A 144,179-nucleotide genomic window follows, 5' to 3' on the forward strand; every position below is an offset into this window, starting at 1 on the left:
GAGTTGCTTCATGTTGAAGAAGGAAACAGTTAAATCCTTTAAAAACATTCTAGGTTGAAATTTCGTAGATAATCTGAGAGAAAGAGTCCTTTTCAACAAAACTTGAGGAATTCCTCTTGGGGCCTTTATACACCCAAAGCAAAATTATTTTTCTCATTTGAATTTTTTTCTAATCTTTTTTTAACTCTTGAAAAACTTATCTAATGACTTTAATTTAAAAATGGTGACTTCCTATTGGGTTTTAATGACAATGTCAGTTTTAGAACAGATCCTGGTTTCTTAAAAGAAGACAAAGGTTAATGAATCCTGTAAGAGCCTAGTAAATGAGTTTTTCTAATTTTTTTTTTAACATGCAGAGAGTTTCTGAATTGTAGATTTTTTGTCTGGAGAGTGTCTATGTATATCCTTGAAAGACCATGTACATGTGGAGCTACTCCATAGAATGAAGCAGGGAAAGCTGTGTGGAATATGTATATAAACTAACTTTATGTTTATGTGACTCAGGCATGCATACATTTATTTCAGTGTGTGATTATTTGATAATTTCAATTCACACATTAAAGTTTTTCCTTTAAAAATATGTAATGAAATCCATTTCCAAGAAAAATCCACCATCCTAAGGTTTGCAATATTGAATACCCTCCAAACTGTCAGAATCAGATATTAAATACTCTAAGTATATTTTGTTCTTGACTTGGATTGTTATCAACTTATATTAAAACTATTACAGCTCCATAATATAAAATGTGCTGTTAGTGAAGAACTGTAATCAGGTTCTGATTTTCTCTCTTGGTTTAACTCTGAGTTTCTCTGATTAGATTATGGGCATAAATTAGCCTCTGTTATTACTTCCGTTTCCACTAAGCAAGTTGGCAAGGCAGAATCAGAAGTGCCCTGGCCCTGGACATAGATAGGAATGCAACGGAGGAGCAGTAGAACAGAAGAGGCAGATGGTTTTTTTTTTTCTTTTTTTTCTAATGGCAACGCACTCCAGTACTCTTGGCTGAAAAATCCCATGGACAGAGGAGCCTCGTAGGCTACAGTCCATGGGGTCACAAAGAGTCGGACATGGCTGCGAGACTTCACTTCACTTCAGCACAGATTCTAAGTAGATTGTGAGGGCTATTGTGAGGGTTTGGTGAGGGAGCTTCTTGGACAGTACCAGGGGTTGAGGGGCTGGCAGTTACAGGACTTCTTATAAAACATTATCCTCACACATACTTTTTTATGGGTAATTGTGAGTTCCTACAATGTGCCCAAATTTGTTCTACGTGTTTGGTAAACCTTGGTGAACAAAACTGAAGAAGGAGGGCTTAAACCTCATTGCAGGGTCAGATGTTAACAGGTGTTTTACATCTAACAGGGACAGGACAAGTCATGTTTATTACTCACATCCTAGAATGTGACCATTTTTTACTTCTTCTAACAAGTACATGAAGCAGATATACTGACCCAGATTTATAGATGAGAGAAGAGCCCATAACATTTAAGTAAATTACCCAAAGTCATATAATCAGTAAGTGATAGACTGTGATTTAAGCATGTCATTCAGATTGAAAATGCTGATCTTTTTTTACCACAGCACACATGCCTTAAGAAGTTTGTGGAATATTATAAACTTTATGTAGTTCAGCAAAATCACTGGGAATGTGGGCTTTGGAGAGGCAATCTTTTTGTGACATTCAGCTTTGCCTGTTAGATCTGTGACCTTAGGCTGGTTACTTAAAATTGTTAGCCTCAGTGGAGTAATCATATGTCTGTCTCATCGGATTATTGTGAGGATAAAGACAATAAATATAAAACATCTAGCAAAGTTACTGGGACAGAGTAAGTAAGTGTTAAAATATGCTGTCTCTTCTTATCATGATCATCATTATTTACAATATTTTATTATTCTTTCCTGGTGAGAAAAGCTGTTTACTCATTTAAAATTTGTAACTAGGATTAAGAATCCTGGCTCATGGGGCAAGAAAGAATCTAAGCGTAGATTTGAAGATACAAAATGAGAAATACCAGGTATGTAAAAAAGTGTGCTATTGATTTCAACATTTAAACAATTTTAGCTGACCTGTCACCAAATCCTTGGGTCCTTATGGTGTTTTCCAACATTAAATACTTAAATTAGATACATATCTTCCATTATTAAATTATTTTCATTTGAGAACAAATGAGTACATTTAATGAAGGCATTGTTTAAAAAAGCACAGCATATTTAACTGAAAACATAAATGAGTGAGTTATAATATTTACATAATACATTTGTGCCATATACATCCCTCTTTTCTAAATTTAATGTAATGTTGCACTGCAGTTGCCCATTAACCTTACAATTAGACACAAGCTATGCAATTAAATGCTCACTTAAAATTAGCAATTATAAATGTCCTTGCATATATAGTAGCTCCTAAAGAATGCAATGCACTTGCAGTAATATCTACTATTGTGTGTTGCTTTTCTGCTGTTCAGCAGAGGAATTGAATGGGGAAATAATTTCACACTGCATATAATGCATCTGATATGAAGGAAACTTGAAAATTATTTAGTTACAGATTTCTCTGACCAGGCTTGCAAAGTGGCATATATTATGTTAATGGGCAAGCATTTGAAAATGAATTTGAATATTAAATGCACTAAATTTGGGTTCTGACATGAAGGCAGGCAGAGTTTGATATACAATTTACAAACAGGTTCTCTTTTAACTCTTTCATTGCTATGGCTCACCGGCATGCTTTGTGCTTAACATTTTTAGCCTCACAATTTTTTCATCACTGAAAATTCCATAATATTGGAATCTAATGATTAGCCTGTACAAATGAAGTTCCACTATAGTATTAGATTTTTATATTCTATGTTTAGTTGTACTCCATGTTGTTCAGTGAAAAATAGTTGCTTATTCATGAAAGTTATAAGTAGGAAAGAAATGAGCCACATCAATCACTTTATTAATGGCATACTATATTTTTTTGCTTTCGTTTGTAAAGTAAGACATTTGGGTTGACGTCCATTGGAATGTATGCTACCAAGCCACTGTTATATACTCAACCGAAATATCTTGGTTTCAAGTGGAAGCAGAGATCACCAATTTACTACTAGTGGAATCATCATGTTTAAATTTATAGGAAATGAATAGTTGATAGTAAACCTACCCACCAAAGCATATTTTTATTGAAAGAGCAAAGTATTACAGTACACCGGATGTTTCAGGTCATTTATTTTGTTTTTGCTCTGGGTCATTTTACAAAAGCACTTCTGCTCTCTAGCGTTAAAATGAGAGCCACTCTACTCCCCAGATATTACCCAGCAGCACTCGGGGGCTCTTAATGATTAATACCATCACCGTCCAGCCACAAACCTTTCTGCTGCAGATAATGCCAGGCAGCAAGCGCGCTTGACACTTTTAATGTATAATTAAGTAGGAAAAGTCAGCACTCAGTATGCAAATTTTTCAAAATGATAAATGATGCCATACAGCAGTAGGGATTGATTTGGTGTAAATGAAACTAATTAAGGAAATGTCAAACATAATTAATAAAACAGGTTTAAGCTGCAAAACATTGTCAATTGAATGAATGAGGAGGCATTGGCTCCCATTGTTTCTGCTTTATTTAGGGCTTGTGTTTAGCTTGTACTCTTCCTAAATGCACTTTCGCTACCTCACACCCTCCACTACCAATTCCCAGAGAGGGGGAAAATAAATTTGCTTGTCTCTCCACTGACTGCCGAAATTAATTGCAGAAATCTTGTCCCATCCAAGTGTTACATTCACTCACAGGACATTAACATAACTAATTTGAAAGAGCCCAAATGACTGCATAATAGAACACTGTCAGTATGCCTGACAGTCTTTGGTCATACCAAATTAGCTTGGTTTTCTAATTGAAATTTTTTTCCTTGGACTCTTTTTATAATTTTTTCCTCAGCTATTCATTTTTGATAAGAACAAAGGTTTTATAATTTACAAAAGAGTGCTTGACCTATAATTACTAGGAGGAAATTAGGGGAGGTAGAAAAGTCAGATTTAGTCCTGGTAATGATGCTAGAGACCTTGCTCCCTCTAGGGAGCCTGAAGAATAATGGAATCTTCTATTTTTACGGGCGACCTGTGCACTGGTGCTGACTCTAACTGTGAATCCACTTTACTTTGCAGATCACTTGCTTAACACTAAAAGTGCCAGCCGAATGGCAGGCCATTACTCCAAATGTCATTCAAACCAATGCCATTTCCACACGCCCTTCCCATTCAAAGAGTGAATTGAAGAACATCTGCCAGTCCTCACGTCTCACTTGTAAATCTTCCATGTAGAATCTCATGCAACTTAGTTTGTGAACCATTTAGGTAGGTAAGGGTGAAAGGGGTAAGGGGCTTGTTGAGAGTAGGAAATTTAAAGAGTGCTGAAACGGGGAAATATTATTACTTGCATGCTATGGATGATGCAATCTTATCATACATGACAGTTTTACAAAAGAAAGATTCTGCTACCACTCAATCTTCAGTTTAGAGAGCTTTTCCTCAAAGGATAGTTTTCCTTTTGTGTATGTCATAAAATGATTCAATATATAAGAATGGAATCAGTTCACTTTTTTATACTTTAATTATGAATTATACACTCACATGTTATTTTAGATTAATTGAGGAAATTGTATGGAACTGCAGATATGGAGTGCATAAGAACACAGATGGCATATAAACTCTCTTAGTCCATGAAGTTTCTGCTGAATAGATGGGTAGAGGTACAAGTGCTGTGGCATGGTTTTATTTGTTTAAAGTCTTGCTTCTATTAAACACTCGACTTCTATGTCTTCTTTCATTTGGATACAAGGAAGTAAGTAATGTTTACATGTAGTAGTATATAAGATTATAAAGACTCCTGACTTTGAACTGTCCAGATCTTTTGGGACTCATTCCTAAATGCTCTCCACTATATTCTTTCTAGTTTTAAAATAATACCTGCTTGCATGTGCCAGTTGCTCTGTCGTGTCTAACTCTTTATGACCCCACAGACCGTGGCATGCCAGGCTCCTTTGTTCATGTGATTTTTCAGGCAAGAATATGCAGCGGGTTTGCCATTTTTCTCCTTCAGGGGATCTCCTGACCCAGGGATCAAACCTGTGTCTCCTTTGTCTCCTGCATTGCAGTGGATTCTTTACCTGCTGAGCCATCAAGGAACCCCACATGTAATTATCTATTAATTTTATAAGATTGATTCATTTCATATTTTAAATCAGCATAATATTTTATATGTTGTATAGAACTGAAAGGAAAGATGGATGGTTGTTTTATACAATTTTAGATGGAATAGATATGGAATAAATCAGTAAGATTCAAAATAAATCAATTATTACTTCTTTTCTCTTTGTCTAAATAGGACACAAAGAAGTACCTTGGGTTTATTTTATCCAACGTTTATGTTGGTAACTTTGAAAATGTTTTCCTGAGGCACATTTCATATGATCTAATTCTAATTCCACTCCCCCATGCTGTTATAAAATAGGAGTTAAGGAATTTATTGACCAGGAAATATCTGAGGTCAGTTTTCCAGGACAGTCTTTAGCCATAGCTAAGCAAAGTAGATTAAACAATGTCATCAAGACCAGAGAGTTCTCTTTCTCATCCCTTGGCTCTGCTTTCCATTGGGTTGGTTGCATCTTCAGACTCCACTCTTGGGTCCCAATAGCTTCACGATTAAGAGTGTAGCAGTCCAACAGTTCATTGCAATGAGAGAGTTGTTTTCCAGGCGATTAAAGAATTGTTCCAGGATTATCCTTGAATGAACCATCAAGGAAGAGGTAGTCATCCTAAAATCCATTACTAGTACAGGCATCTGGAACCAGTTTAAAGACCAAGTCTTGGACTTTATGCCTCCCCTAAAACAGACCCATCCAAAACCAACTGAACTGTGGGTGGGGAAGAGGGATTCCCCAGGGAAAATTGTGCTGTTTTTATCAAATGAAAGAAAAAATGAGAAAATACTGGTAAAAGCGATAGATATACACTCCATAAGTATATAATATAGTTTCTCTAAGCTGAATATATATTGTGTGGTATTCTTATTCACTGCTGGATGTTACTGAATACTTAATTAAAATGGGAAATTTTAAGACTTCTGTGAGTGAAAGGATTGTTTTATTCTTATAGTGAATTCACTTAAAGGAGGAGATAAAGAGAATATTGACTTTTTGATGGTTAATGCTTGGGTATTTATAACTGAACAAAGGGAAATATGTTTTTTAGACTTTCTGTTTAAACTTACACAAGAGTCACAAAGATAGTATGGGGAATTCACTATCTGCTTCACAAATCTTCCCCAAATGTTAGCTTACATACTTCTGGTGTGCTTGTCAAAACTTAGAAACTGACATGGTACATGGGTATTAACTATAGACTGTATCAGATTTTTACCAGTTTTTCACTGTTTTTTTTTTTTTTTCTTTTAACTCCCCATTTTTAATGCAGGATACCCTGTGTATTGGGCTTCCCTGGTGACTCAGTGGTAAAGAATTCATCTCCCAGTGCAGGAGACATGGGTTCAATCCTTGGCAGCACACTCCAGTATACATGCCTGGAAAAATCCCATAGACAGAGGAACCTGGTTGGCTGCAATACACAGTGTTGCAAAAGAGTCAAACACAACTTAGTGACTAAACAGCAACAACCCTGTGTATTCGGTCATTGTGTCTCTATAATTCTGTCTAAGTTGTGATAGTCTCTCAGTTTTTCTCACCTTCCATGACCTTGACAGTTTTAAGGAGGACTGGGCAGTGTTTGGAGAAGGCAATGGCACCCCACTCCAGTACTCTTGCCTGGAAAATCCCATGGACGGAGGAGCCTGGTAGGCTGCAGTCCATGAAGTCGCGAAGAGTCGGACACGACTGAGTGACTTCACTTTCACTTTTCACTTTCATGCATTGGAGAAGGAAATGGCAACCCACTCCAGTGTTCTTGCCTGGAGAATCCCAGGGACGGGGGAGCCTGGTGGGCTGCCGTCTGTGGGGTCGCACAGAGTCGGACACGACTAAAGCGACTTAGCAGCAGCAGCATCAGGGCAGTGTTTTATAGCCATTTGGGTTTGTCTGATGTTTTTTCATGATCAGTTTGAGGTTATGCACCACTGGAGAGGATACCACAGAAGCAATGTACTCTTTTCACTGTATCATATCAAAGAAACTAGTATCAACATGATTTATTACTGGTGATCCTAACCATAGTTACTTGGTTACAGTGCTCTCTGCCTGGATCCTCCACTGTAAAATTATGATTTTTCCCTTTCCATAGTCTATTTGTTAGAGGTGAATCATTAGATCCAGTTCACATTTAAGGGGAGAAGAATTAAACTCCATCCCTTCAGGGAGGAGTATCAGATAATTTGAAAATATATGTTCAAACCACTATGTACATGCTCAGTTGCTTAACCGTGTCTGACTCTTTGTGATCCCACAGACTGTAAGCCTCCATGTTTCTCTGTCCATGGATTTCCCAGACAAGAACACTGAAGTGGGTTGCCATTTCCTTCTCCAGGGTATCTTCCCAACCCAGGTATTGAACCTACGTTTCTGGCATTGCAGGCAAATTCTTTACTGCTGAGCCACTGGGGAAATGCCTAAAACCACCATAGTAACATGAATATGGATCTGTGGCTCCTCTCCCTTTTCTAAATCCAACTTGAACTTCTGGAAGTTCCCGGTTCATGTACTACTGAAGCCTAGCTTGAAGGACTTTGAGCATAAGCTTGCTGGCATGTGAAATGAGTGCAATTGTACACTAATTTGAACATTCTTTGGCATTGTCTTTCTTTGATATCGGAAATAAAATGGATCTTTTCCAGTCCTGTGGCCACTGCTGAGTTTTCCAAATTTCCTGGCATAATGAGTACAGCACTGTAACGGCATTATGTTTTAAGATTTGAAATAGCAAAGCTGAAATTCCTCCACTAGCTTTGTTCATAGTAATGCTTCCTAAGTCCCACTTGACTTCACTCTCGAGGATGTCTGGCTCTAGGTGAGTGACCACACCATCGTGGTTATCTGGGTCATTGAGAGCTTTTTTTGTACAGTTCTTCTGTGTGTTCTTGGCATTTTTTCTTAATCTCTTCTGGTTCTGTTTTTTGTCCTTTATTGTGTCTATCTTTGTATGAAATGTTCCCTTAGTATCTCCAGTTTTCTTAAAGAGACCTCTGGTCTTTCCCTTTCTATTGTTTTCCTCTATCTCTTCACATTGGTCACTTAAGAAGCCTTTCTTATCTCTCCTTGCTGTTTTCCGAATCTCGCATTCAGTTGGATATCTCTTTCCCTTTCTCCTTTGCCCTTAACTTCTCTTCTTTTCTCAGCTATTTGTAAGGCCTCCTCACACAATCACTTTGCCTTCTTGTATTCCTTTTTCTTGGAGATGTTTTGGGTCATCACCTCCTGTACAATGTTATGAATCTCTGTCCATAGTTCTTCAGGCATTCTACCAGTTCTAGTCCCTTGAATCTATTCATCACCTCCACTGTAAAATCAAAAGGGATTTGATTTAGGTCATACCTGAATAGCCTAGTGGTTTTCCTTACTTTCTTCAATTTTAATCTGAATTTTGCAATATGGAGCTGATGATCTGAGTCACAGTCAGCTCCCAGTCGTGTTTTTGCTGACTGTATAGAGCTTTTTCATCTTTGACTGCAAAGAATATAATCAACCTGATTTTGGTACTGACCATCTTGTGATGTCTGTGTGTACAATCATCTCTTGTGTTGTTGGAAGGGGGTGTTGTGGAAGGGGGGAGAATGACCAGTGCATTCTCTTGACAAAACTTTCTTAGCCTATGCCCTGCTTCATTTTGTTCTCCAAGGCCAAACTTACCTGTTACTCCAGGTGTTTATTGACTTCTTGCTTTTGCATTCTAGCCCCCTGTCATGAAAAGGACATCTATTTTTGGTGTTAATTCTAGGAGATCTTGTTGGTCTTCATAGAAACGTTCAACTTCAGCTTCTTGAGCATTACTGGTCAGGGCATAGACTTGGATTACTGTGATATTGAATGGTTGGCCTTGGCAATGAACCAAGATCATTCTGTCATTTTTGAGACTGCAGCCAAGTACTGCATGTTGGATTCTTTTGTTGACTATGAGGGATATGCCATTCCTTTTAAGGGATTCTTGTCCATAGTAGTAGATACGATGGTCATCTGAATTAAATTCTCCCAATATAGTCCATTTTAATTCACTGATTCCTAAAATATTGATGTTTACTTGTGCCATTTCCTGTTTCACCACATCCAATTGAACTTAATTCATGGACCTAACATTCCACGTTCCTGTGTGTTATTGTTCTTTAGGGCATCAGACTTTACTTTCACCACCAGATACATCCACAATCGGGCATTGTTTCTGCTTGGGCTCAGCCTCTTCTTTCTTTCTGCAGTTATTTCTCTGCTCTACCTCAGTAGAATATTGGGCACCTAAAAGAGATGGGAATACCAGACCACCTGACCTGCCTCTTGAGAAACCTATATGCAGGTCAGGAAGCAGCAGTTAGAATGGGACGTGGAACAACAGACTGGTTCCAAATAGGAAAAGGAGTATGTCAAGGCTGTATGTTGTCACCCTACTTATTTAACTTATATGCAGAGTACACATGAGAAACGCTGGACTGGAAGAAACACAAGCTGGAATCAAGATTGCTGGGAGAAATATCAATAACCTCAGATATGCAGATGACACCACCCTTATGGCAGAAAGTGAACAACTAAAAAGCCTCTTGATGAAAGTGAAAGAGGAGAGTGAAAAAGTTGGCTTAAAGCTCAACATTCAGAAAATTATGATCATGGCATCTGGTCCCATCACGTCATGGGAAATAGATGGGGAAACAGTGGAAACAGTGTCAGACTTTATTTTTCTGGGCTCCAAAATCACTGCAGATGGTGATTGAAGCCATGAAATTAAAAGACACTTACCCCTTGGAAGAAAAGTTATGACCAACCTAGAGAGCATATTGAAAAGCAGAGACATTACTTTGCCAACAAAGGTCCATCTAGTCAAGGCTTTGGTTTTTCCAGTGGTCATGTATGGATATGAGAGTTGGACTGTGAAGAAAGCTGAGTGCTGAAGAATTGATGCTTTTGAACTGTGGTGTTGGAGAAGACTCTTGAGAGTCTCTTGGACTGCAAGGAGATCCAACCAGTCCATTCTGAAGGAGATCAGTCCTGGGAGTTCTTTGGAAGGAATGATGCTAAAGCTGAAACTCCAGTACTTTGGCCACCTCATGCGAAGAGTTGACTCATTGGAAAAGACTCTGATGCTGGGAGGGATTGAGGGCAGGAGGAGAAGGGGACAACAGAGGATGAGATGGCTGGATGGCATCACCGACTCAATGGACATGAGTTTGAGTGAACTCCGGGAGTTGGTGAGGGACAGGGAGGCTTGGCGTGCTGCGATTCATGGGGTCGCAGAGAATCAAACATGACTGAGCGACTGAGCTGAACTGAACTGAATGACCTGGGGGGTTCATCTTTTAGTTTCCTACCTTTTTGCCTTTTCAGCCTGTTTATGGGGTTCTCAAGGCAAGAATATCGAAGTGATTTGCCATTCCCTTCTCTAGTGGAAGGAATGATAATTCCCTTCACATTTTGTCAGGTACTAGCTAGCTAGCAGGTATCAGAGAAGGCGATGGCACCCCACTCCAGTACTCTTGCCTGGAAAATCCCATGGATGGAGGAGCCTGGTGGGCTGCAGTCCATGTGGTCGCGAAGAGTCGGACACAACTGAGTGACTTCCCTTTCACTTTTCACTTTCATGCATTGGAGAAGGAAATGGCAACCCACTCCACTGTTCTTGCCTGGAGAATCCCAGGGGGGAGCCTGGTAGGTTGCCGTCTATGGGATCACACAGAGTTGGAATGACTGAAGCGACTTAGCAGCAGCAGGAGCAGCTAGCAGGGATTGGTCTTCAGGCACTCAGTGTAGCTGGAGAACATGCCTGGTGCCCTGGCTGTCCTGGTGCTGGTCCTTGTTGAGTGTTTAAACCTTCACTGGCCATCAGGTGTCGGTCAATATGCAGCCAGAGGTTGAGGCAAAGGCCCTGCTGGAGTGACTGGAAAGGAAGTCTGGGTAAGGTTGGAGCTGATGTTGGATGATGCCCAAAGATCAAATTGCCAACATATGGTCATCATACAAAAGCAATGGAAGCAGGGCATTCAAAAAAAAAAAAAATCTACTTCTCCTTCATTGACCATGCTAAAGCCTTTGACGTGTGCATCAAAACAAACTGTGGAAAGTTCTTAAAGAGATGGGAATACCAGACCAGCTGACCTGCCTCCTGAGAAACCTGAATGCAGAGCAAGAAGCAACAGTTAAAACTGGACATGGAACAGTGAAAGTAAAGCAAAAGTCACTCAGTCATGTCAGAAAGTGAAGAGGAACTAAAGAGCCTCTTGATGAAGGTGAAAGAGGAGAGTGAAAAACTGACTTAAACTCACCATCATTCAAAAAACTAAGATCGTGGCATCTGATCCTAGCACTTCCCGGCACACAGATGGGGGAGATGTGGAAACAGTGTCAGATTTCATTTGCCAGACTGAAGCTGAAGCCGAAGCTCCAATACTTTGGCTACCTGATGAGAAGAGCTGACTCACTGGAAAAGACCCTGATACTGGGAAAAACTAAGGGCAAGAGGTGAAGAGAGTGACAGAGGGTGAAATGGTTGGATGGAATCACCAACTCAATGGACATGAGTTTGAGCAAACTTAATGAGACAGTGATGGACAGAGAAGCCTGGTGTGCTGCAGTCCATGGTCACAAAGAGTCTGACACAAGTGAGTGAGTGAACAGCAACAACATGAATATTTGGGGAAGACACCCAGAGGCCCTACAACTATCCTGTTCCTCTTTCATGTTTTGCCCAATAACATGTTTTAGCATTCATTAGTGGATATTGCCTGGAACAATTATTAATGTAAAGTCATAATGGTGATTTTATATTTTCCTTTCCCTTCAAATTATTTTCAACTCTTCATTAAGTAGGTTCTGCTTCTTTCTTTCTTCTTTTTGCTCTCTCATTCTTTCTTTTTCATTCCTTCCCTTTCCTCCCTGCCTGTCTGTCTTCCTTTCTTTCTCTCTCTCTCTTTTCCTTCCCCCCTCTATTCCTTCCTTCCTTTTAACATGTTTATATGATAATGAAAACTATTTGATAAATAAATAGATTTGGAGAAATCACATTACTTGATTTTAAGACTTACTGTGTGTGCTCAGTTGTTCAATCTCGTCTGACTCTTTGCAACCCCATGGACTGTAGCCCTCCAGGCTCCTCTGTCCATAGGGTTATCCTGGCAAGAATACTGGAGTGACTTGTCATTTCCCCTCCAGGGGATCTTCCTGACCCAGGGATTGAACCCATATCTCCTGCCCCTCTAGCATTGGCAGATAGATTTTTACCACTGAGTCACCTGAGAAGCCCCGATACTTACTATATACAACTACCATTATCAAGGTATTGTGACATTGGTATAGAGAGACGTGGATGAAAGAAACAAAAAGAAAAAGTGAAACTTGGCCTAAACCTCTACCCTTATACAAAAAAATTCACTCAGAAAGGGATCATAGATCTAAGTGTAAAACATAAAACTGTAAAACTTTTATAAGAAAATAGAATATCTATGTGGCCTGTGGTAGATGAAGGAGTCTTAAGTGTGACACTAAACATGTAGCTCATAAAAGAAAGAGAAACGATAAATTAGGCTTTATCAAAATAAAAAAAAACTTTCTTTCTTTGTAACAGACAATTTAAGAAAATGAAGACAGACTATAGACTAAGTAAAAATATTTGTAAATTACATATCCAGCAAATAAAATGTATTTTTAATGTATGAACTCTCAAGACTGTATAGTCATAAAACAATACATTTAAAAATAGGTCAGAGGATTCGAATAAACACATGCAAAAGGAGATTCGATGATGGCAAAAAAAAGGGCCCATGAAGATGCATTCACCTCATTCCTTTAGTGAAGTCGCTCAGTCGTGTCTGACTCTTTGTGACCCCATGTACTGTAGCCTACCAGGCTCCTCCATCCACGGGATTTTCCAGCAAGAATACTGGAGTGGGTTGCCATTTCCTTTTCCAGGGGATCTTCCTGACCCAGGGACCAAACCCAGGTCTCCCGCATTGTAGGCAGATGCTTTACCATCTGAGCCACCAGGGAAGTCTCACTCCTTTACTGAAATGCAAATTAAGGTCCTGGTAAGATACCACTGTGCTTCCCAGGGGGCGCTAGTGGTAAAGAACCCGGTTGCCAATGCAGGTAGACATAAGAGACACAGGTTCAATTCCTGGGTCAGGAAAATCTGCAAAGGAAATGGCAGCCCACTCCAATATTCTTGCCTGGAGAATCCCATGGACAGAGAAGCCTGGCAGGCTGCAGTCCACAGGGTCACACAGAGTCTGACATGACTGAAGCGACTTAGTATACACCCTTGCATACAAAATACCACTACATATCTGTTATCATGGCTAAGGAAAAAAATATTGGCAGTCATGAAAAGTGAAGATCATAACATTTGCTGGTGGCAAAATAGTATAGTTACTCTGAAAGCATTTTGGAAGTTTCTTATAAGAGTTAAACATACACTTATCATTGGACCCAGCTATCCTGCTCCTGGGTTTTTAACCTAGAGAATTGAAAACCAATGTTTACACAAATATCTGTATAAATATATTTATGACACCTCTATTCATAGTTGCCAGAACCAAACCAAAACAAACATTAATGGGAAGAACTCAAACGTCCTTCAGTGGGTGAATGGATAGACAAAATATTCTCATCCATTCAATGGGATATTACTCAGCAACAAAAAAGACAAACTGCTGATATATCCAACAACTTGGGTGAATTTCAGCGGTAGTAAGCTGAGTTCTTATTAGGCTATTTGTTTCAATTTGTATGACAATTTCAGAAAGAAAACAAAAAAACCCTATACTTTTTGAGAACAGATCAGTGGTTACCAGATGTAAGGTTACGGGAGGAAGTAACTACATGAGGATTGCAAAAGTGAGTTCTGTATAGTGAAGAAACTATTCTGTTTCTTGACTGTGGTGGTGGTTACACAAATCCAATATATATTAGAATTTATTGAACTGAATTTTGAAAGAAAAAAGTCAATCAGTTCAGTACAGTTGCTCAGTCCTGCCTGACTCTTTTCAACCCCATGGACTGTAACCTGTTAGGCTCCTCTGTCCATGGACTTCTCCAGGCAAGAATGCTGGAGTGGTTTTGCCATTTCCTCCTCCAGGGGATCTTCTCAAGCCAGGGTTTGAACTCCAGTCTCTTACGTCTCCTGCGTTGTCACTAGTGCCACCTGGTGAAACCCATCGATACATAAAACACTGCATAATCTGTTCAACACTTTGAACATTGAATGATGTAAGTTAAAGTTTTGAAATATCAAGAATTATATATCAACTCATATGATAGCATATACTATTTAAGTTAAACAGAATTAAAACAGTATTATTACAACTTTAAAGAAAAAGCTATCTGCATGGAAGTCATGATGACATCCAATAAGAAGGTGAACAGTTCTACGGCTTTTGATTGCTACAGTGTACTAGATGCTAGAAAGCCACACTTATATTCAATTTTCGTATGGCTATTATCATTCCCCAACCACATTATTATATACCTGAAAAAGATAAGCAGTAATAAAAGTCAACCAATCCTATATTTCAGTGTTTATAAGACAACAAAGTAAATTTAGCAAGCATATCCAGCATGTTTATATTTGAAAAAACTCTATTTTAGGGTGTACAGTAGTATTTATCTATTAAAAAGCATATTTGTTTTAAAATTCTCTATGTCCATAAAGACAGAAAAATCAAACAACTTGCTAAGGATATCACAGGAACACTATGGCCACTGTGGCAATCATATGTTTATTTAGGTTCTCTTCCTCGATGGCTCAGCAGTAAAGAGTCCTCCTGTGATGCAGAAGACACAGGAGACACAGGTTTGATCCCTGTGTGGGGAGGATACCCTGGAGGAGGGCATGGCAACCCACTTCAGTATTCTTGCCTGAAGAATCCCATGGACAGAGAAGCCTGCCGGGTTGCAGCCCACAGGGTTGCAAAGAGTGGGACATGACTGAGCACAAAGCACATTCAGGCATTAAATCTAGGAAAATAAATTAAACATCCAAATATGATACTTGTCAAGTCCCTTGGGAAAAGTTATGTTTTTAATATAAATAGTTTTGTCAGGATGTTTATATCATCAGTATCTTTGGATGATCTTCATTTTAGACTTCTGGATTTTGTAATTACAATCATGGCATCAGATCCCATCACTTCATGGGAAATAGATGGGTAAATAGTGGAAACAGTGTCAGACTTTATTTTTTTGGGCTCCAAAATCACTGCAGATGGTGATTGCAGCCATGAAATTAAAAGATGCTTACTCCTTGGAAGGAAAGTTATGACCAACCTAGATAGCATGTTGAAAAGCAGAGACATTTCTTTGCCAACAAAGGTCCATCTAGTCAAGGCTGTGGTTTTTCCAGTGATCATGTATGAATGTGAGAGCTGGACTGTGAAGAAAGCTGAACGCTGAAGAATTGATGCTTCTGAACTGTGGTGTTGGAGAAGACTCTTGAGAGTCTCTTGGACTGCAAGGAGATCCAATCAGTCCTTTCTAAAGGAGATCAGTCCTGGGTGTTCTTTGGAAGGAATGATGCTAAAGCTGAAACTCCAGTACTTTGGCCACCTCATGCAAAGAGTTGACTCATTGGAAAAGACTCTGATGCTGGAAGGGATTGGGGGCCAGAGGAGAAGGGGATGACCGAGGATGAGATGGCTGGATGGCATCACCGACTTGATGGACATGAGTTTGGGTGAACTCCAGGAGTTGGTGATGGACAGGGAGGCCTGGCGTGCTGCAGTTCATGGGGCCGCAAAGAGTTGGACACAGCTGAGCGACTGAACTGAACTGACCTGAAAAGAAAACATTCTATTATGGGGCAGAATTGGAAAAATTATTTACAAACATTGACATTTTCTTTTGGACTTAACAGTAGATAGAGTTTATATTATTGTTATTAAAAGCATTTCAAAAGTCATAATAAAAAGCATTTTCCAAGCATTTACACAGAAAATAGAAAAGGAAACACTTCTCCTGTTATGGATTTGTCAGTATTTTGTAGTCATTCATTTTTTTCTTTCGTATTTTGAAGCTATGTTTTAGATGCACACCAATTTGGAATATTGTATCTTGGTGAATTAAACATATTATCCATATATGTAGTTTCTCTTTAGCTCTACTAATTGTTTCCCCTAAAATTTATGTTATCTGTAAAATTAAATGGCCGTATTGGTTTTCTGTGGTTACTATGGTTATGTTTTGGTGTAAAATATTTCCCCTATAATTTTATCTTCTGTCTTTCAATACTGTGGTTACTAGTGTTTATTATAGATAGCATATAGTTGGATTTTGCAGGTATGCAGTGTAGCTCTTAAAATGAGAGTTCAAAGTGCTTTAACTGCAAACATTCTTCCTCTCATTACATGGTATTATTGCCAGGATTTTAAAATACTTTTTAACCTCCTAAACTAGACAGTTATACTATTTACTCTATCCATATTATTTTAGATTTATCCATATGCTCATCATTTTTTCTAGGTTGATTTTCTCTCATCTTAAAGTCCATCTTTATTATTTCCTTTAGTGAAGGTCTTATTCTAGCAAAGTGTCTTGATTTTTATTTGCTTAAAATTATTCTTTTCTGCTTATTATTGAAGGATAATTTCTCAGGATATATAGATCTATTCTACTTTATATTATTATTTAAATATAATATTCCAGTGACTTGTGGTTTTCATTGTTACTGTTAGATTTTAATTTGTGTTCAAAATTATGAGTGCATTTTTGGATGGCTTTTAAAATACTATCTTTTTCTTTAGCATTATACATTTAATTGACATGAGTCTAGGTTTTTGCTTATTTTGAGATAATGATAATCTCAGTGGAGAAGGGACACCTTATTGGGGGCAAGAACTCACTAAGTTTCAAATGTGTGGGAACTGTTTTACTTTAAGCTGGGTGATGAGTTTTTTGTATCATATTTGGAAATATTAAACACATATGAAAATTTAAATTTAAGAGTGTTTCATTCTCTAACCAGTCATGCTATAAAATTAGGTACATTATTATTTGTAACAATATTATACACTTATATTTTAACATAATATTCAGTAATTTTATCATGCCCCATTTCCTCAACTGGAGTGTGAGCCTGGTTTATTCTACATTGCCTTGTTAATTTTTTAGACTCTTGGGCATGGAGTTCTTCAATGAATAAGCTTCAGTTGATTTACTCATTAGAAAGTGATATGAAATAATGTTAAGAATACAGTTTTCTCAGCTAAATCTCTACAGTATTTAATCTAGTTTCATATTCTGAAATTTTTGAGTTGTTAATTGACTATGCTTAGCATTCATTTTGCATATTACTCACTTGTCTTTTGCCTAGATTCTGACTTAATATACCTTTTCATATAAGCAACTCCCATCTTCAGAATGAATATGTCCTGCATAAAACCACAGAAGACCTAAGTAAATAACATACTGTGGGGGCTAAGTACAGTATCAGGTTAGTCTGTTTCCTTCAGAGAGCCCTGGACCCAAGAGCCCTTCAGTTTTACAATTTGTTGAGGTGCAAGACAGTTCTTGGCTGAGCTGACTCTTTTTTAAAAAAGAAAGGAAAAAGAAACTTTATTAAAACAAGTGCACACTTAACCCCCACCGCAGTTTCATTTGCAGTGGTGTTTACAATGGCATTTAGTGCAAATTTTCTATTTTCTCTTGTAAATGTTTGGAAAATGCTTTCCATTGCAACTTTTGAAATACTTTTAATAACAATAATACAAATTTTATCTACTATTCAGTCCAAAAGAAAATGGCAATGTTTATAAATAGTTTTAATTTTTCCTTCTTGACAGTTATTGTCCTTCATGTATCTTGAATTTATGACTTTCTGGAAAACCCTCTATTACCGTTCCACCATTCTGCATATACTCTCTCTAGTCTTCCTCTCTTCCTATAATTTTCTGATGAGTTTTGAACCTTTCTTTTCCTCCATGTCTCACAACCTCTCTCTCAACTAAAGTTTCTCCATGTTTTTTTTTTTTTTTTTTAAATTTCTTCAGATCTATCTTCTTCAACTTCTCAACTTCACATGTGGTAAGTGAACCTAAAGTTGTAATCCTAAGGTGATGTAGTAATGTATTGGGTTGGCCAAACTATTCTGTAACATCTTACAGAAAACCCAAACAAACGTTTTGGTCAGCCTAATGTCTGCCTATCGGCTGAGGAGTCCCTTTCTGAGCTGTTTTCTGCTAAAGCATGAGGTTTTAAATGTTTTTGTTTAAATATTATATTCCCATTCTGAATGTTATTTTTTTCCGTTTTACAGTTTTACTGAAAATAAAGCTTATGTTCCCAATAAGCTTCATATAAACAAGAGAAGATTCATTATTCAAACCACATATAATTTAACTAAGAACAATATACAGACTGGCCAAAGGTGATGTTTCATCTGTGTTCTTTAAAAAACAAAAAATTCCCTGGTATGGCCATCTTCAGACAGGATTTTAAATTTGGGAGAACGATAAAGGAAGGTATTTGGATTCTAACCTCTGCTACAGTCTGGCCATGGGAACATTACAAATATATTTTGGGGTCCTTCAAAATCATTTCACCAGGACTGAAATGCTTTCACTGAAGATGGCCTTTGCATAATAGTTTATTATTCAATCTAAGAGGTGATTTAGTTATTCTAATTATTAGTAATTTTTTGTAAACTGGGAGTAAGTGATGGAATTCAAGCAATAGGGTATATCTAAAGTTGACTGCTATCATTGTTGCAAAGTTGCCGGTCTGTCCATTAGAGATTAGGGAAATATTCAGGAAATAAGATTGTTGATTCTTCTAAGTACATGGAGGATTTATAATAACGATGCGTTCTAATTCTTTATCTTCATCTGTAACATATTGCTAATATTTCTGTTTGAAGTGATAAACAGAGCAGTCTTCTTGCTTTTATAAAGGCTCACTCTTTTCAAGGCTGTGCCAGTTGTGCTAGTCAAAATGACAGATGCCGTATATTACTTTTCCTTTAACTCTCCCCCCATAAGCAATTCTGAGAAGAGACAAAGTTCTTCTGTGTCTCTGAGACTGCACAAGGTCCTCACTGTGGGAAAGGTTCCTCTTTTCGTCACCATTCCTCAGCTTTACTCCTATAGCACCCCCAGATTTTTACTCTATCTTTGTAACTTGTGATTATCCCATGGGATATAGTCTGTATATATTCAGTCTGAGATAGACAGATATTCTCTGAATTCTCTTAACACAGTATGCAGGGTACTGTATTATAATTATCTATTTATTTGAATGATTCTTTACTATTCTCTGATTATTAGATTAGGAGCTCATTGAAAGCAGAGATTTACATCATCTCAGTTTCTCCGGTGCCCAGCATACTACAAATAAAGTAAACAAAGAAAAAAATACAATCTGGTTTAATTACTAGGCTTTAAATAAAGGGTTTATTAAATTATAAAAATGATCTTTGAATACAGCTGCTATAGAGTTTCTACTATTTTCCTAAGAAGGACAGCATTTCATGACAGCTATGTTTAGCTAAGCAAAATCATTAGTCAATCTGAGTGTGAACACAGGAACAATTTTGTTAATTTCCTTTTTCAATTTACCTTCAGTTGTTTGTGTTATCCTTCAGTTGCTAAGTCATATCCGACTCTGTGATCCCATGGACTTCAGCATATCAGGCACCCCCCATCCGTGTTTACTATCTCCCAGAGTTCGCTCAGATCTTCAGTTACTGAAGATAACACAAAATTTACTTGCTGACTTATATCAAAACCTTTTCATGGTAACAATGGTGGAATTAGAAATACTTTATTCTTACTATGTATAAAATTTGGGGACTGAAGACTGATTCAGATTGCAGAATGCAGAAGTTTACTTTTGTTCTGACTCCTCTCTCAGTTATGAAAATCTTCATCCTACTACCTTTTGGTCTAGAAAAACTGATATAAAAAACAAAAACTCAAGCCTTTGTTAACGAATTTATGGACATATTTGTATAATTTACATAAGTATATGTTTATTATCTGTCTTACAGAAATTCAGTTATGTCCTAACTGGAAATTTATGGAGGATAATACTCATAAATTCAGTTTACACATTGTCTGGTCCAGCACAATAACAAATGTGTAATGCATGTTTTTTTATAATGATGTAAAAATGTTCAGTTGCAAAGGTGGGCTGTGGTCACATAATATTCCTGTTCCCTACTCAATGAATAATTCAAGCAGTAGCCTTCACACTCCCCATAAGATTGAGAAGATATACCTATTCCCAAGTCTTGTTTTCTATTATTGAGACGTAAGAAGCTACTGCAAATGCAGAGTCTCTGGGGCCTTGTTACAGGGGCCAGCTTCAAGTTTCTATTGTGAACTCAAAAGGATATGTCAGGAGAAACTTTAGAAGCACTAGTGAAAGAGCAGGCATAGTTTCAGGGGCAGTGTCTGTATTACATGGACAGTGTGTGTGTATTTGGCAAAATAGTGTATGTGTTGAGGGGTGTTCCTTCACTTGTTTTGTGTTTTATGAACATAGTCAGATATTGAAATCTCTCTAAGGATGTTATTTGAAAATATATAATCTTACATGGAGAAATATAGATAACATATTTTGAAATTATGTATCTTATATGTGGTAACTACACATTAATTAGTTATAATTGACATATATGAGAATCTTAAATAGTTGTATGTTTATGTGAAAGGAGAAAATAAAAAAATAAAATGTAAACATAAATGCAAACCTATATGTGATGTGGCTATCTGAGTGATTTTGTAACAATTATCCACTGGACAACAGCAAATGAGTCCATTCATTAGGTTCTTGGAACCTGGGGAGAAGCTATTTCACTCCAAATATGTAAAAATAATTATAACAAAATAAATTTTCTGTGTTTATAAAAGATATTAAATATTTCATGAGGGAAAATAGTGCTAAACTTTAGTAACAGATTTCCCATAATCAAGGAAAACAACTTACTGTGTTTTTTTTCCCCTGAACAAGGTTCTGATTGAATGAACCAACCACTTTCTACACTGCTAAGTTTCCTTTCACAAGCGTTGCCTGGAAAGAAAGTCCTAGGTGAGTAGTCTCAAAAATATTGCTTCATTTACAATTTTAAATGATATTTTCATAAGAGGTCTGTTGACAAAGACAGCCCAAACAGGAAAACAATAGAAAACTTTATGATGTATAAAATGAATTCTTCAAAAGAATTTTGTTTCAAAATGCCAAGGGTTATAAGTTGAATGTATGCAGCACATATTACTATTTATTACCTTGCATTGGCTGAAATTCATCTCTTCTGACAACCCTGGGTAAATCATGTTACATATTTCATAAAATATGAGTGCTGGTCCTTTTCTGAAGATGCCACTTAGTGTGTGAACTCACTGCCATTGGCTGCCTCCCAGTTGCTGTAAGCTCCCTTAAGACCACTACTTCTGCAGAGTCCTATGGCAGCTGAATCAGAGAAGAAAAGGTATTTATAGAAAACATATGCAAAAGGTTGATAGCTCGTCCAGTTTTTAGTGCACAGACTGACAGCTAAATACAAATTGAGAAATGTAAGTTTCACTTCAAGCAAATTTACTGGGTGAAAACCTCATTTTTTCATTTCATTTGAATACATTCACTGGCTTCTCAGAATATGCAACTTTATAGTGAGCATATTTTTTATTCTTGAAGGCTCATTATTTTACAGTGAGGTTACTGAACCTAGACCACGTAGAGCAGATTACCCAGCATAATATTAATCAAAATATACATGGCAAATGGGATTCCATACAGTGCCATACAGGCATCTGTTTTTAACACAGAATAAAAAAGTGTGTTTAGCTCCTTTATTAAAAGGTATTATGGACAATTTATTTTTAAGCCATCTCTCTAAGACTGTTAACTGGCATGTAATTTAATGTACTCTCAAGGAACTTGACTTTTACTGTTTCCTTCAAAACAATGATATATAAAAGAACCTTGATATAAAGATGCCTTTGACCCTGAGAAAAGACTTAAATAGATAAGAATAAATTAAATGATATTTTAGATGCATGTAACAGTTACTCTGGATCTTGTAAAATAATGTATTTTCTGTTGCCATGTATGCCTTGATGGAAAAATGAGGCCAGTTCTGTTTCTAAAGGCACAACTTTTGTTCTCTGAATAAACTATATCAGTTTTGTAAGTTTTGCTTAAATCTCACAGAGTTGCTAAATGCCTAAATATTTCTAAACCAACAAATGAAAGGAGATCCTGTGAATTTTTATAAGAGAGAAAGAAATTCTATTATGTCTGTTTAGGAAATTTGGGACAGTTTAGAGGGTACTAGATTTTATACTATTTGTATAGTATTTTCTTAATAGAGAAAAGGAAGCCAGTTCACTTCCATTGAAATATAGCCAGATAATTTAACACTAAATAGGCAATAGGGATAATGATAGAAGAAAACTAGGCTAAGAAATATAAAAGAAAACTAAACATTGTGACCTTTTTAATTGAGTAAATTGTTTGAGCGCTAAGCGGCAAATAGAATATAAATCATAAAGGTAATGCAAGAATGCATGCTCTTTTCAAAGAAGTGAAAATATTTGAGAATAATACTAGTAAGTGAAAAACAACAACAAAAGCAGCAATAAAACCTTGAAATCACCCCCTATTCCTCCTGCAATAAGATTTCATGTCTTGCTCTAGGTACCTAATATAAATGATTTGGAAGGCATCCTAAAAACCTTTATATATATTTACATAGTTATATATATTATTGTTTATATCTATATGTTGAATGTATATACATGCATGTTTACATAAAGGTATTATACACTACATATGTTTGTACATATGTATGGGAATCCCGTGGACAGAGGAGCCTGGCGGGCTACGGTCCATAGAATTGTGAAGAGTCAGACGTGACTGAAGTGATGGCACAGCACATGTGTGTGTGTGTGTGTGTATATCTATATATATATGTATGCACATATAGTCCACATATAATTTAAAAAAATTTTCACTTGAAGTAAAATGAATCAATATTTTGGTATTGTGTCATTTGTCTGGCTTTTTCATACTGTTTTTAAGTGTGGCTAGTACATGGAGAAGGCAAAGGCACCCCACTCCAGTACTCTTGCCTGGAAAATCCCATGGACGGAGGAGCCTGGCAGGCTGCAGTCCATGGGGTCTTGGAGAGTTGGATGCAACTTCACTTTCACTTTTCACTTTCATGCATTGGAGAAGGGAATGGCAACCCACTCCAGTTTTCTTGCCTGGAGAATCCCCGGGATGGAGGAGCCTGGTGGGCTGCCGTCTATGGGATCACACAGAGTCGGACATGACTGAAGCGACTTAGCAGTACTAAGTATCTTAACAATTTCCCTACTGATAGACATTGGACTAATTTATATTTTTGTTTACAAATGTAAAGAAATATTTAGGTCTATGAGGTAGATTTCTAAGTGATTAATTGATTTTCCTGGATATTCTAAAATTTTATCTAAGAAGATTATGCTTGTTTGTATCTCTTCCCCCAATGGTAAGAGAACTCCTCTCACATCCTCATCAACACTTTATATTATCAGCCTTTATGGATAATCTACTGGTAAAGTTTTTCATTAATTTAACATGCATTTCCATTACTACCAGTGAAACTGAGTATTTGTACCTCTTTGTTGCTTACACACAGACATACACAGACGCACAATCTTACATGGATTATAATCTTCAGTTCAGTTAGTTCAGTTCAGTTGCGCAGTCGTGTCCGACTCTTTACGACCCCATGAATCACAGCACACCAGGCCTCCTGTCCATCACCAACTCCCGGAGTTCACTCAGACTTGCGTCCATCGAGTCAGTAATGCCATCCAGTCATCTCATCCTCTGTCGTCCCCTTCTTCTCCTGCCCCCAATCCCTCCCAGCATCAAAGTCTTTTCCAATGAGTCAACGCTTCACATGAGGTGGCCAAAGTATTGGAGTTTCAGCTTTAGCATCAGTCCTTCCAAAGAAATCCCAGGGCTGATCTCCTTCAGAATGGACTGGTTGGATCTCCTTGCAGTCCAAGGGACTCTCAAGAGTCTTCTCCAACACCACAGTTCAAAAGCACCAATTCTTTGGCACTCAGCTTTCTTCACAGTCCAACTCTCACATCCATACATGACCACTGGAAAACCATAGCCTTGACTAGACGGACCTTTGTTGGCAAAGTAATGTCTCTGCTTTTGAATATGCTATCTAGGTTGGTCATAACTTTTCTTCCAAGGAGTAAGTGTCTTTTAATTTCATGGCTGCAGTCACTATCTGCGGTGATTTTGGAGCCCCAGAAAATAAAGTCTGACACTGTTTCCACTGTTTCCCCATCTATTTCCCATGGAGTGATGGGACCGGATGCCATGATCTTCATTTTCTGAATGTTGAGCTTTAAGCCAACTTTTTCACTCTCCTCTTTTACTTTCATCAAGAGGCTTTTTAGTTTTTCTTCACTTTCTGCCATAAGGGTGGTGTCATCTGCATATCTGAGATTATTGATATTCCTCCCGGCAATCTTGATTCCAACTTGTGTTTCTTCCAGCCCAGCGTTTCTCATGATGTACTCTGCATAGAAGTTAAATAAGCAGGGTGACAATATACAGCCATGACGTACTCCTTTTTGTATTTGAAACCAGTCTGTTGTTCCAGGTCCAGTTCTAACTGTTGCTTTCTGACCTGCATACAGATTTCTCAAGAGGCAGGTCAGGTGGTCTGGTATTTCCATCTCTTTCAGAATTTTCCACAGTTTATTGTGATCCACACAGTCAAAGGCTTTGGCATAGTCGATAAAGCAAAAATAGATGTTTTTCTGGAACTCTCTTGCTTTTTCCATGATCCAGTGGATGTTGGCAATTTGATCTCTGGTTCCTCTGCCTTTTCTACAACAAGCTTGAACATCAGGAAGTTCACAGTTCACGTATTGCTGAAGCCTGGCTTGGAGAATTTTGAGCATGACTTTACTAGCGTGTGAGATGAGTGCAGTTGTGCGGTAGTTTGAGCATTCTTTGGCATTGCCTTTCTTTGGGATTAGAATGAAAACTGACCTTTTCCAGTCCTGTGGCCACTGCTGAGTTTTCCAAATTTGCTGGCATATTGAGTGCAGCACTTTCACAGCATCATCTTTCAGGATTTGAAATAACTCAACTGGAATTCCATCACCTCCACTAGCTTTGTTTGTAGTGATGCTTTCTAAGGCCCACTTGAGTTCACATTCCAGGATGTCTGGTTCTAGATGAGTGATCACACCATCATGATTATCTGGGCCGTGAAGATCTTTTTTGTACAGTTCTTCAGTGTGTTCTTGGCATCTCTTCTTAATATCTTCTGCTTCTGTTAGGTCCATACCATTTCTGTCCTTTATTGAGCCCATCTTTACATGAAATGTTCCCTTGGTATCTCTAATTTTCCTGAAGAGATCTCTAGTCTTTCCCATTCTGTTCTTCTCCTCTATTTCTTTGCATTGATTGGTGAAGAAGGCTTTCTTATGTCTTCTTGCTATTCTTTGGAACTCTGCATTCAGATGCTTATATCTTTCCTTTTCTCCTTGGCTTTTCACTTCTCTTCTTTTCACAGCTATTTGTAAGGCTTCCCCAGACAGCCATTTTGCTTTTTTGCATTTCTTTTCCATGGGGATGGTCTTGATCCCTGTCTCCTGTACAATGTCACGAACCTCATTCCATAGTTCATCAGGCACTCTATCTAGCAGATCTAGGCCCTTAAATTTATTTCTCACTTCCACTGTATAATCATAAGGGATTTGATTTAGGTCATACCTGAATGGTCTAGCGGTTTTCCCTACTTTCTTCAATTTCAGTCTGGATTTGGTAATAAGGAGTTCATGATCTGAGCCACAGTCAGCTCCTGGTCTTGTTTTTGCTGACTGTATAGAGCTTCTCCATCTTTGGGTGCAAAGAATATAATCAATCTGATTTCGGTGTTGACCATCTGGTGATGTCCATGTGTAGAGTCTTCTCTTGTGTTGTTGGAAGAGGGTGTTTGCTATGACCAGTGCATTTTCTTGGCAAAACTCTATTAGTCTTTGTCCTGCTTCATTTGTATTCCAAGGCCAAATTTTCCTGTTACTCCAGGTGTTTCTTGGCTCCCTACTTTTGCATTCCAGTCCCCTATAATGAAAGCGACATCTTGTTTGGGTGTTAGTTCTAAAAGGTCTTGTAGGTCTTCATAGAACCGTTCAACTTCATCTTCTTCAGCGTTACTGGTTGGGGCATAGACTTGGGTTACTGGGATGCTGCTGCCGCCGCCTGTGTCTAGTGCTCTGGGCGCAGCTGCCTCCACCTGTGCTTATCTCTGATTGTAATCTTAATCCCCCTAAAACAACTCATCCTGGTAGATTTTATTTTGTTTATTTTATGGAAAAGAAAACAGGGTGCAGAACCATTATGTGACTTGCCTCAGGAGTTCTGGTATGGTTTTGCTGGAGGGCTCCACCTCAGGGTCTTTTATAAACCTGCTATTAGTGTGTCAGCTGGAGCTGCAGTCGTCTCCAGGCTAGACTGGGGTAGACCGCTTTAAGGTTGGTGTCAGGATTCAGTTCTTCAGGGCCTGTCAGGTTTCTGCTGCATGGGTTTCACTACAAGTCAGCAACATGGCCTCCAACTTCCTTCAGAACCAGACAGAAAGAGTGATAGAGGCTGAGCAACAGAAACTAGAGTCTTTTTGTAACTGATCTCAGAAGTGCTAGATCTCAGAAGCCCATTACTTTTGCCATATTCCATTCAACAGAAGTGAATGATTATGTCCAGTTCACAAAGTTAGAGCATTGTACAGGGGCATATACACCGGAAGGTAAGCATCCTCAGGGTGCTAGAGGCTACCTCCCACAAATACGTAGGATGATGGAGGCCTGCTTTACAATATTGAATTCTTCCCATAGAAGAATATGGTAGGCAGATTCTTTACCGTCTGAGTGAATGGGATTTTACAAATTCCTACTTGGAGGTGGCATTGCTGTTAAACAAAAGTTTCTCTCTCTGTGTATGAAATGTTTATATATTTTATTTTTATGTTACTTTTTGAATTCAGTTAACATTTTGATTGGCAAATAATAATGATTTAAATTGATTTATTTTAATGAAGTATAGTTGATTTACAATTTCTTATTAGTTTCAGGTATTCTGCAAAGTGGCTGAACATGTTTGCTGATTATACTCCACTTAAAATCATCACAAAATAATAGCTATATTTCCCTGTTCTGTACAGTACATCCCTGTAGCCTATCCATTTTGCATATGGTAGTTTGTACCTCTCAGTCACCTATCCCCATCCTGCATCTCTTCCATTCCCTCTGGTAAATATCCATCTGTTCTCCATACTTGTGAGTCTCTTTCTGTTTTACTATATTTATTTGTTTCTTTTTTTTTACATTTCACATTAGTGAAGTGTGATATTCTCCAGGTTCATCCATACTGCTCCAAATCTCAGCCACTAATTTTACAGCTAAGAAATATTTCATTGTGTATATATTAATTTTCTTTACTCATGTATCCATTGATGGAATAGTTTGCTTCTGATCTTTAGTACTACAAATAATGCTGCTATGAATATTGGGGTGCATGTATCTTTTCGAGTTAGTGTTTTCATTCTGTTAGACATATATACCTAGGAGTGGAATTGCTGGGTTATATGGAAGTTCTATTTTTACTTTTATGAGGAATCACCATACGTTTTTCCACAATGGCTTAATTTAGATCCCCACCAACAGTGTGCCAGGGTTCCCTTTTCTCCACATCTTCACCAACATTTGTTATTTGTGCTCTTTTTGATGATAACCATTCTGACAGGTGTGAAATGACACCTCATTGTGGCTTTAATTAGCATTTTCTAATAATTAGTGATGTTGAGCACATTTTTACATGCCTGTTCGCCATCTGTGTCTTCCATGGGAAAATGTCTGTTCAGATCTTCTGCCCATTTTTAAATTGGTTGCCATTGTTGTTATTGAGTTGCCTAAGTTGTTTATGTTGTTTGAATGTTAACTCTTTGTTGGTTACATCTTTCGCTAATATTTTCTCCTATCCTGTAGGTTGTCTTTTTGTTTTGTTGATGGATTCCTTTATGTAAAAAGCTTTTAAGTTTGATTTGGTACCATTTATTTATTTTTGCTTTCATTTATTTTACCTTAGGATACAGATTCAAAAAATATTGCCATGATCTATGTCAAAGAGTACTGGTCCTATATTTTCTTCCAGGAGTTTTATGGTTTCAGATTTTGCACTTAGATCTCTAATACATTTGCATTTATTTTTGTATATGGTGTGAGGAAATATTCTAATTTCATTGTTCTATGTGTAGCTTTCTAGATTTCCCAGCACCACTTATTGAAGAGACTATATTTTCTCCATTATCTATTTCTGCTTCTTTTTTTGGAGGTTATTCAACCATAAGTTTATGGGTTTATTTCTGGGCTCTTTATTCTATTTCATTGAGATACGTGTCTGTTTTTGTGCCAATACCATACTTTGTTGATTACTGTGACTTCGTTCTTTTTTTCTCAGTATTGCTTTAGCAATTCAGAAACTTTTTGTAGTACCATGCAAATTTTAGAATTATTTGTTCTAGTTTTGTAAAAAATATCCTTGGTATTTAATAGAAAGTGAAAGTGTTAGTCGCTTAGTCACATCCAACTTTTGTGACCCCATGGACGTAGCCCTCCAGGCTCCTCTGTCCAAGGGATTCTCCAGGTAAGAATACTGGAGCAGATTGCCATTTTCTCCTCCAGGCGATCGTCACAACCCAGGGAGTGAACCCAGGTCTCCTGCCTTGCAGGCAGACTGTTTACTGGCTGAGCCACAAGCTAGGAATTTAGTAGGAATTGCATTAAATCTGTAGATTGCTTTCGTTAATATTTTAACAATATTTATTCCTCCAGTACAAGAGCTCAGGATATCTTTCTATTTCTTTGTATCATTTTTAATTTCCTCTATCAAGGCTTTGTAGTTTTCAGAAACTAGTTTTTTGCCCTCCTTAAACTTATTTCTAGGTGTTTAATTCCTTTTGATGCAATTTTAAAGAGGATTTTTTTCCTACTTTCTCTTTCTCAGAGCTCATTATTAGTGTATAGAAAAGCAACAGATTTCTGTATATTAAGCTTATATCCTTCAACTTTACTGAATTCATTTATTCCAATAGCCTTTGAGGGGGGCTTTAGTGGTCTCTGTATATAGTATTGTGTCATCTACATATAATGATAGTTTACTACTTCCCTTTCAATTTGGATGCTTTTATATCTTGTATGATTGCTATGGCTAGGACTTTCAACTATGTTAAATATCACTTCCAGTGTATGTTAAATAGGCTGTGAGTTTGTCATAAATTATCTTTATTATGATGAGATATGTTCCTTCTGTATCAACTTTGATGAGAGTTTTTTTTTTTTTCATGACTGAATGTTAAATTTTGTCAAGTGCTCTTGCTGTGTCTACTGAGACGTTCGTGTGTTTTATTCTTTCTTTGTTAGTATGATGTATCACATTGATTGGCTGATGTGAAATCATTCTTGCATCCCTAGGATAAATCTTACTTGATCATGGTGTGTGAACCTTTTATGTATTGTTGAATTTGGTTTGCTAGTATTTTGTTGAGAATTTTCTCCCTTTTTAAAACAATTTATTTTTTAATTGGAGGATAATTGCTTTACAATGTTGTATTGGTTTCTGCCATACAAGAACACAAATCAGCTATAATTATACACATATGACTTCCCTCTTGAACCTCCCTCCCCTGTCCCCCTCCCACCCCTCTAGGTCATCACAGAGCAGAACTTCCCCGTGTTATATAGCAGTTTCCCACCAGCTCTCTGTTTTACCCATGCTGCTGCTGCTAAGTCGCTTCAGTCGTGTCCAACTCTGTGCAACCCCATAATAGTGTATATATGTCAAGGCTACTTTCTTCATTGTCCCACTCTTTCCTTATCCCACTGTATCCACAAGTCTGTCTCTGCATCTGTGTCTTCATTCCTTCCCTGCAAATAGGTTTATTAATACCATTTTTTGGATTCCATATATGTGCATTAATATACATTTTTTTTCTCTTTCTGAATTACTTTACTCTGTATAACAGGTTCTAGGTACATCCATCTCACTCACCTACACAAAGTCACTCATTTTATGGTTGAACAATATTCCACTGTGTGTATGTACCACATCGTCTTTAACCGTTCATCTGTCAGTGGACATCTAGGTCGCTTCCATGTCCTAGCTATTGTAAATGGTGCTGCTATGAACATTGGGGTACATGTGTCTTTTAGAATTGCGGTTTCCTCAGGGTATACACCCAGTAGTGGAATTATTGGATCATATGCTTTGTTGACTATGCCAAAGCCTTTGACTGTGTGGATCACAATAAACTGTGGAAAATTCTGAAAGAGATGGGAATACCAGACCACCTGACCTGCCTCTTGAGAAATCTGTATGTAGGTCAGGAAGCAACAGTTAGAACTGGACATGGAACAACATACTGGTTCCAAATAGGAAAAGGAGTACATCAAGGCTGTATATTGTCACCCTGCTTATTTAACTTCTACGCAGAGTACATCATGAGAAACGCTGGGCTGGAAGAAACACAAGCTGGAATCAAGATTGCCGGGAGAAATATCAATAACCTCAGATATGCAGATGACACCACCCTTATGGCAGAAAGTGAAGAGGAACTAAAAAGCCTCTTGATGAAAATGAAAGAGGAGAGTGAAAAAGTTGGCTTAAAGCTCAACATTCAGAAAATGAAGATCATGGCATTCGGTCCCATCACTTCATGGGAAATAGATGGGGAAACAGTGGAAACAGTGTCAGGCTATTTTTTTGGGCTCCAAAATCACCGTAGATGGTGACTGCAGCCATGAAATTAAAAGACGCTTACTCCTTGGAAGAAAAGTTATGACCAACATAGATAGTATATTCAAAAGCAGAGACATTACTTTGCTGACTAAGGTCCATCTAGTCAAGGCTATGGTTTTTCCTGTGGTCATGTATGGATGTGAGAGTTGGACTGTGAAGAAGGCTGAGCGCTGAAGAATTGATGCTTTTGAACTGTGGTGTTGAAGAAGACTCTTGAGAGTCTCTTGGACTGCAAGGAGATCCAACCAGTCCATTCTGAAGGAGATGGGTCCTGGGATTTCTTTGGAAGGACTGATGCTAAAGCTGAAACTCCAATACTTTGGCCACCTCATGTGAAGCGTTGACTCATTGGAAAAGACTCTGATGCTGGGAGGGATTGGGGGCGGGAGGAGAAGGGGACGACAGAGGATGAGATGGCTGGATGGCATCACTGACTCGATGGACGTGAGTCTGAGTGAACTCCGGGAGTTGGTGATGGACAGGGAGGCCTGGCGTGCTGCGATTCATGGGGTCGCAAAGAGTCAGACACGACTGAACGACTGAACTGAACTGAACTGATGGTAGTTCTCTTCCTAGTTTTTAAAGGATTCTCCATACTGTTCTCATAATGGCTGTATCAATTTATATTCCCACCAACAGTTCAAGAGAGTTCCCTTTTCTCCACATCTTCTCCAGCATTTATTGTTTGTAGATTTTTTGATGATGGCCATTCTAACAGGTGTGAAGGGATACCTTAGTGTAGTTTTGTTTTGTATTTCTCTAATATTTAGTGACGTTGATCATCTTTTTTGTGTGTTTATTGGCTATCTGTATATCTCCTTGGAGAAGTATCTGTTTAGGTCTTCTGCCCGTTTTTGATTGGGCTTTTGTTTTCTGATATTGAACTCTATGAACTGCTTATATATTCTGGAGATTAATCCTTTGTCAGTTGTTTCAATCCTTTGTCAGTTATTTTAGCCCATTTATTGAGAATTTTTGCATCTATATTCATCAGAGCTATTGACCTGTACTTTTCATTTGTTGTAGTTTCTTTGTCTGAATTTAGTATCACAGTAATGGTGACTTCATAGAATGAATTTGAGTTTCATCCTCTTCAATTTTTTAGAATAGTTTGAGAAGGAGAAATATCAATAAACTCAGATATGTAGATGACACCTCCCTTATGGCAGAAAGTGAAGAGGAACTTAAGAGCCTCTTGATGAAGGTGAAAGAGGAGAGTGAAAAACTGGCTTAAACTCATAATTCCAAAACTGAAGATCATGGCATCCAGTCCCATCACTTCATGGTAAGTAGATGGGAAGCAATGGAAACAGTGACAGACTTTATTTTCTTGGGCTCCAAAATAATTGCAGATGGTGACTATAGCCATGAAATTAAAAGGTGCTTGCTTCTTAGAAGAAAAGCTGTGACTAACCTAGACAGCGTATTAAAAAGCAGAGATGTTGCTTTGCTGACAAAGGTCCGTCTAGTCAAAGCTATGGTTTTTCCAGTAGTCATGTATGGGTGTGAGAGTTGGAACATAAAGAAGGGTGAGCACAGAAGAATTGATGATTTTGAACTGTGGTGCTGGGGAAGACTCTTGAGAGTCCCTTGGACAGCAAGGAGGTCAAACCAGTCAATCCTGAAGGAAATCAACCCTGACTGTTCATTGGAAGGACTGATGCTGAAATTGAAGTTCCAACACTTTGGCCACTGGATGCAAAAAGCCTACTAATTGGAAAAGACCCTGATGCTGGGAGAGACTGAGGGCAGAGAAGGGGACAACAGAAGATGAGATGATTGGGTAGCATCACTGACTCAATGGACATGAGTGAGCAAACTCTGGGAGATAGTGAAGGACAGGGAAGCCTAGCTCACTGCAGTCCTTGGGGGTCACAAAGAGTCAGACATAACTTAGTGACTGAGCAACCACAAAATATAAATATAAAGAGTATAATAACATAAATATATAGTGAATATATAAATAATATACAGTAAAATAATAGAAATAATATAAACATTATATTATTTGAATGTCTAGTTTCAACACTAATGTACCAGATTTGCAAAGAAGCAGACAAGTATGGCCCATGGACAGGAAAAAATTTAATCAATAGAACATGTTCTTGAGTAAGCCAGAATACGGTAGTTAAGAAACACCTAAAATCACCTATTATAAATATGTGAAAAGAACTAAAAGAAACAGTGCCTAAAAATTAAAAGAAAGTAAGGTCTTCCCAGGTGGCAATAGTAGTAAAGAATCCACCTGCCAATGCAGGAGACACTAGAGATGCGGGTTTGATCCCTGGCTTGAGAAGATCTTCTGAAGTAGGAAATGGCAACCTACTCCAGTGTTCTTGTCTGGAAAATTCCATGGACAAAGGAGTCTGGCAGGCTACAGTCTATGGGGTCCACAAAACATCAAATACAACTAGCAACTGAGCCCTTATGAGAATTGTGTACCAGTATATAGACAATGTCTGTAAGGAGGTAAAATTTGTTTTAAAAAGGACCAAATAAGCCTGTATGTGAGAGAGCAAAAGAGACACAGATGTATAGAACAGTCTTTGGGACTCTGTGGGAGAGGGAGAGGGTGGGATGATTTGGGAAAATGGGATTGAAACATGTATAATATCATATATGAAATGAATCGCCAGTCCAGGTTTGATGCAGGATACAGGATGCTTGGGGCTGGTGCACTGGGATGACCCAGAGAGATGGTACAGGGAGGGAGGTGGGAGGGGGGTTCAGGATGGGGAACACATGTACACCTGTGGCGGATTCATGTTGATGTATGGCAAAACCAGTACAATATTGTAAAGTAATTAGCCTCCAATTAAAATACATAAATTTAAAACAAGGACCAAATACATAGTCAGAAACTGAAAGTACAATACCTAAAGTGAGAGATACAAATTAAAGACTGAAGAGTAGGTTTGTATTGGCAGAAGGAAAAAAAATCAGTAAACCTGAAAGCATCTTAACTGACATTATATAATCTGAAATAGAAAAAAAAGCAATGAAGAAAAATAACTAGAAAATTAGAGATATATAAGACACCATCAATAATAAAAATATATATGTAATGAGGCTTGCATAAGCCAAGGAGAGAGGTAAAGGATCAGAAATAATATTTAGAGATTAGAGTCAATAGTTTTCCAGATTTGATTAGAAGCTTGGGCTTCCCTTGTGGCTCAGCTGGTAAAGAATCCACCTGCAGTGCGGGAGACCTGGGTTTGACCCCTGAGTTGGAAAGATCCCTTGGTTAAGGGAAAGGCTACCCACTCCAATATTCTGGCCTAGAGAATTCCATGGACTATGTAGTCCATGGAGGTGCAAAGAGTCGGACATAACTGAGCAACTTTCACTTCACTTCACTTTAATCAATATATCTAAGAACTTCCAAGAGCTCCAAGTAGGATAGAGTCGTAGGTTCACATCTAAGCACACCATAATCAAACCACTGAAACTAAAGGCAAAGAGAGGAATGTTGAATGCAGCAAGGGAAAAATGATTTATCACTTGAAATTATCCTCAATAAGATTAACATTAGGTTTCCCATCAAAAACCACTGTTGGCTAGAAAGCAGTGTGTCCATTTGTTCTCTGTAGTGTCCAACATTGAAGTAACCTAGTTCAGTGTTGAAAGAAAAAGACTGTTAACCAAGAATTCTGTATCCAACAAAATAGTCAGAAAACTAAGGAAAAATTAAAACATTCCCAGATAAACAAAAACTAAGATTATTTGCCATTAGAAGACTTGCTGTACAAGAAATACTAAAGGAGTTCTTTAAGAAGAAATGAAAAAAATCTCAGGCACGTACTTGAATGAATATTAAAAAAAAAACAAAAACGATCACAAAGAGGAAATGCAAATGGCCAACAGGCACATGCTTAGCATCACTGTTTATCAGGGAAATGCAAATCAAAACTACCATGAGATAGCACCTCACACCTGTCAGAATGGTATCGTACAAAAGAAGATAAATAACAATCACTGATGGAGATGAGGAGTAAAGGGAACTCTCCTACAGTGCTAGTGGGAATGTAAATTGATGCAGCCATTGTGGAAAACAATATGCAGAATTGTCACAAACCTAAAAATCGACTGTCGTAAAACACAATAATTCCACTCCAGGGTATGTATCTGAAAAAAAACAAAAGTCTAATTCAAAATGAAAAATGTACCCCAATGTTCATGGGAGCATTATTTATAACTGTCATGATATGGAAGCAACCTAAGTGTCTATCAAAGAAGATGTGGTGTGATTTTATATATATCTATGATGAAATACTACTCAGCCATGGAAAAGAATGAAATTTTGCCATTGACAGCAACATGGATGGATTTGGTAGGCATTATGCTAAGTGAAATAAGTCAGATAAAAGACATATACAGTATGATATGTGAAATCTAAAAAAAAATATGCATCCAACTAGAGAATAAAACAAAAAAGAAGCAGCCTCACAGATATAGAGAACAAGCCAGTGGTTGCCAGTGGGGAGAGGGAAGGAAGGAGGGGCAGTATAAAGGTAGCAGGTTAAAGAAAGAATTATTATGGATTATGTGAAATCATGAATGTCAAACTTTTGAAATCTGTGAAGCACTATAAAATTTAAAGAATCTTCCATTTAACTAGGAAAAAAGTTAGCAAAAAAAAGCACCAGGAATGCGACTAGATAGATAAACCTAAATGTTGGTAATCCTTTTCTTATTCTATTAATAATTGACATAAAAGACATCTTCACAAAGCATAATTTTAAAACTGTATTGATTATTCTGGACAGTCTGAGTTTCTGTCATTTCCATATGAATTTTAGTATTAGTTTGTCAGTTCTGCAGAAAAGCTAGCTGGAATTTTAATATGGATTACTTTAAGTCTGTAGATCAATTTGGAAAGTATTCCCATTTTAACAATATTAAGTTTTTGGAATATGAGATGTCTTTCCATTTATTTAGGTTCTCTTTAATTTTTCTCAACAGTATTTTATAGTTTTTAGAGTACAAATTTTCTACTTTCATTATATTTACTTCTAAGCATTTTATTATGTTTATGCTATTATAAATGACTTGTGCTCTTAATTTTCTGTTGTATTGCTCATTCCTGCAACTGATTTTAAAATTGCTTTATAATAATATATTTATTTACTGCTAGGTATCTTGGATATTAAATTTGACTTTATTAATGGAAAAAATAGGTTGATTCAAGATTCTTATGTATATCTTGAATGATGATCCTATAATTTAGAAGTATTTCGGTCATGTCACCATTTTGAAAGAGGTGCTATGAGATAGATAACTATGCCAGTGTTTCAGTGCTAAAATACATTTTTATGAGCGTTGATACAGACTTTACCAGATGACCTCTTGGGTTAGAGGGCAAAGATATTGATAGAAATTCAACCCATATTCTTATAAATTCAGCTACTCATTTATGCCATTCTGTAATTCTATAAAGATGTTGTAAAGTGAACCACGAGAACTTTGGTATCATTTTCTAAAGTATATTTGTGTGAGTTTTTATTTTAAAGCCTTGCTACCATAAAAATACAAAATACGAAATCATTTAATATCTAAATAAATTGAATGTACCATACATGTTTTTAGTTTCTCAAGCTAAACAATGGCAGCTGTCTGTTGAAATTAACTTTTATGCAGAAATAAAATTTATATTTGATTTTATTTGTGTAATTTGCTAAAATTATTTTTCAGGAAGTGTTATTTTGCATGAAAAATTATAATGAGAAAGCTGTAATTTTGTCAACAGTGTTTTTATGACTTATGTGGATAAAATAAAATTTCCAAGCATAAAAATTAAATGTATGCACATTTTATGTGCGTGTGTTCATATGTCTGTCATCAGCTTCTGGAGAGATCTCAAATATCTACTAAGTTAGAAACAACTGATGTATCCAGTAGGCTCAATTAACTCAATATAGGCTCCATGGATTAGTACATTCATTTTTGAATTACTGATTTGTATTCTTTCTTTTCTATTTTATATCCGGCTACTTTCCCAAAGTATACTTTCAAATATTTAAAATAATTTCCAAATTAACAATGCCAATATTGAACTCCTGAATTATTCCCTTAAGAGTGTTTGCCCTGGTTTTCTCATTGCTCAGGAAAAAAAGCCTTAAGAGTCATCCTGGATTCCTCTTTCTCTCATATCTTACATCCAATTTACCAGATAATTATTAGTTGTTGTACATTTATTGTCTAATTTAATGCTAATATGAAGTAGGTATTATTATCCTATTTTCAGATAAATAGAAGATATTAATAATTATCCTGGCAAACACACAGTTCTTACTACACTAGGCACCGTTTAACACTTTGAACTATTTTACTTATTGTAACCCTAATAATACTCCTAATAACCCTGTGTGGTAGGTTCAATTACTATATCCATTTTATGTGTGGGAAAATGAGGCACAAATTAAGTATAAAAATTTATTGCCTGAATTCTTATAAATAATGTGTGTAGAAGCCAAATTTGTAACCTAAAAATGGCACCCAAATGCAGTAAGCTCCTTCCAGCTGAAAGGAAGGTTTTAGGGAAACTTAAATGAAGTACTACACAATGAATAGACACTAAATGTATACAATTTTAGTTTTCCTCCCTTACCAGTATCCGACAGGCATTTACCTGGTGCCCAACACGTGCCAGGCATTAGTGCACAAAGAGGGGCACAGTGTGCTTCTTGCACACAGGAAGGTTATGATCTTGTCTGAGAGATCAATGAAACATAAATAACTGAATATATTGTCATCACTAAATATATGAAACATGTGGAGATGAGAGAGAGAGAGAAGCTGCAATAAATACTTGTGATAGACAAATCACTATTTGTAAAATAGTAGTCAGGGTATTCATATATACATATAAGAAAGAATGTATTCTATTCTTACTCTCTGTTTCCAATGATCCAGTGGATGTTGGCATTTGATCTCTGGTTTCTCTGCCTTTAAAACCAGCTTAAACATCTGGAAGTTCATGGTTTACATATTGCTAAAGCCTGGCTTGAATCAGTGCAATTGTGCAGTAGTTTGAGCATTCTTTGGCATTGCCTTTCTTTGGGATTGGAATGAAAACTGACTTTTTCCAGTCCTGTGGCCACTGCTGAGTTTTCCAAATTTGCTGGCATATTGAGTGCAGCACTTTCACAGCATCATTTTTCAGGATTTGAAGTAGCTCAACTGGAATTCTATCACCTCCACTAGCTTTGTTTGTAGTGATGCTTCCTAAGGTCCACTTGACTTCACATTAAAGGATGTCTGGCTCTAGGTGAGTGATCACACCATCATGATTATCTGGGTTATGAAGATCTTTTTTGTATAGTTTTTCTGTGTATTCTTGCCACCTTTTCTTAATATCTTCTGCTTCTGTTAGATCCCTACCATTTCTATCCTTTCTTGAGCCCATCTTTGCATGAAATGTTCTCTTGGTATCTCTAATTTTCTTGAAGAGATCTCTAGTCTTTCTCATTCTGTTGTTTCCCTCTATTTCTTTGCATTGATCACTGTGGAAGGCTTTCTTATCCTGCTTGCTATTCTTTGGAACTCTGCATTCAGATGCTTATATCTTTCCTTTTCTCCTTTGCTTTTCTCTTCCCTTCTTTTCACAGCTATTTGTAAGGCCTCCTCAGACAGCCATTTTGCTTTTTTGCATTTCTTTTCCATGGGGATGGTCTCAATGCCTGTCTCCTATACAATGTCATGAACCTCCCTCCATAGTTCATCAGGTACTCTGTCTGTCAGATCTAGTCTCTAAAATCTATTTCTCACTTCCACTGTATAGTCATAAGGGATTTGATTTAGGTCATACCTGAATGGTCTAGTGGTTTTCTCCACTTTCTTCAATTTCAGTGTGAATTTGGCAATGAGTTCATGATCTGAGTCACAGCCAGCTCCCGGTCTTGTTTTTGCTGACTGTACAGAACTTCTCCATCTTTGGCTGCAAAGAATATAGTCAATCTGATTTCACTGTCGACCATCTGGTGATGTCCATGCATAGAGTCTTCTCTTGTGTTGTTGGCAGAGGGTGTTTGCTATGACCAGTGGATTCTCTTGGCAGAACTCTATTAGCCTTTGCCCTGCTTCATTCTGTACTCCAAGGCCAAATTTGCCTGTTACTCCAGGTGTTTCTTGACTTCCTACTTTTGCATTACAGTTCCCTATAATGAAAAGGACATCTTTTTGGGGTGTTAGTTCTAGAAGGTCTTATAGGTCTTCATAGAACTGTTCAACTTCAGCTTCTTCAGCATTACTGGTTGAGGCATAGACTTGGATTACTGTGATATTGAATGGTTTACCTTGGAAATGAACACAGATCATTCTGTTATTTTTGAGAAAGGACAGAAAAACATCTCTTTCTGCTTTATTGACTATGCCAAAAGCTTTGACTATGTGGATCACAATAAACTGTGAAAAATTCTAAAAGAGATGGGAATACCAGACCACCTGACTCTTGAGAAACCTGCATGCAGGTCAGGAAGCAACAGTTAGAACTGGACATGGATCAACAGACTGGTTCCAAATAGGAAAAGGAGTACATCAAGGCTGTATATTGTCACCCTGCTTATTTAACTTATATGCAGAGTACATCATGAGAAACCCTGGGCTGGAGGAAGCAAAAGCTGGAATCAAGATTGCCAGGAGAAATATCAATAACCTCAGATATGCAGATAACACCACCCTTATGGCAGAAAGTGAAGAAGAACTAAAGAACCTCTTGATGAAAGTGAAAGAGGAGAGTAAAAAAGTTGGCTTAAAGCTCAACATTCAGAAAATGAAGATCATGGCATCTGGTCCCATCACTTCATGGGAAATAGATTGGGAAATAGTAGAAACAGTGTCAGACTATATTTTTGGGCTTCAAAGTCAGTGCAGATGGTGACTGCAGCCATGAAATTAAAAGACACTTACTCCTTGGAAGCAAAGTTATGACCGACCTAGACAGCATATTCAAAAGCAGAGACAGTACTTTGCCAACAAATGTCCATCTAGTCAAGGCTATGGTTTTTCCAGTGATCACGTATGGATGTGAGAGTTGGACTAGAAAGAAAGCTGAGCACCGAAGAAATTATGCTTTTGAACTGCGGTGTTGGAGAAGACTCTTGAGAGTCCCTTGGACTGCAAGGAGATACAGCCAGTCCATTCTAAAGGAGATCAGTCCTGGGTGTTCATTGGAAGGACTGGTTGGGCATTGGATGCTGAATCTGAAACTCCAATACTTTGGCCACCTCATGAGAAGAGCTGACTAATTGGAAAAGACCCTGATATTGGGAAAAATTGATGGAGGAGGAGTAGAGGACGACAGAGGATAAGATGGTTGGATGGCATCACCAACTCAATGGACATGGGTCTGAGTGAGGTCTGGGAGTTTGTGATGGACAGGGAGGCCTGGCATGCCACGGTTCCTGGGGTCACAAAGAGTCTGATATGACTGAGCAACTGAACTGAACTGACTCTCTGTTTACACGCCTCCCTGAGATACTTCTAAGTTCAAGAAAAATAAAGACTCTTCATGGTCTCAAAGTGCTCAGCCTTTAGGACCATTTTGATTCTCTTTTCTACTAAGAAATAGAAAAATCCCATCGACAAGGTATGATAGGTAATAAAATGAAAGTTCTGAAAGATGAGTTTAGAACTAAACAAAATATAACCTTAGATTTATTTATTTTTGTATGTGAATACATTGCATTTTTCTTATGTAAGCATTTGTCAGATAAAATCTAGGCTGTAAATTGTATAATTGGGACAGTATTACATGAGATGTTAAATATATTAGATGCAGTATTTAACCAAGGTCCTTCCTCTTTTTTTACTTCAAGAATTCTTATGTAGATAAAAGTTAACAATTGATAAACAGATTCTGGAAACAAGGGTCTTAAATATTTATAGACCCTAAAAAACCAGTGTTTTCCCTTTTCAGCTATATCATATTTATGGCTTCTCAGATTATTTAACTTTTTGCTTTCTGCCTCTCTTTGTTTCTCTAGCTACCAAATATACAGTAGAGAAAATGAGAGAAATTGGTCAAAATCTGTGGAAGCATGTTAATTTTAGCAGTAAGTAAATCTTGCTGCTTGAATACCTTTTTTTTTTAAGGGGCAAGGTTCTTGTAAAGATGTAAGGCAACAGTCTAGTAGAATAAAGTACATGTGCTTTCTATGTAAATTGCTGAGATGGAAAACATTTTATTTCATGGCATTAATGTCACAGGTCAGTCAAGAGTTTATTGCCAATCCAGAGGAAATTCTCTTTTCAATGACATATGTCATGACCTTCAACTTCTAGTAGTTGTAGAATGCTTAAGGTCAACTATTCTTACATTCAGAAAATCCAAATGATGTACATGACAAATGGTAGAGTATATTGTAAATGATTTCTTGGGCAAACACAGTAAAATATTGCACTGTGGGCTGAAAGGTTACTGACCCTGTGATATTATGTCTGACACTAATCATTATTTCCCAATTGAGCTATTTGAAAGGATAGTCAATATTTTGTTTGTTAGACTTCTCCTTTTAGTTTATATGAATTGAAAAGATGCTGCCCCTCCCTGTACCTCACCAAATGGAATATAGCTACTGAAATTTTATCAACTAAAGACAAATTGTAATGAAGAGCAGGATTTCTTTCTTTCTGTACACTTTTTCTTTCTTTTTGCTCTGATTTTAATTAGTTTTTTTCATTTTACTCAATGGAAAAAAAATAGAAGCTTCATGTGAAATTAAAATTTCAGTGTTAATAGTTTACTATCTAGAAAGAAAAATAAATATTGAGCATCCATCCTTTATATGCTATACACTGTACTGATTTTTTTTTTTTTTGCTGTTTTCCTTAAATAACAGCCTTAACGGACAATGTTTTAGAAATGATTTATCTGCCTTGTCTCTAAAATGTGCGTTTCTGAGTTCTCAAAAGCAACAATGGATTTTTTTTCCTTCTCCAAAGTTGACACGTCTCACCTCTTGTCCCTTTCTACAGCTATCCTCCAGCAGTCCACTGCTCCCCAGAGATTTTTCTCATAACATACTGGATGAAGGGTGCTGTCCTGTTTCACTATATGACCCATTCATTATAGCACTTGTCTACTCTGTGTTTTGAGAGATTAACGCATCTAAGTACCAGATATGCATTCATTTGCTGCTCTTTTTGTATAAACCATGGTCTAATCTTCTCTACACTAGAAATGCCTTAGAAATCACTGTTTACTTTTATTTTAGACTGTCAAAGAGATTAAGAGAAAAAAGTACTACATGAATTAATGTATTTTATTTCTAAATCCTCTGATTGGTAGGGATTATGAAAGAGAACTTCCAGAACCTGTATCACTGCTTTACATAGCTTCTCATTTCAACCCATCCATGACTCTCATAGTTTATGGCACATAACCTAAAACAGTAAATTTGAGCCACTTAGAGAACTTCTGTAACTCTGAGACTAGTACATCTGGGACCACACACAGAAAGTATCTTAGGAGCAAAAACAAACAAAAACCCTAGGAGCAAACACAAACAAAACCCCCTCAAAACCAAAAACCTGCTATATTTTTTATTATGCAATATTTATGTTTAGCCGTTTTCACTGTTATTACATCTCATTATTACATCTTTTCCCATGTTTATTACTACTACTCTGCGTATCACAGTTACTGTCTATCAAATTCTTTTATTGTCCTAGAATTAACTTTATTTTGCCCCTATCTTTGAAGCAACAGAGGAAAGATTTTTCTATTTAAAAACTAGTGCTGAGATGACTCTAAAATAGAGTGTAAAGAATTCGGAATGTGGGAGCAAGTATCATAAGAAGCTTTCCAGCCAACTTTGGCCTAAGAGCTACAAGAGATGTATATTATCACTGTTCAGATAGAGTGAAGTGAAGCATGTTCATGAGACTCTAACGTAAGCCAAGTTAAATTAAAGGCATTCTTTCCTAGATAGGTGCCCAAGAAAGGAACTCAAAATGTCTTGGTACTTTCTTAAGTAGAGTGATCCAAGAATAGAAATGGCACAGATAAAAGGCAACAACCTATCCTCATTACTGTTAAAGACACATCCTAGTACCTCCCTCCACTAAAGCGTCATTCACCCTTGTAGGATGGTTTGAGAAGTAGTGCTGTTATTATTGTTGTTTAGTTGCTAAGTTGTGTCCACCTCTTTTACAACCCCATGAACCGTGACCTGCCAGGCTACTCTGTTCATGGGATTTCCCGGGTAAGAATACTGGAGTGGGTTGCCATTTTCTTCTCCAGGAGATCTTCCTGACCCCAGGGATCAAACTCATGTCTCCTGCTTGGCAGGCGGATTCTTTACCACTGAGTCATCTGAGGCGTATTGCTTCCCTCAAAATCCTTTATTTTAATTGATTAATTAATCCATTAGAATTGTTTTGAGTGATAAATGGAGACACTGATGATAATTGAGCAAATTGATGTGTAGTCAGCCATGATTGAGTTGTCATTATTTGGGGAAAACAAGAATGATTATCTTCTCAAGACTAGAGAGGATTTACTGAGTAAAGAAGAATTAAAAAGTAACTAGCATGAAAGAAGTATGTTCCTCAAAATTTGGCCTATGACTAGACTTATCCATTCCTTCATCATTCAGTCAAAGAGAAAAGATATCCTCTCTCCCCATATATAAACAGAATAGGAAGAGCACAGTTTAAGCATTACTAATGAACAAAGGTAGTGGAGGTGATAGAATTCCAGCTGAGCTATTTCAAATCCTAAAAGTTGATCCTGTTAATGTGCTACACCCAATATGTCAGCAAATTTGGAAAACTTAGCAGTGGCCACAGGACTGGAAATGGTCAGTTTTCATTCTAATCCCAAAGAAGAGCAATTCCAAAGAATGTTTAAACTAGTGTACAATGGTACTCATTTCACATGCTAGCAAGGTAGTGCTCAAAATCCTTCAAGCTAAGCTTCAACAGTACATGAACTGAGAACTTCCATAATTACAAGCTGGGTTTAGAAAAGGCAGAGGAACCAGAGATCAAATTGTCAACATTCGTTGGATCTGAGAGAAAGCAAGGGAATTCAGAAAAACATCTGCTTCATTGACTACGCAAAAGCTACTGACTGTGTCAGTCACAACAAACTGTGAAAAGTTCTTAAAGAGATGAGAATACCAGACCACCTCATCTGTTTCCTGAGAAACCTGTATGCATATCAAGAAGCAACAGTTAGAACCAGACATGGAACAATGGACTGAATGGACTGGTTCAAAATTGGAAAAGCAGTACCTCAAGTCTATATATTGTCACCCTGCTTATTTAACCTATTTGCAAAGTACATCATTCAAAATGCCAGGCTGGATGAATCACAAGCTGGAATCAAGATTGCCAGTAGAAATATCAACAACTTCAGATATGCAGATAATACCACTCTAGTGGCAGTAAATGAAGAGAAGCAAAAGAGTCTCTTGATGAAGGTGAAAGAGGAGTGTGAAAAATATGGTTTAAAAGTCAGTATTCAAAAAACTAAGATCATGGCATCTGGTCCTATGACTTCATGGCAAATAGAAGGGGAAAAAGTGGAAACAGTGACAGATTTTAATTTCTTGGGCTCCAAAATCACTGTGGATGTTTTTGGAGCCATGAAACTAGAAGATCCTTGCTCTTTGGAAGAAAAGCTATTACAAACCTAGACAGTGTATTGAAAAACAGAGACGTCAGTTTGCCAACAAAGGTCCATCTAGTCAAAGCTATGATTTTTCCAGTAGTCATGTGCGGATGTGAGAGTTGGACCATAAAGAAGAATGAAAGTGAAGAATTGATGCTTTCAAAATGTGATATTTGAGAAAATTCTTCAAAGTCCATTGAACAGCAGAGAAGTCAAACCAGTCAGTCTTAGAGAAAATCAACCCAAAATATTCATTGGAAGGACTAATGTTGAAGCTCTAATACTTTGGCCACCTGATGCAAAGAGCCAACTCCCTGGAAGAGACCCTGATGCTGGGAAAGACTGAGAGCAGGAGAAGGGGGTGACAAAGGATGAGATATTGGATGCATCACTGACTCAATGGACATGAGTTTGAGCAAAACCCAGGAGATGGTGAAGGACAGGGAACCCTGGCATGCTGCAGTCCATGGGTTCACAAAGAGTCAGATCAGACACAACTTAGTGACTGAACAACAAAAACCATTTTTATTTTGCATATTTCTGCATCCATCTTTTTACTTCTCAAGGTAGCTGAGTTTCAGTGGGTGCCTCAACACAAGGAAACCCTCAGATGCCCTCATCTATGTGAAATGATTTGTATTTTGTGAATGCCATGAAAATAATAGTTCTTCCCATTTCTTTTGGAACCAGGTATCTATGTGATAGATAGGTTGTTCTGAATTCCACATATTCTTGACCAATTCTTGTGTGAGAGAGCTTGACTGGAGAGTCTGCTAGTGACTATAGTACTTTTAAAGCCAGGAGACATTTTAAATTGCAGATAAGCAACACATTGTTCTTAATAGCCCAGTCATGTCCAACTTTTTGCGACCCTGTGGACTGTAGCTGGCCAGGCTCCTCTGTCTGTGGAATTCTCCAGGCAAGAATACTGGAATGGGTAGCTATTCCCTTCTCCATGGGATCTTCCTGACCAAGGGACCAAACCTGTTTCTCCTGCATTGCAGGCGGATTCTTTACCATCTGAGCCACCAGAGAAATCCCACAGATAAGCAAACAAGACCCGAGATTTTTAAGCTATTGCTGTCATGTCATAAAGCAATCATTTGATAAAGCTAGCAATATGGAGAAGGCAATGGCACCCCACTCCAGTACTCTTGCCTGGAAAATCCCATGGACGGAGGAGCCTGGTGGGCTGCAGTCCATGGGGTCACTAAGAGTCGGACATGACTGAGTGACTTCACTTTCACTTTTCACTTTCATGCATTGGAGAAGGAAATGGCAACCCACTCCAGTGTTCTTGCCTGGAGAATCCCAGGGACGGGGGAGCCTGGTAGGCTGCCATCTATGTGGTCGCACAGAGTCGGACACGACTGAAGCGACTTAGCAGCAGCAACTTAGCAGCAGCAGCAGCAACACCTGAAATACTTGGTTCTTTACCTTCAGTATATATATTCACTGCTTCTTCAACCTCAGTTGACCAAACATTCTCTTATTTAATTAAACTCTGTTACAAATATCTGTTTTTTATATACTAAAATGAAATAAGTCTTGAGATTTGTTTTTACAACTGTAAGAAATACTGTAATTATTTTTGTCTCTATTTCAAAGAAAGATCATCTGAGTCTTAAGGGAATTTTTCAGGCCACATCATACATCAAACTGTAAACAGTGAATTTCATAGAGAACTATAGATGTCTTAATTTGCATTATCATAGTATGAGTAATGAAACTGGTCAGAGAAGGAAATAATTTATGTACGTTAATAAGAAAGGGTAATATCAGGTTCTGAGTGGACCCCATGGTTCCGAATGCCAATTTCATAGGCTCTATACTCCTGATTTGATCTAATCCAAGGAAAGTGCAGAGTCTTGATCAAGTTCAGTTCATTTGAGTTTTACCCACACAGCAGTTAGAAAGAAGTAGAATCCAAGGATGCTGCAATATAGTACCTTTCCACTTGAATTAATCATTTTCAGAAAAAAGACTAAAAGTACAGTTAAGAAGCAACAAGGGCAAAAGGGAGATTTACTGCTGATTGAAATGGACTAGTAATTCTTTGTTCATCCTCATAAAAATCATGCAGTGCAGCAGGAGAAAGAAATTAAAGGAGCATTTGGAAGGCCAGTGGCAATGGTGTATCATTGTGAAAAAGGAAAGAAGGAGAGTATATTAGGTGAACCGTAGCACCAAGGAAAGAGAAGCAGGTGTCTGCTGTCCTCCTCTGATCTTGCATTATTCATTACAGAGAACTTGTCCTCATAACAGAGAAAGTTTCTACTTGTAGGGAAGAAAAATATTTTGTAAAAGACACATGAAAACTTTTTTGTGTGCAATTCTTTATGTATATGGAAATATGTTTCTGCTGCCAGAATCAGAACTATATTTGTGGCATTTGCTTAAATGTTTATATTTTTATTGACAGCAGAGTTGACAACAGATATAACTGATGTAGGTGAAAAAGACTACTTTTGTCATGACTTGAAAAATAAATCTTTCTATAGATATTTTAACTTTCCCAAGTGTGTTCATGTCTTTTATGTCCTTCGTCTATCTGTTTACAGGTATTTATTAAGGGTCTGCATCCATGCTAGGCTCTGTTCTATATACTGATGATGCATTGGTTAGTAAGACATCCTTAGAGAGTAGTATTATGGTGGAAAGATAAGCAGTGAACAACTAAATGAATAAAATTTTTTGGTGAGTGATACAGAAGCTAAAATCAGGTTGATAAATTTAAGCACAGTGTATTAGTAGCATGCCACTGCTGCCAAGTCGCTTCAGTCGTGTCCAACTCTGTGTGACACCATAGACAGCAGCCCACCAGGCTCCTCTGTCCCTGGGATTCTCCAGGCAAGAACAGTGAAGTGGGTTGCCATTTCTATTAGTATAGCCAGAACTAAACCCAGACCTCCTCATTCTCAGGCCAATACCATTTCTGTTATACAAGCAATAAAGGACAAAATAAAGTTTATAATATGTGGTAAAACAGATGCAAAACAAAGGTGGTCACTATTCTGCAGTGATGTGTGTTTTCCTCATTATTATTGGATTTGTTTTTTGTCCTTTGTTTTAGTTAAGCTTGTACTGCTTGTTGGAGAAGGAAATGGCAACCCACTCCAGTATTCTTGCCTGGGAAATCCCATGGACAGAAGAGCCTGGTAGGCTACAGTCCATGGGGTCGCAAAGAGTCACACGTGGCTGGGGGCTTAACACAAACACATACCTGCTTGTACATTAGAAACCACTGCTTTACAATATTGGGCTTTCCAAGTGGTGCAGTGGTAAAGAATCTGTCGGCAATGCAGGCAAACCCTGGAAGATCCTTGGGAGAAATACTGGAGAAATACCCCAGTATTCTTGTCTGAGAAAATCCCCTGGACAGAGTAGCCTAGCAGGCATGCTACAGTCCACGGGGTTACAAAGAGTTGGACAGGACTAAGTGACTGAGCACAGACTCTTTAGAATATTCATTTTTAGATGAAAACAAAAAACCCCAAAGACTGCTGCTGCTGCTGCTGCTAAGCCGCTTCAGTTGTGTCCGACTCTGTGGGACCCCGTAGATGGCAGCCCACCAGGCTCGCCCGTCCCTGGGATTCTCCAGGCAAGAACACTGGAGTGGGTTGCTATTTCCTTCTCCAATGCATGAAAGTGAAAAGTCAGTGCATTAAAGTGAAAAGTGAAAGTGAAGTTGCTCAGTCGTGTCTGACTCTTAGCGATCCCATGGACTGCAGCCCACCAGGCTCCTCCATCCATGGGATTTTCCAGGCAAGAGGACTAGAGTGGGGTGCCGTTGCCTTCTCCCAAAAGACTGCTGCTGCTGCTGCTGCTGCTGCTGTCGCTTCAGTCGTGTCCAACTCTGTGCGACCCCACAGACGGCAGCCTACTAGGCTCCCCCATCCCTGGGATTCTCCAGGCAAGAACACTGGAGTGGGTTGCCATTTCCTTCTCCAATGCATGAAAGTGAAAAGCGAAAGTGAAGTCGCTCAGTCGTGCCTGACTCTTAGCCACCGCATGGACTGCAGCCTACCAGGCTCCTCCACCCATGGGATTTTCCAGGCAAGAGAACTGGAGTGGGGTGCCATTGCCTTCTCCCCAAAGACTGCTAGTAAACTTAAAAATCTTGTATATTTATTTAATAGTCCATATTTTACCAATAAAGAGAAAGATTTCAAAGTAACTATACTGACAGGGACTCAGAGTCAAATATGTATTTTTTTTTGTCTGAAGTGTGCCCACTAAACTTAATTTTGGAAAACCCCCGCTGAAGGTGAAACTGACAGACACTAAGTTTCCCAGCACTTCTGCTTGTCTGAGCCGACTAGAGCCATCACCCAGCTTCTGACTCAGGAACTAGTAAACCACAGAGGAAGGATAGGATGCATCTCCATGTCAGATGGAAGAGGGCCGACACTTCATGTTCCAGGTGGAGCAAAAGGACTGGGCTACATTCGTGCCGACTGCCTGGAGGCGGTTACAGTGGAGCCCAGAGGGGCAGCTTCTGGAAATCAGTGCCTAGCAGTGTTCTCTTGGGTTGGGATTTGGGGTGTGATTTTGATTACCGCTCTGGCTCTTGCCTGGCTTTTTTGGTTTGCTCAGTTCTAAATCTGCTAGTCAGACTGTCCAGCAATTCTTTGAGTGACTCAATATATTATCAATAAATGCATTCTCTGGTTAAATAGTTTAGAGGTGATTTCTGCTGCTTGCAATGTGAAAATCACTATAATTTTCTAAAGAAAAATCATATATGTATATATTTTTTACAGGTCTTAGTTCTATTAGAAACAGATATCAGGTTTTGGATAGGCAGAAGGAGACAGATATATGAATATAAAAAAAAAAATCTCTCCAGGTATTTCTAGCAAATTCTACTACTCCTGTTGAGAATCTCTGGATTAAGACACCTTTCCATTGTTTTAACTGTCACAAAGTAATTATTAATTCATTGAGTCCTGAGCAGAAACCTGGAGGGGGAAAAAATCAAGGGACCATTTGGTAGAATCTTGGCTTTTGTGGGCACAGGAGCCTGGACGTTATGAAAATGCGTTTTGAAAACACATTTGAGGGAGCTGGAGACTGGTGGGAGATTTAATCTATGTGAACAAAACCAGTCTCAGTTACAACTTCATGTTAAATACACATAAAAATATAAGTATAGAGTATTTTTTAAAGTTCAGAAACATGTTTATAGCATATATTTTGTGAAAATATATCGAATGTAATGAGAGATAATTTCTTTATCAATTTTGTCTAAATGAAAGCATCAGTTTTCCTATTGGTATGAATCTGTAATTAAGAATCTCATGTTTAGGGGCAATGATCAAGCCTTTCAATAAACAAAAGTAACAAAAGCAAAAATTAATGAAAGTAAACAAACAAAAAAACAAATAACCAGATCTCCCCTCAGAAAGGGAGGGAAAAAATCTATTTTCCATATTCTAAATAGTGAAAACCATAAACTTCCAAACTTGTAATATAATATAGATTTACTTATTATCTCAGATTTAATTGTTCCAGAGCCTGCAAGGAATTGAATTCAATGAAACAGAGTAACCAGCAGTATTAAAAACTTTTAACTTTGGCTTTAAAAAGAACTTTAATAAAGTGAAGTGAAGTCACTCAGTCGTGTCTGACTCTTTGAGACCCGTGGACTGTAGCCCACCAAGCTCCTCCATCCATGGGATTCTCCTGGCAAGAATACTGGAGTGGGTTGCCATTTCCTTCTCCAAAAAAGAACTTTAAAGTAGACCCAATTCTGACTGGCTAGGTTTCTATGTGCATGCGTGCTAAGTTGCTTGTCATGTCCGTCTCTGTGTGACCCTATGGATTGCAGCCTGCCAGGTTCCTCTGTCTGTGTGATTCTCCAGGCAAGAATACTGGCGTGGGTTGCTGTGGCCTTCTCTAAGGGATCTTCCTGACCCAGGGATCTAACTTGCATCTCTTAGGTCTAACCTCTATTGGCAGGTGGGGCCATGAACGCTAGTGCCACTGTTTCCAAGTCCCGCTCAAATCATCTCTAAATCCAGACTTAGAAGACTCTTTTCTTCCCTCTCCAGTCTTGTCCTTTTTTCCTCTCTCCTGCTTTGGTTCCATCACCTTCACCTGAGAATAGACTTCATCTCCCTTCTTCTGGAAGCTTCTGTGTTTCATTTAATTTTTCCCTGGTCTCTGTTTCAACATTTAAAACTTCAGGAGCTCATTTGATTGAGGCAGTCCCTCTTCAGAAGGTGGAGAGAGATGAGGGAAGCTTGACTGAATAGACAAAGACCGCTATGGGACTGGGAAGAGGAGGCTGAGGTCAGTTAAGGGTAAAGATAATGATTTTTATACAATTGTCCCCAAAATGCATGTAATGATGTTGTGCAAGGTGAAAATATATTAATTTTCTTTGATTTCTTAAATATCTTACATTTACTATTTTGGAGGCAATATTGCTATTTTGTTTTCTCTTTTTGTAAATCCCAAATTTCATTTTATTTTCTTTTCCACAAAAAAATACTCCCCAAAATCTGAACAATAAAATGAAGATAGGGGAAAACCAATTTTCTATTGGGTTTTTATAATCCTAAATTTTGTGTCATTTAAGAAATGGCATAACTTGTGCAACTTAGATAATTGTACATTACGTTCCTGCCCTCAGAAATCCAGACCCTGGAGTGCTACTTTCTCTGTTTAAATACCTAAGTTTTGTATTACTAATACTGTTCAAGGTTATAGAAGTATCCTGATAAAATCTAAGTAATATCTACATCATTTAAATTCCCTCTCCGTGAACATCTTACCTGCTCAGCTACTTAGTCATGTTTGACTCTTTGTGACCCATGGACTTTAGCACCCCATGCTCCGCTGTCCATGGAATTTGCCAGGCAAGAATGCTGGAGTGGGCTGCCGTTTCTTACTCCAGAGCACCCTATAGACTTTTCTAAAATACTAATATCTATCTCTCCATCCATCCATCTATCTACATACCAATATGAAATGTCTATCTGTATCTGTTGCGATATACAGATATATTGCTTTTTATGCACCCTGAGAGTCTCAGTTTTCAGAGTTTGAGAACTTTTATCTTCAGATCTATGTTTGAGATTGAACTGGTGCTGGGGACAGTTCATGTTAAAGAGTTGGTTGTGTTATTCAGTTGGGTGTATGCCCCTTACACCCAGGGGATGATGTTTGATTGTTACTATTAGATGAATGTTACTGTCATCTGATTTTGGTGTTGACCGTCTGGTGATGTCCATGTGTAGAGTCATCTCTTGGATTGTTGGAAAAGGGTGTTTGCTATCACCAGCATGGTGGCTCAGAGGTTAAAGCGTCTGCCTGCAATGCGGGAGACCTGGATTCGATCCCTGGGTCGGGAAGATCCCCTGGAGAAGGAAATGGCAACCCACTCCAGTATTCTTGCCTGGAGAATCCCGTGGATGGAGGAGCCTGGTGTCCATGGGGTCGCAAAGAGTTGGACACGACTGAACGACTTAACTAACTTTCTCTTGAGAAAACTGTTAGCTTTTACCCTGCTTAATTTTGTATCCAAGGCCAAACTTGCCTGTTATTATAGATGTCTCTTGGCTTCCTACTTTTACATTCCAGTCCCGTATAATGAAAAGATTTTTTTTTTTTGGTTTAGTTCTGCAAGGTCTTGTAGGTCTTGTAGGTCTCAGAGAACAATTCAACTTCAGCTACTTCAGCATCAGTAGCTGGGGCATAGGCTTGGATTACTGTGATATTGAATGGTTTGCTCTGGAAATGAACTGAGATCATTCTGTCATTTTTGAGGTTGCACCCAAGTACTGCATTTCAGACTCTTTTGTTGACTGAGAGTTACTCCAATTCTTCTAAGGGATTCTTGCCCACAGTTGTACATATAATGGTCATCTGAGATAAATTTGCCCATTCCATCCATTTTAGTTCACTGATCCCTAAGTTGTCGATGTTCACTCTTGCCGTCTTCTGCTTGACCATATCCAATTTTCCTTGATTCATGGACCTAACATTCCAGAGGTTCCTGTGTAATATTGTTCTTTACAGCATTGGGCTTTACTCTTTCCACCAAACACATCCACAACTGAGCACCATTTTCCCTTTGGCCCAGCTGCTTCTTTCTTTCTTGTAGCTATTAGCCATTGCCCTCAGCACTTCCTCAGTAGCATATTGGACACCTTCAGATATGGGGGGCTCATCTTCTGGTGTCATATCTTTTTGCCTTTCCATACTTTTCATGGGGTTCTCCTGGCAAGAATACTGGAATGGATTGCCATTTCCTCCACCAGTAGACCCTGTTTTGTCAGAATTCTTTACTATGACCCATCCATCTTGGCTGGCCCGGCATGGCATGGCTCATAACTTCATTGAGTTACGCAAGCTTCTATGCCATGCCATGACAAGATTGTTATCTGTGAAGGTTCACTGGTCATGGCAAAAGCCCTGTTCCAACAACCCAAGAGACTACCCTATACATGGACATCACCAGATAGTCAATACCAAAGTCAGACTGATTATGTTTTTTATTTTTATTTTTTGCAGCCAGGGATGGAAAAACTCTACACAGTCAACAATAATAAAACTTGGAAGTGACTGTGGCTCAGATCATGAGCTCCTTATTGCAAAATTCAGACTAAAATTGAAGAAAGTAGGGGCACCCCTAAATAATTCAGGTATGACCTAAATCAAATCCCTTATGATTATACAGTGGAGGTGGCAAATAGATTCAAGGGATTAAACCTGGCAGACAGACTGCCTGAAGAACTATGGACTGAGGTTTATAACCTTGTACGGGCGGTGGTGACCAAAACCATCCTGAAGAAAATGAAATGCAAGAAGGAAAAGTGGTTGTCTGAGGGAGCTTTACAGTAGCTGAGAAAAGAGAAGTGAAAGGCAAGGGAAAAGGGGAAAATATACTCAACTGAATGCAGAGTTCTAGAGAATAGAAAGGAGAGATAAGATCTGCTTAAATTAACAATGCAAAGAAATAGAGGAAAACAGTAGAATGAGAAAGACGTGATCCGGATAACCATGATGGTGTGCTCACTCACCTAGACCCAGACCTCTTGGAGTGTGAAGTCAAATGGGCCTTAGGAAGTATTACTATGAACAAAGCTAGTGGAGGTAATGTAATTCCAACAGAGCTATTTTAAATCCTAAATGACAATGCTGCTAAAGTGCTGCATGCAGTATGTTAGCAAATTTGGAAAACTCAGCAGGGACCACAGGACAGGAAAAGTCAAAAGAAGGGTGATGCCAAAGAATGATCAAACTACTGGAAAGTGCACTCATTGCAAATACTAGTAAGATTATGCACAAAATCCTTCCAGCTAGGCTTCAGCAGTTCTGTGAATCAAAATCTTCCAGATGTACAAGCTAGATTTAGAAAAGGCAGAGGAACCAGAGGAACCAAATTGTCAATGTTCATTGTATCATAGAGAAAGAAAGGAGTTCCAGAAACAGATCTACTTCTGCTTTATTGACTAGGTTAAAGCCGTTGACTGTGTGGATCATAACAAACTGTGGAAAATTCTTAAAGAAGAGAGAATACCAGTCCACCTTATGTGTTTTCTGAGAACCTATAATATACAGATCAAGAAGCAGCAGTGAGAAATGGACATGGAACAATCAGTTGGTTCAAAATTCATAAAGGAGCACAACAAGGCTCTATATTGTCACCCTGCTTATTTATTTTCTATGCAGAGTAGAAAATAATGGCATTTCTTATGCCATGTGAAATGCCCGGCTGGATGAAGCACAAGCTGGAATCAAGTCTGCTGAGTGGAATATCATCAACTTCAGATATGAAGATACCACTCTAATGGCAGAAAGTGAAGAGGAACTAAAGAAACTCTTGATGAGAGTGAAAAAGCTGGCTTAAAACTCAACATTCAATCACTTCATGGCAAATAGAAAGGGAAAAATTGGAAACAGTGACAGATTTTATTTTCTTGGGCTCCAAAATCACTGCAGATGGTAACTGCAGCCATGAAATTAAAAGACGCTTGCTCCTTGGAAGGAAAACTATGATAAACGTAGACAGCTATTAAAAAGCAGAGACATCACTTTGCCAACTAAAGTTCATGTAATGAAAGCTATGGTTTTTCCGGTAGTCATATATGGATGTGAGAGTTGGACCCTAAAGAAGACTGAGTGCTGAAGAATTTATGCTTTCAAATTGTGGTTCTAAAGAAGACTCTTGAGAGTCCGTTGAGCTGCAAGGAGATCAAACCAATTAATCCTAAAGGCAATCAACCCTGAATATTCATTGGAAAGACTGATGCTGAAGCTGAAGCTCTAATACTTTGGCCACAAGAGCTGATTCATTGGAAAGACCCTGAGCTGATTCATTGGAAAAGACCCTGATGCATTGGAAAAGATCTTAAAAAAGATTTAAGGCAATAAGAGAAGGGAATGTTAGAGGATGAAATGGTTAGTTAGCATCACCAACTTAATAAACATAAATTTGAGCAAACTCTCGGAGATAGTGGAGAACAGAGGAGACTAGTATGCTGCAGTACATGGGGTGGTAAAGAATCGAACATGACTCAGTGACTGAATAAGTGTCAACTAGTGGGTGAAGTCCAGGAATACTACTAAATACACTACAATGCACAGGACAGCCCCTACAACAATCACCCAGTCCAAAGTGTTGATAGTGCCAAGGTTGCAGAACCCTAGATCAAAGATTTGTGAGGTGGTTTCACCACTTCTTTTTCTCTATGCCTTTTACAGCAGCCAATATATGAAATTTCAAGCTTTTACTGCTCCACCTCTCCTGTGGAATATTTTCCTCAAATATAGTTTTAGAAAATATAACTTTTAGGCATTACATCATAATGTAATCTAAGATAGATTTCAAGTGAGTGAATTCGCTCAGTCGTGTCCGACTCTTTGTGACTCTGTGGACTGTAGCCCACGAGGCTCTTCCATCCACGGAATTTTCTAGGCAAGAACACTGGAGTCAGCTGCCATTTCCTTCTCCAGGGGATCTTCCCAACCCAGGGGTCGAACCTGGGTCTCCTGCATTGTGGGCAGACGCTTTACTGTCTGAGCCACCAGGGAATCCCAAGATAGGTTAGGTTATCAATATTTTAATTAACTTATCATTAAGAAATAAAATGCAATATTTATAAATGGATAAAAATATTTCTCATGTGAATATTATTTTATATTTCTCCACCTTAGAAGATTACATATTATTAAATATATCCCAGTGATGAGAAAATAGTCTTAGTTTCAGATGGTTTCTGAACATACATATGTTGACAAAAGATTCTAAAGTAATTATTTAAATTAATGATTAATTTATAAACTAGATTTTTACTTTTTACATTTATTTAAGTAAAGGTATGAGATCCTAGATGGTTAACTTTTATGTAATTTTTTACAATTTTTAATCACTTTTCCAAGAAAAAGAATTTTGAATTTTTTTCCAGTATTTCATTTGAATCAAAATACTGATAATGTACTACCTCCACAAAAAGCTTGTTTTTATATATTTCATATATATGGGTAATAACCTTGCTGAAAAAGTTGACTTAAAGCTCAATATTCAAGAAACTAAGATTCCAGCATCCAGTCCCATCACTTCATGGCAAACAGATGGGGGAAAAAAATGGAAACAATCGCAGATTTTATTTTCTTGGGCTCCAAAAGCACTGTGGACGGTAACTGCAGCCATGAAATTAAAAGACGCTTGTTCCTTGGAAGAAAAGCCATGACAAACCTAGAGAGTGTATTAAAAAGCAGAGACATCACTTTCTAACAAAGGTCCATCTTGTCAAGCCTATGGTTTTTCCAGTAGTCATGTGTGTATGAGAGAGTTGGACCATAAGAGAAGGCTGAGGGCTGAAGAATTGATGCTTTTGAATTGTGGTTCTAAAGAAGACTCTTAAGAGTCCCTTGGACACCAAGGAGATAAATCCTGAAGGAAATCAATCCTGAATACACATTGGAAGGACTGATGCTGAAGCTAAAGCTCCAATACTTGGCCACCTTATGTGAAGAGCCAACTCACTGGAAAAGACTCTGATGCTGGGAAAGACTGAAAGCAGGAGAAGGGGGAGACAGAGGATGAGATGGCTGGATGGGATCATGGACGCAATGGACATGAGTTTGAGCAAACTTGGGGGGAAAATGAAAGGCAGAGAGCTTCCCTCCACCATCCTTACCTCATCCTATCCCTCTAGGTCTTCAGAGAGCCCTGAGTTGAGTTCCCTGTGCTGTTTAGAAAGAGATATAGAAGTATACTTTCTTCTAAAATGACATTAGGAAAGGAAAAACACTGAAGGACAGTCTTCTATGTGCCATTTCATTTGCACCTGTATTTTATCAGAAAATAAAATATCTACTTAATGCTAGGAAAATATATTTATATGGGCTATCTTGTTAAACAGCATTGTTTTAATATTTTGATATTTTAATATAAAGCTTAATGGGCTGGCTGTAAAGGAAAATTTTTTTAAAAATATTTCTTCTTTTAAATTTTTTGCAGTGTTGTGTTGGTTTCTGCCATACAGCAACACGAGTCAGCCATACTTATACATATTCACCCTCCTTTGTGAGCCTCCTCTCCCCTGATTCTACCCCTCTTGGTCACCACAGAGTGCCAGACTAGGCTCCCTGTGTTATACAGCAACTTCTGGCCAGCTATTGGAGAGTCTGCTAGATTACTGGGCACGTTGCTTTAAATGCCATTCCTTTATTTCCAAGGAAGCAGGCTCCAGACTGGAAATATTATTTCAGATTAACAAGAGGTCAATCAGCCAGGCAAATCTTTCCCATCCACCATATCATTAAGCTCATTTCATGTGAAGAGGGTAACCAAAGAACTAGAGGAATTTGACTATTTATACTTAGTTGCTTGGAAGACCTTGGAAAAATTTTTTTTTTCCTTAGACTGTTGGATCTCATCATGAACTAGGTCATGAGCAAAAGATATGTGTTAAGTCAGGCAGATTTAGTTTTCACATATTTGCTGAGAGGTCTATGCCAAATACAAGGTACATGCAGTACATGGATAATTTGTTCAGTTTCTTTTCTGTAATTTAGTACTAAGGAAAGGTGTGGCAAGCTGCCATCATTTAAATGATAACCAGCAGATTTCATAACCTCTCATAGTCTTAACTAACCAAAATCTTTGGTAAATAAATCCAAAATTATCATACATACTAGAAGGTATAATTGTTGATAGAAACAAGAAATCATGTTTAGTAGAACAAGGTTGGGGCAAGACACACTGTTAACTGCCTACAAAATACCCATTGAATATTTCTCCTTTGCCTAGAGTTCCTGTTCCCAACCTTAGGAAAGTACACTTCATTGTTTTAAGTCAGTCATAATAGTTTAGACTTGTGATACCCAAAACAGTAACCACCAGTCATATGCAGCTTTTGAGAACTTGATATGTGATGAGGCCAAATTAAGATATGCTATAATTATAAAATAGTTATATCAAATATTGAAGATTTAAGATTTTATAAAAATATAAAATATTTTGTTAATCTTTCCAATGGTAATCTATTAAAATTATATTTTGGTTATATTGGGCTAAAATATATTATTAAAATTACTGTTATTTCTTTCTTTTTATATTTTTAGTACAGGTATTACAAAATTAAGGATTATGCATGTGCCTTGCATTATATTTTTATTGGCTAACAACATGTAATAATGAATTTTTAGAGTTTGCATTTACCTTAAATATTCTCATTTTGACTTCAGTTTTGAATGAAGAAATGTAAAAAAAACATGCCCATCTGGAGGAAAGAAAATGATGCCAAATGGAACTCTGAATCTATACAAAGTAGAAGAGTTTTAGGAAAAGTCACTATATAGGTAAATATAAACTAAATGATTTCTTATTTTTTTCTCTTTTAAATTGAGATATAGTTGCTTTACAATATTGTGTTAGTTTCCTGGGTACAGCATGGTGATTCAGTATTTTTGCCAATATATTTTGCCATTCCATTATAGATTTTTACAAGGTAATGAGTATAGTTCCCTAAAACTTTCTTATCAATTTTATATATAGCAGCTTATATCTGTTAATCCTGTACCCATAATTTGTCCCTCTGCACTTCCCTCTCCCCTTTGGTAATGAGAAATTTTCTTTCAATACCTATGAGTCTGTTTCTATTTTGCATATGCATTCATTTATATTATATTCCAGATTCCATATATATGTGATATCATATATATAATATCTATAATATTTGTTTTTCTCTGACCAGTTTCACTAAGCATAGTGTTCTTTAGGTCCATCCACATTGCTGCAAATGGCAGGATTTCATTCTTTTTCATGGCTGAGTAATATGCCATTATGTAGATATATAGATAGATACGCACATTGCACACACACACACAGACACCACCTCTTCTTTAGCCATTCATCTGTGGATGGATTTTTGGGTTGCTTGGCTATTGTAAGTAGTGCTGGTATGAACACTGGGATACATGTATCATTTCAAATTAGTGATTTTGTTTTTTCTAAGTATATGTCCAGGAGTGGAATTATGATCCCTGGATCAGGAAGATCCCCTGGAGAAGTGAATGATTACCCATTACAGTATTCTTGCCTGGAGAATTCCATGGATACAGGAGCCTGAAGGGCTACAGTCCATGGGGTGTCAAAGAGTTGGACATGACTTAGTGACTCAACAACAACAGCAAGCATCTCAATGTCACTTTCACACTTTTTTTTCCCTGTGGCTTAGTTCTATTTATTATTTTTTATGAAACAACCATACTGTTTTGCATAGTGGCTGCACCAATTCACATTTCCATCAACTGTGTACAAGAGTTTCCTTTTCTCCATATACTCTTCAACGTTTGTTATTTGTAGACATTTTCATGATGGCCATTCTGACTGGTATGAGGTAATATGTCATGGTAGTTTTGTTTTTCATTTCTCTAATAGTTAGAGACATTGAACATCCTTTTGTGTGCTTATTGGCCATCTGTATGTCTTCACTGAAAAATGTCTATTTAAGTCTTCTGCGCATTTTTTTGGACGGTATTGCTTGTTTTTCTTTTAATATTCAAGTTGAATGAGTATGTATGTATGTATATATGCTCAGAAATGTCCAACTCCTTGTGACCCCTTGTAGTGCAATTCACCAGGTTCCTCTGTCCATGGAATTTTCCAGGCGAGAATATTGGAGTGAGTTGCCATTTCCTTCTCCAGGGGGTCTTCCTGACCAGGGATTGAACCTGTGTTTCTTGTATCTCCTACATTGACAGGCATATTCTTTACCCCTAGCATCACCGGAGAATATTAGCCCTTTATCAGTTGTATCATTTGCAAATATTTTCTTCCATTTAGTAGGTTCTCTTTTCATTTTGGTTGTGGTTTCCTTTGATTAGATTAGTTTGATTAGATCTCATTTATTGATTTTTCCTTTTTTTTTCAAAAGAAGTAAGTACCTTGGGGAACTGACCCAAGAAAATATCATTACAATTTATGTAAAAGAATGTTCTGCTTATGTTGTCTTATAGCTGGTTTAAGCTTTCAAGTATTATACTTAGGCCTCTAAACCATTTGGAGTTTATTTTTGTATGCAATGTGAGGGAATGTTCTAATTTCATTGTTTTACATGTGGTTGACCACATTTCCCAGCATCACTTGTTGAAGGCACTGTCTTTTCTCCATTGTATATTCTTGACTCCTTTGTCATAGATTGACCATAGGTACATGGATTTATTTCTGTGTTCTCTCATCTGTTCCATTGATCTGTGTGTCTGTTTTTGTGCCAATGTCACACTGTTTTGATTACTGTAGCTTTTTAGTATGGTCTCATGTCAGGGAGAGTTATAATTTCAGCTTTGTTCTTTTTTCTCAGAATTTCTTTTACATTCCAGGTTCTTTTGTGGTTCCATGTAAATTCTAGGATTATTCTAATTCTGTGAATAAGTATTTTGATAGGAATTTGCATTAAATCTGTAGACTGATCTGAGTATATGGATATTTTAATTATACTAATTCTTCAAATTAAAGAGGATAGAATATCTTTCTATTTATTTGAATCATCTTTAATTTTCTTTATTTTATTTTGAAGTTTTTAGAATATCTTTCACCTTGGTTAAATTCATATCTAGGCATTTTTATTCTTTTTGATGTGATTTTAAATAGGATTTTTTCCTACTTCCCTTTCTGATTGTTCATTAGTATATAAAAATGCTACAGATTTCTGTATATTAATCTTGTATCTTGGAATCTTGCTGAGTTCATTTATTATTTCTAATAGTTTTTGGACAGAGACTTTAGTGTTCTCTATATAGAGTATATTATGTCATATGTAAATAGTAGTGGTTTTACCTCTTGGTTTCCTATTCAGATGTATTTTACTTCTTTTACTTGTATGACTGCTGAGACTATGCCTTCTAAAACTATGTTAACTAGAAGCTGTGAGAATGGGCCTCCTTTCCTTGTTCCTGAATTTAGCAGAAAGGATTATAGGTATTCACCATAGAATATCATGTTGACTGTGGATTTGTAGTAAATGGCCTTTATTATGTTGAAAGATGTTTCTCTAAAGTATGCCTCAATCATCACTTCCTTAGACTTTGCGTTATTGTCATTTATTTGTTTCTGTCTAGCAATACATTCAGAGAAGGCAATGGTACCCCACTCCAGTACTCTTTCCTGGAAAATCCCATGGACAGTGGAGCCTGGTGGGCTGCAGTCCACGGGGTTGCTAAGAGTCGGACAGGACTGAGTGACTTTATTTTCACTTTTCACTTTCATGCATTGGAGAAGGAAATGGCAACCCACTCCAGTGTTCTTGCCTGGAGAATCCCAGGGACGGCAGAGCCTGGTGGGCTGCCATCTATGGGGTCGCACAGAGCCGGACACACCTGAAGCCAGTGTGTCCGCTTAGCAGCGGCAGCAGCAGCAGCAGTGATACATTATAAATCAGATAATCCATTGTTATTGTTTTTGTTTTAAGCTGTTAATTGTCTTCTAAAGTGATTTTTCAGAATAAGAAATCACTCTTTAAGCCTGCAAGGAATATTTTCCAGGATAGACCACATACTAGGTCACGAAACAAGTCACAACAAGTTTAGGAAGTTAGAAACAATATCAGGCGTCCCTGGTGGCTCAGCTGGTAAAGAATCTGCATGCCATGCAGGAGATCGGGGTTTGATCCCTGGGTTGGGAAGATCCCCTGGAGAAGGGGACGGCTACCCCCTCCAGTGTTCTGGCCTGGAGAATCCCATGAACTGTATGTAGTCCATGGAGTCACAAAGAGTCAGATAATTGAGCGACTTTCACTTTCCTGTTTCTCTATGTCCACTTTGATGATAGCTTTTTTTTTTTTTTAATCATAAATGGATGTTGAATTTTGTCAAATTTGTTTCCTGTTTCTGTCAAGATCATCATGTTATTTTTGTCTTTCTTTTTATTGTTATGGTATAGCACATTGATTGAGTTGAGTGTGTTAAGCTATCCTTGTGACTGTAGAATAAATCCAATTTCATCATGGTGTATGATCATTTTTATGTATAGTTGGATTGGTTTGCTAATATTTTGTTGAGGCTTTTTGCATCTATATTCATCAGTGACATTGGCTTGTGATTTTCTTCTTTTTTTTGTAGTGTCTTTTTTCTGGTTTTGGTATAAGGATAGTGTTAGCCTTAGAGAATGACTTTGGGAGTGTTCAATCTACTGCAATTTTTTGGAATAGTTTGAGAAGGATGCTATGCTGTGCTGTCCTTAGTTACTCAGTTGTTTCTGACTCTGCAACCCCATGGAATGTAACCTGCCAGGTACTCTGTCCATGGGGATTTTCCAGGCAAGAATAGTAGAGTGGGTTGCCATGCTCTCCTCCAGGGGATCTTCCCAACCCAGGGATCAAACCCAGGTATCCTGCATTGCAGGAGGATTCTTTACCATCTGGGCCACCAGGGAAACCTGATATTGTTTCTATCTTCCTAAATTTATTGTGGCTTTTTTTGTGACCTAGTATGTGGTCTATCCTGGAAAATATTCCTTGCATGCTTAAAGAGTGATTACTTATTCTGAAAAATCACTTTAGAAGATAATTAACAGCTTAAAGCAAAACCAGTAACAATATATTATTTATAATGTATTTATAATGATTTATAATGTGTTGCTAGATAGAAACAAATATATGAAGATAATGCAAAGGTTAAGAAGGTGATGACTGAGGTATAGTTTTTTAAGTTTTTAATGCTCTACTTGAGGGTAGATTTGATAATTAAAGATGTATTTCAACAATGGTAATGAAAATCCCAAATTAGAGATATAGCTAACAAGCCAACAAAATTGAATCATAAATGTAAATATCAGTTCAGTTCAGTTTAGTCGCTCAATCATGTCCAACTCTTTGCGACCCCATGAATTACAGCACACCAGGCCTCCCTGTTCATCACCATCTCCCAGGGTTCACTCAGACTCACGTCCATCGAGTCCACGATGCCATCCAGCCATCTCATCCTCTGTCGTCCCCTTCTCCTCCTGCCCCCAATCCCTCCCAGCATCAGAGTCTTTTCCAATGAGTCAACTCTTCACATGAGGTGGCCAAAGTACTGGAGTTTCAGCTTTAGCATCATTCCTTCCAAAGAAATCCCAGGGCTGATCTCCTTCAGAATGGACTGGTTGGATCTCCTTGCAGTCCAAGGGACTCTCAAGAGTCTTCTCCAACACCACAGTTCAAAAGCACCAATTCTTCGGCACTCAGCCTTCTTCACAGTCCAACTCTCACATCCATACATGACCACTGGGAAAACCATAGCCTTGACTAGACGGACCTTAGTCGGCAAAGTAATGTCTCTGCTTTTGAATATACTATCTAGGTTGATCATAACTTTTCTTCCAAGGAGTAAGCGTCTTTTAATTTCATGGCTGCAGTCACCATCTGCAGTGATTTTGGAGCCCCCCAAAATAAAGTCTGACACTGCATCTACTGTTTCCCCATCTATTTCCCATGAAGTGATGGGACCAGATGCCATGATCTTCGTTTTCTGAATGTTGAGCTTTAAGCCAACTTTTTCACTCTCCTCTTTCACTTTCATCAAGAGGCTTTTGAGTTCCTCTTCACTTTCTGCCATAAGTGTGGTGTCATCTGCATATCTGAGGTTATAGTTAATCTCAAAGGAGGCAGGGCATGAGGGAAAAAGAATGTAAGGAAAAGATGCTATCATGGAATATAATTAGCTATTTGGTAGATTTAAACTAAAAATTATCAATAATACCTTAAATACAACTGGTATAAGCCTCTCAGTCAAAAAAAAAAAAAAAAATAGAATGTGTGGAAAAAAAGGAAGATCCAAATGTATGCTGCCTAAAAACATGCCAAAACACAAGGTTAAATATAAAAGTATAAAAAGTGATCTCATACTAACTTATTAAAGGCAAACTGGAGTGAATTGAAGATGGATATGTAAATAGATACTTGAATGTGAATGTTCATAGGAGCACTCTTTATACTTTTCACCAGAATTTTAGTAATTAAACATTTACCGACATATTCCTATTCTTAATAGATGTAAAGAGAGCATTTCACCAAATTCAATATTGATCCATGGTTAAAACTCTTAGCAAACTAGGAGTAGAAGTATACTTATCCTAATAAGGGACATCTACACAAAAACTTACAAATAACGTTGTGCTGTGTGCATGCCAAGTTATTCCAGTTGTGTCTGAGTCTTTCTGATGCTATGAACTGTAGCCTGCCAGAGTCTGCTGTCTGAGGGACTCTCTAAGCAAGAATATTAGAGTAGGTTGCCATGCCTGCCTCCAGGGGATCTTCCTGACCTAGGAATCGAACCCATGTCTCTTATGTCTCCTGCACTGGCAGATGGGTTCTATACCTTTAGAGCCACCTGGGACAACATTGTGCTTAACTGCAAAAGACTTAATCTTTCCACTTAAAATTGACACCAAAGCAGTGAGGTTGCTCTCATCATTCCTGTTCAACATAGTATAGTACATTCTCAGCAGTGCCGTAGGGTTGTTATTGTTCAGATGCCCAGTTGTGTCCGATTCTTTGTGATCCCATGGGCTGCAGCACATAAGGCCACCCTGTCCCTCATCAGTGCAATAGGGTTAAATTATGTTAAAAGCCTACAGGTTAGAAAGAAGTAATAAAATTGTCTTTATCTACAAACATTGTGTTGTCTACATAGAAAACTTTAAAAGGAACTATTTAACCCTATTGCACTGATGAGGGACAGGGAAGCCTTATATGCTGTAGCCCATGGGATCACAAAGTCGGACACAACAGGGCATCTGAACAATAACAACCCTACAGCACTGCTGAGAATGTACTATACTATGTTGAATAGGAATGATGAGAGCAACCTCACTGCTTTGGTGTCAATTATAGGGGACTGGAATGCAAAAGTAGGAAGTCAAGAAACACCTGGAGTAACAGGAAAATTTGGCCTTGGAATGCAGAATGAAGCAGGACAAAGACTAATAGAGTTTTGCCAAGAAAATGCACTGGCTATAGCAAACACCCTCTTCCAACAACACAAGAGAAGACTCTACACAAGGATGTCACCAGATGGTCAACACCAAAATCAGATTGATTATATTCTTTGCACCCAAAGATGGAGAAGCTCTATACAGTCAGCAAAAACAAGACCAGGAGCTGACTGTGGCTCACATCATGAACTTCTTATTACCAAATCCAGACTGAAACTGAAGAAAGTAGGGAAAACCACTAGACCATTCAGGTATGACCTAAATCAAATCCCTTATGATTATTCAGTGGAAGTGAGAAATAGATTTAAGGGCCTAGATTTGATAGATAGAGTGCCTGATGAACTATGGACGGAGGTTCGTGACATTGTACAGGAGACAGGGATCAAGACCATCCCCATGGAAAAGAAATGCAAAAAAGCAAAATGGCTGTCTGGGGAGGCCTTACAAATAGCTGTGACAAGAAGAGAGGCAAAAAGCAAAGGAGAAAAGGAAAGATATAAGCATCTGAATGCAGAGTTCCAAAGAATAACAAGAAGAGATAGGAAAGCCTTCTTCAGAGATCAATGCAAAGCAATAGGGGAAAAGAACAGAATGGGAAAGACTAGAGATCTCGTCAAGAAAATTAGAGATACCAAGGGAACATTTTATGCAAAGATGTGCTCGATAAAGGACAGAAATTGTAGGGATCTAACAGAAGCAGAAGATATTAAGAAGAGATGGCAAGAATACACGGAAGAACTGTACAAAAAAGATCTTCACGACCCAGATAATCATGATAATGTGATCACTAATCTAGAGCCAGACATCTTGGAAAGTGAAGTCAAGTGGGCCTTAGAAAGCATCACTATGAACAAAGCTAGTGGAGGTGATGGAATTCCAGTTGAGCTGTTTCAAATCCTGAAAGATGATGCTGTGAAAGTGCTGCACTCAATATGCCAGAAAATTTGGAAGACTCAGCAGTGGCCACAGGACTGGAAAAGGTCAGTTTTCATTCCAATCCCAAAGAAAGGCAATGCAAAAGAATGCTCAAACTACCGCACAATTGCACTCATCTCACATACTAGTAAAGTAATGCTCAAAAGTCTCCAAGCCAGGCTTCAGCAATACGTGAACCGTGAACTCCCTGATGTTCAAGCTGGTTTTAGAAAAGGCAGAGGAACCAGAGATCAAATTGCCAACATCTGCTGGATCATGGAAAAAGCAAGAGAGTTCCAAAAAAACATCTATTTCTGCTTTATTGACTATGCCAAAGCCTTTGACTGTGTGGCTCACAATAAACTGTGGAAAATTGTGAAAGAGATGGGAATACCAGACCACCTAACCTGCCTCTTGAGAAATCTGTATGCAAGTCAGGAAGCAACAGTGAGAACTGGACATGGAACAACAGACTGGTTCCAAATAGGGAAAGGAGTACATCAAGGCTGTATATTGTCCCCCTGCTTATTTAACTTCTATGCAGAGTACATCATGAGAAACGCTGGACTGGAAGAAACACAAGCTGGAATCAAGATTGTCAGGAGAAATATCAATAACCTCAGATATTTAGATGACACCACCCTTATGGCAGAAAGTGAAGAGGAGCTAAAAAGCCTCTTGATGAAAGTGAAAGAGGAGAGTGAAAAAGTTGGCTTAAGGCTCAACATTCAGAAAACAAAGATCATGGCATCTGGTCCCATCACTTCATGGGAAATAGATGGGGAAACAGTAGATGCAGTGTCAGACTTTATTTTGGGGGGCTCCAAAATCACTGCAGATGGTGACTGCAGCCATGAAATTAAAAGACGCTTACTCCTTGGAAGAAAAGTTATGACCAACCTAGATAGTATATTCAAAAGCAGAGACATTACTTTGCCGACTGAGGTCCGTCTAGTCAAGGCTATGGTTTTTCCTGTGATCATGTATGAATGTGAGAGTTGGACTGTGAAGAAGGCTGAGTGCCGAAGAATTGGTGCTTTTGAACTGTGGTGTTGGAGAAGACTCTTGAGAGTCCCTTGGACTGCGAGGAGATCCAACCAGTCCATTCTGAAGGAGATCAGCCCTGGGATTTCTTTGGAAGGAATGATGCTAAAGCTGAAACTCCAGTACTTTGGCCACCTCATGTGAAGAGTTGACTCATTGGAAAAGACTCTGATGCTGGGAGGGATTGGGGGCAGGAGGAGAAGGGGACGACAGAGGATGAGATGGCTGGATGGCATCGCGGACTCAATGGACATGAGTCTGAGTGAACTCCGGGAGATGGTGATGAACAGGGAGGCCTGGTGTGCTGCGATTCATGGGGTCGGAAAGAGTGGGACACGACTGAGCAACTGAATTGAACTGAACTGAACTGATAAAAAGTTATTAAAACTAATAAGTGAACTTAACAAGGATACAAGTTACTAAGTCAAGATAAAAAAGTCAATTCTGTTTTCATATGCATGTTATACGCAACTTGAAATTTAAATTAAAATCCACTACTTGTATTTGCACCAAGAAAAATGTGCTTATATGTAAACATAGTATAATATGTGTAAGATCTTTATACTGAGAACTACAAAACACAGATGAAGGAAATCAAGGAATACACAAATAAAAGAAGAAAGTTTAGTTTAAGGATTAGAAGACTCAGTATTGTTTAGATGTTACCTCTCTCCAAAATAACATATAAATTTAAAGCAATTTCCCAAAAAATCCAAGTAGGATTTTGCAGACATTGCCAAATTGATTCTAAAATTTGTTCATAAAGACAAAAGAATAGTAAAGCAAAAACAAAATTGAGCTACAGAACTTTCTGTTTCTAATAAGATTTATGATGAAGCTATTGGGTTCATACTCCAGGATGTCCATCTCTAGATGAGTAACCACACCATTGTGGTTATCTGGGTCATCATGACCTTTTTTATATAGTTCTTCTATGTATTCTTACCACCTCTTCTTAATCTCTTCTGCTTCTCTTAGGTCCTTGCTGTTTCTGTCTTTTATTGTGCTCATTCTTGCATGAAATGCTCCCTTGATATCTTTAGTTTTCTTGAAGAGATCTCTAGTCTTTCCCATTGTATTGTTTTCCTTTATTTCTTTGCATTGTTCACTTAAGAAGTCTTTCTTATCTCTCCTTGCTAAACTCTGAAACTCTGTACTTAATTGGGTATATTTTTACTTTTCTTCTTTACCTTTTGCTTGCATATATTAAAATGACTACACAAAAATTCACCAAGTTTTATGGTTTTTTAAATGTATGCTTACATGACAGCTGTTACAATAAAATGTAACAAAATTATTTCTAATGATGTTAAATACAACTAGGTCCTCCTAGAGCCATCTTACAGGGAAAAAAAGGAATAAATTGTTTGGCCAACCTCATATAATAATCTTGTCAGGCAGTAGTAATGAAATAATAGACATGTAGATCAATGGAACAGAATATGGAATCCAGAGATAAGTCTACACATCTAAATCAATTGGTTTTTGACAGATATAAAGCCAATTCAATGGAGAAAGGATTGTGGTTTCACCAAATGGTGCTAGAGCAATTAGATCTCTGCAGACCCAAAACCTGAAAGGAAACTTGATACATACCAAAAATTAGCTCAGAATGGCTCATGTACTAAATATATTATACACAACTAGAAGAATTCAAGAAGAAAACAGTAGAATCTTTGTAATCTTGCCTAAAGATTTCTTATATAAAGAAAATGATTGATTAAAAATTGCTAAGTTAAACTTCATCAAAATTAAATGTATAAGTTTTTGAAAGATACCTGTTGAAACAATAAAAAGATGAGTCACATACTATGTGAAAATACTTATTGAAATAAATGTTTGCGAATATTTTTATCTGGTATTGATTTATATCCAGAATAAATCAATATAAAGAACTCTCAACACTCAATAAGAAACAATCATCTCAGTTAAAAATATATGTAATCAATTTGAATGGACACATTACCAAAAAAAATAAACATATGTAAAATAAGCACATGAAAAATTCTCAATGTCATTAATCTGCAAAATGCAAATTAAATTCATACCTCATAAAATGGAAAAATAAATAAAAATTAAAAAGTGATGATACCAAGCACAGGATATGGAGCAAATGGTAATTGCATCCATTGGTGGTAAGATTTAAAATGATAAAACCATTTTACGATTCATGTTGATGTGTGGCAAAACCAATACAATATTGTAAAGTAAAAAAAAAAAAAAAAAAAACACTTTACAAAAGTGTATTTTAGAAAGTTACCATTCCTTTACACAACCTACCAATCATGTGGTGAAAATTTATGTTTACACATATATCTATTTGTAAATCTTTGTAATATTATATTTCTTATCCATATAAGCATACACACACCTAATCCAACATTATTCTTAACAGTTAAATATAAAAGAATGGATTTCTGTTTTCATCTATGATGGAGTAATAAGTATTGGCCTTAACCTTTCACTGTAAACAACTCAAAACTAGAACAATATGTGAAGCAATTATTTTTCTGACATTGGAAAATGATGGTAAACAGCTGTTATCCCTGAGAAAAGGAAAACAAAGATGGTGAGCCTTAATATCACCCAGGATTTCTGCCTGATGACAGTTTTCAGACTGTTCGCATGGCCAGAAAACCCAGACAGTGTCTGGTGGCCTTGCTGAGTTAAGAAGCTGGAAACTGTAGTTCAGGGAGGCTGAGACAGTTAGAAATGTCATCAAATACTTCTAAGAGGGAGTTATATAGAAAAAGCTGCATCTGTGTCCTTTAGTATTTGATGGCGATCAGGCTGCACATGAATAAAGCAAAAGTCCACAAGGCTGCACAAAAAATGACTGATAGTCATTTTTAAATGAGCAATGTCAGTCTTCAGTATCCATCCACTTCTAGATGTACTCCTTGTCTCACTCTTGGAGTTTAGGACTACATGCACACTGTGTACATACTAAAAAGTATTGTCCTCTCTAGCTGTTTCCTGAATCCCAACCAAATCAAACTTTCTTCTCTCTAAGGGCTCCGATAACACCAACTACTCACACAAAAATGCTGCTAAACAAACTCATTTGAATAAAAAAGAATTGCTCAGTAGGAATTATAGACAGTAATGAAGATGGTGTAATATTGGTGAAGAGACACATAGAAATCAATGGAAAAACGCATAGACCTACATGAATATGGCCATTTGATTATTGTCGAAGGTATAAAGAAATTAAGCAGATAAAGATTGGTCTTGTTAATAAATACTGTTGGTCATGCTTTTGTAAACATGTCAACCTATTTCTTTACTCAAATATTAATATAAAATATAGATTTAAATGTAAGACATGAATCTTCCAGTTCAGTTCAGTTCAGTAACTCAGTTGGGTCCGACTCTTTGTGACCCCATGGACTGCAGCACACCAGGTTTCCCTGTCCATTACCAACTCTCAGAGCTTACTCACACTCATGTCCATTGAGTTGGTGGTGTCATCCAACCATCTCATCCTCTGTCGCCCCCCTTCTCCTCCCACCTTCAATCTTTCCCAGCATTAGGATCTTTTCCAATGAGTCACTTCTTCGCATCAGGTGGCCAAAGTATTGGAGTTTCAGCTTCAACATCAGTCCTTCCAATGAATATTCAGGACTGATTTCCTTTAGAATTGACTGGTTGGATCTCCTTGCAGTCCAAGTGACTCTCCAGAGTTTTCTCCAGCACAACAGTTCAAAAGCATCACTTCTTTGGTGCTCAGCTTTCTTTATATTCCAACTCTCACATCCATACATGACTACTGGAAAAACCATAGCTTTGACTAAACAGACCTTTGTTGACAAAGTAATGTCTCTGCTTTTTAATTGCTGTCTAGGTTGGTCATAGCTTTTCTTCCAAGGAGCAAGCATCTTTTAATTTCATGGCTGCGGTTACCATCTGCAGTGATTTTGGAGCCCCCCAAAATAAAGTCTGTCACTGTTTCCCCATCTATTTCCCATCAAGTGGGACTGGATGCCATGATCTTAGTTTAACTTTAACAAAGAGAAATAGAAGACATTGCCTATTACTTGGGGTTAGGCCAAGAATTTTAGAAATGGCTCTAAAAGCACGACCCATAAAAGAAAAACAACTGAAAAATTGAACTTTATCTAAATTTAAAACTTTTCTTTGCCAAACTGTCAAGAGAATGAAAACATACAGAGTGGGAAAGAATATTTGTAAGTCATGTATCTGATGAATAATTTGTATCTGGAAAATATAAAGAATTCCTAGATTTCAATACTAAGAAAACCAAAGCCCAGTTGAAAATTAGGCAAAGACTTGAACCAACATGTCACCAAAGAGGATATAAATACAGAAAATAAGCACATAAAATACCTTCTACATTATTATCCAATAAGAAAATTCAAATTAAAACCATAATGGCATACCACTACTCACCTATTAAGTGGCTAAAATTAAAAAAAATAATGACAGTATCAAGTGTGGGGATGACAAAGAGAAAATAAAACTCTCATACATTGCTGGTGAGAATGCAAAATCATACATCTGCTTTGGAAAACAGATTGGCAGTTTCTAATGACGTTAAACATATACCTACCATATGAGTCAGCAATGCCATGTTTGGATATTTTCCATAGAGGAGGGAAAACTGATATTCACACAAGAAACCTGTATGCAAATATTGAGAATAACTTTATCTGTTAGAGTCGGAGACAGCTGAGTGATACAGGACAGAGCATGGCCAAGACTTGCCCCAGAGAGGAGGCGACATCACAGGGAGGTAGTGAGCCAAAGCGTCTCACCCCATTGTGCAAGTTCCATTGCACCATTGAACTTCTCTTTCAAAAGACAAATTCAAAGATAAAATCAAGCATTTTTTTAAAAAAAGAGTTTAATATTACCACTGCAGAACCCAAACATGTGACTCCCTTATGAGTGTGAGGCCTGTGTGTCTACACTGGTCACACACCAATGAAGAGCCAGTCCCTACTCCAAGTCATGTTCCTAAATAGGAATAGACACATAGCCTTCTAAATCCCTTTGTCCTTTTTACTGACGAGGAGATGAGGAAAGCTTGAGCAACCACTTTGATGGTGAAACAGGGACACCACAGGTTGAAGATGGTAGAGCTTTCCTATTGCTAGAGGATATATTGTCTATGAATGTTATATGAAAGATAAATAAACTTCTGCATTGTTTTGGTCTCTGTATTCTTGAATATTTTGTGATAGCAACTTCTTCACTAATGCATTTTTTTCTTGGCTTATCTTCATAAGACCCAATCCCATTGACAATATGCAAGGTGTCCTAGAAGGTTTGATGAGAGAAAATAAGGGAGATGTCTCTCATGCTGAAAATACTCCTAAAGACTTGGGGAGAGGAAAAAAAAATGTTACATAAACTATAAACTGGCAAATTTTTGTGGCAACTGTCTGAAGACAGCACACTAGGTGCTGAGAAAAGCATTGAGCAGCAGAGATGGCAAAACTGAAGAGATGACAAGGATGATAGAATTAACTGAGCTGACGTTCCCACATTTCAGTGGTATGGGGAAATCTAAGTTATTGACTGAAAAGAATTAATGAAAATGACTTTTGTTTACACACCTGAACTTGTTGCCTTTGTCTTATACCCACTAAAGATATGAAATCTTCCTGTATTTTATTCTTAAAGATATTATTCACAGAAGTCTTGGAGAAATGCATATGACATCTCTGTATGTTTCAGAAAGTTTTGTTATATTTAGTCTTAATGGCACCCCACTCCAGTACCCTTGCCTGGAGAATCCCATGGACAGAGGAGCCTGGTAGGCTGCAGTCCATGGGATCACTGAGGGTCGGACATGACTAAGTGACTTCACTTTCACTTTTCACTTTCATGCACTGGACAAGGAAATGGCAACCCACTCCAGTGTTCTTGCCTGGAGAATCCCAGGGACGGGGGAGCCTGGTGGGCTGCTGTCTCTGGGGTTGCACAGAGTCACACATGACTGAAGCGACTTAGCAGCAGCAGTCTTATTACCTGGCTCTTTATCTGTTTTATTGTAAGGGCTTACTTGGCTCTGCTCACAACATAATTGAGGAATTATATGGAGAATATAGGGCTTCCCCTGTGGCTCTATGGTAAAGAATCTGCCTGCAAGGCAGGAGATGCAGGAGACAGGTATTCAATTCTTGGGTTGGAAAGATTCCCTGCAGAAGGAGATGGCAATCCACTTAGAGTATTCTTGCCAGGAAAATTTTATGGACAGAGAAGCCTGGGTGAGGTCGCAAAGAGCTGGACACAACTCACAAGTGAGCACTCACTCATTCACTCATGCAAAATATACTTTTAATATAAATGATGATACTATAACATATTGGCATACTATTTTACATGCCTTTTTCTTCTCTGGTGCATTGACTGTTGTATAAAATTGTATGCATATAGTCACTCAACAAACATTTAAAGATTATTAAATATGCACCTACTAGAACTCTAGTTCTTGTCTCTTTAGGAAAAAAAAAAACAAAAAACAAAAAACAGAAAGTTGCTTGTTATTGTGCCTGAAGACACATTTATGATTATTTGATAAAATTCCACCATGGATTTTGGGGTGCCCATTAAGTTACCAGGAACTACCTGTTTATCTTCAGTGACATGTGAGAATTTCTGGGAAAAAATGGATGCCTACTCTCAAAGTTAGGTAGATTTATCCCTCACCTTTGACACAGTAGACAGTGATATATTGTTAGATCTTCCAGAAACGTGAGTTGGAATTCTGAGACAGCATTAAATTGGTTTGAAATGTAATTATCTTTGTCAGCAGACACAGTATACTATACTTGGTAGCAGCTCATCGGAAAGTTATTGTAAAATGTGTGGTCCCTCAGGGCTCTGTTCTTGTCCTTTTATTTTTATATTTATATGTGTTTCATGGCAGTGTCATTAATAAATCTTGATTTGATTATTGTATCTTTGCCAGTATTATTCAGATTCACTAACTGGTTCTTGTAGAATCAAGTCCTGTGATTTTCCAACTCATTTTTTGCTTTATTAAGACATGGGATTGAATGATAAGGATAGTTCCTTCAGAAGAATGTTCATAAAGACATATCTAAGTTATTTTATAGATTTTTTTCATACTTTGCACTTTTCTTCAGCTAGATTACATGCCTTCAATTGAAAAATTACCATAAGGATACTAGGCTGCCCCTATTGGCAGTTTATTTATTTATTTTATTTTGATGTGGCATAGGAATTTCACAAAAGGATTTTTCATTGTATTATTAACAGAAGATTTACATTGACTTTTTTACTCTGAAATTCTCTAATTTTTGAACCAAATGCGGAGTTATGTAAATCCAGTGGGACCATCCAGTTCTATCACATTATAATAGAATCACTAATAGAAATGTCCCTACAGCAAATTTTATCATTCTCAAGGTTTGACATGATTACAAATGTGTGATGAGGAATTTAATGTGTTTTTAGAAATAATCTCACAGTAAAATCCTATGGTGGTTCTATCTGGACTATACGGTCAAACTTCAACTCTTGAGAGTATTCTTGAGATCCTGAAGCCCCCTTTTCAGCTTTGTTTCTTAATTTTTTGTTTGTTTTTCTGTTTGTTTGTATAGATGTGTGAGTCTTTTGCATCCATCAAGCGGTTACTATCTCCAAATACAGGAGATGGAGGTTCCCTAATTCTGAATTATACATTAACCTTGCTTTTCTTCCCCATAATTTATGTTAAGTGAGTGCTTCTCTTTTAGTTTTATTTGAAGCCGCAAAGGCTGTACCTACAAGAGAGTCAGGTATTCCTTCCTTCTTGAATACGGTGTTTCCTTATCTCTGCAGCACTTGCTAAGAGTCCATAAAATCAGTTCTAGATAATGTGATTCAGGCTAAAAAAAGAGATTCAGGAGCCAAAAGAATTTTTATCATTGCTAAAGCAGAGGGAGTAAAAAGAATGAAAATACTAGCAAGACAGGCATGGAGTTACTGATGGAGAGCCCTCTAATCCTTGCATCTATTCATATCTGTTTTGGAAACAAGATAACCAACTTTTAGCTGGGTAGGAGGGTGTGGCAGCCCACTCCAGTATTCTTGCCTGGAGAATCCTGTGGACAGAGGGCTTGGTGGGCTACAGTCCATGGGGTCACAAAAAGCCAGACACGACTGAGTGACTAAGCACAGAACAAACACTTGAGATAAATATTATATTTTCCAGTTTATTTGTAGCTAGGTATGACTTTTTATTAAGTTTAGGGCATTGTGGTGTGAGAAAATGAGTTGTATCACTTATAGAATCTGTCCTCCAAGGTAGAGACTGTTCTTCCATTTCTCTCTTCTCCATTCTGCTTTTTGGAATGTGCTTGGGGTAGTGAACCATCTTGGATTATGAAAGTCAATGTTAAAACCTAACAAAGAGCAAAGCAGCAATGTAGAAAATTGGATCCCTTGATGATAATGGAAGTAGCACTGCCATGAAACTCTAAACTGCCTTCCCCAGGATTGTGCTAGTAAGAAATTAGTTCCTAGATTAAATCACTCTTTTGTTGGATTTTATTACTCACAGTTTAGCCATATACTCAGTAAAGTAACATATTAAAGATTTTTCACTTTATCTTATGGGCAAGCATTTAATAGTTTTATGAAGTTATGAAGATGAAAGACAAAGACTAAGACTGGAAAATGGATTGGGGAAGAGGCAGAGGAAGGTGAACGATGAGAGCTTTTCAGAGGAATGAATTATTTGTGTGGTACAATGAACAATACAGTTTTACAAAAGGAATAAGCAGTGTAGACGCTACTGTAGAAGCTCTCAAGAAGTAGAACTTGAGCAGGAATATAGAAGAAAAGAAGACGCTTCTAGAAAAAGGCTCTATTGTTTGTGGTAGAGAAGCAAGACAAAGAAGGAGGGCTTCAGTGTTGAGGAGTAATGGGAACTGAGGGAGGAAGGTAAAATAAAGGCAGATAATGTTAAAACTCTGAATGTCAGAATGAAATGGGTTTGTACAGGAAGTCTGTGAGGAATCATCGTGTAAATACTTGAGAGGACTGATGTATTTTTAGTAGTTTTATAAATATTGGTTTGATAGGATTATACAGTTATTGACTCCATTGCATGTGTGTGTGGGTCAGGGGGAGCATGCATTGACTACAGAGTACCCAATACAATATGTTGGAATACTAGAGCAAGATATAACTCTTATACCATGTCCTTTGTACAAAAAACTCAAACATTTCCTATTTAATATAAGCAATCTTGGACAAAATATCAGAAGAGTCACAAATTGCATACCGTATATGGAGCATTATCAGGGCAGGGAGAAGGACCCACATCATCTTATAGTCCACACACACTATTGTTCATTTGCTTTCCATGTGTTACTATATGTTGCAGTTGATGGGTATTTAATTTATGATGATCCATATATTTTTGGTTCAGATGGTAAAGAATCTACCTGCAACATGGGAGACCTGGTTTTGATCCCTGGGTTGGGAAGATCCCCTGTAGGAGGGCACCTTGCTTATTTAACTTATATGCAGAGTACATCATGTGAAATATTGGACTGGATGAAGCACAAGCTGGAATCAAGATTGCAGGGAGAAATATCAATAACCTCAGATACGCAGATGATACCACCCCAGAGAGTGAAGAGGAACTAAAGAGCCTCTTGATGAAGGTGAAAGAGGAGAATGAAAAAGTCTTCCTAGAACTTAACATTCATAAAACTAAGATCATGGCATCCAGTGCCATCATTTCATGGCAAATAGATGGGGAAACAATGGAAACAGTGACAGACTATTTTCTTGGGCTCCAAAATTACTGGAGATGGTGACTGCCGCCATGAAATTAAAAGACACCTGCTCCTTGGAAGAAAAGCTACAACCAACCCCGACAGCTTATTAAAATGCAGAGACATTACTTTGCCAACAAAGGTCCATCTAGTCAAAGCTATGGTTTTTCCAGTAGTCATGTGTAGATATAAAAGTTGGGCCATTAATAAAGCTGAGCGCCAAAGAATTGATGGTTTTTTAACTGTGATTTTGGAGAAGACTCTTGAGAGTCCCTTGGATACCAAGGAGATCCAACCAGTCAATCCTAAAGGAAATCAGTCCTGAATATTCATTGGAAGGACTGATGCTAAAGCTGAAACTCCAATACTTTGGCCACCCGATGCAAAGAACTGGCTCGTTTAAAAAGACCGTAATTCTAGGAAAGGTGGAAGGCAGGAGAAGGGGACGACAGAGGGTGAAGATGATTGGATGGCGTCACTGACTTGACGGACGTGAGTCTGAGCAAGCTCTGGCAGTTGGTGATGGACAGGGAAGCCTGGCCGGGGGTTGCAAAGAGTCAGACATGACTTAGAGACTGACCTGAACTGATACATTTTCTGGTTTTATCTAATTTAAATCTCCAAAGATTGCCAGTGAATTTTAAAAAATCCTGTATAGAAAGTTCATATTGAGGGCAGTACTAATAGTACAAGAAGAAGTAAACTATAAGAAAACTGCTGAGTTGGCAGTTCTTTTACACTTAGTTCAGGTTTTTCTCTGCTTATCAGATGAAAATAATGGTTGTCTTGGTATGTTTGATATGAATCTATCAGTAAATGTTAAATTAAGACATTAAAAATGAGGGTTTTAATCATAAGTCTCGCATATTGGTGGTCAGTCATAAACACAATGTCTTTGAGGAAGGACACGTGAAAGATGCCTGAGGACTCTTGAGTGGCTATTTTTGTAGCTTCTAGTTTTATTTTTTCTCTAAAATCAAGTTAATTTGTATAAATGGTGATGCAGGAACCTAGATTAAATTGAAGACAGCAAGGATTCTAGGAAAAACTCATAGATCTTAGATGTATTTTGAGTTTTATTCCTTCATGTTTCTGTTCAAAACATTTCATCTACCATAACCAGCTGTTTCCTAGACTGTAAACAATATTGTTTTAAACTTTTACCATCCAGTTACTCAATCTCTATTTGAAGCTCTTCTGTGCTTTTAGTCTTGAGCTGTGGACTTTCTCTGGGTCCTTTCTAGGTCTTTTGGTTTGAGCATTTTGACAGAATCTTAAATAAAAAATACAGGAGAGTTTTAGTCCTTACTCTCCATAATAACATCCACGCCCATGTTTTTGAAGTTTTATGATTTTCCAATTTCACATCTCCTACTTTGTAGATTGATTTTTTTTGTAATTACTTTTTTCAGTTGGTCAAGATATAGTAAGAATTATGTATGTTCAAATACCCTAGTGAAAAGAGGCAGATATGTAGGATGGAGTTTTCTTTACAAAGGTAGGTGTTTTCCAGAGATATACATGATTACATGGTTTAAGTTCTTGGTACTGTCTTAATCTGTTTGAACTGATATAACAAAATACCATCGACTGAATGGTTTATAAACAATAGAAAATTTATTTCTCACGGTACTGGAGGCTGAGAAGTCCAAGATTAACGCACTGGCAAATTAAGTGTCTGGTGATAACTGCTTTTTGGTTCACAGATGGCTATCTTATTGCAGAAGGGGCAAAAGAACTCTCTAGGGTCATTTTTATTAGGACACTAAAAGGCTCCACCCTCATAACCTATTAATACCTCCCAAAGGCTCACCTTCCAATACCATCACATTGGATGTTAGGCTTTCAATATATTAACTGGGGAAGGGAGGTCTACATTTAATTTATAGCAACTACACTTGGTTTGCTCACTATATTTTTTTATGCAAAGAATTAAACTACATTCTATATCCCTTTATAGCCATGATATCTTTTAATTATCTACCTTTTCCTGCCTCATTAGATGCTGAAATTATAAGCAGAAAAATGGTTAAATTATGAATCTTTTCATGTGTTTACATTTTGTTGATAATTCTTTGTGAAATCTATTATACAATATTTTGGAGAAATTTGCAATACTAATCTTTATGTCAGTAGTCAAATCAAATGAAAAAATTGGATTCTATGTTTATTTTAAATTAAGTAAAATGTCTAGTGGCTTTTACTTTATAATGTGCAAAAGGTCATGATTTTGAAGTGTATGAACTCTTTAGGATAGGAGACTGGAGTACCATTCCAAGGTGAAAGTCTATGTTCAACTTCAAATCTGGGAAATTCATTTGCTTCTCATAAATCAGCTTATCTACAACAACAAAAAAAACTGCATTGCAGGGAACTAAAGGTAGCCTGTACTTGATTTTTAGTGTATTATTAAAGAATATGTTGTGACATCAAATTAAAACAAACTAAATTCCACTGGAAGAGACCACTGGAGAGGCAAATAGCATCTGACCTATGTGATTTAAAAAAGTAGTCACGAAACAAAACAAAAAACAGCAAAAAAATAAAAGTAGTCATTATGCTTTCTTTTCTCAGTCTTGATCTCTGACTTAAATTTTTACTTGTCAGTCATTGTTTTGTTTTTTACGACTGTATTATGAAGGCCTTTCTTAAAAAGATTACATACACACGTGTGTGTGTGTGTGTGTGTGTGTGACCAAAATAAGCATTTTCCTTCCCTCTGCCTGGGAAGATCATACTCAATCATTAGTATTTACATAGCATTTGCTTCCATCGAATTCTAAGAGCAGAGGGATTCTCTTTTAAAGTCATTGGTAAGACAGTTTGTTTTTTCCATGAACATACTGAAATTATGCACTGGGCAAATTAGTGAATTTTACCAAATATGTCTCAAGGATAAATATAGCAATTTTCACAGTGAATGTTTTCCATCTCTCAGGAAATCTGTTTGTCATAAAATGACAAGATTTTTTGGAGGGTTGGGGGAATGGGGCGATTGCCTTTGCAAACTGATTTTGAATTTCATTAAATAACAAGGCAAACCTGAAAAATATTTTATATTTAATGGAAGTACTTAAGCATGATCTTTTGGTGGGAAGCAAATGGAAAGAATTTTTAGCACATCTACTAAAGAAACAGATTTTCCTTTACTGCTCCAGGGTGATCATTATAAACCATAACTTTAAAATTTTAAATTATGAAAAATATCTCATCTTGGGAATTCATGTGAATTTATACCAATAAACTAGTCTTGCAATGTTGTAAGTGAGAATTAGTGTGCTTTTATAAGATAATAATTTTGCTATTTTTCTTTGCAGTAATGCCAAAGTAATCAGGTTTAAAATATGATGGCTTACAGTGAAAATTGACATAAAATATTTCATATTTGTATCTCTACTGCCATATTTTTGGAAGAATGAAGTGAATGAAATACTAGATGGAGAAATAGCTAACATTTTATGCCCTCTCAAGCATATAAATAATTAAAAATCCAAAGTTTACAGATGACCTAAATTCTGTGTTTCACCAGGTAACTCTCTGAAAGACGCATGTCTTCCATCCAGTTATTAAAGCCATAGTGAAAGTTAACTTTGAGAAAGCTAATAAGCTAATTATAATTATGTCATAATACTACAGGGATGTGAGTGAAGAAATACTCAAAAAAAAAAAAACAAACCTGTTACAGATTTTTCACAGTTATTTCACTAAGAAATGTTTTTCCTGGTGGCTATTTTAAAAAAGCAACAAAACAGTGTTGAAGTGTCTTACAAATTGTACCTCAAATCGAAAAGTGGCAAAGTTTTCATTTTCTTTCCATCTCTCTTCGCTCTATGAATTCCTTCTATTTTGAGTGATCTCTCCAAGGAGGCTTAAACAGTTAAATGCTGTTGAAGCAACCTGTTAGCTTTTCTTTTTGTCTATTTCTCCTATTTATGTGGCATCTGGCTTCCTGGCACCTTCTAGTGTTGCTGTTTTTATTCATACCAAAGCTATGTGGATTTTAATGTAGTTAGTTATTTAAGTTTTGACATCATAGTCAATTCATGTTTTAAGCCAGTCTCTGGTTAGAATGTCTATTTAAGACCCAATTCTCAGTATAGAAAGGAAAGGGCAAGAAAAGACCAATATTTTTTTTTCTTATGAGATTGCCATGCTGTCAATTAGAAATTGTATTATACATGGCACTCCTATCATAACCATATATAACAGAGGTTTGATTGACCAGAAAGTTTTTATAAATTGATGTGATTTGTCATTAGTTTCTCACAAAGGTTCTGGCTGACAGCTTAACAAAAGAGATGTAACACCACCTAAAGAGCAGTCATGATAGTAATCATTTTATACATTAAATTATGTATTTTCTTTTACTAATCTATAGCCAATGTTTATTTCCTATTATGCTACCCGTATAAATGTAATTGATAATGATCAACAAAATTCCACTATCATTTTAATAATGTATATGCTAATTCCTTATTATTTTCCTAGCAATTGGCAGAATTTTCCTCTTTGCACCTGGAGGATGTTTGAGATTCTGCATAACCCAGGTTTATTTTCTGTATATTGCAAAATGTGGGATATTCCCTTTAATAACCTGAAATTTTAATAAGGGTCTAAGAAATAGTTGGAAAAAAATCAGTGAACTTGTATTTAAATTAGGTCTTTGAGAGCTTGGAGATTCTATCTTGGTGAACTCTAATTAAATCCCTTAAGGCCACTGGGTCTGCCTCCCTAGTTCTTGATGGTGAAAGTAAGGTCTTCAAAAAGAGTCCCTTGGCAGTATACAAGTGGAGGGGAAAAATCCTACAGCCCTTCACTATAGCATTTTACAAAGCTAGAATTCCAGAAGGAGTGCCAGGCAAGGGGAACTACAGAGGCTGAAACCTGAGAACTAGTAAAGCTGGAAAGTAAAGGAAAAAGAATTTGGAAAGAGCAGTAATTCAAGAACATCATTCACGGAGACAGCAGTGTGGATGTGAAGCAAGACAAAGGAGCAAATGAGATACACATGTGCTGGTAACGACGGAGCAAATCTTAGCTGGCACATTTTGCAATTAACATTTCCAGGAAGAAATGCTCAAATACAAAATTGTCATTTTTTTAGTTCTGACATTAGGGTGTTTTGTTTTTCCTCAGGGCACATTTTCCATATAAATATCTAAGCTTCCCTGCTGCCCCCCCCCCCAACTAGATTCTAGTTGTGTGGGTGAGTTTATCTTATGATTGTGAGAGCAAAATAGGTATATTGAGTCTTCTTAATGCCAAGAGGAAATAAATGATAGGCGATCAAAATATGTGGAACTTACATTTGTCTGTATTCTCAGTAGCTTTGCCTGTTCAGTAATGTAGAGGACATGAACTAAATAAACCATTGAATGAATGCTTCTTTATTTTGTCGACATGATAGAGGCTGGAGCTAGGGAGATTTTTGTACTTTCTCTTCTCATTTAAGATATATTCAAAAGTAATATTTATTAATAGTTTTCATAATTTAATCTCCTTAACTCATTGTGCACTAAATATTCCATATTGCCTCTTAAAAAACATAATTGTCAGCCTTGCAGAGAGCTTTTCAGTTTTTCTTTTCTTTTTTACCCTAATCATTCATTTTCTACCAAAATATCCAATTTGGCTGCCAAAGTGTGTGTCAGTCCTTGCCGTAGATACCTGTATTGTGTTCCTTTTTTACTTTTTGTCATTTACACTCCCTTTTACTAGATTGTATTTTAGTAGATTAAGACAGGACAAGGATCTGCCAGTAGTGTCAAATACCCACAAAGTTTCCTTCCCCAGTGGGTTCCTGTGAAAATGGACACAGAGCTAATTGAAAAGGAGAGGCACGCTGTTGGGTTCTCATTAGTCTATTCCAGTGCCACGGTCACGTGGACTAGTGCGTTCTTTTATATGTGATTGATATGTGATGTTCTGGCAGCCCCTATCCTGACCAGATGCTCTACAAAGTAGGAATAATGTAGGAAAACTTAGAATTTATACTTTTGTAGTTTGCTCTGCTTTTTATTTCAAAAAGGCTTTTAAAGTCCTATGAATGCTATTTAGATCACTTATATGTCGAGATGGAAATACTGATTCTTGATGCTTTGAATAAACCCCTAACCCCAAAGGCATATTGAGCTACTGGGTGCTAGCTTTGTTCTTGAATACAAGTTCCAAAAAGTTTTATTTACTTTTTGAACTCTTTGCTAGGATGAAAGTGCCATAGTGCTTTTGTGGTCTGCCACTTAAGTGGCTTCATCTTTTCTTGAGGGAAAAATGAAAGTAACAAGCAAAATATAGAGGAGGTTTTAGTTTGTTCTCTGATCAAAAGGGTCATTTATTGATCTGGTGCTTGAAAGGAAAAGATCTGTTTGGGGGAAAGTCATTGTACTGTCTAGAGTCTGAACTCTTCTTTTCTTATTATCTGTTAGAGCACGATAAGTCTACAATTTTCTTTCTGCTAAAGCAAAACTCATAATTAAAATAAGAGCTCCATCACCATTATGACCATATGACTGTTGTAGTAAACTTGCAAAGCTGAAAATAAACATCCACGCTAATTGAAATGCTGATATTTTAATTAGTCTTAAATGTAGATGATTTCTTCCAAGTGATAGTTCACACTGTAATATTTTCGTTGTTTCCTCTCTTACCCAAAAGAGAAAATTGGGAAGAATTGTCCTTTGAAATTAAATATTATCTACTTTCTTTTCTCCCTTCTCACTTTTCAGACTTCACAAATTAGCTTGAATACACTACTGAAGGATTGTCTGGTTACTGGAAGAATACACTTAAAGCAGAAATTGCAGTTTCATTTCAACTGTAGACCTACTACATCAAATTGAACAAGTTAGCAAATCCTTCCCACATTTGTTTTCTTCTCGGAAACTTCTAATATGGACAATAAGGAACTAGAGTTTAATATGGGCTTCCCTAGAGTTTAATATATATTGAGAAATTGAGGTACATAGGGCATTATACAAAGAAGACATTTGACCCCTTCTTAGTATCAAGCCTAAAGATTATTGGATGTATGTAATGTATATCTAGATAGATAGAGATATATATGTGTATGTGTTGTAGGTATAAATCATTGTAGTAAGTGATGGACTTGGATATATTAATATCATATAAATATTAAATACATGTGCTGATACAACTTTCCCAAACTTTGTTCTTTGGGATACCAGTGTTTTATAATATGTCATATTCTTTGGGGGGAAAAGGGGGCTCCCTGTTGAAATAAATGTAGACTTTTTTTTGGATATTTATAACATAAATTGGAAAACTAGAGACTCTGGGAAAGAATGCAGAACTAGAACTAATGATTCTAAAACCTATTTTCTCTCATTATAATGATTAATGTAAAACTTTTATTAAAAATTTCATCACTGTTCCAAATATACATTTGGAAAAGAAAGCTTTATACCAACAAAAATGTGCATTAAAACCTTGTAACACTTGTATTTGAATACTGGCTCAACTATTTAACTATAATACTAAAGAGAAAATATTTAGCTTTCTTAGATGTCAATTCTTATTTGCAAAGTACTATGGGAGATACCATTTATGGGATGGGATGGGAGATACTATTTATCCCACCCTTGTTGTTTTTATAATATGTGGCTTATGTGATGTATCAACTTACTGCCCATTCCACTTCTGCTCTGCTATTTTAGTTGAGATTTCTTAAAAAAAAAAAAAATCTTCCTATTTTTATAAGATTGAAGTCAGTGTCTTTGTTAGATAAATTCCACATATGAGATCATGAATTTCAAGAGTTGTCACTCAATATACAAAACTAAGAATCTGTATCAGTTAATAATGCTTTTGGCTAGAAGTCTTAGGAAATCTAAGAAGCGCTTAAACAGTTTTTGTTTACTTTTCTTTTTCTTCTTTCCTATATGGCAAGAAGTCCAGATCAACAGTTCTATCTTTCTATTCCATCGTCATCATTTGCATATTGTATCATACAGCTCCTTTGCATGCCAACCACTTTGGGTGCAGACTGTGGTGTGCCAGACCCCAGGTCCAGAGATGAGGGATTTTATTCAAATTTGATAGTAAGGGAAAAGCTAAAAACTCCAGGCATGCTTGGTCTGTCTGCCTAGCATGTGGCAGCTGCCAAGAAAGGACACCTCCATACTCACAGAAGATGATGGGCTGAGCTTAGCGGCAGCAGTGTGATCCAGAATGTGTGAGGACTATGAATATGAAAAAGAAACTATTTTTTTTTGGTCCAATTCTTTTGTGTACTACCCACCAAATGACAATTTGGTGTCAGTAGTCAGGGGATGGGGCATGGGAGGAGAAGATGGTTCCCTCACACAGCCAGCAAGCAACTCTCTGGACACTGACTGGGAGTCCTACAAGTCAAACCAATCTAAACTGTCTACCTGGTGGCTCAGATGGTAAAGAATCGGCCCACAAAGCAAGACATACGGGTTTGATCCCTGGGTTGGGAAGATCGTCTGGAGAAGGGTATGGGGGATAGCTACCCACTCTAGTATTCTTGCCTGGAGAATTCCATGGGCAGAGGAGACTGGCAGGCTACAGTCCATGGGGTCACAAAGAGTGGGGCATGACTGAGTGACTAGCACTTTCTACTTTCCACAGGTCGAGGGTTCAGTCCTAGGAGACCACCTCCTACCCCCACCCCCACAACATAGGTTGTTACCTGTGCTTCTAACTCCCTGGCTACAAATTGGAGGGTCCAGTAACACCCTCCAGCTCAAGATGTCAACTTACGTTGTTATCGATATTTCTGACCGACCGCCTATAAATGAAAGGTTCCCACGACTTCCATCTTGGGTTTGACTGATTTGCTAGAGAGGCTTACAAGAACTCAGAGAAACATTTTACTTCTTAGATCACTAGTTTATTATAAGGGGCATAGCCCAGAAATGGCCAGATGGAAGAGATACATAGGGCAAGACAGGGGAGAGGGCGCAGAGCTTCTGTGTTCTTTCTCTCCAGGAGCCTCATTCTCCCAGCGCCTCCACAGGCTCTCCCACCTGTCCTTTGGGTTTTTATGGGGGCTTCATTACACAGGCATAATTGACTAAATTATTGACCACTGGAGATTAAATTCCAACTTCAACTCCTCTCCCTTCTCTAGATGTGGGCGTAGGGCCAAAAGTTCTAACTTTCTAATCCCAGGATTGGCTCCACTGGCAACCAGCCCCCATTCTTCACTGATTTCCAAAAGGCATTATTTAACATAATAAAAGATACCCTCCTTGCTCTTTGAAAGAAAGAAAGTGAAGTGAAGTCACTCAGTCCTGTCCAACTCTTTGCGACCCCATGGACTGTAGTCTGCACCAGGCTTCTCCATCCATGGGATTTTCCAGGCAAGAGTACTACAGTGGGTTGCCATTTCCTCCTCCAGGGGATCTTTCCGACCCAGGGATCAAACCTGGGTCTCCTGAATTGCAGGCAGATGCTTTACCCTCTGAGCCACCAGGGAGGCTTTACCCTTTACCCTTAGGCAATTTCAAGGATTTTGGGAGTGTGATCTGGGAACCAAAGATAAGACCAGATACAGATTTATTACTATAAATGACAATATCACACTGATAGACTGAATTGAAGAGTTGATGACTTTAGACGTTAATTTATCTTTGGAACCTAGGGTAACTCTGGGTCCAAAAGAAAGAAAGAAAGTGTAATTGTTAAGTCGTGTCTGACTCTTTGCGACCCTGTGGACTGTAGCCCACCAGGCTGCTCTGTCCATGGGGTTCTCCAGGCAAGAATACTGGAGTGGGTTGCCATTTCCTTCTCCAGGGGATCTTCCTGACCCAGGGATTGAACCCATCTCTCCTGCATCACAGGCAGATGCTTTACCCTCTGAGCCACCAGGGAAGCAGAGAGAACCTCATTTTGGTGGCCCTACAATTTTTACCAAAGTTTTAAAGCATCTTGATTATAAGCTGTAATACTGGTAGACAGCATACCACATTGGTTAAGAACAGGACTTTGGTTTCCTACACAGTTGGGACTTGAATCTGACCAGTGCTGTTGCTTATGTTTGTCACCTTGGGAAAGTCATTTTGCCACTCAGCTTTGATCATTTTTTCATCTAAAAAAGTGAAAATATTAGTGCTCTTTCCCTTTAGGGTCTTTTGGGAGGATAGTATTTGAAAATCTATTTAACAGACTTGGTACAAAATAGGGCTTCCCTGGTGGCCCAGCTGGTAAAGGATCTGCCTGCAATGTGGGAGATCTGGATTCAATCCCTGGGTTGGGAAGATCCCCTGGGGAAGGGAAACAGCTACCCACTCCAGTATTCTGGCCTGGAGAATTTCATGGACTGTATAGTTCAGGGGGTTGCAAAAAGTCCGACACGACTAAGCGACTTTCACTTTCAGTTTCTCTTCTGCTCCTTGTGTATAACTTTCTATTCACTTCCTTCTCCCTTGGCCATGTCGAAATTTTCAGGAACCTCTGTTTCTCAGGTGGATTCACACTCGAGCAATCCTAATGGCAAAAATGAAGTGGGAATTTCTGTTTCATCCCATCTGCTAGTCCAGACAGGCCAGAATAGGCCACAGAACTCCCTAACCAATTCCGCTTTCAGAAATGCACACTGCTGAGCACATTTTGCTTTCCTTGGGGAAAAGACTCAGGTAACAGATGAGGATGTTGAAATAACACCACACCCACCACTTTCCAGAGAAGCTAATTTAAAATCACTTGCAATCTGGGAGAATCTGTCTCAATATCTTCTTGCAAGAAACTACAGCTAACTGTTTACTGAAAGGTTTCCTGAGAATAGGATTTTATCCAAGACTTGTGACAGTGGTAACATAGAATGAGGCTACAGAGATCTAATTAAAAAGGTGATTTCCTAACATATGGAGCTGCTCTGTGAAATCCAGAGGATGTGCTGTGCTGGGGGAGATTCTGACCCTGTAAATTCTTATGACATTAGACTTAAATCTTAACTGCTAAACACCTTTCAAATATTTAACTCTCCCCAAGTCAATGCACTCCCTGCAAAGCTCTATTTGTTGACTTTTATCCCAGTTGGATCGACTTTGGGGACTGTCTCACTGAGACCTGTGCATTAAGTGGTACATATGTTGAATAAACAGCCAGACAGCTACCAACTGTCAAGTTGCTTTACTAGAGTATAAAAAAAAAGCACATATGCCATGTTGAAAGCAAAGGAAAAACAAAAGTTTATAATAGAACTAGGAAGTGGTTCAGGTAAAATTCAGCCACAGGCTTATGTGCATGATTATTTTTGTAAATAGCATTAGGATTATTTTGGAGAAGAAATCATAATCTGGAAGTGGTTTCAGATATAGCACTAAATACGATACCTCCTCTGCTGGCTCATAATTCATTTCTGTGTTAATAAAACGAGGGAGGGGACAGGCCGTATTAATATAAGCAAAGGCTGGGAATGTGCTCAGTTGAGGAAACAGGTTTGATTTTCTCACAAGCAACAGATGGAAATAAAGGCACAGGTTGTTCTTTGCAGGTATGGAAGAAACAACAGAACACACCAGCTTTTCTGGCAAAGAGATTGGAAGTATTTATAGATAGTTTTCACTCTTGTTACCACCAGCATGGCTCTCCTGTGATGCTCTGGTGGAACAACATTGACTATGCATCCAGGTGGCCACCTGCTGAGCAGAAAATCCTGGTCACCAGCTATTGATTTGCATAGGAGGCAGAGTAGCCGTGTTATTTTAAAGCATGTTTTAGTTTACTTTGGCATCTTCCCAACTCAGGGATCGAACCAGGTCTCCCGCATTGCAGGAGGATTCTTACCATCTAAGCCACCAGGGGTTGTTAGGGAAATGGGCTCCCAGACTTCCTGTAATCAATGGAGTATCTGTTCAGGGGCAGTGGAAGCTGGGCCCAAGACTGAGTCACAGGTCCAGAAGGTGTATTGGAGGCAGGATGCACTGAAGCTAAGAGAGAGGGAGGAGGAGAAGGGAAAGACTTCAGCCTGTGATGCAGGTTTGACATCTGTGAAATGAAGGAGGTGCGATGGAGAATTCGATGGAAAAAGTCTCACATGGCTGCCCACTCTTCCCAATAGCCAAGACATGAAACAACCTAAATGTCCACTCACAGGTGAATGGATAAAGAAGGCAGGGTTCATATATATATATATATATATATATATATATATGTATATATGTATGATGGAATATTATTCAGCCATAAGAAAGAGTGAAATAATTCCATTCACAGCAACATGGACGGTCCTAGGGATTATCATACTAAGTGAAGTAACTCAAAGAGAAAGACAAATGCTGTATGACATGACTTATTTGTGGAATCTAAAATATGACACAGATGCTTATCTATGAAATAGAAACAGACTTGCAGACACAGAGAACAGACTTGCGTTTGCCAGGGGGCTGGGGAGGTATGGATTGAAAGTTTGGGGTTAGCGATGCTGTGTGCTTAGTCACTCAGTCGTGTCCGACTCTGTGTGACCCCATGGACTGTAGCCCGCCAGGCTCCTCTGTCCATGGGGATTCTCCAGGCAAGAATACTGGAGTGGGTTGCCATGGCCTCTTCCAGGGTATCTTCCCAACCCAGGGATTGAACCCAGGTCTCCCACACTCCAGGAGGAATCTTACTGTCTGAGCCAGCAGGGAGTTTTAGCAGATATACAAACTTTTACATATAAGATGGATATACAACAAGGTCCTACTGTATAGCTTAGGCAACCATATTTGATATCCTGCAACAAACCATAATGGAAAAGAATTTTACAAAGAATGTTTGTATATGTATAACTGAATCACTTTGCTGTATAGCATAAATTAACACAATATTATAGATCAACTATACTTCAATAAAGTAAATTTTAGAAGAAGAAAAGAACACAGTACTTTCCAGACAAGGTGGCCGCTGGCCCAGTGATAAACTCCAGAGGAGAAATGCCTAGAAGAAGGGCCTGTGATGGGCAGATATGGCCAGGTCCTAGAACTTGTCACTTCTGCCATCACTGGGTGGAGCTGCCTATGGAAAGTGTGCTCTTATGGTAAAGACCGGGGTGAACTCCAAAAGTGCTTGACTAGAGGTTGTTGGTTGACAGCACTCCTGCTGCAAGTCCTCCTTAAAAGGAGATCTGAGGGCAGCTCTGCAGCTGGCACAGCAAGCTTTCTGAAGATAGCATGGAAGTAGAGTTGTAAGAAGGAATGACTTTTATACATTCATTTGTAACAAAGGGCAAAGATGACTTGACCCCTGTGGCTTCCTGAGTTTACGTTGATACAAATCCTCCAGACTTGCAAAACATTCATGTTGGCTTCTCTTCACTTTCCCACCCTTTCTTTTCTGCATGACTTGGGAATAAAATATATTAGACAGTCAGGGGACGATTTTCCTAGGGTGGAGGAACGCTATCCAAATCTCAGAAAACAAATGCACTTTGCTGGTTCAGATCCCGGTTTTGCCTTCACCAACTTTAACATTTTAAGTAGCTTACCTTCTTTGTGTCTTATTTTCCTTATAATAAAAAAAAGCAAATCAGTATCAAATATGTTTTATTTGAAGACTGACTTGCTGAAAGATTTTATTTTAGAAATTTTATTTTTGTGAGGTTGGTTCTATTTTTTATAATAATATGTATACCTTTATGATATTTTCACTACAAATGTATGAAAGACTTCAGAATAATCACAGTTCAGAATCAATAAAAATAAATATGCAATTATTTATTGGGCTCTTACTTAGCTCGTAACACTGGGGATGGCGAATGTTGTTAAACAGGAGAGCAAGAATTTGTAGATAATATTCATTCATTTCAACACTTTGCTTGTTGTTGTTTAGTCACTAAGTCCTTTGAGACTCATTGCGACCTCACGGGCTAGCTCACCAGGCTCCTCCATGTATGGGATTTCCCAGGCAAGGGTACTGAAGCGAGTTGTCATTTCCTATTCTTCAGGATCTTTCCAACCCAGGGGCTGAACCCACATCGCCTGAATCACAGGTGGATTCTTTACCACTGAGCCACGAGGGAAGCTTCATTTCAGCACTTAGGTATGCTTATCCTTTTCTTTGGTTAAAAGCAACATAGATTTGTTATCTTGCAGTTATGTAGATCAGAAGTCTGGCACGTGTCTCTCTGGGCTGCACTCCAATTACTGGACGGGGCTGCTGTTCCTTTTGGAATGCTCTAGGGGGCAGTCCCCCTGGAGAAAGAAATGGCAACTCAGTCCAGTACCCTTGCCTGGAAAAACCCCATGGAGAGGGGAGCCTGGTAGGCTACAGTCCATGGGGTCACAAAGAGTTGGCCACCACTGAGCAACTTCAATTTCACTTTCACTTTTGGGGGCAGACCATTTACTTGCCTTTCCAGGGCAGAAAAACTGCTCACATTTCTTGGATCTTGGCTCCCTTCCTCTAACTTCACAGCCAAATATATTTTATTTATCTGATCATTTTTTCTATGGTCATATCTCCTTTTGAACATAACTAGGAAAATTTCCTAAAGGAAATCAGTCCTGAATATTCAGTGGAAGGACTGATGCTGAAACTGAAACTCCAATACTTTGGCCACCTCATGCGAAGAACTGACTCGTTGGAAAAGACCCTGATGCTGGGAAAGATTGAAGGCAGGAGAAGGGGAAAACAGAGGATGGGATGGTTGGATGGCATCACCAACTCGATGGACATGAATTTGAGTAAACTCTGGGAGTTAGTGATGGACAGGGAGGCCTGGCATGCTGCAGTCCATGGTGTCAAAAAGAGTCGGACACGACTGAGCAACTGAACTGAACCGAACTGAGGAAAATTTCACTGATTTTAAGGACCCTTGTGATAAGATTGGACCTGGCTGGCTAATCTGGAATAATATTTTTATATCAAGGTTCCAAACTTACTTCACACCTGTACAGTCCCATTTGCCATGTAGGTAGTCGAGTCCCAGGTTCCAAGGATTACATTATAGGCATCTTCAGTAGGCTAAAGAGCTAGGGCAGCGTGTCGAAGCTGAAAATGTAAGGAAAAGTTTTATGCCCTGAGGCCGCCAGAAAGGAAAGCAGCAATAGAAGAGGAACATTCCACCCTACCTACCTGACTTTATTTTTCACTGCACTATGGTACACTTTCCTCATAGATATAGCCCTCCTCTGCTTCACCCCAAGGGGTGAATCTGCTGATCTGGCTGGCTAGCAGACATCCCATTCAATTAGTCCAGCCTCCGAAGTGTGTGTTGTACTGTTGCACAAACTATTTTATTTCCTGTCTCAGTCCTTTTCTTTATGCTCTTTCCAGCTTTTTAAGAATTTTTTTTTTTGATGTGGACCATTTTTAAAGTCTTTATTGAATTTGTTACAATATTGCTTCTGCTTTATGTTTTTGTTTTTTGTCTGTGAAGCATGTGGGCTCTTAGCTCACATGCTGACCAGGGATCAGCTCACATACCTGACCAGCGATTGAACCTGTACCCCTTGCTTTGGAAGGTGACGTCTTAACCATTGGACTACCAGGGAAGTCCCAGTGCTCTTTCCAGCTTTGAAAACAACCTCAATCATTGGCTCTGCCTTTTCAAATCGGGGTATTCTTCAAGGTTCTGTTAAAGACTCAGATCCTTCCTGAAGATTTTTCTACTTACTTCATCCTACCCTGAATGTTTCTAACTGAAAATCCCACTGGTATTGGAATCAGAGAGAGACAACTTAGCTCAAAGTGTTTCATATTAGCAATATCTCCACCAACCCAAGCACTGTTAAACTCCTTAAGAACAAGAACAATCTGTTACGTATCTTTGTGTCTCACTCAGCCAATGCTACATAGCTGGTGCCAAGGCAGTGTTACATGAATACTTTGTTTATTGAGAAATAGTCAACATTTAAAATATAAATATCTCTAGGAGTTATTTCATCCTTGCAGTTATTAACATTTCACTGTAGTTTGTGTGATGGTTTAAGCTACAGTCTATATAAATTGAGATACGATCAGTGGGTTCAAGAAGAAGACTAGAAAGAGAGATAAATGCAAACAGCTAGGGGCTGTTAGCCTAGAAGGGGAACACACATGGGCTTTCCGTGAAGCCATACGGAAGCCTAAACATCGGTAATCAGGGGATGAGGTGGAAGTGACAGTTAGGCAGACTGAGATAAGGAGACGGAAAGAGAAGGGCCCGTTCTACCCGTTCCATAATTTTGGCCTGACCAGACACATGTTTAACATTTCCCTGCATTCAAAGAGCCTGTGATGTAAGAAATGAAATATTTAGTATGTTTGAAAGTAGGATAAAATGTATATTTCATCATGGAACAGATGGATTTTAGAAATTTTGTAAAGAAAAAAATGGTAGAATTTGGCTGTTTGAATGTAGAGGGAATGTTGCATTTTGGAATTTCCCGTTTCTTTTTCCATTTGCAATTACAGTGAATTTATAGTCATACCTGTCTCTCTCTGTGTCTTTAAATACAAATATGTACATATATATATACACACATCATCACACAATATATGTTATATATATAAAGACACTATCTGTATATTATCTATATATTTGTCATCAGTTTTGTTAGTTGCATTGCTAAAAAGTGTGATGGACTGTTTAAATTTTTTAACTTTGATACTATAAAATGGATAACTGCATAAAAATGAAATTAAATATACAGTCATAGGCTTATGTTTGTATTTTGAAAGAATATGTGTGCTCAACATTTATTCAACCACCAAATATCTGACAATTCTTCTGATTCTAAATCATTAATTTAGATTATATAAGACTGAGTTACAAGATGATTTATTAGTAAAATAAAATTTGCATTTCATTATCCCTTTAATAGTTCTGTGGACAAAATTATATTAATATGACTTTCAATGGATAACTGGAGAGTAATATTTACATTTTTTTGGTACAAAATTTCCTGAACAAATTAGGGTGTAAGTTATACTTCCCATTTTCTTATGCATTCTTGAATAAGATTTGTTTTCATTAACTCTCATATTTTTACAACTAAATAACTCAAAAAAATGTATTCCTCAGCATTCCCAAAGAGTCTTTTACATTCTGTATGTTCTTAAATGAAGCACTTTAAAAAAAAGAATTTATTTTCTCATGCTTTGTGATTCAGTATATTATGCTACATTCTGATTGTACTGAGATGCATACATAGCACTTACCTTAATGAACCAACCACAATGTCTGGCTTTTAACGTGTAAGACAAGTGTTATGAGTTTGATATGAAAATGAGTGGGAATTCCTGCAGACTCCAACAGAGAGGTTCATAGTACAGGGGACAGAACTATGCTCCACCCAGAGTTAGTTTTTATAGCCTACACTCTGTTGATACTTGTCAACTAACAGGAACTTATGTGATTTTTTTGTTAACTATGTGTGTGCTTGTCGGCTTGTCATCTATATTTCAAACTGGGAATGAGTTTCATGTCTCTTTGTCACAAAGTCACAAAGTGCTTTGAGCCCACGACTCTTAGGAAACAACTGACTGTAGCAGGTGAGTCCATTGTGGGACCACACTCCCACAGCTTGTCTGGACACCTTTACTAAACCAGAGCCTTTGGAAAAACCTGATCCTTCTGTACTTCTTGAGTATGTCAGGAAAAAGAGGCATCTACTGTGATTGCCCATTTAATTTCATTTTAGGCAGGTATACTTTGTATAAATACCAAACTTAAGAATTCAAACTGTCCATCATATTTTAGAAATGTAATTACCCAAAGGAAAAGAATGTTGAGCTGGTTATCTAGTTAACTAAGAGGTCTATGACTTTCAGAAATAATCCAGTGCAATATGAGTTCATTACATCTGAATTGACCAACATTTGAAATGAATTCTCATTTCTACAGACCCAGTTTTTTATATGTATTTATTTTTCTTCAGATCCACTTTCTACTTCTCTCCTGTGGTGAGTACAATGTTATACCTGGCATCTATCAGAATTCTTATTACATATAATAATGTGTAGTATAATAAATGTTATAAATGTTAGTTGAAACAGGACATAAATAAAGTATTGATGTCGATGAATGATCAATCCAAAGTTATACCTATCCCAATGATTAAGGCATTTACCAGGGCAGTCTTTGAGGATAACCTCTAGTTCTTTCAGGGAAGAGAAAAGGCCCCAAATATCTGTTATCTCAGAAGTTGCCTGCCACAGGGAGCCACTCATGTGAATTCATTCCGGGCAATATATTCAAGATGTTTGTGTTTGTCATGCCATGATTTACGCCTTGGCCACACAGTCCTTGACTCTCTCCTGACATTCTAGAAGTGTATGACCTCTCTAAAGTGTCTGGACTTTAAAAAGATAGACTTCCCAGAAGTCTTTGTACTATAAAAGAAAACCTCCAGTAGAATCTAATGTATTTCTAATAATGGAATTTCAATATAAATATGGGATATTTAAGGCTCTGAATTTCATGGAAATATGTTTCTTTGTCTCCAAAGGCAAGGGATTGTGGCACAAAAATATAAGTGAATTAGTCCCAGTGTCCTTACTGTGAGAGGGCTTCTGCCAGAGTAAAAAGGTTTTGAGGCAATAGTGGTAACTAGAATTACAGCTGGAATTGGGGTGTGTATTTTGGTTTGAAGTAGAAGCATGTGTGCAGGAGGTATGGGTTTGATCCCTGGGTCAGGAAGATCCTCTGGAGCAAGAAATAGCTACGTACAGCAGTATGCTTGCCTGGGAAACCCCTTGGACAGATGAGCCTGATGGGCTACAAATTGTGGGGTTGCAAAGAGTTGGGCATGACTGAGCGACTGGGCACACACAGAAGAATGTGTATGGACTACTCAATGTGTGGTAGTGTTACACTGATTGGTAAAGTTACACCTTAAAGTTAGTAATGATGAGAATGTCTGGGCCCTTTTCCGTGACTTCCCTGATTCACAGGGATTTCTCAGGTTTATGCGTGGATGTGTGGAGAGTGAGGGGTGTGAAATATTGCAATGAATAGCATGTCTGTGATGGTGACAGTAATAGGGGCCCTTGAGATCAAGCTGCTGTGTCCTTTCCCTAGGCTATGGCCACAGGCAGAAAGAGGATGAGAGTGCGTATAAATATATGTGTATACACATATACACACACACACGTATATATATTCAGTTATGACATTGCTATGTCTTTGTCCACTGTTTTCAAAATTTCAAGGATTGACTTTAATATTTTTTCACTCTCCGACTTTACTTCCCTGGTGGCTCAGATGGTAAAGCATCTACCTGCAATGCGGGAGACCCAGGTTCAATCCCTGGGTTGGGAAGATCCCCTGGAGAAGGAAATGGCAACTCACTCCAGTACTCTTGCCTGGAGGATCCTATGGACAGAGGAGCCTGATGGGCTGCAGTCCGTGGGGTCACAAAGAGTCAGACACGACTGAGCATCTTCACTTTCCTTTTCCTTTCCTTTTCTGCTTTACTTGGAAATGGAAATCTTTGAATTTCAATAATTTTTACCTACAAAATATGAGATTTAGGACAAAGAGCTAGCTATAGACATGATCTTGGGCACTTTTACTCCCTGCATTTACTTTTGAAATTAAACAAGTACACCAAAATAACAAGTCTGCACCAGGGAATTAAGCCAGCTTGCTGTCCCCCAGGCCACTCTAGTACCCCTTCCGGTTCTTTGAATGACTCTTCCAAGATGTATAATTAAGAGGATGGCCTCATAAAATTCTCCAAAATCGTGGTTTGGGCTGTGGCTCTTTTGCCTTGTAGTTTTCTACTGAGCAGTGGGTTTTGCACATCCTGAATCTGTGTCTAGTTATGCAGTGGTGTTCACTGACCACATTTCCAGGCGTGTGCTGGAGGGAAGATCCAGACTCAGTGCTTTGGTGGTTCAAGAACATGTACCGCTGCAGTAGAACATATCTGAGAACACAAGGACCTTTCTGCAGATTGTAAGATTTTTTGAAAATCTTTGTACCATTGCTCTATGGGTACATCTTCTGTGTTTTGCCAAAATCAGGCCAGGATATTTCCATTCCTATTCCCTCTCTTTTAACTACCCCCTGGGTTCCTGTTGCTCCTCAGAAATGTATCAACACTGAACATGATGTCTCAGTATAAGACAGGACGGTCGACCCATCTGGGAGTCTAAGCTTTCTCCATTCATTTTCAAACGAATAGTTTCAAAAACTGCTATTCCTGTTTGTTCCACACAAGGACTGGGTTTCCTAGTTCTTAGATAGTTTTACAGACCATTTCCTTACATATTGAGCTGTCAGCCATTGTTACTTTTTACAATCCGGAAGAATATGCTAATTGTACTGACATATAATGCAATATGCTTAAGAACATGCCACTCAAAAGTGTAGGTCTCAGGAGACTTCTACCTGCAAGAAACCTCATCTATAAGGAAATATCCCCTTTGAGATAAAGGCAATTCTTTTGTAATAACATTGGGGAAGGCTAAAATGTGATTTGCAGCACACCACAACACACTATAGTGTGATTTGACTGTTGTATAAAAACATATAGATTTAGGTTGAATTTAAATAGATGGTAGAAAGGGAGGGGGAGAGAGAAAATGAAAGAGAGGGAGAGATGAAAATACCAGATGACTTTTAACTATAAAAAGTTCTCTAAGAAATGACAGAATAGTTAATGCATAGATTTCAAAGAAAATTACTGTTTCATAGTGTTGGGTATTAAACCTCTAATTTCTATAGAAATCTCTAATTTTTCCACATATTATGTCAAGGAACTAAAAATGTCTTCTGTGGATATTTTTATAATAATATTTTCTGTTATATAAAAGGCATTGCCAGACATTACCATCTGCCGTGTAGACTGACAGTGTACGAATCTGATGTCTTTCTGTGACTTCCTATCTTATATAATTGGAGGTTTCAGCCCAGAATGATGCTTCATTTCCACCTAAGGACAACCAAGTTTAAATTTGCCTACAATATTTTAATCAGTTCCCTGCTATGCACTGATAAGACCAGCACTCTGTGTAGTTAAAAGCTATAAATGTATCTACTGAGAAGGTGTTAAACATTCTCTTCGGGGCTTCTGGCCATCATCCAGAATTCCGTAATACCTTTTGAAATGAGACAGAAAATATAATACATTACAATTGATAAATATTTCATTTGTACTTTATTTGAGAAATTTTAAGCATTCAGAATGTCTTGGCTACATCAACATTGGGAAGTGTTTTTTGCTTTTTTGCTGAGGTGAGAAAGATGTCTTTGTGAACTTTCCATGTAAAGATTAGAATATTTAATATATATGTCTTCCATGCTTTAAGAAGGATTCACGGACAGTGCAAGTAGTCTATTGACTCAGATGAGTTGGTGCGTGTGTTTGTGTGTGTGTGTATGGGGAGGTTTAAAGGAGTAAATGTCATCATCCAAGTCGATGAGACGAGATGACTGAAAAAACTCCTGTAGTTATTTATTTAAAAAATAACACCCTTTTCAATAAAAGAGAAATCCTTGTAGTTAAAACCTGTTAATTGGAGATAATGTCTGTGTAACTGAACATTGTCAAAGGGTAATGACCTCCTGCTGCTAAGCCCTGCAAATGTTGACTGGAAGCCAGCACATTTGTTTAGAAAGCAGGAGATGTGGGTCCTTTGACATGATTATTTTAAAATGGCTTCATTTTTGTTACACGCCAAAATAGAAACTTTATCATTCTAGGCCATATTAGAATGTGCCACTTTTTCTGCCTCTAAATATCTTTGCAGGTTGTGTTTTCACTGCTCTTAAGTGTACCAATTGGCACCTCTGTTCTGCTGAGTGGCTTTTCTTAGAACAATACAAGTTAGTTCAGTTCATCCTGGGGTTTGCCAAAAAGTCTTGAAATGAGTTAGTATTCATTAAGGTATGCCACTCAATATAATAAATGATCAGTGCTCTATAATTTACTGTGGCTGAGAAAATAGGTTGCATAATTAAAATGAGACAGTGGAAAGTGTCCCCGACTCTGTCCCCTTATGCACTCTGGCCAGTGTCTGAAATTTCATTTGGCTGAGGTATAAAATTTCACTTAAAATGTTCTGGGTTGACTGAGATTTCTGTCAGTAGGAATGAAAGATCTAAGAACTGGTTTCCTTATGGGACCAGATGCATGTGAAGAAGTGTTACCTGAGATGAGAAGCTGTGAGCATATTAAAGTATAATATCTATAATATGATTGTGCGCGTGCGAGCAGTTGTCTCTGACTCTTTGACAGTCCATGAACTGAAGTGAGTCAGGCTCTTCTATCCTTGGGATTTCCTAAGCAAGGATACTGGAGTGGGTTGTCATTTCCTACTTAAAGGGATGTAGTGTGAGGACTCAGTTCAGTTCAGTTCAGTTACTCAGTCGTGTCCGACTCTTTGTGACCCCATGAATCGCATCACGCCAGGCCTCCCTGTCCATCACGAACTCCTGGAGTTCACCCAAACTCATGTCTATCGAGTCCGTGATGCCATCCAGCCATCTCATCCTCTGTTGTCCCCTTCTCCTGCCCCCAGTCTCTCCCAGCATCAGGGTCCTTTCCAATGAATCAATTCTTCGCATGAGGTGGCCAAAGTATTGGAGTTTCAGCTTCAGCATCAGTCCTTCCAATGAACACCCAGGACTGGTCTCCTTTAAGGTGGACTGGTTGGATCTCCTTGCAGTCCAAGGGACTCTCAAGAGTCTTCTCCAACACCACAGTTCAAAAGCATCAATTCTTTGTCGCTCAGCTTTCTTCAGAGTCCAACTCTCATATCCATACATGACTATTGGAAAAACCATAGCCTTGACTAGATGGACCTTTGTTGGCAAAGTAATGTCTCTGCTTTTCAATATGCTATCTAGGTTGGTCATAACTTTCCTTCCAAGGAGTAAGCGGCTTTTAATTTCATGGCTGCAATCACCATCTGCAGTGATATTGGAGCCCCCCAAAAGCAAAGTCTGATACTGTTTCCACTGTTTCCCCATCTGTTTGCTATGAAATGATGGGACTGTTTGCCATGAAGTGATGGGACCGGATGCCATGATCTTCGTTTTCTGAATGTTGAGCTTTAAGCCAACTTTTTCACTCTCCTCTTTCATTTTCATCAAGAGGCTTTTTAGCTCCTCTTCACTTTCTGCCATAAGGGTGGTGTCATCTGCATATCCGAGGTTATTGATATTTCTCCCGACAATCTTGATTCCAGCTTGTGCTTCTTCCAGTCCAGCATTTCTCATGATGTACTCTGCGTATAAGTTAAATAAGCAGCGTGACAATATACAGCCTTGACATACTCCTTTTCCTATTTGGAACCAGTCTGTTGTTCCATGTCCAGTTCTAACTATTGGTTCCTGACCTGCATAGAGGTTTCTCAAGAGGCTGGTCAGGTGAGGACTAGAGATGGCAGCTCCAACTCCACTTCCATCTTCATGCTTTTCAGAGGGATCTTTGGTGATGGTGTTGGAGCCACTTACATCAGAATTGTGTGGAATGGATTAAATTGCAGTGATTCTCTTTTTGACTAAGGAGGGGGAGGTTTTTGTTCATTTTTAAAGTATCTATATTTCTGTCCTGTCTCATCCTCAGTTGTTTGATTCAGTTGTTTCAGGATAGGGCCCTGACATCAATATAGAGCTATATTTTAATTTCCACAAGTGCTTCTAATTTGCAGTCAGTGTTCTCCAAAGCATGCCTCAGAATCTCTTGGAGGGTTGTTGAAACACGGCACGCTCTCCCTGCCCCGTGGCCTGTGAACAACACAGAGCTTCTGATTCAGTGAGTCTGGGAGGTGCCTGAGAATGTACATTTCCAACAGGTTACTTAGTGATGCTGCTCTAGAAAGTATGTTAAGCCATTTGAATGATGTCAGTTTACTCATTTATTTTTTCTTGATGACACTGAAAAGAAAAGGGACAATGAAGTACAAGAAGAACAGACTACAGCAAAATTAGGTTGGGTTTTCCCATTATTAACTGCCACTTTGTTATAGCTGAGACACTGTTTTTTGATTTCTTTCAGGTTTCCTATCCCTTTAGTTTGTCTAGAATTGTTTTCATTCTCAAACTCATAAAATTTTTAAAACAAAAATCCTATAGTTGACTCATTGGAGAAGACTTTGATGCTGGGAGGGATTGGGGGCAGGAGGAGAAGGGGACGACAGAGGATGAGATGGCTGGATGGCATCACTGGATGCATCGATGGATGCAACTCTGAGTGAACTCCGGGAGTTGGTGATGGACAGGGAGGCCTGGCGTGCTGCAATTCATGGGGTTGCAAAGAGTCGGACACGACTGAGCGACTGAACTGAACTGAACTGATGACTAGTACTTACTGAACATTTAGTAACCACCAGGACTCAGTTTAAATATTTCATACATATTATCTCATTTAATCTTCACCATTAAATGAATATTTTCTTATCATAATCTGTAACTATGTTCTTAAAGTCACACAGCTAATAGGTAGCAGGTTTGGAGTTGGAAGTCAAGCAAACTATCTCCTGAGCCTGAACTCTTAGTAATTCCTCTAGGCTACTTCAGCATGGTAGAGGCGTTAATCACTCAGTCATATCTGACTTTTGCGACTCCATGGACTGTAGCCTGCCAGGCTCCTTCTGTTCATGGGAGATCCCAGGCAAGTATATTGGAGTTGCCATTCCCTTCTCCAGGGGATCTTCCTGACTCAGGGATTGAACCCAAGTTTCTCGCATTGCGGGCAGATTCTTTCTCTCTGAGCCACTAGGGAAGCCCCCTAATTCTGCATGCATGCACAGTCACTTCAGTTGTAACGAAAACCTCCCCCTCCTTAGCCAAAACAGAGACTCATTGCAATTAATCCATTCCACACAATCCTGATGTAAGTGGCTCCAAGGCCATCTTTGCAACCCTATAGACTATAGCCCACCAGGCTTCTCTGTCCATGGAATTCTCCAGGCAACAATACAGAAGTGGGTTGCCCTGCCCTCCTCCAAGGGGTTTTCCTGACCTGGGGATTGGACTCACATCTGCTTGCATCTCCTGCATTGCAGGTGGATTCTTTACCCACTGAGCCACCTGGGAAGCCTCTACTTTGGCAGTCCTAATGGATTTTCAAATATTTATCACAGCTCTGTGGAGGAAATATATCAGTGATTGTTATTGAGTTATTCCCAATGATAAAAATCATGATAAAACAGCTTCCATTTATTGAATGCCTACCATGGGTCACAGACTATGTTTAGCACTATTAGCAAATCAACTTAAGTGATGAGACAATTAAATAGCAAAATTAGGGTTTAATTTAGGCCTTCTCCTGGGTTTTGGAGTGTCTGCCTCCAAAAGGAGTTGTTCATGTTCCTAAATACATGGTAATTTCTGGTCCAACATTCTGGAGAAATTCAGCTACATTTCCAACAACAACCCTGTATAACTCTGGTAATCTTACCTTTTCCCTAAGCATGTCTGATATAGCCTGCTGTTACAATAATAGAAAAAAAAAAGACTAAAATGGTGGTCATTCTGATGTGAATAGTGAATGTGAGGTTCCTAGGCTTGGAGAGTTGCAATGACTTAACTGAGATCGCCCACCTTATGAACACCAGAGTTAGGAACCAAGAGCAGCACCCAATGGACTGGTGACATTTTGGCTTGTTTTCTCTCTGCTATGATAATCTATCCCCTGTGTCTGGTTTGGCACATTTTCTTGGATCACGTGTGGGAGGAAGTGTGAGATCACCATGCAGATTGTAAATAGTGAAAGTTTGTTTTCACACAGCATTTCTGAGAGCTGGCTCAATGAGTCTTCTGAGCAGATAAGAGGGAAGGGTTGCTGCTAGTGGATTTCAGGAGTGGTGGATAGCCCTCTGAGGGCCATCAGCCAGACCTCACAAGGTTGTGGTTGGAAATAAATGAGATAACAGATGCAAAGTGCCTGCCACCTGGGAGGCACATGGCTCAACAAACAGTAGCCGTTACTGATATTCTCCGGAAGTGGCAAGAGCAGGGACAGTGAGTGGGTGGAGACAACAGATCACTGGGCTAATGACTCAGATGACTCCCAGGTTTCCAGGATATCACATGAGTCCTAAGAAACACTTGGTTTGTATGGAGAGGGAAATGAACATTTTCAAAACCCAGTATCAGTCATTTTTACACTCTTCTTTGTGAGGTTTGTCAAGTCGCATCAACAGGTTCAGTTCAATTTGACTTTTATAACCTGAGCAGTTATGGAGATCTGGACTCAATGCAGGTTTGTTATTGCATGAGAGATTTTTTTCTGATCATTTAGTGCCCGAGAAACGTTTTAAACTTGTGGAGAGGTGGGGCTATGTACAAAATGCTCAGACACTGAAGAGACACATATTTTTCTATTTGCCATTCTGTCTGCCTGCTTACTTTATATATCCTTTCCCCACCACACCCCCAGCTCAATTGGCTTTCCAATTTATTTATTGAAAAGCACCCATTTTGCAAAGTTGTGGCCACTACCCTACCAAACTCTAGGTGATATAAATTTAGCATAAGTCTTTGATATTACCCGGTTTTTGCTGCTTGCATCTCAGTATTCTGTTTGGTGTCACTTGCCCTGATAGTGATTTTTTCTGAGTTTTAAAGGTTAGACCCAACTATATTCTCTAACTTAGATAATTCCTTCACTCATCCCATACGCATCCTACTGGCATCAATGAGTGTATGTGAATCCCACTGGTGAGGGGCAATACTTAACAAAACATTTATTATTGACTTTTATTGTCTGTCCCTGTCAGTTTTGATCATGTTCTTCCTTATCTCAGGATTTAGGATTTTTTTTTCTAACAGCTTTCATATGTAACTTCTTTTAAAAACATAAGTGTAGAGAACCCATCTTAGAGAAAATGTGAAAAATAGGCCAAATGTGAATAGTGCATTTCTGAATCCAACTGCTATTAGAATTTTAATATATTCCACTCAGTTTCTTAGAAAGTATTTACAAGTGTACTCATGATAATTAACTATGATAATAATTATAATAATAAACAATTAAAAAGTGTACTTATAATAATAACCAGGGCCATGTAAGTTTGCTTCAGGCAATGCTTATTTTAAATACTAGCATTTATTCTTGAACAGTCTTTAGTAGTAATATTCTAAAAATAGCCAGATATCTTATCCAGTGGATCTGTGATAATATCCTAAAACATTCTCCTACTGTTAGATGGTAAGTTGCTTCTAATTGTCCTTAGTGTAAAGCTGGGCCTCACTAAATTTAGCTTCGCATATGTTTTGGCTGATTTCCTTAGGCTAGATTCCTTGGCCTATGAATAATGAGTGCAACTTTGACAAGGTATTTGCCAAATTGCTTTCTAGAAGAATTGCACTAATTTATATTGTCATCAAGAATGAATGGGATGGTGAATTCATTGCACTTTTACCAGAACTTTAGGTGTTTAGTTACTTATTTTTTCCATTTTACATGTCAAATGGTATTTGTTTTAACTTACACTTTCTGGCCACTAGGAAGTTTAAGTATTTTCAAGACTATATTTGATACTGTTTTTATTTTTAATGTTAATTGTTTAAGTTATTGCCATTTTATCTGTTATATTCTTAGTGATTTTCTTTGGAAGTTTGAATATTCTGTGTTTTACATATATAAAAATATAATCAAGTTTTTAAGACACTGCCACATTGGTTGAAAAATTTCCAAAAGTTTTGTTTTTTAATAGTAGCATTTCAAATGTTATGATGACATTTGCTATTTTCCTTGGTGTATTCTTTGTAAATTCAAAGTGTAGAAACTGATTTATTTGTCATTTGGTTTGATAAGTATTCAATATTATTTTTATTTTCTTTGGCTTGATTTTCAAAACATTAAACTTTTTAATACTACATCTGGAACTTGTTTAAGCATATGGTGTGAGGTGAGCATATTTGACTTTTAAATAATTTACTATGCTATGACCCAGCTGCTTGATTTCCCTTACAAGTTGCCAAATGCCCAGTGAAAGAAGAATGCTCTTATATTTTGTGTTCATTGAGATAGCATCTGTTATTTTATTAAGTATGCCAGAATTTTTTTATTGAGGAAACTATGCCTTAGCTGAGCGTCACATTCAAAATGCTGAATTAATTCTTTCAGATGGGAAGGATATAACTTATTATTTGGTATTTTTTTATGGTAAAAAATACCATAGCAAAATAATGTAGATACTCTCTGGTTTTTTCAAAAGTACTTTAGCCTTTAAAATGTTAATGTATCTTTTAAATCTTATAGATGGACTTAGATATCAAATTTGAGTTTGAACTATAGCTCAATAACTGATTGTTTAAGTGGTTTTATGCAAAGTTTTCAAACTTTTGAGACCGTTTTCTCTGTAGAAAATGTGGATAATAACACCTACCTCACAGGACGATGGTAGCTATTAAAGTGAGGAAACATATGTAAAATGCCTGGTTCAGTTCAGTCGTTCAGTCGTGTCAGACTCTTTGCGACCCTATGGACTGCAGCACGCCAGACATTTAAAAATAATGCCTGGTAGGTGACCTGATAGAGAAACTACACACTCATGGTTTTCTTTTCTGTATGGTACAAACTATTGACCATTTGAATTGGTAGAAGAGAAAAAATACTGGAAAAGCTCACATAGCCACTCTTTGAAATATGTCTCATTTAAATTTGAATATAGTTATTTCTGATCTACACTAAACACCAAAGCAAATCTTGGCCTTGGCTAGAGAGTTTATTTGACAGTCCTCTGATGTTATAGAAACATTCAGCCCTCTAGATGCACAGAAGCATCAATAGCATGCTTCAATAGCTCAGTCTTGTCCAACTCTTTGCCACCTCATGGACTGTAGCCCACTAGACTCCTCTGTCCTCCTCTGGCAAGAATACCGGAGTGGGTTGCCTTTTCCTACTCCAGGGGATCGTCCTGACCCAGGGATTGAACCTATGTCTCCTGCATTGGCAGGATTCTTTACCACTGAGCCACCTGGGAACCCCAGGACTTTTTTTCCTTAGTTGGACTTACAACCCTTTCAAGGCAGTACAGTATAGCAGATTGCATATAGGCTGTGCTTTAGTCTAAGACTTTTCAGTCAATGTGTTCTTTGATTATTTTATCCCCACCTTTTCTACCAGTAAAAAGACAACTTACTGGATTTCACCAAAAGAATTATCATTCTTATCCCATCATCAGTACCTGTAAAGATTAGCTGGAAAATAGTGCTGATTTGATTAATAATTTTCTCTTTACTTTCTCTGTTAACAGAATCCTGATATGACAGCTGCCTACCAAACAATTGCCAAGTCTGGGATTGAATGATTAATTGAAATACTCACAAGAAAAAGTATTTTTGCCATAAAAGGTATGAAAATAGCAAATATATTTACTGTGAGAATACAAAGACTCGACTTAAAAACTAGTTAGTATTATAGTCCTGGAGTGTGAGTCAGCAAACAGTTATCAAGTTTTCTTTTTGAATCAAAATGAAGATCATTGAATTCAAGGTGGGTTGGTTATAACATGAATGAAATGGGAAAGAGGAAGCCATAGCTATCACCTCAGAGAGAATCAGCAAGATGGCTACTCGATGCTGTAGATACCATAGTGCTTGGCACTAGTTCTCAAAAAGAAACTTTGTGGTATTTGCAGAATGTGCTGATGCGTCTCATATTAAAATCTGTACTAGTGTAGGTACATATTCAGGAGTTCAGTGCAAATGCATTGATTTCCAGAAGTCTTGAATTTATCATTCTTATGTCTTTTATCAGTTAGGAAAAATACTTCAAATAATTGCATCTTAATTTCTTTATCTGTAAAATGGAAATATCATTGCATATTTCATAAGCATATTACAGGAAATCAGATAGCATGCATGATAATGCACAATATAGATATTTTGCCCTAAAAGTACTGAAATGGCATTTGGGGTTTGATTTTGTTGATTATGATTGAAACTCTAGTTCAGTCGGTTCAGTCGCTCAGTCATGTTTGAGTCTTTGCGACCCCATGCTTCCCTGTCCTTCACAAACTCTTGGAGCTTTCTCAAACTCATGTCCATTGAGTCAGTGATACCATCCAACCATCTCATCCTCTGTCATCCCCTTCTCCTGCTTTCAATCTTGCCCAGCATCAGGGTCTTTTCCAAGGAGTCAGTTCTTCACATCAGGTGGCCAAATTATTGGAGTTTCAGCATTGGTCCTTCCAATGAATGTTCAGGAGTGATTTCCTTCAAATTGGACTGGTTGGATCTCCTTGCAGTTCAAGGGACTCACAAGAGTTTTCTCCAACACCACAGTTCGAAAGCATCAAGTCTTTGGCACTCAGCTTTCTTTAGTCCAACTCTCCAATGGTCCAACTCACTTGTTAACATTATTTAAAACTTTGCATTTATTATATCTAGCCTTCCCTGAGGGTTAGTTTCAGGGATATTTTTTCTTGACCTTAAAAAAGAATATATCATATTCTATTTTTGCTCTTGATAATTATAAACTCAGGCCCTCTTTATGGACATATACCATGTCTTTGAAGATGTTCCCATCTCTGAATGATTTCTTCACTAGCTCTGACCGTGTTTTATAGCCTGATCTCCATTTGATCTTGGCTTCATGTGGCTGCTAAATTCTAAAATTTCTAGTGAAGCTCATTATGAAAATCTTCCAACCCTTTTCTGAATCTGGCAGGGAATTTGAAAATAACTTTCTTCAAGAAAATGAGAGCATAAATAATAATGAAGCTAAAATGAAAATGAGAGGATGTAATCCACTTGTGAGCTAGAGAAAAGCAAGGTTACTACTCATTTGGTTTGTTGCTGGCTCACCTGATTTTGTCAGCCTATAAAGATTGCTTTTTTTAAATCACTTTGCAATTAGTGCTCTAGTTTTTTTTTTTCTTGTGAGGAAAAAAACAAAACAAAAAAATAACTGTATGCTATGATTTCTTGAGAACTTAAAGAGAAAGCAAAAAAAAAAAATGAGTTCTTATTCCTTCTTTTCTAGGTTCTAATACTTCTCACATTGAGCTAATGACTGAGTTATATTCAGTCCTTTGACCTCCACCTAAACGTGGGATAAGAAGTAAAAAGAGAGGACCATCATGGGAGCTCCAGACTTGGGCTCTGTAATCAGTGTTGTATTTTTCGGAGAAGGCAATAGCACCCCACTTCAGTACTCTTGCCTGGAAAATCCCACGGATGGAGGAGCCTGGTGGGCTGCAGTCCATGGGGTTGGTAAGTGTCGGACACGACTGAGCGACTTCACTTTCACGCATTGGAGAAGGAAATGACAACCCACCCTAAAAACTCTGTGTTTCTCAGTTTTCTTACTTATTAAGCAGGGGAAGTAATGGCTTCTTTACATCATGGGGTTATTTTGAGAATCATATAAAATGATGAATGTCAAAATCTTTTGCAAAACCAAAATGTCATTTTTAGACACATATAAAATACCCCAAATAAGTGATGCTTCCCCCTTCTCTTTTATACTCACTCTAACACATTCAATTATAAATATCAGTGTAACTTAATTTCATAGAACTGAATATAAGTAAAAGTCTTATGGAACACACACACATGCATTACTTTTGCTCATTTGCCTTCATCGATGATGCTTATCGAATTATCTTCTTGGCACAGCATTAACTTAGGGCCCAGGTATGTCATAATTCCTCATTGATGTGGTTGCTCTGGAAATTTACTTAAAGTAATTTGATGAAAAGCTTTGTTAATTCAATTATTGAATTCCATGCTTTATATTTAAAGTCTATAAACAAAAATTACAGAAAAGTACTTAAGTTATTGCATTATTTTAATACTGTGATTGAATAGCTTTTGTATTTGAGATTGGTAGGCCACATATTTAAGGGATATATTCATGAAAGTGAAATATTAAAAACAGCTTATGAAAATCTCCCATCTGGCAGTTAACAATTGATCAGAAATCTACTCTTCAGCATTATTTTGAAAATAGCATGAGCTTTTAATTAAAACTGTTCATTCTATTTGTTAATGTAAGTAAAACCTCCCATTTGAACAGGTTTAACTTGAGAAAGTGGTTTTCTAAAGCCCCTTTAGGGATTGAATGATACAATTTTCAATAAAGAATAGTTATAAAAGATGTCAGACGTTTTTCCTCCATCGATCTTTTTTGTGTTCTCTTTAATTTTGAAATTGAACTGTGAACATAATTCTGCTTGTGTAAAAATACTTGATGAATTCATGATCTTAATTCTATTATTTTAAATCTAAGCTAACTAAAAGGATCTACAGAGAAAACTCTTTCATAAACTGTGTGAAGGTATTCTTTATATCAGGTAATTTTAGCAAAGCTGGCATGGACAAGAAATAAGCACATTATTTAGCTTAAAATGTCTCACTTGGAAACAACATGCAAAACATTTTATTTAGATGATATCCAATGCTTATCCAGCGGCTGTGTTCATTACACACATCATCTCATTTAATCCTTTCGATAATGCTGTTCCTCAGCATTTGTACTATCTACATTTTACCTGGAAATAAATTGAAGATTGGGAGCTATGTACCTTGTGAATAAACTTCAGGAGAAGGATTCCAGGTCAGGCAATGGACCCTCAATCCACAGGTACTTCCTCACTGCTCTGAACTGGAGTCCAGCCCCTGCTTGTCCTGTGACAGGTTTATAAAGACAGTGCTACTAACTTCTCTCTGAGAACCCCAGCACCTGAATGAATTACAGGCTGTGGTATTTCCCAACCATAGTTATTGATCAAAAGTGGATTATCACAAATGTGAACTGAGAAACTGTAAAATGGGAAACCCCCTTTTTGACATGTCTGTTCCCCGGGGAAATGTTTGTTTCCCTCATGTTTTACACTGGTAAACGTCATGCTGATGTGTTAGATCACAAATGGGTAATTTCTCTGTGTGTTCATTGCACAGTGTTATTGCTGATGTGTTCATGATAATTCCTCTCCTTTCCAGGTGAAAATTTAACAGACAGAGACAGTGTATTTGTAGTTGAGCCCTCTAGGTTCGAGAATAGGAGTGAATGGGTAAAGAGGTGCACGCCTGACTCTTCTGCCCTGGTGATGTCTTTATTTTCATGACACCCCCCATGTGAGAGGTTTCTGCAACCCATTTAGTAGCTAAGTGTAGCATACCCATTCACCAGGAATTGAAAGTCAATGTGCTTAATTATTGGCAGTCTTCTTTACTGTATGTATATATGTACAGACACACACACACACATATATACACATATGTCTGTGTGCATATATGTGCATGTGTGTATGCATATATGTGTGTGTGTGTGTGTATATATACACACATATAATGAACATGGGCTTCCCTGGTGGCTCAGATGGTAAAGAATCTACCTGCAGTATAGGAACCACCAGTTCTCCCTGGGTCAGAAAGATCCCCTGGAGAAGGAATGGCAACCCACTCCACTGTTCTTACTTGGAGAAGCTGATGAACAGAAGAGCCTGGTGGGCTATAATCCATGGGGCCGCATAGAGTTAGACAGGACAGAGCGCCTAAGCATGAACATAAGCATGATGAACATGATTGCTCATGAACTTAGAGTTCAAAGCTGTTGCTGTTGTTATGGGACTCTTCATCTATTTTGTAAATCTTGGATAAATAGGCTCAGAGGATCTTAAACCTTATGTTATGAATAAGTAGGGCTTCCCTGATAGCTCAGTTGGTAAAGAATCTGCCTGCAGTTCAGGAGACCCCAGCTTAATTCCTGGGTCAGGAAGATCCCCTGGAGAAGGGATAGGCTACCCACTCCAGTATTCTTGGGTTTCTCTTGTGGCTCATCTGGTAAAGAATATGCCTGCAACATGGGAGACCTGGGTTTGATCGCTGGGTTGGGAAGATCCCCTGGAGAAGGGAATGGCTACCCACGCCAGTATTCTGGTCTGGAGAAATCCATGGACTATATAGTCCATGGGGTTGCAAAGAGTAGGACATGACTGAGTGACTTTCACTTCACTATGAATACGTATATGGTCATGAGACCACCAGTGTCTGTATCTGCCATTGAAACCATGTATAGATATAGATATGCTTTCTTGTTCAAATTTTCCAGTGTGCTCCTTTAATATATTGCTAATAGTCATGTGCCTCAGCATGGGAGAAAGGGAGACTGGAAACTGGTTCTACCAGCAGCTCAGCCTGTGTCTCTTGTGAACCCAGGAAGCTTAACTGTGCTGTTTTTCAGTCCATGTCTGTAATTCATATTCTGCTTGTAACTCCGAATTACAGCTTTATTATTTTATCGACATTACTCAAAAAAGTAATTTCCAAAAGCTTGGAAGTTTGTATTTCTACTGCTATTTCCTACCTTTTCAACAAATAAGTTCCATGAGCTCTGGAATATGTTCCCTTGCAAATAAATTCCAGAGTGTTTAGTTTTTAGTTGTTTATTTACCAGTACTCTGAGTTATAACAATAATTATGCATCAGAACTTATAAATACTCATACAGAATGAAATTAATTTTAAATGTGTGACAAAGCCAAGATTAAGGGAAAATAAACTGGGGGTTAGGTTGGTATATAAAATATTTGCCCTCAAGTTCTAAACATTTGTTAGAGATAGATCACAAATTTGACTCCAAGGTTTCTAGAAACCAGTCAGAAAATGGAAATGTGATCTCTGTCTCTAGTGTAAAAGGAAATGAATTGCTCTGAGGAAGCATATTTACTCTTCATGGAACCAAGATCAGGTAGCAAAATTTTATATATTTGTATATTGTAAGGAAGAAAAATTGAAAACCTATTTATCACAGAGTAAGGTGTATCATAGGTCTGTTTTGTGTAAAATACCTAAATATTGGGAGGTATGACCTTGCCAGGACCTTCCCTAGTGGCTCAGATGTTAAAGAACCTGCCTGTAATGTAGGAGACCTGAGTTCGATTCCTGGGTTGGGAAGATCCCCACCCACTCCAGTATTCATGCCTGGAAAATTCCATGGACAGAGATACCTGGCAGACTACATTTTGCAAAAAGTCAGTTACAACTGAGCCACTAACACTTTCACTTTGAGCTTCCCTGGTAGCTCAGCTGGTAAAGAATCTGCCTGCAATGCAGGAGACCCTGGTTCAGTTCCTGGGTTGGGAAGATCCCCTGGAGAATGGATAGGCTGCCCATTCCCGTATTCTTCGGCGTCCCTGATGGCTCAGTCGATACAGAATCTGCCTACATATCAGGAGACCTGGGTTCGATCCCTGGGTTGGGAGCATCCCCTGGAAGAGGGATGGCAACCCACTCCAGTATTCTTGCCTGGAGAATTCCCATGGACAGAGGAGCCTAGCAGGTTGCAGTCCATGGGTTGCAAAGAGTCAGACATGACTGAGTGATTAAGTACGTCACCTTGCCATGGTATAATACAATAAAAATCATTTTGATGGGAGACGAGTAGCTATATTGTATGATCCAGTCATGCCACCCTTTGATGAGCCAGCTGGTGCAAAGAGAGATTTTAGAATGTCAGAAGTGAGGTGCAATGTCAGGTCTATAAATGGCTCTAAATCTTCAACTTAAACCGTTTTATAATAAAACATCAGTTCAGTTCACATGCCCCTGATCCTTCTTAGAAACGGATGGCACTTGTTGCTTCTGAGTAAAAGGTTCCTAGTTACCACACCAGCTTTAGCAAAGAAGTTCTAGAGCCAGGAGTAGTAAAGGCCCAGGTTGGGGTGGGGGCAGGAAGGGGGACAGACCATTTCTAACTCATCTCCACCACCCCAGGACCTGCTAGTGAAATGCCTGGCACATGAAAGGAGCTAGGTACTTGTTGTTTTATACTGAGGTTATTCCTGACCCAAGCTTAAAAATTAATTCACTATTTTAATGGAGGTATGTAACTTTGTTTTTGAAAGGAGAGAATGATACTGATCTCAATGGGATGTTTCTAGCACAAGATAAATTAAGATACAGTAACACACTGACCAATAAAAAATGCTTGGTAAATATTTGCTGATTCAACTACTGAACTCTAAACAGTATATAATGTAAGAGATGAGAAATGAGTGGATTATCTCAGTTCAGTTCAGTTCAGTCACTCAGTTGTGTCCGACTCTTTGCGACCCCATGTATCGCAGCACACCAGGCCTCCCTGTCTATCATCAACTCCCGGAGTTCAGTCAGATTCATGTCCATCGAGTCAGTGATGCCATCCAGCCATCTCATCCTCTGTCATCCCCTTCTTCTCCTGCCCCCAATCCCTCCCAGCATCAGAGTCTTTTCCAATGAGTCAACTCTTCGCATGAGGTGGCCAAAGTACTGGAGCTTCAGCTTCAGCATCATTCCTTCCAAAGAAATCCCAGGGCTGATCTCCTTCAGAATGGACTGGTTGGATCTCCTTGCAGTCCAAGGGACTCTCAAGAGTCTTCTCCAACACCACAGCTCAAAAGCATCAATTCTTTGGCGCTCAGCCTTCTTCACAGTCCAACTCTCACATCCATACATGACTACTGGAAAAACCATAGCCTTGACCAGACGGACCTTAGTTGGCAAAGTAATGTTTCTGCTTTTGAATATACTGTCTAGGTTGGTCATAACTTTTCTTCCAAGGAGTAAGCATCTTTTAATTTCATGGCTGCAGTCACCATCTGCAGTGATTTTGGAGCCCCCCAAAATAAAGTCAGACACTGCACCTACTGTTTCCCCATCTATTTCCCATGGAGTGATGGGACCAGATGCCATGATCTTTGTTTTCTGAATGTTGAGCTTTAAGCCAACTTTTCCACTCTCCTCTTTCACTTTCATCAAGAGGCTTTTTAGTTTTTCTTCACTTTCTGCCATAAGGGTGGTGTCATCTGAATATCTGAGGTTATTGATATTTCTCCTGGCAATCATGATTCCAGCTTGTGTTTCTTCCATTCCAGCGTTTCTCATGATGTACTCTGCATATAAGTTAAATAAGCAGGGTGATAATATACAGCCTTGATGTACTCCTTTTCCTATTTGGAACCAGTCTGTTGTTCCATGTCCAGTTCTGACTGTTGCTTCCTGACCTGCATACAGATTTCTCAAGAGGCAGGTCAGGTGGTCTGGTATTCCCATCTCTTTCAGAATTTTCCACAGTTTGTTGTGAACCACACAGTCAAAGGCTTTGGCATAGTCAATAAAGCAGAAATAGAGGTTTTTCTGGAACTCTTTTGCTTTTTCGATGATCCAGCGGATGTTGGCAATTTGATCTCTGGTTCCTCTGCCTTTTCTAAAACCAGCTTGAACATCAGGAAGTTCATGGTTCACGTAGTGCTGAAGCCTGGCTTGGAGAATTTTGAGTGTTACTTTACTAGTATGTGAGATGAGTGCAATTGTGCGGTAGTTTGAACATTCTTTGGCATTGCCTTTCTTTGCGGTTGGAATGAAAACTGACCTTTTCTCGTTTTGTGGCCACTGCTGAGTTTTCCAAATTTGCTGGTATATTGAGTGCAGCACTTTCACAGCATCATCTTTCAGGATTTGAAATAGCTCACCTGGAATTCCATCACCTCCACTAGCTTTGTAGTGATGCTTTCTAAGGCCCACTTGACTTCACATTCCAGGATGTCTGGCTCTAAATGAGTGATCTCACCATCGTGATTATCTGGGTCATGAAGATCCTTTTTGTGCAGTTCTTCTGTGTATTCTTGCCATCTCTTAATATCTTCTGCTTCTGTTAGGTCCATACCATTTCTGTCCTTTATCGAGCCCATCTTTGCATGAAATGTTCCCTTGGTATCTCTAATTTTCTTGAAGAGATCTCTAGTCTTTCCCATTCTGTTGTTTTCCTCTATTTCTTTGCACTGATCGCTAAAGAAGGCTTTCTTATCTCTTCTTGCTATTCTTTGGAACTCTGCATTCAGATGCTTATATCTTTCCTTTACAGCTATTTGTAAAGCCTCCCCAGACAGCCATTTTGCTTTTTTGCATTTCTTTTCCATGGGGATGGTCTTGATCCCTGTCTCTTATACAGTGTCACAAATCTCATTCCATAGTACTGCCACAATAAATATTTTAGTGGCAAAATATCTATGCTAGTATTCTGACTGATGTTACTTTATAGTAAATAATCTCAGTTATAAGAATGCATTTTTCCCCATGAGGCTTGATGTAAGTATATTTTATTTTGAATCAGTTCAGTTCAGTTCAGTTGCTCAGTCATGTCCGACTCTTTGTGACCCCATGAATCGCAGCACGCCAGGCCTCCCTGTCCACCACCAACTCCCGGAGTTCACTCAGACTCACGTCCATCGAGTCCATGATGCCATCCAGCCATCTCATCCTCGGTTGTCCCCTCTCCTCCTGCCCTCAATCCCTCCCAGCATCAGAGTCTTTTCCAATGAGTCAACTCTTCGCATGAGGTGGCCAAAGTACTGGAGCTTCAGCTTCAGCATCATTCCTTCCAAAGAAATCCCAGGGCTGGTCTCTTTCAGAATGGACTGGTTGGATCTCCTTGCAGTCCAAGGGACTTTCAAGAGTCTTCTCCAACACCACAGTTCAAAAGCATCAATTCTTCGGCGCTCAGCCTTCTTCACAGTCCAACACTCAAAACTAATTTGTGTTTTATTTTGCTTTTTCCTATTTATGTTAACCTTCTTTCAAGAAAATTGCTAACCATTGATCTAGATTCTAAAATGAGTTGACTGCATAATCTTAATGATCCTCTCTAAATATTTATTTTTCTCTATATTAATATTTTGACTGACATTATGCAGTAGTAAGTTCAGATCATATTACCTGATTTAGTAGAGTCTAAGTTTTGTCAATTAAGTGACAATAAGTTGAATGATGGGCAAACCCTTGGTTTCTATATATAGTTAAAATTTCTAGCCTAATCTTGCTAACATATTGTCATGTTTATTAGTAAATAATTTGTCCTCCTCCATATATTATCCTTCAATAAAATAATACATTTTTTTTGTCTATTCAAATGATACAGTTTTCTTTAATACTGCCTTGGAAATCCAGTCTCCAATATTTGTTCTTAGATGCTCTTGTACTATATATTGTACTGTTAAGGTATAGATTTTCAAACGGGCCAAAGTCTGGTTTGAAATAACATTTTATTTCAAAGGCCTGTTTATTGACAACACTTTCTTGAGCATTACAAGGCACAGTCATAGATGTTCTGAAAACTACCTTTGACTAGGAATTCTTTCTTTACTCCACTGTTTTATTTATTTGGACATAAAAGTTGTGTAGAATTGAAGAAACAAAAAACAGTGCCATTTTGAAAGTAATTTCAGTTTCATATTTCCGCAGGTATATGTATATGTTTAATCTTATCACATTGTAGATTTAGGTAAACTTTCACCCATGCAGAAGTCCAAGTTTTCTCTGCTATTTTTCTTTTCTTTGATCTACCTCCTGAAGGATTTTTGAAAGTTTTGATTTTATCCCTGAGAAATGTTTACCTTTTCTTCTAGATCCTTTGTTCTCTTCTTATTCCTGTTAATATAAGGTTTTTTCCAGATATTTAAAATTTTAATTTTATTATCTAGAGTTCTATAATACATTTAAATATGATTTCTAATCTGTTACTTTCCAATCTACTGCTTTAGGCTAACATAATTTAACTCATTATAATAAAGAAATTATTTGGTCATTTTGAGCCATCTGTGGAGAAGGCAATGGCACCCCACTCTAGTACTCTTGCCTGGAAAATCCCATGTACAGCAGTCTGTGGGGTCGCTAAGAGTCGGACATGACTAAGCTTCTTCACTTTCATTTTTCACTTTCATGGATTGGGGAAGGAAATGGCAATGCACTCCAGTGTTCTTGCCTGGAGAATCCCAGGGACGGGGGAGCCTGGTGGGCTGCCGTCTATGGGGTTGCATGGAGTTGGACACGACTGAAGCGACTTAGCAGCAGCAGCAGCAGCAGCAGCAGCAGCAGCAGCAGTGTCTTTCCTGACTTGATGATTTCAAATTTTATAATTTTACTTAATTATAGCCTTACCTTGTTAAAAGTGATGGTTTAGATATTAACTTCATTAGGCACTGTGGTGGTTATTAATTTGCCAACTGTTTTCAGTTTTCACCTTTTAGACATATGACAGTATATAGCTTTCAGGTCTGTTGTGGTTGTGAGCAAGGGTCCATAGGACTAGTTCTGTCTACAGAATTCTGAGCAAGAGTAATGTACGTCACTTCTGGATCAAACTATTTCCTTAGCTCCAGGCCATGGAGTTGCAAAGAGTCAGACACAACTGAGCGGTGCACACACTTTGATCGACTGGAATAGGTTGTGTTTGGTTTGACCTTTTCTGGATGATGCTAATGAAATTTGAAATTGCAGTGCTCCACTCAGAACCCTGAAGATCCTGCTAACAATCTACACTCTTTGCCCACCTTCTGTGAGCTTTTACATCTCATAACATGCACTTGAAAGTCTCATCAGTGGCCTGTCCTCAAGTTACTGGTGCCAGTTACTCTTGGGAGCCTACAAACCAGTGATTGACTGGCACATGAAATCCCAGCTTCCTTACCTGCAGAGAGGACAAGTTTGAGATAAACATACCCTCCCAAATTCCCTGTCAGGATCAGTGTAAAGCTACCTCTGTGGGAGCTTACCTGAAATCTCACCCTTGCTTACTGCTTCCCCTTTCTATGTCTTGCTTTCTTGGCGCCCTTATAAGTTTCTGCTGGGAATTCTCTCTTGATAAGTCTCTTGTGCCTCATGTTAAAACCTGTCCTGTGAAACCCTACCTAAGATTGGGAATGAAATATGTAGTATGTGGTTTCATAACAATGCTTAAGGAAATATGCTTGGCAGGACTATAATCACTGCAGATGGCGACTGTAGCCATGGACTTAAAAGACACTTGTTCCTTGGAAGAAAAGCAATGAGGAACCTAGATAGCATATTAAAAAGCAGAGACATTACTTTGCCAACAAAGGTCCATCTAATTAAAGCTATGGTTTTTCCAGTAGTTATTTATGGATGTGAGAGTTGGACCATAAAGAAACCTGAATGCCGAAGAACTGATGTTTTTGAACTGAGGTATTAGAGGAGACTCTTGAGAGTCCCTTGAAATACGAGGAGATCAAACCAGTCAATCCTAAAGAAATCAGTCCTGACTATTCACTGGAAGGACTGATGCTGAAACTCAGATACTTTGGCAACCTGATGGGAAGAACTGACTCATTGGAAAAGACCCTGCTGCTGGGAAAGATTGAAGGCAGGAGGAGAAGGGGATGACAGAGGATGAGATGGTTGGATGACATCACCGACTTGATGGACATAAGTTTGAGCAAGCTCTGGGAGTAGGTGATGGACAGGGAAGCCTGATGTGCTGCAGTCCATTGGGTCTCAAAAAGAGTGAGATATGACTGAGTGACTGAACTGAACTGAGACTTTAACTTACCATGGTATATTAGAAAATCCCCAAATTTAGAATGTTCCTTTTTAGGTTCAAACCTTTTAAGCCAGGAATTTTGTCATGTTTAATGTTCTGTTATTTATCAGATTGAAACAATATTGCTGCTTTAATTTTTTTGTTAAGGCTTGATTTTTATATCATCATTACATCATTTCTTCACTTTGGGTGGTGGACTTGTAATCATTCTATCTGTTTATAGTCTTTAAACATCTTCAGAGCTCAGGTCACATTATAAGATACATTTGGGGTTGGGGCAAAGCTTTGATCACATAAAAAAGCAGAGCTTACTGGCCACACACAGGGGAAATTTACCAATAACCTCTCATTATTGTAGTGCTTTCATAAACTGTTGTAACTGGCCATTGATCATGATGGCATATAAAAGTAAATGCGGAAAACCCCACTTCTTTCTTCTGTTGCTGCTTTTATGTGTGGACTGTTAAATGTTATTAACAAGATTTATCCTTTTTACATGCTATCCAATTTGGTGTACAATTCTGAATGATTTTCTCCTTGCTTTACTTAGTTTCTGAAGTGATATGAATATTTATATGTTGGTTTGAAAAGATACAGTCCTTTAGTAATTTTCAAATGTGGAATTTATTTTGAAGTATCCTTACATATCTTTAGGTCACATGAGGAAAAGCCAAGTGGAAAGCAGATCCTCCAGACCAACCTACTGAAATTGTGAGAATCCTTCACTGCATCACCTGATAGACTAACAGGGCTCATATTGGCGAGCGAACCAAAAGCAGGCCACCACTGTGTCGCTTGTTCGAATGTGTATCAGACTTTGAAGAAATAAAGCATTTCCCTTCTTGGAAAAAGTCTCTTGTGAGGTAAGGGTCTTTGAACCTTATTTTTTGGTCAAGGGTAGAAGTGGCGGATAACTCATATACATTATGATTAATGTAATTAAACCCCTATTAATTTAATTGCTCTTTATATTTTTATCAGCCATTTCTAGTTTTTCCTTCTTACATCATTTCTTGAGATGACTTTTATTTACATCTGGTTAATGAGACCAAAAGTTACCAGAAAATCTTTAGGTGCCATGCATTTTATATGGATGCAGGTGAAACCCAGCTATCTTTTCTCTGTGCCTCTGAGATAGAGTCAGGGCTAAACAATAAATGATGTATCAGCTCACAGTAAACATTTGGAAAATAATATGCCACATTTTAACATATGCACATATCTTTCGACTTAGCTTATTCATTTTTAGGAATGTAGTATATAAAAACAAAAGTGATAATATGTAAAACATATATATATATATATATATATATATATATATATATAAATAATTAGGGGTTATTTTACCCTTGCTTATCATTTCAAAGACCTGGAATTACTCTGAATATCTAAAAATAAGTGAATGGTTATATAAGTGAAGGTACAATTTTAATAGAGAATGTTTTGCAGCTATTAATATAAATGAGTTAAACTAATACATCCTAATGTGAATAGATGCTCTTGATTTGTAAAAGGGCAGTTATAGAAAAACAGGTATTATATGAACCAATTTATCTTAAAAGCAGAAGCTCTTTGTATTGGCATGAGCATAGAGTCGAGCCTCAAAGAATATATACTAAAAATTTAACATTTAACCCAGGGGCAGCATAGCTGGGGAAAGAATCTGAGCTAATAACATTTTAATGCTTCTGTATTATTCAGCATGACATAGCAGCTACACATTTCTTTTGTAATTTTGAAAATGATAAAGTTTACAAAGTTTTCTGAAGAATAATTCAGAGATAAAGTTAAATGTGTCTACCTCTATTATTTAGGAAACACTTTCATTATCATTAAAATTATTTTCTTCTAGGTAAACGTATCTGTTTTTCTCTAAGGGTTTCTGCTTTTGGCTTTTGACAGCAGATTTCTTTTGGAGTATATAAGCAGGAAGACTCATTTCAGACCTTATTTATATGTTGTACCTGTAACTGTTGTCTATGTTGTAGAAAGAGAGAAGTAAACTATGCAAAGATGACCAAATAAATTCGCATTGTATCATGTCACTAGACAGAGATAGCTCTTCTCCTTTATGAATTCACCTTCAAAGAAGCAAAGAGATCAGATGTCAAGCGTTGATTTCATAGACATCACTAACACTCACCAAACCTCTGGGTCTTTGCTGCTTCTGGACATACAAAAGACCAGTTTTCCATTCCCTTAAGTTTAGGCATGGGCACGAGACTTCCCCAGCCAATGACGTGAGAGCCAAAAAGAGTGCATTATTTCCAGTGAAAGCAATACACCTTTTGTTGTTGTAATTGTTTATTTCTGCAACATAAGCTATCATGCCCAATTGATAACAGTTACCGAAAAGACTTCAGTTGTCTGTGTAATACTTGGATCTTTTGCTCTAAGTGTTGTCAGAATTTTGTATGTAGGAGACACAACCTTTTAGAATTATCTATGAGATAAAAGAGTTTTTTAGTTATATGAAATTTAATCTCTTACCTAGTGGGCTATGTCATCAGACAGATCTAGGTTCTTATCTTGACTCAAACATTTACTTGGTAATATTGTACAAGCTACCTTACTCATCTGGGTGTCAATTTACAAAAGTGAAACCAAAGTATGCATCCTCATATCAGGTGGTTCTATGAATTAACCACAGTAATGTATGTGACCCAATGTTCTATTTGTAGTATATATTCAATAACTGTTAGCCACCTGTTTGGTAGTTCTTGAGAAAATATTCTAAGTGGACTTGAGAAAGTAGAGAGAGAGCATTAAGATAAAAGGAAGAAAACTGTTACTGTTAACAGGATTCCCAGTCTCATCAATTTGATTAGCTGTATCCTTTGAGATTATGGAGTAATGTTGAAAGAGAATCTGTCAGCCTTTTCAGTGTTTACTTGGGTTTATGATATTTATTCCATCATAGAAGAAAAAGCTAAAGATTTCTCTCACCTACCTCTAATATATATATAGACTAAGTCCTAGTTCATTTTCTGTTTTAAATTTATTGGAATACATTATAATTGAAATACATTATAACTACATTATAGTTCAGAGTCCCTTTCCCATTCTCTTCTACCTCACAGGTATTAGTCTCTCAGACAAAATATTGTTCCTCTGTCTCCCAACTCTACTTCTATTCTGAGACAGCAAATACCAGGAGATATATGAGCAAATAGCAGGGGAATTGGAATTGAAAAAATGCTAGTACTTACGCTTTCTGGAAATTGAAGTAGTTCACAGACATCATTTGTTCATATACCAGACAATGGAACAATGGGATATGAGAGCTGCCATCTTGATACGTTAAGCTGTTTATTTAAATATATCCATGCTGGTTCTGGGCTTCTCTGGTGGTTCAGAGGTTAAAGCATCTGCCTGCAATGCAGGAGACCTGGGTTCGATCCCTGGGTCGGGAAGATCACCTGGAGAAGGAAATGGCAACCCACTCCAGTATTCTTGCCTGGAGAATCCCATGGATGGAGGAGCCTGGTGGGCTATAGTCCATGGGGTCACAAAGAGTCGGACACGACTGAGCGACTTCACTTTCACTTTATGCTGGTTCTGACAGTTGGGGTGGAAATGCTTAGTAACTTAACTTCCACTTACAGTTTTGGAAAGTATGACCTATTTAGACAGATTGGGGCAATTCAAACTTACCAGGTTGTGGCATCGTAGTTAAGATGTCTCCCTTACCAAGGATTTGTTTAGGGATGGGCAACTCTGGCCATTGATACATGAGAGAGTCTAGAAGGCAATTCTGGCAAAGGTTCCCTTACTCCCTCAGTAAAGAGAGATTCACAAATACTAATAGTGTCTTTCTTCCTCTAAATATTATCATGTTTGGACTTGATGTCTGGAGTGACTGCAGTTACTTTGTGACCATGAGGGTACCATTTTGAGGACAAACCTGACACACTGAGATCTTTGATGATGAGGTTAAAACTCTAATTATATCAATCCTGAAATTATGTTGCTAGAGACTTCATGTTGTGTAAGATGATAATATTTTTAAAAGAAGAAATTTGAGTTGGATATTTTGTTTTTGTGGCCTAAGACTGTTAAATTGATATAGGGTTAAAGAGTTGAATTGGGAATATGGTTTGTAATTATTCAAGACTTTGAAAATATTTATTAGGTTTGTGACGTAGACTTTGCAAGAGAGAGCACATGACGAGGAACACAGATGTAATCTCTGTCTTCATATTTTGCAATTTGAATTGGTAATGAGACAATTCTACCTAACAACATACTGTTAATATACAAGTATATTGTGTGACATCATATGATAAGTGCCTAACTAATCACATGAGAAGGGTGCCTAACTCAGTCTTTGGATGTTGGAGAAGGGTTTCCAGAGGGTTTTCTAGTCTGGGATAAAAATGATGATAGGATATACAGCTAGTATATGATAGTCAAGACAGTTGTTTTCCTGGCAGATGGAAGTAATTATTGGTTGCTGTAACCAGGAAGTGCAAGTGGTAATTTCAGTCCCAGCTATATCCAGAGGCTCAAATTGTATCATCATAAACAACCTAGAGTGTGGAGGGATGGAGTTGCTATCAAAAAAGGTGAGTTGGGCCTGTAGGTTTCAGAGAGAATTTCAGGAACTCACTTTTGGGCATATTCATTTTGAGATGCCAGTGGTATTGTCAAATGCGTACGTCAGTAGGACAGTTTAGTTCAGTCACTCAATCGAGTCCGACTGTTTGTGACCCCATGGACACCATCACCAACTCCTGGAGTTAACTCAAACTCATGTCCATTGAGTTGGTGATGCCATCCAACCATCTCACCCTCTGTCATCCCCTTCTCCTCCTGCCTTCAATCTTTCCCAGCATCAGGATCTTTTCAAATGAGTCACTTCTTCTCATCAGGTGGCCATAGTATTGGAGTTTCAGCATCAGCATCAGTCCTTCCAGTGAATATTCAAGACTGATTTCCTTTAGGATGGACTGGTTGCTGTCCAAAGGACTCTCAAGAGTCTTCTCCAACACCTCAGTTCAAAAGCATCAATTCTTCAGCACTCAGTTTTCTTTATAGTCCAACTCTCACATCCATACATGACCACTGGAAAAACCATAGCTTTGAATAGACAGAACTTTGTCGGCAAAGTAGTGTCTCTGCTTTTTAATATGCTGTCTAGGTTGGTTATAACTTTCCTTCCAAGGAGTAAACGCCTTTTAATTTCATGGCTGCAGTCACCATCTGCAGTGATTTTGGAGCCCCCAAAATAAAGTCTGTCACTGTGTACATTGTTTTCCCATCTATTTGCCCTGAAGTGATAGAACCAGATGCCATGATCTTAGTTTTCTGAATGTTGAGTTTTAAGCCAACTTTTTCACTCTCCTCTTTCACTTTCATCAAGAGGTTCTTTAGTTCTTCTCTGCTTTCTGCCTTAATGGTGGTGTCACCAGCATATCTGAGTTAATTGATATTTCTCCCGGAAATGTTGATTCCAGCTTGTGCTTCATCCAGCCCAGAATTTCTCATGATGTACTCTGCATAGAAGTTAAATGAGCAGGGTGACAATATACAGCCTTGACATATTCCTTTTCCTGTTTGGAACCAGTCTGTTGTTCCTTGTCCAGTTGTAAGTGTGGCTCATTGATATGTATACAGATTTCTCAAGAGGCAGGCCAGGTTCTTGCCTGGAGAAGTCCATGGGGTCACAAAGAGTCGGACACAATTGAGCGACTTCACCTTCATCTTCCTTCAGAATTTTCCACAGTTTATTGTGATTCACACAGTCAAAGGCTTTGGCATAGTCAATAAAGCAGAAGTAGATGTTTTTTCTGGAACTCTCTTCCTTTTTCGATGATCCAGCTGATGTTGGCAATTTGATCTCTGTTTCTCTGCCTTTTCTAAATCCAGCTTGAACATCTGGAAGTTCACAGTTCACATACTGTTGAAGCCTGTCTTGAATTTTGAGCGTTACTTTACTAGCGTGTGAGATGAGTGCAATTGTGTGTAGTTTGAGCATTCTTTGGCATTGCCTTTCTTTGGGGTTGGAATGAAAACTGACCTTTTCCAGTCCTATGGCCACTGCTGTATTTTCCAAATTTGCTGGCATATTGAGTGCAGCGCTTTCACAGCATCAACTTTCAGGATTTGAAATAACTCAACTGGAATTCTATCACCTCTGCTACCTTTGTTCATAGTGATGCTTTCTAAGGCCCACTTGACTTCACATTCCAGGATGTCTGGCTTTAGGTGAGTGATCACACCATCGTGATTATCTGGGTCATGACGATCTTTTTAATATAGTTCTGCTGTTTTCTTGCCACCTCTTCTTAGTATCTTCTGCTTCTGTTAGGTCCATAGCATTTCTGTCCTTTATTGTGCCCAGCTTTGCATGAAATGTTCCCTTGGTATCTCTAATTTTCTTGAAGAGATCTCTAGTCTTTCCCATTCTATTTTTTCCCTCTATTTCTTTGCATTGATCACTGAGGAAGGCTTTCTTATCTCTCCTTTCTAGTCTTTGGAACTTTGCGTTCAAATGTGTATATCTTTCCTTTTCTCCTTTGCCTTTCACTTATTTTCTTTTCGCTGCTCTTTGTAAGGCCTCCTCAGGCAGCCATTTTGCTTTTTTGCGTTTCTTTTTCTTAGAGATGGTCTTGATCACTACCTCCTATACAATGTAACTAGTTGATTGAATAAACTAGGAAAATGGCTGTATATACACATTTGTGAGTTGTTGGTGTGTATATAGACAGTATTTAAAGCTGTGAAGTGGCTATTATAAACAGTGCTGCGATGAACATTGGGGTACATGTGTCTCTTTCAATTCTGGTTTCCTCGGTGTGTATGCCCAGCAGTGGGATTGCTGGGTCATACGGTAGTTCTATTTGCAATTTTTTAAGGAATCTCCACACCAGGACATGGAAACAACCTAGATGTCCATCAGCAGATGAATGGATAAGAAAGCTGTGGTACATATACACAATGGAGTATTACTCAGCCGTTAAAAAGAATTCATTTGAATCAGTTCTGATGAGATGGATGAAACTGGAGCCGATTATACAGAGTGAAGTAAGCCAGAAAGAAAAACACCAATACAGTATACTAACACATATATATGGAATTTAGAAAGATGGCAATGACGACCCTGTATGCAAGACAGGAAAAAAGACACAGCTGTGTATAACGGACTTTTGGACTCAGAGGGAGAGGGAGAGGGTGGGATGATTTGGGAGAATGGCATTCTATCATGTATACTATCATGTAAGAATTGAATCGCCAGTCTATGTCTGACGCCAGATACAGCATGCTTGGGGCTGGTGCATGGGGATGACCCAGAGAGATGTTATGGGGAGGGAGGTGGGAGGGGGGTTCATGTTTGGGAATGCATGTAAGAATTAAAGATTTTAAAATTAAAAAAATAAAAAACTAAAAAAAAAAAAAAAAAAAGCTGTGAAGTGGGATAAGATTACTGTAGGTTTGAGAATAGATAGAAAAAATCCCAGAGATCATTCCCTGAGATTCCAGCATGGAAGAGTGGGGTAGATAAGAGACAATCAGTAAAGAATATCAAAGTGAGCGTCCATAGATATAGGATAAAAATTAGGAAACTGTGGTCTTGGAAGCAGAGATATCTAAATATAAAATGTGGGAAGGATAAAAGAGAAATACATTCACAGGCCCCCTCTAGAAACCTGTGTCTATGCCTTAATAATCAGCCTTCTATTCAGTTTTAGGGATGGAACTCCCATATTCCCAGAAAAGGTCATCCTTCCTTTTTTTGGATTTCTCCATTCTCTCTAATGGGCAGAGAACAGTTTGAGCTAACTACGGAGGTATTGATTTATTTAATAGGAAAACGTCAGGAAGGAAATAAACAATACTACAGAAGAATCAGCAAGTAATTACTGTCTTTATTTTCTTTCTCTAGAATCCTTCAAACCCAAGTTCCAAGGGGTAGCTGGGGAACTAAAATCCCTGTATCAGAGGTATTATGGGTTCCAGACCACTGCAATAAATTGAATATCACAGTGAAGTAAGTCACATATATTTTTTGGTTTCCCAATGCATATAAAAGTTATTTACACTATACTGAAGTCTATTAAATGTACAATAGCATTATGTCAAAAAACACCAATGTATATTTTCAGTTAAAAAATATCTGATTCCTAAAAATTCTAACCATCATCTGAGCCTTCAGTAACTTGTAGTGTGCTTAGTTGCTCAGTCATGTCCAACTCTTTGTGACCCCATGGACTGAAATCCACCAGGCTTCTCTGTCCATGGGGATTCTCCAGGCAAGAATACTGGAGTGGGTTGCCATGCTCTCCTCCAGGAAGTTGTAGTAGGAACATCAAAGCTCACTGATCACCATAAAAATTTGATAATATTGAAAAAGTTTAAATAATGCAAGAGCTACTAAAATGTGACATACATACAGGCCAGGAAGGCACTATTGGAAAAATAGTGCCAATAGACTTGCTTAACACAGGGTTGCCACAAACCTTCAATCTGCAAAACTTCAGTATCGGAGAAGTGCAATAAAACAAGGATTGCCTGTGGTAAGTTGTTCTGCCTCACCTTCCTTGACCACAGGTGTCTGCCACCAAAGTTCTAAAATCTACTTGTCAACGTTAATATTCCTATAAAGTTCAAGAGTCAGAATGTTTAAATAAATGTGATTTTTTTAGTTTAAGGCCTTCACCATAATGGAACTCAATGGACAAAAAGATGTGAGATACAGGCAGTGAACAATGAAACCTCCTATTCAGGAGAACTGAATCTTCTGCTTGGATGAGTCATGAACAAAAGTTCAAATATGAGTAGATAAGCTTTACATCCAGGCAGTCTGACTCTAAGCCCATACTCCCTACCAGAGCTTTGACTCCGTTTTAGACCCTTGTGAAGATAATACATGTGAAAGTGATTGGGCAACTTTAAAAACATTCTGCACATATAGATACTATTATCCTTCCCTCCACCCCCGTATTTCAGAGATCAGTCAGGAACATCTGGACACCACTTACTTGTTCAGGATTCCTTTCTAAAGAATCTGTGTGTGTGTGTGTTTGTGCGCGCGCACCCCCATATATGTGTGTAAAATACTGGTTACTTTAGATGGATTTGTTGAGCCTGTTTAGAGAATGTTTTTCTTTTCTAAGCACCCATTGGCCTATTGTCACTAGATGGCAGAAACAGATCCTACTTCTGTGGGAAAATGAGAGTTCGTTTTGCATTCGAGGAGGGCACAAAAAAGCTTCCCACAGACAATGTTTACAGGCTTTCTTTATTTTGACATTTCTTCTGAATACATTAATGTTTTGGAAATTCCCTCTTAGGTCCCCTGCAGGGGTATGCCGCAAAGTGATCTTGGCTTACACAGAAGAGGGATGGTTTGCATTATGCACTTTGTGTTTCAGTTTATAATTTTAGAATTGAATACTACTTTATTTAAAGTGGGCGGGGGGCAGAGTGGGAAGGGGGTGGAGTTACAGACTAAGAGAAATCAAGATGCTGTCTTACAATACTAAAGCGTCGCTACCAGAATATTTTCTCTGAGCCAGAGATGCCTTCATTTTAATTCACTCTCTTTAGAATAAGGGAATTGACAGTCGAGGTGTCAAATATAAATATATTTTAAAATTCTCTATGTGAATTTCTATACGGGTGAGAGAATGATTTTTTTCTTTCCCTTTTCTACAAAGTAGTTATTGCTTCAGAGTGCTGTTAGTTTCTTATAAAATTAAATGATTGAGGCAGTATTTATTTTAAAAGCCAAGCTGATGCTCTAGAGGCCGTACAAACAATGTTTTACTATCCAACCATTGATCTCTAATTGCTCACATACCAATTATGACCTTCCTTAAAACTCCCAAATAGAATTGTCTTAATTCAAAGAAAGCCATTACAGCATCTTGAGGCTGAAATTACGGATTGAAGGTTATGCCCTATACATTTGTTCTCATGTATCTTTCAAAACACTTTACAACATAATGTTGTATTAAAAATAGTTTTGTTTCTCTTGGAGAAAAATTTAATTCTCTTAGGATTAAAGGACAGTTTTAGTCTATTTACTTGCTTAAAATTCAACTTTAAAATATACGTGTCATTGTAGTTGTGGCTGTGGGAATTCCAAAACCATAGGAAGAAATGCTTGGTGAATTCATTTGCATACCAATACCCAGAATGCTTTTCCAGCTCACTGCTATTTAATCGAAGTCAGCTGGTGTCAGAGCTCTGGGAACAAACTGAACCATTTTGACATGCTTCTCTGTGCATGTACTGAGTTCTTTTTCTGCACCAAGAACACAATGAAAACTCCAAATTTGATCACTGCTGTGAATTTTTTATAGACTTGACATTTTTTTTTTTGATCTGCATTTTCTTTACAACTTTCTTTTAACCCTTCCTATGAAACATGATTATTGCGACAAAATTCTGATAAGTGGGTCCAGGACTAATTACCTGGAATATAAATTAACTTGAATAACTTGTGACTTAGAACACAAGTCGGAGACTTGGGAGAACATATTCTTCAATTAAAAAATGTCAACTCAGAGAGAGTGGTGTAAAATTGGGACACTCTACAGGTTTGGTGCTGGAAGTTGGTGAGGTCTCATGCAAGTCATAGATACTGTGGATCTATTTTAAATTATGTTAAATGATACTGATCATGTTAAATCATGTTATTTTAAATCATGTTAAATGGTACTGATCAGAGTTAAGTGCTAGGGAGGTGGAAGGTGTGAGTTTTCTGGAGAGTGTGTCAGAAGGAAATCAATTATGGCTCTTTGGTAATATTAAGAATTATGTATTATGGCTTGGCAATAACATTGTGGATATGGTTTTTAAGTATCATATTTTAGAGATACATATAAAAATATTTACAGATTAAATGATATGATATCCAAGATTTGCTTTAAAATAATGTGGGAGAAATGAGCACGGTTACAGATGAAATAAAAATGCCGTGTGTTGATAATTTTTGGATGTGGGCAATGGATATGTGGGGGTGTTTAATAATTGCTCTGTTTACTCTTGTGTCCATTGAAAATGTTCTGCAATAAAATATTTTAAAAGGAAAGATAAAGACATAAGTCACATAGGACTTCTTTGAATTTACTCTAAATTGTCTTTCAAAAAAAACAGTGATTTGTGTCCTTAGGTATTGTACCACATACATCTGTGTGAAAGGAAGTTATTTCCTCAATTAATAAATAAGAAAAATAAAGCTATGCAAACTTTCCTTTATTTTTGACCCCTCCCAGCTGCTCCAGAGCTTATTCTCTCTCTCCTGAATCTGTGTTTAAATTCTCTCTTCTAGATGCTATTTAGTGGTGGTAAAAGTCTCTTTCATCTTGTGAAGTTATCTTGGTCTTCACATCCTCTTCTTATCACTTTCTCTCTTGTTTTCATAAGACTTTGTATACTTTCTCTGTTCCTTTCTTGCCATATCATTCTTAAAAAAAATAGTGAAAAAAAATAGATTCAAAGAAGTGTCAATTACCTATGAATAAATGGAGTACTACCAATAACTTAAATTTTTAATGTAGCTCTCCTTACTCATATCTCCTTTTTATCATATTGTATATAATTCAATAAGATAGACATCATATTGAAATTATTGTTTTTGCTGTGTTCTTGTTTATTGTTTTGCCACTATGTATATAATGCTAAATACTATTTTTTTACTTTTAACTGCTTGATGATACCTTACACAGTGGATCATTCTGTAGTATTCTTCCATGTTATGCTTTTGAAATTCATCTATGTTGTGTGGAGTTCATTTAATTTAAAAAATCCATTATATTGTGGTCTATCATATTCTTGTACCACTTATATTTATCTGTTTTATTGTTTGGAGACATTTACTTCCAGTTTTGTACTCTTAAAAATAATACTGTGTATATGCACATTCTGGTGTATTTACATATGATATACATGTGCACAGATTACTGTAGGACATTTTTGGGTCACAGAACATGGGTATCTTTGATTTTTCTAAGTAAAGACAAGTTGTTTCCAAGGTGTGTAACATAACCGGCAGTGTTTAAGTGCTCCTGTGGTTTCACGTTATTGTATTGGCAGTACTTGATATTGTTAAAATGGAATATTTTTTGTTAATCTGGTGTACTGGTATGTGAAATAACATAGAATTTTCTTGATTACTAAAAAGGTTGAGCTGCTTTTCCTATGTTTGTTTGGCCAATCAAGTTTCCTACAATGTGAATTATCTCTTCAAGATATTTGACAATTTCTATTTAGTTTTCTATTTTTATAACATAGACTCTAAGGAATTGTGGTCACTCTCCAAAAGATGCAATTATTGTTGGGAGCCAGCGTGAGGAACTCCGCCCATGGCAAAGGTCATGAGGAAGGAAGCTTGGCATACGCAAAGGCGTGATCAAGCCTCAGGAAACCCCCTGTTCCCGAGCATCTACCCCAAAACCAGAGTACTTTACGGGGAGCTCTCCCCCATAACCATTTCTCTCAGAGAAGGAGTTAACTTGCAGCTCCAGTTAATAAAAATTCCTGGGCGTGACAAGAGTGTTTCAGCTTACAAACTCTGAAGGTTCTCTGGCCTGCCTGATCGGGCTCGTCCGGCCGCATGTGATTGTTTACAGCCTCCCAACTGTGAGAGGCACGTGATGTTTTAAAACTTTCTAAATACAGACTCTTTTGAGAAGTTAGAAGATCATTAGTATAGTATAGTGGGTTGATTAAAATTATATTGGTGAAGGGTTTTTTCATTTGTCGTGCCAATAATTACTGCTAATTCCCTGCCCTGGATGTGACAAGGATGTCTCAGGTCAAACCTCTCTGCTGACAGACTAGCTTGTGTGACAACCTCTCAACAATAAACAGCACAGAGAGTTTGGAGTATTAGCGTAGGGCTTTTTTCACTGATGAGTCCATGATTGCCATCAGGCCTCCATATCCTTAGGCACCTGGGAATATATTAATCAATGTATTTGGAATATAGAAAAGGAAATATAGTAGTTTTTTGATGTTAGCAATACTAGACTTTTTGAGTTAATGAATTTTCTCTTTTATTATAGACCACTGTACTTTGTTATAAATCACTGTGTCCTTGCTATGCAAAAATGTAACTTTATCACTATCTTAAGACAAAATAGATCTTAAGGGGAACATTGGTGAAAGGTTTACATTTGTTGAGCCAATATTTGCTGCTAAATCTCCATATTCCTGCCCTTATAATGAATATAACTAGCATATAGGAGAAATAAGTATTAACCTTTAAGATTAATCATGTTAAACCTTAGGTTAAGTAAATTCCTTTCTTGATTGTAACTCGCTACACCCTCACCCTATAGGAATGCAGCTTTATTTGGAGGGTGGCGCCTGATTTAAGAAAAAATCACCCCTGGAAAAATAAGTTTTCTGGTTAACTGACCGGTATCAGAAAGGGCCATAAAATGTCAGCAGACCTCATGGCTAAAAGATGATGAAACTCATAAGACCTTTGTATAATTTTATATGAAGCACCTGATTGTGACAAGGGTCAGGTCTGCTGACCCCCACGTGACTCTGTATTCATCCCTATGTATAACAAAAAGGTATATAAACAAACCTGAAAAATAAATCCAGTTTCTGGAAAGACTGATTCCCCCATGTCATTTCTTTTTCGCTCCCCGTTTTCCTGGCTGAATTCCCATCTGAAATGTGGGTACTCACCAAGCCTGCTAATTCTGCCTGGGCTTCTGAAATTGGACTGGGGAGGCCTCAGTGCCTCCTCTCCTTTGGGAGAATGGAAAGACGCCTGTGGCCTACGTAGGTGGTGATTGGGATTCCATGTAAACCAGTTATTCAGCCTCTTTTCTCCACTAATTCTCCTACTACACTATCTGTTTCTAATCTCCCTCTATATCTGTAATTAAATAAGTTTTTTCCAGGACGCCGACTCCGTCCCCACCTTCGAATTACCCTGGATCCACCGGGGCTGGACCCCGGCAAATTATAGTTGCTACTAATGTCATCTCCAGTTGAGGTCTTTTCTGAACTCAGTGTTAACAATTCCATGGACAATTTTAAGTCTTCATTTTACTTGATTTTTTTCTTTTCAGTTGTATTTTAAAACTCCTTTTTTCCTTGACATTATACTCTCCTGATTTTTCAACTCTAACTTTCCTCAGTCTTTGCCTGCTTCTTTTCTATTCTTTATTTTTTAAATCAATTTCTATAAACTAGAACACTATTAACTAGTGTTCTTCGGATTACCATCCTGAACTCTCTTCTCTTTTCATTATTGATTGTATACACAGGGCTTTTGTATAAGTGATGACTTCTGCCTAAAACCTAAAATACATTCTCTTCCCCACCCTCTGCAAACTCTCTTTATATCTGTATTTCTTTTTCGATTTCGCATCTTCTCCTCTGTCTCTCTCATCCGTTTTCTTTCTCTCCTCCACTGTCACCCAATCCTCACTGATTTTAACACTCATTTAACACTCTGTGTTTCAGATTCAGTGAAAATTACCCTGGGAGATCTCCAACAGCTCAGTCCAGATTTTATAATCTTTTTACACCCTAGGCATTCCTTGTATGTCTAGTCCTTTGTGCTATTGTTTCTTGACCACATGCCTCACTAGACACAAAGATTCATGTGTTGAATCCACACTTGCTTCCCCTGGTCTCAATATTATTTCTGTTATATAGTAGGATCTTAATAAATATTATTGAATAAAAGGATAGCAGGCTTAGGCCTATGACTTTGCATAAGTGGGATGGTGATACCATTTAGCAATACAGGGAATTTAAGAGAGAAGAGAGTTTATAGAAGAAGATGAAGAGTTTGATTTTGGATACATGATGTTCAAAATGCTTTTGAGTGGGACATTCAAGAAGAGGGATAATAATGCTTGATATGAGGATCTGAAACTGAGGAGAACAATATCGGTTGGGATTATTGACCCAGAAGTTATCCCTATGTAGGGGATATATGGGATAATGAGAAAAAAAATGATTTGTATATGTAACCTGAAAAAGAGGACCATACAGATTTGTAACTGGCAGTGATCTAATCAAATTCAGCACTTTTTTCATAGGCAGATTTTCTTAGCTCAGCCCATTAGACCTAAGAGTCACTGAGTTACAGAAGGAAAATGTTTAATTCTGTAACATTTCTAAGCACCTGTTTCCTCATTTTTGTATAATCAATTCTGAGCAGTCTAGTGTATATACAATAGCAAGATGTATGTGTGTGTGTGTTTATTGTTTTTAAATAATTTCACTTCTTGCAGCCCTAGAATGGTCTTCTAAGACACTGAGAATAAAACCCAAGGTCTTTATATCATGGCCTATACCGTCTTGTGCCTCCCTGCAGCTCACCTTTGTTCTCACTATCTCTTCCTAATTTCTCATCTGCTCTGCCCACACTGGCCACCTCTGGAGATGCTCTGCCCCTGGCCACAGCTAGGACAGGTTGCCCTCACATATTTGCATAGTTTGTTTCCTCTTTTCTTCATGGTTCTGGGCAAGTGTCACCTTAAAAGAATGGTTTCAGTTGACTTCTAGCTAAAATAGCAATCTCAGCTGTTATACTCCATTCTTTCTTCTGCATTTATTTATTTATTTTTATCTCTTCTTTATCAGTTTAACTTGTGTTTCTTCTCCATCCCTCTCCTGAATGTGATAAGGTTAAGGAGAATGTGAATTACTATTCAGCTCATTCTAATAACCTCAGTTCTAGAACAGTGCTTAGCACTTAAAGCCACTCAGTAAATGCTTGTTAAATGACTGAATGTAAGAAAACATGGTAGAAGAAGCAGAAGAGATATGGCTTGGTGGTTAACTGCAGGGATTCCGAAGTTCCTATGCCTATGTGACTCCATCATTCACTAGCTGGGGAAATTACTTCAACTCTCAGTGCTTCATTTACCTTATATTTAAAATGAGGATCACCATTTCACTTTATACAGTTGCCATGAGGATTAAAAAAGATATTACACAGAAAACCATTGTTCCAAGGCCTGGTGCATAGTCAGCACTCAATAAATATTTAAATATTATTAATATTCAGTTCAGTTCAGTTGCTCAGTCATGTCCTACTCTTTGTGACCCCATGAATTGCAGCACGCCAGGCCTCCCTGTCCATCACCAACTCCCGGAGTTCACTCAGACTCATGTCGATCGGGTCCGTGATGCCATCTGGCCATCTCATCCTCTGTTGTCCCCTTCTCCTCCTGCCCCCAATCCCTCCCAGCATCAGAGTCTTTTCCAATGAGTCAACTCTTCACATGGGGTGGCCAAAGTACTGGAGTTTCAGCTTTAGCATCATTCCTTCCAAAGAAATCCCAGGGCTGATCTCCTTCAGGATGGACTGGTTGGATCTCCTTGCAGTCCAAGGGACTCTCAAGAGTCTTCTCCAACACCACAGTTCAAAAGCATCAGTTCTTCAGTTCTCAGCCTTCTTCACAGTCCAACTCTCACATCCATACATGACTACTGGAAAAATCATAGCCTTGACTAGATGGACCTTTGTTGGCAAAGTAATGTCTCTGCTTTTCAATATGCTATCTAGGTTGGTGATAACTTTTCTTCCAAGGAGTAAGTGTCTTTTAATTTCATGGCTACAGTCGCCATCTGCAGTGATTCTGGAGCCCCCAAAAATAAAGTCTGACACTGTTTCCACTGTTTCCCCATCTATTTCCCATGAAGTTATGGGACCAGATGCCATGATCTTCATTTTCTGAATGTTGAGCTTTAAGCCTACTTTTTCACTCTCCACTTTCACTTTCATCAAGAGGCTTTTTAGTTCCTCTTCACTTTCTGCCATAAGGGTGGTATCATCTGCATATCTGAGGTTATTGATATTTCTCCCGGCAATCTTGATTCCAGCTTGTGTTTCTTCCAGTCCAGCGTTTCTCATGATGTACTCTGCATATAAGTTAAATGAGCAGGGTGACAATATACAGCCTTGACATACTCCTTTTCCTTTGGAACCAGTCTGTTGTTCCATGTCCAGTTCTAACTGTTGCTTCCTGACTTGTATATAGGTTTCTCAAGAGGCAGGTCAGGTGGTCTGGTATTCCCATCTCTTTCAGAATTTTCCACAGTTTCTTGTGATCCACACAGTCAAAGGCTTTGGCATAGTCAATAAAACAGAAATAGATGTTTTTTTTTGAACTCTCTTGCTTTTTCCATGATCCAGCAGATGTTGGCAATTTGATCTCTGGTTCCTCTGCCTTTTCTAAAACCAGCTTGAATATCTGGAAATTCACAGTTCACATATCAATTCAGTTTATGAAGTGTGCCATTTATTTAGGAAATATTTGCTGAGTACCATTACATGCTAGATATTATTTTTGAGATTAGTATCACAATGATTAATATAGATTAACCTTATCTATATTACATATACCAGATATACCTTAAAAACTTTCTTGAGACAAGAATTTAAAGATATAGTTATCATTTAAATAACTGTGAATCCACTTGAAATTTATTATCAAGTATCTAACATTCAAAGACACTTTTGAAGAGTAGCATATTTTTCTTTTTTACTTTTCACATACATAAATAGTAATTCAAATTTCCTTCAGAGCTTAGCAAATTGATATTTACTAAAACTCTAACTCTGGGAAAATTCTCCCCTCAATTCATATACTATTGATCCTTAGCTCAATGAAAAGAAACATAAAAATCTTCTAATAATTATCCTTCTACTCCAAAATCTGGCTTACAAGCATAGGAAGTAGTTGATGATAAATTCAAGATACTGCCTCTTTCTCATTTATCTTACTTTAAATGTTATTCATCTGTGCATTTCTTTCTTGTGAATTGAGGAAGCAGTGAGTAAATGTGGTTTATGACTTAAAATAACTTGTATGAAAGTTTTCAAAAACTATTCATGCTCCTCCAGCCCTACCTTTCACGCTAAGCATGTGTCCAGGTAAATACCAGGTAACGCTTCTTGGAGACCAAGTTTTCTTAAGAATGCTGCCTTTCTGATATTTTTTCTAAACTCCTTTATAGGAACTGTGATGGATCGCCTAATCCCTTGCTGTCACCTCATGAGTTGTGTTTGTTAGTTGGCTCCTGATGTTTTCTGGGCCCTGAAGCATATGATTGAATCCTAATTTCCTCAGTGTTTAAAACAAAAATCAAATTAATTTTTAGAAAACAAGCTAAAGGCCTATCTTCAGACCAGTTCTGATATGTTTTCCAGGAAATTAACAATACATCGCATCTTATGAGTAGTTGTTATAATCTAGGCGGCATTAAATAGTTTTCTCTTCTCACCCAATTCCCCCAGAAAAAACAGTTCCACCAATTGTTAGAGTCAAAAATTAACATTTGAATATAATTCCCTTAAGTCTTGCAATTTTTTTGGTCTGTTAAAGTGCCATGTTTAAATAAAAGTTGTCACGAAGGAGAAGAACTTCAGTCTTTATTACACTATCATTCTACTATCACTCTTCAATCTTTATTACACCATCACTCTTCAGAAATATCGTGGGTGGCTGGAGAGGTGGGAGACACCGTCTGGGTGCTTAGGAAGGGCACGTTGTCAGAGAGGGGAGAGACATTGCGTTAGGAACTATGAGAATGCCAAAGAGCACATCATGTATTTTACACTTTTCCTTAACCTTCCATGAGAAGAAAGATTTAGATCTGTGTGTAGTCTAATAAAATGTGGTTATAGTCCTAAAATTTAAGAATAAAAATTACTTTTTATTCTTAATGGAAGGACAGAATATTTGAAAAAAAAAGTATAGTCTTGCTAAGTTCTTCCTGTGACATAAAAACACTTAATTTCAAAAAACATTTCCAATTAAATTTGTGAGTCAGTTACCAACTTTCTACTGAGCACATAGCGATATGAACATTTAGGGTTGCCAATATCAGATTATAAGTGGGCTGTTCTAAATAGTGTCATACATTTTCAATAGCTTAGCCCAAGACATACCTCTACTGTCATCATTAGTTTATTTTTGCACCAACATGCTTCAACTTGCCCCCAAAAGATTTTGTGAGCTAAGCCTCATGATTGTTTCTAAATGAAAAAGCTTAACATTGCCATTAGCAAACTAGTTATAAAGCTCATGACTAAAAGAATTATGAAACTCCTAGGGATGAGCTGGAGATTTTAATAGTGTGCTTAAATGAAGGCGAGAAATTAGATTCAATGCTGAGAGAAGAGAATACTATTTAGCAGTGCACATCTGTTACATGCCTGCAACAAACCAGGTTCCATACTAGATGAAAACAGCAAATTCCTTCTAGTCAAGAAGCTTATAATGTGTTGAACAAAGCAAGTATGCAATTCTTTAATAGGCACTGTAAAAGAAACCAAACAGGTATCTTAGAGAGAACCTTCAGCTCTAGCTTGAATGTTGCTCAAGAATTGGGTGAAAAAGGATATCGCAGCAGGAGGGAAGTGTGTGCCCAGGAGAAGGCATGCTGGATGTGCTAAGGTGTTTAGTAAGACAGGATGAGAAAGATACCAAAGAATGCTGAGAAGTATACAAGAGAGGAAGGGGCTTTGAAAAGCATGGTTAGGAGCATGGACTTCGTCCTGTAGAAACCATACCATTGTAGAAAACCATAGCTTTAGAAAGATCATCTAGGTGCATTTTGAAAGAGTTTGGAGTCAGAAAGATATGATTTTAATGAAGGCCATAATGATGAAATCAAAGGAAACTGGTTAAAGTGGTGCTTGTCAGGATCCAGAAGACAAGAAGAATTTGCAAGTTTGCTTAATTAACTGAAACTGGCTGGAAAATGAAAGGAAAGGAAAAGCAGTATCTGACTTGGACAGCTAATTCAAGGGTGGAGAGAGAAAACCTAAGAGAAAAAGGTTTTGTAACTTGAGAACATTTACCTGAAGGTTAACAGGATCTATGGATAAAATGGGAAGTTAATAACAGATTTATTGCTCTATCAAGAGATCTGGCCAGCTACAGATTGTTTGAAGTTGTCAGGAATAGGAATGGGATTACACAGTGAGTCATGCGAGACTAGAATGAACTAAGAAAAGAGAGCAAGACAAACATCAACATTCAAAATGCTTGCAGATAAGACAGACCTCCAAAAGGAGGACAGGTAGTGCTGTGAGAAAGTAAGTCGAGCAAGAAAAGAATGCTGCAGTATCAAAGGGAGGAAAAACTTTCAAAGCCGTGGGACTGGTCAGTGGTTCCAAAGGCATATTTGGGATCAAAGAAAATGAGAACTTTAAATGTGACCATTGACTTTGATGATTAAGGAGATAGTTACTGATCATAACAAAAGTATATTTACTGAATAGGAATCTAATGCTAGTGGTTAACTGGGAATTATGGAAGTTGCAATAGTGGATGTATATCATTTTAGAAGCTTAATTCTGAAAGAAAGAAGAAACAAAAAAGAAAAAAATGTGATCTAAACAGCGGGAAAGTAGGAAATATACATATTTTTAATCTCACTTTTCTCCTTTTCTTTTTCAAGGAAGATGAGTGAGGTAGAAATGGATTCCTCAGAATGAACGTGGACATTGATATTAAACACTTTGTGAAAAATTCCTATTTCTTTGATCATTTTGATCAGTAAAAACTCGATCACTTAGCAATACCACTGATTTAGATAAGAGGCAAAGGTCTGTTCTTGAATATAAATAGGGCTGTTCTTCCCCACCCCTGGAAGCAGCATGGGATGAGGGTATAATGTTTTAGGAGTAAATCATTTTGTTAAAATAAGAGGCAGGAAGTTGAGGAAATACATTCCAGATGACCTTGGTTTCCAGATATATACTGAGAATAAAGTAGGTAAAAGTTTAATATTCATTTCAAAAGAATAATAAAACTTTGGACAACTACTCTAGAATTGGAAAAGAGAACTAATTAAAATCATTTAAAATTACTTATCAACCTAGAGGGCATTGTTAAAATCTGAAGCCCTATATTTGTAAATGTATCAAATGATATGCTTCTGTGATTTTTTCCTAACACAGCTCAGTATGTATGTAGTAATGTAGAGAGTGGATGACTGGGCTTATCGAGAACTAAATACTTACAGGACAGGAACACAGGAGTTATGAGCCTAAAGGAGTTGAGATGCTAGCAAGAGAGAGACTTAAGCTACTGTCCAAGGATTATAGTCTGGAAAGGGAGGAAGGTAAAGTCAGGAGAAAACCCATTTAGAGACCTGGAAAACAAGGTTGTTGTGTGGTTTTCCTGGGAGCTTGGATACTTGGGGGAAATAGTCAAGCCCTTTTCTCAGAAGTATTTGGACCTGTGTACTTCATTTCTATTGTTAAGGGCTGAATCATTGACAAAACTAACAGTGAAAATGAAAATGGCCTTGAGGACATAGGAAAACGACCTAACAAAACACGTCAGGATGAGTTTCAGTTGATATAAGTGCAAAGTTGGCATCCTTTGGGGAAAAACTGAATGATACAAATACAGAGTAGAGAAATAGACAAAGTTAAGTGAAAAACAATAGATTTGGGTAATATGTAAACCAAGGTCTGTGCATTTAAGGCAGTTAATGGGAGGAACTGTGTTTCAGAGTCAGAGCTGTGTTTGAGTGTCTCCTGTGGGGTACGGTCAGCAGTGGCCTGACACAGGGGCAGGGGCTCTGGGTGAAGCAGACTTGGGTATGGCATAAGCTCTCTTGGAGGAGGTTGCCATTAACCCCACCACAGAGCTGCTAGAATTTACACAGGACTGGGGAAACAGACTCTTGGAGGGCACAAACACAACCCTGTGTGCACCAGGACCCAGGAGAAAGGAGCAGTGGCCCCACAAGAGACTGAGCCAGACTTCCCCGTGAGTGTCCAGGAGTCTCTGGCAGAGGCGTGGGTTGGCAGTGGCCTGCTGCAGGGCTGGGGGCACTGAATGCAGAAGTGTGTGCACTGGACATTTTGAAGGAGGTCACCATTATCTTCCTTACCTCCACCATAGTTTGGCCTCAGTTCAAATAACAAGGAGGGAACACAGCCCCGCCCATCAACAGAAAATTGGATTAAAGATTTATTGAGCATGGCCCTACCCATCAGAACAAGACCCAGTTTTCCCCTCAATCAGTCTTTCCCATCAAGAAGCTTCCATAAGTCTCTTATCCTTATCCATCAGAGAGCAAACAGGATGAATCAGAGAACCACAATCACAGAAAACCACAATCACAGAAAACTAACCACACTGAATGGAATTCCAGTTGAGCTATTTCCAATCCTAAAATATGATGCAGTGAAAGTGCTGCACTGAACATGCCAGCAAATTTGGAAAATGCAGCAGTGGCCACAGGACTGGAAAACATCAGTTTTCATTCCAATCCCTAAGGAAGGCAATGCTAAAGAATGCTCAGACTACCACACAATTGCCCTCATCTCATATGCTAGTAAAGTAATGCTCAAAATTCTCCAAGCTAGGCTTCAACAGTATGTGAACCATGAACTTCCAGATGTTCAAGCTGGATTTAGAAAAGGCAGAGGAACCAGAGATCAAATTGCCAGCATCCATCAGATCATCAAAAAAGTGAGAGAGTTCCAGGAAAACATCTACTTCTGCTTTATTGACTATGCCAAAGCCTTTGACTGGGTGAATCACAACAAACTGTGGAAAATTCTTCAAGACATGGGAATCCCAAACCACCTGACCAGCCTCCTGAGAAATCTGTATACAGGTCAAGAAGCAATAGTCAGAACTAGACGTGGAACAATAGACTGTTTCCAAATCAGGAAAGGAGTACATCAAGGCTGTATATTGTCACCCTGCTTATTTAACTTCTATGCAGAGTACATCATGAGAAATGCTGGACTAGATGAACCACAAGCTGGAATCAAGATGGCTGGGAGAAATATCAATAACCTCTGATATGCAGATGACACCATCCTTATGGCAGAAAATGAAGAAGAACTAAAGAGCCTCTTGATGAAAGTGAAATAGTGGAGTGAAAAACTTGGCTTGAAAGTCACCATTCAGAAAACTAAGATCATGGCATCTGGTTCCATCACTTCATGGCAAATAGATGGGGAAACAGTGGAAACAGTGAGAGACTTTATTTGGGGCGGGGGGCTCCAAAATAACTGCAGTAGATGGTGACTGCAGCCATGAAGTAAAAGATGCTTGCTCCTTGGATGAAAAGCTATGACCAACCTAGACAGCATATTAAAAAGCATAGACATTACTTTGCCGACAAGATCCGTCTAGTCAAAGGTATGGTTTTTCCAGTAGTCATGTATGAATGTCAGAGTTGGACTATAAAGAAAGCTGAATGCTGAAGAATTGATGCTTTTGAGCTGTGGTGTTGGAGAAGACTCTTGAGTGTCCGTTGGACTGTAAGGAGATCCAACCAGTCCATCCTAAAGGAAATCAGTCTTGAATATTCATTGGAAGGACTTATGCTGAAGCTGAAGCTCCAATACTTTGGCCACCTGATGCGAAAACCCGACTCATTGGAAAAGACCCTGATGCTGGGAAAGATTGAAGGTGGGATGACACGGGTACAACAAAGGGTGATATGGCATCACCAACTCGGTGGACTTGAGTTTGAGTAAGCTCCGGGAGTTGGTGATGGACAGGGAAGCCTGGTGTGCTGCAGTCCATGGGGTCACAAAGAGTCAGACATGACTGAGCAACTGAAATGAACTGAACCGAAAAGGAAGAAACAACCTAAATAGATTCTTTTCTTTTAAGCAGTTTCAGAAACTTGAGGATTTAGGGAAATTTGGAGATTTTTTTTTTTTAACAGTTGGATGTGATAGGCAAGAAGTAAAAGTGAAAATTTTAAATTATCAGTAAGAAATTAAATCTCTGACGGTTTCTCTCATCTCTGCCCATAGAACAAACAACAGCCTTTCAAGAGCAATGTGCCAAGAAATCATTTGTAGTATAGACAGATGTATTTATTTCAGGCAGAACACCAGGAATCTATATAATGTTCTTAGTATAGTTTAGATTATGACTTTTATTTTGTTAAGAGTACTAAGTAAAGTAAGATTTCTCCAGAAATAGATGATTATATACAAAGCAAGCATTAGCTAGTTTGTTTATTAATGTATTAGAGTAGAATTTATAATCATGCAATACACTGAATGGAGTAATAATGATGACTCAGTGGAGAAGGAAATGGCAACCCACTCCAGTACTCTTGCCTGGAGAATCCCAGGGACAGGGGAGCCTGGTGGGCTGCCGTCTATGGGGTTGCACAGAGTCGAACATGACTGAAGTGACTTAGCAGCATGGGTGGATCAAATGACAGGTCTCATGTTTGACGTGCATGCAGTCTTATTCTAGGCCACTGAGCCAGACTTTCAGATGGGCCCTTACCTTTCGCTGTTCTGGGCCAGAGTTGTCATCAAGCAATGCTCCTTGGTCAGCTGGATCTGCCATGAACCATCTGTATTTCCTCCTCCCTCGTGATGCCCATTAAGAAAAGTTTCAAGTCCTCAATTTCACCTTTAGGGAATCTATATATCATTTAATGAAACGCCCAATGGCACATTTGTAGGATGATGTTGGCCATAACAAAAAGTGTTTGGGGGAGTTCTAGCAGTTTTATTTTTAAAGAAATAACCATATCAAAATTATTTATTATTAGAAGAAGTCCATGTTCCCAAGGAGCACTTAACACAAATTGAGCAATTACTCTGTGCCAGGTAATGTGCTAAGTAATTTAAATGCATCATTTCACCACCTTGGGAAGTAATTATAATTTACAAATTATGAACCTGAGTTTATATAGGTTAACTGACTTCTCCAATAAATGGAAAGCAAGATTATAAACTCAAAACCATTTGAGTGTATAGATTTCTTCAAACTTCATTTATTGATGATCTGCTGGGTTTAGGATATCATTTTGGGTATAGAGAATAAGAGGATGTATAGGCTGTTTTTCTTCCAATCAAACAACTCAGATAAATATGTAAACCACCTTCCATAAGATAATGTGACAAGTTCTAAAGTAGAATCATGTATACAGTTCCTGGCAGGGGCGGCGGGGGGTGGCAGATAGGAAAACAAACATTTTTCCCTGAGGAGAGAGAAATTTCACAGTACAGGTGAATTTTGAACTGGAATGTAATGTATGATGGGATTTACCTTGAACTTTTTGTTCTCCACAATTGGAGAAAATTTATAAAGTATTATTGCAAAAAATTTCTACTGCTGCCTAGTATTTTGGCTTTGGAGGAGTCAAGGAAGAGGAGAGAAATTCAGAAGTAGATTTATATAAAATAAAGATAAAATCAAAACAAGAGTATGACTGATTTTAGAAGTAACTGGAAAAAAGACAGAAATGGAAGAGGAAAGAAATATCAGAGGACTCTAGGAAGTAAAATACAGAAGAGTTATAGTAAAGGAGACGACAAAATTTTGGTGAGATGGCAAGAAAATTTTAGAGTATCTGACTGCCATGTTATTTTGGGCTATTATACTGAAATATAATATGATTTTCATGAAAAATTTTCTCATAAAAATTAAAAATGTTTGTTGAAAGTAGCAAAAATCAAGTCTGCCCACAATGAGTATTTGACAACCACACCTTCAAATATAGCAGGTAAAGTCTAAGAGAATGTTAAGTTGTAGCCTCCAAGTAAATCTTATTTTCTTGCTATACGTCTGAGCCTTATTTTGAAAACAAAAATCAATGATGCTGATTTTAGAGTCCATCTTCTGAAAATAAAGCTTAACTTTTCAAGGTGAATAAATGGCTTTGTTTTGGCATTTTCAAGAAGGTAGTCAGTTCATATGTGCTCTTTTAGAATATGATTTTTCTTTAAAAATCCTGATGTTTTAATACTTACAAGCCTGTGGAGTGACGTGCTTCCAAAAAACAGAAGACATCTTCAAGGGATGATTATACAGGACTTTGGTGCTTCATGAAAAATCCATTTCTGCTTCTCTAGAAATGTTTGCATCTCAGTTCCATTCCTATCCACCGTTGTTTTTTTTGGTTGTTGTTGATGCTCTTCTGATGTCTTTCAGATCGTACATGTGTTTGTGTGCATGTTTATGGCTTATGTTGCTGTTGTTATTGTTCTAATGAAAGAATTTGAGGTGTGGCAGACTCTTCTCACACTCTGGCTATAAACTCTTGCAACACATAACAAACAGCCGATCAGAGCAATGGCGAACGTTGTCTGTATTCTCTGTGCACTTGGCAGGGATTTTTCATATTGTATATTATTGGCTCTGCTGTGTGATAGCACAACAGAGCCTTTGTAATGCTCTCAGCAGAGCTATTTATATACTGCGACTCTGCTAAGTATCCTTCCCTCTGCTGGGGTTCTTCCACAGACTCAAAGAGAAAGTGATTCACCCAAATAAAAGAAGTATGGATTGACAATGCTCAGAGCACAGGCTGCTGCAAAGG

Source organism: Budorcas taxicolor, chromosome 7 (assembly GCF_023091745.1).
Source record: "Budorcas taxicolor isolate Tak-1 chromosome 7, Takin1.1, whole genome shotgun sequence".
Taxonomy (NCBI): Eukaryota; Metazoa; Chordata; class Mammalia; order Artiodactyla; family Bovidae; genus Budorcas; species Budorcas taxicolor.